General features: G+C 35.2%; 8 protein-coding genes and 1 non-coding gene across 14 annotated transcripts; 3 read left to right on the top strand and 6 right to left on the bottom strand.

The window, feature by feature from the left end:
* Nucleotides 1-7,780: 7,780 nt before the first annotated feature.
* On the bottom strand, nt 7,781-8,839 carry LOC107610532 (uncharacterized). The gene is made up of 2 exons (XM_088495367.1): nt 8,032-8,839; nt 7,781-7,941 (listed from the first exon to the last, which is right to left on the bottom strand). The coding sequence occupies exons 1-2, from the start codon at nt 8,837-8,839 to the stop codon at nt 7,781-7,783; spliced, it is 969 nt and encodes a 322-aa protein (XP_088351493.1).
* Nucleotides 8,840-16,430: 7,591 nt separating this feature from the next.
* On the bottom strand, nt 16,431-20,426 carry LOC148547273 (uncharacterized). The gene is made up of 7 exons (XM_088495366.1): nt 20,385-20,426; nt 17,738-17,875; nt 17,476-17,639; nt 17,227-17,341; nt 17,009-17,131; nt 16,710-16,790; nt 16,431-16,616 (listed from the first exon to the last, which is right to left on the bottom strand). Exons 1-7 carry the CDS (start codon nt 20,424-20,426, stop codon nt 16,431-16,433), a joined length of 849 nt encoding a protein of 282 aa, XP_088351492.1.
* A 2,327-nt stretch (nt 20,427-22,753) lies between these two features.
* On the bottom strand, nt 22,754-26,105 carry LOC107613841 (peroxidase P7). The gene is made up of 3 exons (XM_016316010.3): nt 25,556-26,105; nt 25,263-25,454; nt 22,754-23,417 (listed from the first exon to the last, which is right to left on the bottom strand). Exons 1-3 carry the CDS (start codon nt 25,778-25,780, stop codon nt 22,866-22,868), a joined length of 969 nt encoding a protein of 322 aa, XP_016171496.1. The 5' UTR covers nt 25,781-26,105; the 3' UTR covers nt 22,754-22,865.
* Nucleotides 26,106-38,716: 12,611 nt separating this feature from the next.
* On the bottom strand, nt 38,717-42,047 carry LOC107613275 (putative serine/threonine-protein kinase PBL7). Its single transcript, XM_016315202.3, is given in 7 exon segments — nt 38,717-38,922; nt 38,924-39,171; nt 39,452-39,584; nt 39,696-39,954; nt 40,317-40,452; nt 40,649-40,893; nt 41,621-42,047. Coding segments are annotated over 7 exon segments (1,203 nt in total). The 5' UTR covers nt 41,775-42,047; the 3' UTR covers nt 38,717-38,894.
* Nucleotides 42,048-43,517: 1,470 nt separating this feature from the next.
* On the bottom strand, nt 43,518-45,742 carry LOC107613276 (multiprotein-bridging factor 1a). The gene is made up of 4 exons (XM_088497444.1): nt 45,359-45,742; nt 44,890-44,973; nt 43,983-44,065; nt 43,518-43,878 (listed from the first exon to the last, which is right to left on the bottom strand). Exons 1-4 carry the CDS (start codon nt 45,498-45,500, stop codon nt 43,759-43,761), a joined length of 429 nt encoding a protein of 142 aa, XP_088353570.1. The 5' UTR covers nt 45,501-45,742; the 3' UTR covers nt 43,518-43,758.
* A 31,893-nt stretch (nt 45,743-77,635) lies between these two features.
* LOC107613587 (uncharacterized) lies at nt 77,636-83,238 on the bottom strand. 2 transcript variants are annotated; one of them, XM_088497478.1, is made up of 9 exons: nt 83,037-83,204; nt 82,418-82,655; nt 82,133-82,306; nt 81,957-82,040; nt 81,193-81,266; nt 80,516-81,074; nt 80,282-80,356; nt 78,569-78,651; nt 77,636-78,425 (listed from the first exon to the last, which is right to left on the bottom strand). In XM_088497478.1, the coding sequence occupies exons 2-9, from the start codon at nt 82,653-82,655 to the stop codon at nt 77,838-77,840; spliced, it is 1,875 nt and encodes a 624-aa protein (XP_088353604.1). In that variant the 5' UTR covers nt 83,037-83,204; the 3' UTR covers nt 77,636-77,837. The 2 variants fall into 2 exon arrangements, with proteins under 2 accessions (XP_088353604.1, XP_020964561.1); XM_021108902.2 differs by having other exon boundaries at nt 82,133-82,655; nt 83,037-83,238.
* A 721-nt stretch (nt 83,239-83,959) lies between these two features.
* Nucleotides 83,960-89,331, top strand: LOC107613711 (2-aminoethanethiol dioxygenase, putative (DUF1637)). 4 transcript variants are annotated; one of them, XM_016315823.3, is made up of 6 exons: nt 83,960-84,207; nt 85,013-85,226; nt 85,973-86,118; nt 86,220-86,367; nt 88,535-88,732; nt 88,816-89,331. In XM_016315823.3, the coding sequence occupies exons 2-6, from the start codon at nt 85,124-85,126 to the stop codon at nt 88,929-88,931; spliced, it is 711 nt and encodes a 236-aa protein (XP_016171309.1). In that variant the 5' UTR covers nt 83,960-84,207; nt 85,013-85,123; the 3' UTR covers nt 88,932-89,331. The 4 variants fall into 4 exon arrangements, with proteins under 4 accessions (XP_016171309.1, XP_016171311.1, XP_016171310.1 ...); XM_016315825.3 differs by having other exon boundaries at nt 83,993-84,207; nt 85,036-85,226; XM_016315824.3 differs by having other exon boundaries at nt 84,004-84,207; nt 85,039-85,226.
* Nucleotides 89,332-98,199: 8,868 nt separating this feature from the next.
* On the top strand, nt 98,200-102,769 carry LOC107612165 (uncharacterized). 2 transcript variants are annotated; one of them, XM_021108899.2, is made up of 7 exons: nt 98,200-98,470; nt 99,246-99,664; nt 100,057-100,133; nt 100,453-100,489; nt 100,579-100,768; nt 101,289-101,718; nt 102,389-102,769. In XM_021108899.2, the coding sequence occupies exons 2-7, from the start codon at nt 99,280-99,282 to the stop codon at nt 102,641-102,643; spliced, it is 1,374 nt and encodes a 457-aa protein (XP_020964558.1). In that variant the 5' UTR covers nt 98,200-98,470; nt 99,246-99,279; the 3' UTR covers nt 102,644-102,769. The 2 variants fall into 2 exon arrangements, with proteins under 2 accessions (XP_020964558.1, XP_088353369.1); XM_088497243.1 differs by having other exon boundaries at nt 102,379-102,529.
* Nucleotides 102,770-137,088: 34,319 nt separating this feature from the next.
* LOC148547272 (small nucleolar RNA R71) lies at nt 137,089-137,197 on the top strand. The gene has a single exon (XR_015898004.1). It is a non-coding gene; the product is annotated as a small nucleolar RNA R71 (small nucleolar RNA).
* Nucleotides 137,198-144,179: the final 6,982 nt, after the last annotated feature.

Genomic DNA, 144,179 nt, shown 5'->3' with positions numbered 1-144,179 from the left:
ATTTTTATTGTTAATAAAAATAAAAAATATTTTTGTCAACATATTAAAAATTGGAATCAATTTTAGTAATTTATCCTAAATTAAATTTTTTTTTTTAAAAAGAAAATTTTGTGTGTTTGAGATTGTATACATGAATAAATACGTGAATTAAATCTATTTCATGTAATGAGAAGTTTAATGACAAATATTCCGTTATTTTCTTAAGTATTTGTTAGTGATGCGATTTTACTATTGTCTTAGACAATTTTATTAAAATGTTGCTTTTTGAGTTTCGAACTATATATTATAGTAAACTAGTGAAATACCCGCGCATCTTTTAATCAATTTTATAAACTCCATACGTACTAATTATACCTGCGAAGGATCATATAGAAAATGAAAAATGTAATAATATTAATATAATTGAATCTCAGTGAAAAAATTAACTACAAAACTATTAATTGGGACGCACTGTGTAGAAGTCTCAGATATTTTTTTTAGATTTTCTGACACAAAATTGATTTTTTATATTTGTTTTTTAATATGTATTTAATTTTTATTTAAATTTTTGTTCCATGGATATGAATTAAATAATTTACAACAACAATCAATTTATTTATTTCAATCAAATTGAATTAATAGTACATACTTTTAATACCAGTTGAACAGTAACTATCTAGAAATATTCCAAAAAAATAAAATCAAATCACGGGTCATATAAGGACTTAATAGGTACGTAGAGTTGGTCAGTGATAATGTAATATATTCAGAAATTGTTTTTGTTAAACCCTGATTCGAAACTCGTAGTTTTTCAATTTTTTTGTGTTGAATAAGTAATTGGGCCTTTTTGGTATAATGTATTGATCCATGATGATGAAAAATAATTCCGGATCAGTTGGTTTAACGGGTTAATCGAAACCGTATTATTTGACCGATTTGATTGACCTTAAAATCACTTGAAAAAACTAGTAGAAATCCGATCGAATTGATGGTTAATCAGTGAACTATTTGAATCGATTCGGTTTTTTTATGTGACTGGTTCTGGAAATCACGTTTAAAATGGGCATCGCTGTAATGGAAAAGATAATCTCTCACTCTCCTTGTCTAATACTAAACCTAAATACCTAATAACCCATACATGATTCACAGATTCAATTCACACTCCTAATAGTCATAGCAGCCACCTTCTCCGTCATCGAACGCCTCTCCTCTGCCAAAGGTGCCATTGTTGTCGGTAATGTGACTGATAGTAGGGGTGTTATCGGTTCGATTTGGTTTGATTTTGGACCAAAAACCAACCGAACCGATATGTTCGGTTCCTACAGGCACACAACCGTTCGGTTTGCTGCTTTTACAATAACCGAACCGAACCGAACCAACAGCAGTTTGGTTCGGTCGGTTTTTTCGGTTTTTAATTTCTAATGAGTAAAATATGAATCACAATAATTAGAGGTTTAAAATAGTCAATAAACTGAAATAATAAGAGTAAAACATTGAAATGGTTAGGGATTGGAGATTTTTGTTGTTAGGTTAAAGGTTAAAATGGTTAAAACATTGAAATGGATGCATATCTTCGGTTCGGTTTGGTTTGGTTCGGTTTCTATCGAGCCAACCGAAAACCAAACCGAACCGATCGGTTTTGTCAGGAAAAAACCAAAAAAACCGATTTTTTTGGTTTTTAAATCGGTTGTTGTAATTTTCGGTTCGGTTTGCGGTAATTTTCGGTCCGGTTTGGTAACTTACACCCCTAACTAACAGAGCGTCTAGCCGCTGTCCTCTTCTGCTCCAGGCTCTGTTGTCTCTCTATTTTACATGCGCATCTTCCTCTTCTGCTCTGTCTGGCGTCATCTGTCTCTTTGCTAGCCAAGGCCGTCCCGCGCAGCTCCTCCATCGCCCTGTTGAAGCATCCATTTACACTCTTAATACCCATTTTGGTCCTCAAAGAATTTTGGACTAGACACTTTAGTCCCCAACTAAAATTAATTACTCAATTGGTCCCTAACAGTTAACTCCGTCAGTCACTTAGGTCCTTTGTGCTGTCAACTCTAACAAAAGACAAAATAGTCTCTGACAACTCTAATAGGGGACAAAATGGTCCCTGACCTCCTCTGTTCAGAAATGACACTGTTCTCTTCCAATTTACATAATATCTTGCATAACACTAACAGTCTAACACTGTAACTTCAAGCTACACAATGCACATTCTGCAACTTCAACTTTCACAAGAAGAAAAATTCTCAACTTGTTCTCAACCAATTCATACTCAGAAAACTAATGACTATGTCTCTCAAGTACTTGTTGTCTTCGATGGATCCCATAAATCTATACAGTAAGTCTGATTTGTTAAGACCCCTCGTTGTCGTTTCCATCTCCCTCCTCTTCTGCCCTATCATCTCCATGACCACATTGTCCACTACTCCAATCGCTTCCTTCAACTTCTTCTCCGAATCAATATTCAGTAATCACTTCAGTTTCCATATGAGTGGCAACGTCGACATTTCTCGTTGTACTGATAGCTTAGATGCGAGGTGGAAGCTGTCTGCCAACTTGGACTTCAGAAAAGAAGGAATAAAGCACTCGAGGTCCATTTCAAATGAGAATTAGCATATGATGTCAAAGGATAATCTTCTCATGATGTCCTAATGTCCAACAATCTATATTGCTTGCCGGAGAGTGGAGAAAGGCGTGCCCTTGGGGTAGTTGTAGAACTTGGTCTTGAGGGTGTGGTGGATGTTGTCGGGGTTGGATATGATGCTGTTATCGAGGATGTGGAAGTGGATGCATCTGGTGGGTGAAGTGTGGAGGAGGTGGGTGTACCAGTCACAGAGATTTAGAAAGTATGTGGTCCATGACATGTTGAGGTAGGTGCAACACGCGTGACAGTTACACCATGATTTGATCTTGGAGCTGAAGAAGAGGAAAAAAAGATGGAAAAGAAGACTGTGAAGGTGAAAAAGAAGAGTATGAATGTTAGCGTTATGCGAGATATGATGAAAATTAGGGAAGAACAGTGTCATTTCGAACAAAGGGGTCAAGGATCATGTTGTCCCCTGTTAGAGTTGTCAGGGATCACTTTGTCCGCTGTTAGAGTTGTCAGGGACCATTTTGTCTTCCATTAGAGTTGACGGAGCTAAAGACCTAAGTGACTGATGGAATTAATTGCTAAGGACCAATCGAGTAATTAATTTTAGTTGGGGACTAAAGTGTCTAGTCCGAAATTCTTTGAGAACCAAAATGGGTAAATACTCTACCTAATAACCCATACATGATTCACAGATTCAATTCACACTCCTAATAGCCATAGCAGCCACCTTCTCCATCATCGAATGCCTCTCTTCTGCCAAAGGTGCGTCATTGTCGGTAATGTAACGGACAGAGCGTCTCGCCGCCGTCCTCTTCTGCTCCAGGCTCTGTTGTGTGTTGTCTCTCTATTTTACATGTGCATCTTCCTCCTCTAATCCGTCTGGCGTCATCTGTCTCTTCACTAGCCAAGGCCGTCCCGCGCAGCTCCTCCATCGCCCTCTTGAAGCATCTATTTCTTCGTCTTGTCTCCACCTGTGCTACTTCCAGCTACGATTTGTCCCTCGACCAAGCTCAGCCTTGGTCGCCTGGAGACCTTATTTCACCCCTCCCAATGTTGCTCGCCTCAATTAGGTTCATGAGTCTCAGTTTTGTTTTTTTTTTATTTTGAACACATTTCGTTGATAGTTGCTGAGTTGCTATGTTGTAGAACTATAGGTTATTCTTGCTTCTTTAGTTTTATTTAATTGTTCAATTTCATTGTTTCTTGCCTTCTTGCTATGCTATTTTTTCAGTTTAATTATTGTTTTGCATTCTAGGTTGTTGTTTTTGTTGCCTAATAATTGCTACATAGTGGTTGCTCTTATTGATTTATTAGTAATTAATGCTTTATTGCTGTCTTGATTTTCGTTATTCATAAACTTTGAATTTGTTTTTGACTATTTTATAATAAATTATATTCAAAACATTCTGTGAATTTGTGAATTTTTGAATTTTACAAACCTAGTTCTTATTAAATTTAAGTGAAAAAATTCTATATTGAATTTATAATGATTTTACATTATATTTAATTAAATTGGTCTAATTACGATTCAACTCCGGTTGAATCATTGAACCAGTCACTTCAGGGTGATTGGTTCGGTTCTTGCAACTTTGTATTGATCTATTGCTGTTATTCATAAAAAACGAATAAAGGGAACTTTCCCTAGAAGATATTCTTAAAACCAACTACTTTTCTTCATACACTATTGTGTCTAATTAATGGTCATAAATGTCTATCTATCAAAATCGCCAAACAGAGTTGTTGTATCTATCCATATAAAGAAAGTCAACCATAGGAAATGGACTATTTTAGATTTTTGTATGGTTGATCCCTTGATAATCATAATAGCTCTTTACAATATACCCTAATTCTATAGATATGCCTCTTGTTAGTTTGGTAACCTCCAGATACTTGGTGTTAAGATGGAGTGGATTTTATTATTCATTTGTTAAAGATTAAATAGGCGAAGCTTAAAGGTATGTATATTCTATGTCCCATGAACATCTTCCTTTCTTTTGTGTTGTGTTATTTACTTATTTTCTTTATTTAGATAATATTGGTTATTTAATTTGGTGTATACTCGATTTATTACTTATTTAGATAATTGTGCTTTCTCTACTAAAGCATTTGAATCATTTCGTGGGTACAGATTGTCACTTATTTTGAAAAATTTGTGGAGTATTCTAGGGTAGGATGCTTGATTGCAGAAAGAGAAAAGAAGTTGAGGATCTTATTGCATCAAGAAATGAGATTCCTAAAGCTCCTTTAAATGAAGGAGTCTATAAAGTATGTGGGATTGATGGGGAAGATGATGGTTCTTACTATGTGATACTTGTGATGCCGAGTATCATACATATTGTCTGAATCCTCCACTTGCAAGGATCCCTGAAGGAAACTGGTACTTCCCTTCTTGTGTCGATTGTAAGCATACCACTGAAGATGTTGCAAATCATGCACAGATTATTGGCAATCGTTGAAGTAAGTAATTCCAGGAGAAGTTCATTCTCTTTGATTGGATGCGCTGACTCATTTATCTGCTACAATGGAAGAAAAGGAATACTGGGAGTACAGTGTGGGCGAGGTTTGTTAATCTTTATATTTTCTGTTCCTTTTATTTCATGCTGCTACTTTTCTTTTATTTTCATTTTTTTTCCGTGAATTGTATTACTTGATATTTGATATGTCATATTTTGCGTTGAACAGGAATCTTTTCATAGTTATTGAATACTAGTGGTATATCGTATATGCTGATTTGATTCTTTTTGCATTGATGATATACTGTCTTAATTCTTGTAGTTGGAAATTTACATTTCTTGCTTGATTTCCTTGATAGAGCTCTTTCTCTTGTATCAGAAAATGATTTTCACCTTTTAAAGTTAAATTCTAATTTTGACATATTATGTTTTATGCTTGTTAAAGTTGACTACTGTTATTTATTGGTTTAAATTGCTATTCTTTGCAAGCTGTTTTGTGATGGCATATTTCTTTGATTGTCCAATTGATATACATCTTGTATTTGTCCATTCATTTAAAGCAATGAGACATGAATCAATACGAGAATTATTCTCTGCTTCTCATGCATAAATTTAAATTTTTCTAGCAGTGCTATATATTGAAGTCCTAATTTAAAAAAAATAATTTACATAGAAAGTTAAACAATGAATATGGTGTTATTGAATACACCCTTACAGTTGTTAAAGGTTTTAAAATAAATGTAAGTGTATTCATTATCTATTCATTTGAAAATGTTGAATTGAATAGTTCATCACTTACAATATATTCAATAGCATTCAAGTTATCGCTATTTTGTAGGTTGTAGAACCTTTAGTTTGTAAAGGAGAGTTTTGTGATAAGATTTCTTTTTTACTAATAATTTTGTTCATTAATTGGACTTGGGATAGAAAAATTTTAAACATGTAATAATGGAAATACTGAGCATGTGTTGTGGATTAATATTTTAGTGATGGCTCCTTTATTTTAGTCGTAAAATTATATATCTAATACATATCTTGTTATATTTAACACTTTAAACTTCCCGAACTTGTTTTATAGATTCAATTGCAAAAGAAAGCAGATCATGTAATTGAGTCCTAGATTCTACGATGCCACATTAGGCTTTGATTGTGGGCAGGGGTTTATTTGCCGATATTATCAATGACGTGTAAGCATTCATTAAGGCGGCTACTTACAACCTAAATAATTGCATTAAATTGTTAAATCGTCTCTTGGAAGCTAAGATACAAATAATATAAACCTTGCATCCAAAATATTTTTTCAAAATGAGTAAGTCTTATATGTGTACTACATTGCATCAAGTTGGCCTTCCATGGGACAACTTAAATTATGAAATTGAACTCAAAACAACATCATTCTATAATTGTACACCAAGTGTGATACTAATGGTAACAGATTAACAAAGCAACGATTTTTCTAAAGAACTGAGTTTGTGATAAGATATGTTGATTGTAAAATCTCTCAAGATTTGTTTACATATGTCGGCAAAATCTACAGAAAGCATAAATGTGCATATAAAATGGTTAATTGTGTATAAAAATTTACTTGTGAGTTGTCCATTTGCCAGATTTATATACAACTTAGGGATCAATAGTTTATCTGCAATGAAGTGTAACTTAATAAAAAAGTAGACACTTGTACATTACACAACTAGGTGCTAATGTGATACATAAATCATAATAGTCTTCTTATAATATAAGACAATCACTATAATATCAAAAATTGAATTGTGCATAACTTTCTTTTGGGTGAATTTCATTCAATAATTCGACAATCACCTTTTAATGGTTTCATCATGTAATATTATATCTCATTATTTTTTCTATATAAAATGGTTAACCACTCACAAATTGGTGCAGTTTAACTTGAATACTACATTGAAAATATCAACGATGAATATAATAATATTAACTCTATTTTTGAAGCTTATACACACTGCCATATTATTCCCTATATTATTGAGATATAATATAATCTAAATTTATTCAGAAAAATTATATTGGAAAGGAATGCATATACAACTAATCTTTGATATTGTTTGCCCATCTAGATATTTATCATTATTACAGGTAAAATTTCAATCTCCATTTATAATTGTAAGAAGGAGCGTAGATTAAAATACAGCATAATACAAGTTAATAAAGCATTGCTTGGTAAAAATGACTTGATAGTTAAAGTCTTTAGTTATGCAAAGTTACATTTGTGAATCTAACACATAATCATAAATAAAGATCATAAACCACCTTATATCATAAACTACCTTATAAAAAAATAACATTAACTGAAGTTTTAAAACATGCATCTGATTAGGAAAATTACTCATAAAATAACTAGCAGGTGATACTAAGATTTGTGTTTTGGAATTAACTGAATAACTAACAAATGATCATACAACACATAATTAACAAATAATGTAACATCTGTGTTGAAAATATACCCTTGTATGACTAAAGTTAACATCTTTAATTGGTTGGGTACCTGAGAATTACCTATTAGAGGATCATAAACTAAACAATTAGCTTATCCTAGTATAATTATAAAAGCATATGAATCTGGTATAAGATCATTCAAGTAAGAAGACTAATAGACTTTTTGGTATAAAAGGTAATTCTAATTATGTTACATGTGAACCAATTCATAAGTTCTGACATCCTACAATATTGAATATCATTTGATGTTTCGGAAGACTTCTTGGTAAACCACATTGCTTGTCTCTAAGGTAATCTAATCACCATGACATAACAAGATCTTGAGACCCTTTCTATTAGTAACTCTAGAAACGACAACATACAACTGTCCATGTGTAAAAACAGGCTTTTTCAATATCAATCCAACCTTTGACAGAGATTGGCCTTGGCTTTTGTTAATTGTCATCGCATAGGACACTATTATAGGAAATTGCCTTCATTGAAACTTGAATGGAATCCTGTGGTCAAATGAGCTTAGTGTCATCCTTGGAATAAAAATCTTCTTACCGCACCTTTTGCCTATGATGCTTTTCGCTTCTATTATGTGCTTGCCAAGGTTTGTCATTACCAAACGTGTATCGTTACATAACCCCATTGAGTGATAAATGTTCCTTAGAAGCATGATTGGTGTTCTAACTTTAAGAGTAAGCTCATGATTTAGCACTCCTGAACATCTAATTGTATTTAAGAACTCTGGAGTGTGAATGCTTGCTAGTATGTCATTGCTTTGCTCAGTTGGACACGTTTTGTCAGAGCTATAGTATGTTTGTGCCTCGAAGGGATTCAAACTCACCATGTATGAGTTAATATCATCAAAAATTTGCAATGTAGGAGCAAGAATAGCACGATCTTCCACTGCAAATTGGGTTACCGTACAACAACATAACTCAGGATAGATTGCATTACATATAGCCTCAATAGGATCGACCCAATCCTTGATCAAAATGTCCGCTGGTATCTTTACTTTCTTGAGGCCATCAATAGATTTGCCACATTTACCATTACCAATATTGAGTATCCATTGAGCACACTCTTCTAGCTCGGTTGATCGTGCATGTTCATCCTGTGCCTGAAGCCGCTTGTTTCTTGTCAATGTGAGTAACTTACAACTATTCCAAAGATATGAGGAATTGATAGTTGCACTAACAATTTCTTGTCTACTACTTTTGGGTATAACGGAAAATATTTGATTAAAGTCACCATCAAATACAATAGTCTTTCCTCCAAACGATTTTTCTTCGGTTTTGGTGTCCTTCAATCTAAAAATGTCTCTCATTGTTCTGTCAAGCGCCTCGATGCAATGTTTATTGACCATGGGAGCTTCATCCAAAATTATAAGCTTAACTTTGATCAATAAATTAGCCAAAGTACTTCCCTGCTTTATGTTGCAAGTAGAGAATTCATCAAGGTCGAGAGGAATCGCAAATCAGGAGTGAGCGGTCCTACCGCCAGGTAGTAGTAAAGAAGCTATGTCACTTGATGCAACAGTCAACACGATCTTGCCATCCGACCTTAACCCAGAAGCTAATGTCTTCCAAACAAAAGAGCGACTACATCTAACATAACATCAAAGAGCGACTACATCTAACATAACATCAAATTCAAAAGAACAAAAGATAATGAGAAAATGCTTCAATGTAAACCATAGTGAATGACTTTGTAGCGTTTCTATTTTAAACTGGATATAATCCTTGCAAGTGCATAGTGACTAATTTGACATAAACATTTTCATGCCATGTATGGTGAATGAGATGCTCCCTTTTAGTTGTCTTATATCTAAACCAAGAGATAAAGATATTAGTTATCTCAGCATCATTTGCCTCTCCATAATTGCTCTTATCATCAATAACTGAAATTATATCCCTATCATCAAATAAAGAAGGGTTGTAAGGTATACCAATGCCAGATATCTGAAGCATTTTGTTCTATTCGAGCTCATCATGACCATGTTTGATCAGTTGGCATATTATGATGTGCCTGGTGAAACCAACATTTTTTTTTGTGATATGAAACTAACACTATCATTGAAATAAGAGCATGATAGATTGACCTAACACCATCAGGTATTAATGCTTCAGAAAAAACTTTCCTTTGTAGATTGAATGTGACAATGGATATTGGTTTCACATTATCCACTCCTCCACATCCTATCCAATAAACCACCCCTTCGTCAATAATTGACTTAGGACCCAATTTTTTCACATTGCTGGTGTAAACACCAGAATAATTCCAGTCATCCTCAAATGAGTTGTATAAACTCCATGAAAGATTCTTATCAGTATAGTGCCTCTTGTATACATGCATCATGCGATACTCGATATGGTTAGCCAAGTATCCAAATGCATAGAGTGAGACAGCATGGCAACAATGCCTCCTTGCCTCATCAAAAACAAAAACCCTCTGACGTGTCAAGAGGATTCCAGATAAGAAAGCTAGAGTTCATGCCACCTTGGAAAAATTTGATGCACACATTACCGTGATCAGACCCGACCAAAGAATAAAAGCCAAAGTTATTGATAGCTATTGGTATATTGAAATCAAGCTATAGACCGCTAATCAACGCACTCTTGTTTTTATTTTTGTTGTGCATGAAGTTCTTCCTGAAAAAAATGGAGCTGATAGCTTGCCGTTCCATTTCTTATTGCAACATCAGACTCTCCCTACCGTTTTGGAATTGGTCCTGACAAAGATCATTCATACTAAGTCATCGTCGAGGTATGGAAGGGGTACTCTCTTGGGTGAAATATCACTCATCTTAGTTTAAAAATAAGAAAGGGTAACTGAGGTGATAAAAGAAATAATTGAGTGATTTTTAAGCATGAGAAACTTGCGTTGTCCTGATCTATACTACTTAAGTGTATTTATATAGAAATTTTAGTTTTTTAAGTTTGTAAATAAATAATAGATTAAAAAAAACACCAACTTGTTTTTTTCTGGTCAATTATATAATTAATATTTCTTTTGATCTATTACTAACAACTAAATTACATGTTTAATTATTTATAAGGTTAATTCATTACAGTTAAGAACATGTATTTTTAAGATTCTCAACAAAATCCTTGTGTATATAAACACCGTATTATTTTTTACTTTTCAATATTATAATTAATAATTTCTTAATTTATTACTAACTCCTAAAGTACATGTTTAATTTATTTATAAGCTTAATCTATAATATTTATATGATGAATTTTGTTTCTATATAAACATGTATTTATATAGAAATGTTATCTTTATAAGCTTATAAATAAACTCTTTAGAAAAAAGCATGAAATTGCTTTTTACCAGTTAATTATATAATTAATATTTACTTACTCTATTACTAACCCCTAAAGCACATCTTTAATTTATTTAAAAGTATAATCTATTTGTGTTTATATCTTAAATAATCCAAAAGACATATAATTCTTCTTAACTATTGATTTATGTAATATATATTTTCATATTCTATCACTTGAACGATATGTATTACAAATGTTAGCTAAATTTGACTTTTGACAGATAAATCAAACTTATTACTTAATGTTATTTATATAATTATTTATTTATATACTCCGAAATATTTATATTAATTATTTTTGTAATAATATCCATTGTACCCTTTATCTACTTCCCCTAAAGATGAATAAAACTGAGTTAATAACATGTTTACACTCGTTATTACTAATAATGTTATTGAAATTGGCATTAGGATTTAAAAAGTGGGTCTTATTCTATCTAAAGCTGAATCAATATAGAGAGTACGCTGCAATTACCTGTTCCATGTTATTGTCAATATAGTTCTTAAAAAGGTACTTATGCTACAAAATAGACTTACAGTTTAAAATCTGTCAAAACAAATAATCAAATTTCCCAAAACTCGTACAACTTCTTTTGGTTAGCATCTAAATATTACTTGTGTGTGGACTGTAAAGAACTTTAGCATAATGAAACATAAAAGCCCAATTGGTGAATTTGCATAGCGTTGCATTGCTCAGTTGTTGTTCTTTCACAAATAAAGTATGCTCCTAACCTTGTTTAGACTTCAATGATTGACCCATTTTTCTCCAATTGTCACAAATATTATATTTATTTGCAAGTCCAATGAGGTTGATATTTTACTTTTTCGTTTTTTCTTTTGGTTCTGATTCACTGCAGCTTCATCGGTAGACAGCATAAAGATAGAAAGTAAATATATGCACATCAACACTTTACATACGACTTTTGTGGTTAGTCAACTACTGTATAGTGTCCCTCTTGCATCTTAATACTACTCTAATAATGTATAATGTGATACGTATTTTCTTAATATTGATATGAAATTGATATTTTATAATATTAAGGTTAATTGTATCTACCCAATAAGTTTATTTTTTCGATATTTTAAAACTCCTTTTTCTATTTGTTATTGTATGATCAGTTTCATTTCTGCCGTTGTCAATCTTAAGACATTTTGATGACAACCTAAGCTTTCTTTATTATATCGATGACAACCTTAATATACATCTAGGATTTTGTCAACTGAATTCGACCATATCTCTCTTTTACATTGTAAAATTTTAAAATGATTTTTGTCTTAGTTTACACTTCATTCATTTTACGGTTTCTATATGGTTTCTTGTGATGAAGACATAAGCCTGCTATTGTCGTGTCGATGAACCATGAATGTTAATCACATTTATCTATATTTTGACCTAAACTCAGAACGTGTATCACTGACTTTATAAGGACTTAAATTTTCAGATACTTTTAATATACCGATCTTCATTGGTTCACTTATTTCTACATTATATATACAGGAAGAGTGTGATAGTGGATAAATATGCCAACCGACTCAGTCTTTATCTGTCTTTTGAATGTTCAAAGGTCTATACAGCTTTTATTCAATTGGTCACTTCATTGGTTCATTGGTTCATTGGTTTATTAGTTCACTTATTTCTACATTATATATATAGGAAGAGTATGATAGTAGATAAATATGTCAACCGACTCAGTGTTTATTTGTCTTTTGAATGTTCAAAAGTCAATATAGTTTTTATTCAACAGATCACTTCATTCCATCTCCAGCTTAGATCATTTCTTGTAAGGATAGTAGTTTGCAGATAATATTCCTAAAATAGAGATTAGATAAATCCTACTATTACAGTTATACCAACAAACTTTTTCCTGCTACTTCTCTTGCGCACATAAAGTTAAAGCGCTTATTTATGATTTTCTCTGTGCAAAGAACAGATCTCTAAAAGGTACTTAAACCACATGGAAACAATACAAAAGAACTAGAAAATAAGCGAATAATTTAGAATTACCTGAATCTATATAAATAATAAACATAATAACTTGTAATTTGATTAGGCAAAAAAAATATTTAGCTATATATGAATAAATCCTTTAGCTATAAATAAACTTTATCATGAAAGATGACATCTATTAGAAATATAGCAATGTGTGATAACTATAGCAGTATAGATGTCCTAATAATTCTCAATATTTTAGTGATAGAAGATAGATACCACAATTAAGCTTTGTAAACTTATAAATAAATCTTTTTAGCTATATATGAATAAACTCATTAGCTATAAATAAATCATTTATCATGAAAGATGGCATCCATTTAGAAATATAGCAATGGATGGTAACTATTGCAGCATACATGTCCTAATTTTTAACCCTCACTAATACATTAATGTATTTCATAGCCTATTCAATTATATAGTTAATATTTGCTAAATCTATTATTTTTATGATGTGAAATACAAATTATAACTGAATTTGACTTGTTTGTATCTTTTGGATATAATACACGATGAGTTATCATATTTGTATAATATCTATAAAATAATCAATCTATTTTTCAATAATAAAAATATATGTATGATATAATTCGATATTGTACATATACTACGGTCAAAGAAACAGTAGTTTATTGGAGGCTTTAATTTGGGGTGATATTTTTTAGCTAAGGTAGAAAATATAATTTGGGCTACAATATTTGATTTGATAAATTATTGATATAGTTTAAACTAAGGTATAAGCTACAATTCAAACTACTTTAGGTGTCCATGAGCCAGGAAATATTAACCTATTTTCGTGGGCATATTCAAGTTACTTTCCATTAAAATTACTTAAAGCTTATGCAATACTTTTGGTGCATTTCCAGACATAAAATTTCCAAATCCTTACATCATACTAATCCTGAAAACCATTTGAGTTTATAGAGGTTGATTGAGGACATTAGTTAATGTATCATAATCAGGTTCGCAATCTATTCTTAATATATAAAAGTAGATACATAGGTTTATCCATATTACTTCTAAGTTATTTCTCTTCTTCTACTTACGTCATGTCAGCACTATCGCTTACTTGGCAAAATTTTAGAATCCACCACTCAAATCTTGTCAAATCAACTTTTATTTTCAAATAAAAAAAAAACACAAAAAACAAAACCCAACAACTTAACTTTTTTTAAAAAGCTCTGAAAACCAAAGACTTTATTACTTTTCTCATACTTCTACCCTCTTCCTCTTGGCACATCTTCCGTATCAAGATTCTATTTCCTCCATCCACTTTCGGTCCCATGAGCCATTGATTTTTTCTCAAAACAAATTGTCCATCGTGATATCCATCCCCGACGGAACCGCATTGCATAAATTACAGAATAATAACATTTTAATTGTGAACTAATTGCAAGTAGCACAGGTTTATGTATTCCTCCTTTTTAAACGGTTTTGTCTAACAGTCACAACCAAAATTAATGTACTTCTACAATTTACATTTATGTGTTCCTATTTTTCAAATTGTTATTCCACATGTACAGTATTGCTTCCACAATTTACTTGGTATGGATTATCATTCTTTGACCATGTCTTATTCTCTTTGTTGTAGAAGGATTTGCAGTGGTAATGACAGACGGAAAAAGTTAATACCCAAAATTACTAGATTAAAGAAGCGGAGAGCAATCCTTTCAAAGAAAGGAAGACAAGAAGATATGTGCCTTCAACATATGAATATGCAGCTTAGTTTGTTTAACATAAATTTTATTGCACATTTCTTATTTTATTGTAAATTGATTCATAAGGTGATTTTGATACCTATTTTGAAAATGTAGAAATACAATTATTTGAAACACTTAGATCTATCCTATTTAGACAAGTAAGGATGAGGAGAAAGCAATATCTTCGGTCAAAGAGGAGTGCTAATTTAGCTTCCACTTCAGGTTAGTACAAAAAGAGTCTTATAAAAAGATGAAAATCAACCAATCACTATTTAGTAAAATATTTTAAAAAAACTTAAAACAAAAAACTCTTATCTATTATTATTCAATTGAAACATCAAGTACTAATTAAATGCAATAAACATACATTAAAAGTGTCATAAGAATAATAATTATAAAAATTTCAGTTACAAATATTCAAATTCTACAATTTATACATATTAAGACTCTTACTACTCTTTATTTCTTAATCTCTCATACTAATTGTCAAAATTTTCTTAAATTTAATGTAACATTTTTATATGTTTTTCATTCTCATTCATTTATTCTTTTAATTATTTACAAACAAAAAAACCACAAAAAGACAAAGAGTAGTCATTAATGCAAATCGAAAAATGAAAAAAAAAAAAAGAAAAATACAGTTTTGTATAACTCTAATATAAATAACTTATATCTTTTTTAAAAATAAATAAATTTAAAATCTATTTATAATATTTTCTCTAAAATATTTTTAATATAACATTTATTAAAATATACTATATAGTATAAATAATCTACTTCTCCGCGCATTGCGCAGGTCTCATTCTAGTATGATTATAAAGTTAGTAAATTTTTGGCATTGCATATCACTTTGGAACATCAGCATGTCAAAAGTTCAGCCCGTTAACGTTCTAACCTTAATCATCTGGTTGATACTCACAGTTGTTTCATCAACCCCGTCGCTGTGGTTAAAGGTTACTTGCATGCCTCCAAGGCTCCAACTCACAGCTCACCACAGTGTCAACTTCACATGTTTATTCCCGCGGTCAACTCCACAGACTTTTCCAATTAATTAATTTATAGAATTTAAATTTTAACCGCAAAAAAAAATCCTCTTCTACTATTGACTATTTTTTCAAAACTCACCAGGAGTGAAGAAGAGAGAATCGCGATCCGATCAACAAAACCTTAGGTCGGTGTAGCTCTCATTTCAGTCACCCGTCCGCTACCGTCACCGAGTAGGAGCTAAGAGGAGAGAATGGCGATCCGATCAACAAAACCTTAGGTCGGTGTAGCTCTCATTTCAGTGGTCCACTACCGTCACCGAGTAGGAGCTAAGAGGAGAGAAAGGCGATCCGATCAACAAAACCTTAGGCCGGTATAGCTCTCATTTTCAGATCTGCATTTTATATTTTTATTCTCTGTTCCACAGTTTCTTTGTTAGGTTGCAAGTTACTCCACTTCAAATATACTATAGTTATGTTGTGTAGTTTGCTGAGTTAATTCGTCACTCCCCTCTGTTGAGTTTATTGTGGAGTTTGCTGAGTCTGCTGATTTAGTTATGCTGAGTTTGCTAATTTTGTTTGCTGATTTAGTTTGCTGAGTTTGCTGATTTGGTTATGCTGAGTTTGTTAATTTTGTTTGCTGATTTAGTTATGCTGAGTTTGCTAATTTTGTTTGCTGATTTTGTTAGCTTGCCCTTTCAGGATGCTTTTCTGATAGGATTTGAAAATGCATTACTATGTGTTATTACTTGTTAATTAATATTACTCATACAACATAATAGCCACCAACATAATAACTATTTAAATTAATTATGCAACATTAAGGTACTTAATGACATGATAATAATCTTTTCTCATTTCTAACATCAGTCTCTTGTTGAATTTCCAAATAATTCATGTCTATGAACATAACTTGTATTAAAATTTCCATATTCAATATGCTGATATTACTATCAATTATCCTCTTCAATGATTTGGATCTTAGACCTTTTGTCCGACTTCCTGCTGAAACTGTTAGTTGATAGATGCCCTTCCTCCTCAATTTCATTCACAAATGATGAGCCACCCTTTCCTCTATTGTTGGATCTTTTTGCTGGAGTCTTGCACTTTAGTGATGATATACACTCGTGAGGACTGTCCTAAACATATAAAATCATAATTGTCATCCTTTAAACGGTAGTTAGCAAATGAAACATTACCAAAATTTCTCCAAATAAAGTATTAAAATGTACCAAAGAAGGTTGCATATCATAATAAGTATTAAGGTTGACAACTCTGCCCAATATATCAATAGAGTTGTTGCAACCATTTTTCTATAAAACAAAATAGAAATACCATTCCTCTACTCAGATTTTATAGTAAAGAAAATAGGTAAAATACTCTTCCTGTATATATATATATAGCATAATTGATGGATGGATGGATAAATTTGATTGGAGATATTATAGAAAAAGAGTTTCTTATTAATGGTAGGAGTAGTGGACACTTCTTTAGGAGTGTTCTTTTCAATTATATCTTCATCATCGCATACCCTCGTGACCGTATACACTGGATCATACTGACTAATATTACCAAACTTAACATTTAGCTTGAAAAGCACTCTCTTGTCCATAATATTGTTAAAAGTTGGTGGATAGTCATCTTGTGTAGAGACCTAAATTTTGGTAGATAATGGGAACAAGGTCCACGTTAAGGTTTTACCAACTTTATACAACAACTACTTCTAATATCCCCTAATATTGAACTCACCTTCTCCTCCATAACTTGTTCAATGTGCTTGCCACACAACATTATTGTTTCCTTGTCCCACAAAAGCAACATGATGCTTCTAGTGCCATCAAAAACTATCACCTCCACCTTGAATCTTCAAATGAATGCACACAAAACACACATATTCAGAATACATACATAAACCCTTCATTAATTTAATATAAGAATGATAACAATAAAACTATATAGGAATGCATGAGTTTTGTCAAATGGACTTATACAATATACCTTAGTGCATCATATCTGTGTGTGTGACCACACTTTCCACATTTATATCTATTGCCAACAGGAGTATTAACTTTTTTCGAACACTTCCTGCACGACTTGTAAAACCAATCATTCTTGCTTATATTGATTGAAACAATAGTTACAATCATCCAAGTGGGACCTTCCTATATGATCATATATTCTCAAATAAATTTGAACTCTAAAAGAGTCTTTCAATAATTATTGAATTCATTTTTAAGTCGATAACTGTATTTCTAATCACCTTTGTTTGATTGAGGATGTCCTCTATTGTTTTCACTGAAGCATTACCTTGTGTCAGCTCTTCAGCACCTGACCATGGACCACGTGATGAAACCTGACTTATATCCTCATGGAGGATGATGTTGTACCTCTGAGCAATCTTCCAGGTTAAAATAATGTGATCAGTTAAAAGTTAAAAAGACATTATCAACTACAATACATTCCGTTGTTGTTGAAATTTCCAATTATTAAATGAAAAGATAATCTTACTATTTTTCCCAAATTTCCAATTATTATTCATGCTTCGAGTGTATTACATCAGAATAACTAACCTGTTTCTAAACCCAACTATCTCTTTCAATCCAGGGGTCGACGTGCAACTGGAAAACATTGAAATGACTCTGCACTGATGACTTTCCGTTCCACCTTGTTGCTTTTATTAATTGTAACATGACTATAAGTAGTTTGACTCCTATCCTCCTCAAGATGTGGTAAGATTTGACCAACCATGTGGCCAAACATTACACACCCGATTCGATTGTTGCTGTGTTAGCAAACCATAATAGAAACTTATTAGATGAAAGGAACATTGGAGATTTTGTAAAACTACACACAATATGTTAGAACACGCACTCTAAATCTTCCAGAACAACAGCCAGTCATTTTGTCTCTTTTCCTTTGCTTGTAACCAAATCCCTAGGATCTTCTTTCCCAATAACTTCAGCTTGTCAATGAAAAACTTCCAGTGGAAATGTAGGATTTTGAAAGGGATTTACAGTTGTCCTTTGAGAAAATATCAAAATTCATCTTCCGGGTATTACCCACGATGCATTTTTTTTATCATAAACAATGAAATTGCACATGTTGTACAACTAAAACTGAACAATTTTTTCACTCCACTTTTGAGCTAAGGGTTTGGGTATTGATGCATGCATTCTGGTACCCTTTGTATAATCCAACATGATAGTGTTAAAAGATAAATCTCATTGACAAAAACACATTATCAGTAACCCATATGGAGATTCAAAATAAGTGAATATATTCACCTGACTATCTTGAATAATCAAGTCAATGCTAGCAAGCTCTTTCTCGTTAAATCTACTAGGCTCTTCCCAAACTCTTATGGTTTATACCTTGAAGTTCCAAGCAAGCTTCCTTGTATTCACATCATGCAGGTTATCAAAGCTCTCAGACATGTCTAGTGTGTGTGTGTGTGTGTGTGTGTGTACTTAGCTTTGCAACCCAACTCTTTTTTTCAGGATCTCCAATGAAAATAATTAGGTTGGGTACATTTTGCCTTTATATAGTAAGATAATCAGATCATATGCACTTTCATTTCTTTTCAAATTTAAAACGATTTGGTTGTTTTGTAAAGAAACACTTGTCCATCAAAGAACACCACCACTTGTCTACCATTGAATCATATACTGTCTTTCTATTATATAGAGGAAGATATTTGTTTTATAATGATGTAATCTTGTCACTTTTTATAAAGTCATTTTTGTGTGTTAAATTCGTTAGCTTTCTAACTAAAGATTATTTTGCCATAGCTTCTCTCTCTTATTCTATCTTGCCAAAGAAATCATCTTTGACCACAAAGTTTTTGTCATCCACATAAGCCCTACTTCACCACCGAGTTAAAATGGTTCTAAATACTGGGACTAACAATGCTTGCGCCCTGTTGGAAAAAAGAATGAAAGTCAAACACAAACATAAAAAGAATGACATTCAAAAATAAAATACGTAAGAAATTAACTGTATACTAAATTTGGTGAGTTGAACCCAATTTTACTCTTTGAGATTAGTAATTTGTACTAAATTAGTCATTGATTTTTTAATTGAATCATAATCATCTCTAAGATTGAAAAAATATACTATGTTAATTCCTAACTCCCTTTCTAACAAGGACTAACATGCATTTTTTCAATGGTCAATACTACGGTGCTAAAAGTAAATTTTTTCAGCACGTACTAAAATTAGATGGCAGTAGGGGAGTGTGATGCATGTTGGTGAGTGTGGTCCACACGCAGACAACTTCTGCTGCAACAGTGGGTGGAGCCGTGGAGTGTAGGTTGATTTTCTGCGATGGGTTGATTATATTAGTGTGTAAGTTGTTGCTAATAATAATTAAGCTAATGGGCTGGGAAATTTTTGTTGGATAAGGTGTTTGTTGGTTCCAAATGTGGGCTTCAGGTTATGAATGGTCTCCTACCTTGCTAGATAAAAACTAGTTTGGTCATATGAGAAAAACTTAATAAAGCCATAGTTGGATAGATTTGGCATTGGGTTTGAACACAGTTTGATTTTGGATTTAGGAAGCAAAAGGTAGTGTTAAAAAATTTATTAATCCATATTGTGATGAACGAGAGGAATAAACACCGTTGACAAAAAAAGAATGCTTGAACACAACTTACACACAACATAATACTCTTTTCAATTAGAGTTCATATAATCCTTTTGAGAAGGATAGTTATTTTTTGGAAGAGTTCTGTTAGGTAGATAATGGGGTGCGAACAACGTGAATAATGGCTGCATTCCAGGCTCACTAAAACAAAAAAATATTCTATTCCATTTATCCATCACAATCCTATTCTCTCACCTTCCACCTTTCTCTATTTTTACCGCAGCTGCTTCACTCTCCCTCCCCTGTCACACAATCACCAACGCACCTCACTGCCACCGCCACCATCTGAAGAAGCAACGCACTGCATCGCCGATGCACCTTTTTCTTCCATGCGTCGCGTCGTCTCTGTGCTCCCTGCAACTGATGCTGCCGCTACACCTTCTTTTTCCCTTCATCGATACTTGCTTAAGCAGATTAATGAGCTAACCACTAGACCAACCCGATTTAGTTATTGGTATATAAGTTAGCCAATACTACCATGTTGAACTAGTATTGTTTCGGCAGATGATAAAATAAGGTGGATGCAAGGGAATTTGGAAGCATGTTATCGATTGTATTGCATGCACAGACAAAGTCTGAAGTGTAGTAGTCTTGCAAAAAAAAGTTGTTATGGTGACAAAAGATAATTAGTTCGACGTATGTTATTGCTAATGATGATTAAGCGTTTAGGTTGGGTTTTTTGGTTGGAGAAGGGCGCTATTGTTTGGAACGGTGGGTTTAGCATCATAATTTGTCTATCGTCACTCCACTGTCAGTCTTCCACGCTCCAACAACAAAGTAACACCAGAGATGTATCTCCTTCTTCCTTAGCACCCTAACCCTTCAATGTTGACAACATTTTTACAACTCTTACATTTATTATTATTATTGTTATTGTTGTTATTGTTGTTGTTGTTGTTGTTGTATGGTTTATGGTTTCTGATTTATATTTAAAAGGTTAAGGATTTAAAGTTTAGAATTAGGGATTAGAATTTATGAGCAAGTTAAAAGGCTTAGGGTTGGATTTTAGGGGGTTTAGTGTTTAAGAGTTATTTATTTAGTATTTTTTATTTAGTATTAAGTGTTTAAGATTTGTAGTTTAGGATTTATAGTTTAGGTTATGATTAAGACATTTTAGATTTGTGGTTTGGACTTGGGAGATGTTCTTGAGGGTTTAGGGTTGAAACGTTATGTGTTAGAATTTAGGATTTAAAATATAAGGTTTATAATTTAGGGTTTAGAGTTTATGTTTAAGGATTTAGGGATGTGTATTTGGTTTTTTAAAAAAATTAGTTTATAAATTTTAAATTAATAAATATTAATTTAAAATGAACAAAAATTTAGTATAAATTAACTGATTTAAAATTTTTTCTTTTTTTATTATTTTAAATTAATGAGTATTGTTTTAAGGAAATGGACGAGGAAGCCTATGAAAAGTTTATTGAACATTTGGACATGCATGAGTTTATTTACCAATGAATGTTCAGCCATATTCATATTATTTGAACTATTGATGACCCAAAATTCTATTTATTGAATAATACAAAAATTTGCAATCAGTTCCACTATCATATAAAAAAGCGTTAGCGGATGGCAAAAAGCCCCACAAGATAATTATCATCATTAACAGGAAATTAATCTAATGTCGTTAAGCCATTTTTTAATGACAAATTCTCCAGGATTCACTTTATCGCAAAATCTGCCTATACATATTCAATCAACATTAATACACAGAATTTAATTTTTACTACGTCTATTCAGCACCTACTGAAAAAAAAAAAAAAAAGGGAAGAAAAAGAAAGAAGCTTTTTCGCACTAGCACACTACCTTTTTCAATTGGTGTAATTGAAAAGTCAAAAATCTTTTTAGCACAGTTAAAATGTCGAAAACCATTTTAGTACACATTCTCAATCTCATTTGGCTCTAAATTTGGTATGTGTTGGAACAAATTAAAACCTTATACTAATTACTAAGCATTGTCTTTTTAAGAATTATTTCATTCTTTTTGTCATGTATTATTATTATTTTTTTTTTTTTTGGTCAGGATGAATTATTTCATTTTATTAAGCATAACTAGAATCTTGATCAATAAATTTCGTGGGCCAGGCTAGTTGGGCCTTCTCTGGGGTCCGATGACAAACAATATCAAAGGGGAAGGACTTGTGGAAGAAGGATTCTTATTTCAGAATATATATATATATTCAAAAAAACATTGAAAAATAATAAAGATTAATAAAAAATAATTTAAAATTATTTTATTTTATTTTTTTAGTTATAATAAAATAATTAAATATAATAAATATATAATAATAAATATTATAATATAAAATTATGAATATTAATAAATTAAATATTTAAATAATTTTTTAATATTATAAAAAAACAACTAACAAACAACCAAAATTTAAATAAATAATAATAATAATAATAATAATAATAATAAAAATCAAAATTTATCTTATTTAATATTTATTAATTATTGTAATAATTGATAAATATTAAATAAGATAAATTCTAATTTTTTTATTAATATTTTTTTATTATTAAATATTTTCGTAATAATACTGCAGCTGCCAATAATATAATAATATATTGAGGATCTAATCCAATTAACTTTATGACCAAGACCCTGTAATTAATCATTCACTCAAAATCTCTCTCAAACATGATCATTTATTCACATCAATTGCTCGTACATGTGCCCTAATTTTATTACTAGAACACAATTCTTAAAAGAGAGAATTGAATTTTATGGTATCATGAATAATTAATTCACCACCCTACAATTCTTTCTAATCTCCCCACTAGTCCCAGTGAGGGGACTAATATTTCCCATCTTAACCATGGCAGCAGCAAAATCACTGAAAAAAGAAACACTATTGGCACTATAAGACCGAACCAAAGCATCTTGACTCCCACCATTGAAAAGCACTTGATCCGAATGAAGAAGGCCGCGTTTGGCAACAAGATCTCTGTAGTAATTGTTGTCGAACCGAGCTGGAGTTAGGGTTTCGAGAGGGGAGAGGTTTGCATTCCCTCCGGTGGAAGGGCAGTTGGCTTTCCGTGATGTGGCGAAGTTGGCGTCGATGTTGGTTTCGTTGTAGACGCGGTTTCTGAAGAACTGGCATTGAGCTTGGCCAATGGTGTGGGCGCCGGAGAGGGCGGTAAGATCGCGAGCATTTAAGCCTTTGGCGGCGAACCTGGAAGTGAGGGTGGAAAGGTCGGAGAATGGTGAAGGGATTTGGTTGTTGGCTGCAGTTTGGCTTGCTGTTCTTGCATCCCTTCTTCCTAGCCCAACTGTCCATGAAGGTCCTCCTAGCTATAATAGGCAGATTCAAAAAAATAAAAAGAAATTATTTTATATATTTCATTAAGAATTTAATTTTGATAAAAATACGTAATGCTATATTAATAAAAATAATTATCTTTTTCACATTGATCGCGTGAATGATCCTTCAAAAAAAAGATATGATTGCATAACTGTATAAAACGTTTCATACTGTTAGTGTATTAAAATTAATTTTTTTTTAAAAGTGAAAACTCAGGTAAAATTGTTTTTACGTGAAATTAATAATTAGAAAAATAATAGTACTTGACCAATAAATATTCTCATTTTTTATGAGCACTTGATTAGCAATAATTTACATCCATATTTACAGAATTTTATATAAAAAAATTTTGCACACAAAAAACATATATTTTGTATCTATATTTACTACAATTTGCATACATAAATTAATAAAATTTACGGGAATGGATTCTCTCAATTGTTAAGTATGATCTTTAATTCTTTATTGTTCTCTCTCATATTTATTCTTCGTCCCACTTATAAAACTAATGGTGATAAATCACACTTTACTCTCTCAATTGTTAAAAAAAATTAAGAGAATTTATTCCCAAAATTTACTTGTTAAAGATAATTTAATATTTGTGTTGACTAAATAATGACTAAAATTACTAAAAATTACTTATCTCTAAATTTTTTTAATTTAAAATTATTAAATAATAATTTAATCAAATATATTAAATTATTTAATCATTTTTAATTATTAATTTTAGATAAACACGACACTGCACATCTGTATCTCTATCTGATTTTTTTATGTATAAGATTTTTCTTTTTTCTCAACGATATCAGCATGCATGGGTCATTTATTTGAAGAAAATATCTAAGATTTGAAAATCCCTAACTTTTGATTAAGAAATCAAGCGATAAATTATCAGATCACAACCTGTTTAATTGTGATGTGATATTTCATGCATGCAAGGTGTGTGTATATTTGGAAGACCCCACAAAATTACAAGAGTTGACATGATGATCAAGTTACATGTGTGTGAGAAAAAGTGAGAACAGGAAGTGGGGAACAATGTTTGAAAACAAGCCCATGCTAAAACAAAATGTTGGGGAAAGAAACAAACATATACTACTACAATGATTTGAGAGAATCTCATTGTGAGATTTACATGCATTATCTCTACTACAGGAAAAAGCAGTAAAAAGCCCCACTCGAATAATCCCTTAGGAAATTAATGGATTCATTTCTTTTTTTTTTTTTAGTCTCATTATAACTTTACTGTCTGTAATTAGTTCATAAAGTAGCCAGATTGACATATATACATTATTGTGCACATGGATACTCTATATATTAATAAAAGTAATAATTAAAAGCTACATGTATGTTATATATTAAATTAAAGAGTTTGTATTAAATAATTTGCATAAAAATTATTATAGATGCAAATCTATTGGAACATTTAATTAAAGAAAAAGAATGACCAAAATGCTTTTAGACACTGAAAAGTGAAAATTACGTAGAATAATCTTGACCCCAATTTTAACTTTAAAGTCTCTTTGTATAGTCCACTTACAATTAAATTTAAAAAAATATTTTATTAATATAAACCAATATTTTTGCTATATACTTTCTTTCTATATGATTAGAATAAGAATTTAGAGTACTGATCAAATATTGATAAAAAAAAAAATAAATTTTGATGGTTGGTTATTTATTTTATTTTGTAATAAAAAATAAAAAAATTAACTAATATTGATTCAATTAAAATAATACAAGATAAATATAAAAAATGATTATTATCTAATATTTTTGGGTGAGAAAATCAATTATTATTGGTAAAGAAAGAAGGAAAGCAAGAATGTTGTTACCTGAACTACTCCATCTCTAGCAGCAAGTGCAAGAATGTCAGCACAAGAGACAGTAGCATTGCAAGCAGCTTCAACATTGCTTTTAATGGAGTCTATCACTTCAAAACCACGAGCTGAATTTTGATTTGGTCCTGCACTTTTCTCCCCTGTGAACGTGGATGTGTCATCCAATAAGATTGATCCATCACACCCCTACCATACCATATATATGCAAATCAATTAATTACTTTAATAATAATAATAGCCAGCAGAGAAATCATAACTAAATAAAAATGCTAAGTTATGATCCTTACATTAACGAAGCAATCATGGAAGAACAAGCGAAGTATGGAAGCCCCCATTCGAGGTTCCTTGGTAACAGCTTGCTTCATTGCACTCAGCACAATGGCCTGAAGATTTGGACAAGTTTTGGCATAGAAATTTGGTGAGAGTTGTGCATTGCTCACAATAGAACAAGCAAGAACAGAAAGAATAATAGACAGTGTAACAAACAAGTGATGAGGAAATGGTGCCGCCATTAATTAATTAATTATTACTATCAATCCCTTAAGCTTAAGTTATTTGTGGAATGAACGAGTGTGTTTGGAAGAACCATGCAATTATATAGAACATTTGTGTGACGGTGCATGAAAAATATAAAGAAAAATTAAAGTTATATGATATAGACTAAAGAGTGAGTAGTGGAGATAAATAATAAGCATGCATGATTTTGTATTTTTGGTTCATATTTTCAAACTTGTCTGCTCCAAACGCGCTTTACTACTTTTATTATTTTCTATCCGGGGAAGGAACCAACGTGAGGAAGGAATTTTTCATAACAAGGTGGATTGGTCAAAGTGATGCATATTTTGGTTTCTTTTCCATAGATTTTAAGTTCGAATCTTTAAGATAAAAACAAAAATGTTGAAAATGTTGTTATGTAATCATTTTATTCAAAAACTTAAACCGATAAAATCAGATACAGCTTAGATATTATATTCTAAATTTTTTTTTTTAAAATTCAGTTAATAAGAAGATGTACGTTAATAGTTATATTTTTAATAATATGTTGATTTCTACATATGTATAATGTAACATGTTTGATATAGTTTCTAGCCTATATAACAACAGTTATGTATATGAATCATAATTTAAAATTTTGAATTATATATTTTACTTTTTTTAATAAAATTTCATTCGAGTTAAATTAAATTAGTCGAGTTCTTATAACAGGATTCAAATACTTAGAATTAAGAGAAAATTTCACTCCCTTTTCCCTGCGAAATGTTAAAATGACACTCCTCTCCCTTCTATTTTAGTAAATTTATTTTTCAATATCAATATATATTAATTGTTATACATATTAACAGTGGTAAGATTTTTTTAATTTAATATTAAAATAATATATATTGATATTGAAAAATTAATAATAAAATATAAAATAACTGTTAACAAAAATTTTGATAAAATTATAATTTAATAATTAAAAAATTATTGAAGGGTAAGTATTTTAGAAAAAAATAATTTAATTATTAATTTTTTTAAAATTATTTTGGTAAAAATATAATTTAATTAATAAAAAAATAATTTATTAAAGAATATTTTGGTAAGCAAAATTTAATGATAAAAAATAAAATTTTTGTTAATGGATATTTTTTCAAAAAATAATTTATTTTTCTTAAAAAATGAATAAAGTTAATATTAGTTAACATAAAAAAAATTTAAAATGGATTAAGGAGGAGGTTTTTCAAAAGTTAAAAGAGAGAAAAATGTACATTTATAAAATAGAGGAAGAGAGTGTTATTTTAGCATATCGTAGGGGAGAAAACTGAAAAGTAAAATTTTCTCTAGAATTAATTCAACAAGTGGAAGATGAAATTGAAGATTGCTTACTTACCATTGGAGCAGTTGACTTGCTCCCCATATAAAAAACAAAGGATTAGTTGCATGTATAGGCTAATAAGTCTCTAAGATCATCAAATAAAAACACAAATTTTAGCGAAAAAAGATTAATTGGAAGTAATAAATGAACTTGCTGGATGCTGGCTCAACAGTTTTAAGTGGGAAAAACCAGGTTTATGATATATAACACCAAGATTCCTTCACGAGATTTGCTTAATTATTGGAGAAGTATATATGCCTACTGTTCTCCATAACAAGAAATTTTACTTTTTGCTTTGTCTTCTACCTTTTTTTTATACCAAAAATAAAGAAATTCAAACCCACGATTTCTTAAATGAGTATAGAGAGATGATGTCATTTGAGTTATAACTCATTAGCTTACTTTGTCTTATGTTAGTTTAATCATTTTATTAAATATGTATTTAAACAGCTATATTCTGTATATATTAAAATTACTCACTAAAATTAATTATTATTATAAAATATAGATTAAAATATAATTATATATTAAAAATAAATTAAATTATATATATATTTATACATAAATACATTTGACAATTGATTTTAGTAATTAATTTTAGTGTATAAATAATATTTTATTTGTTATCTAAATTTGCGGAAATGATTGCTGCTACATACTTTACACGTCAGTCTATGCATGATTTTCATGCATTGTACCGAACGTAAAAGACCTTTAAAGAGAACTCCATCCTTATACGTTCAATTAATTTTTTTTTCCCAAAGAAATTAAAAGAATTCCTCTATATATAATTCGAATGAATTAACAAAATGTTCTTCCCATCATAACAGTATCACCCACTAAGGTTGATCAATTTGACCAGTTTTTACTAGCTCAATAATAATTAATTTAAAGCAACCAAATCCAACTAACTTTATCTGATTAATTATATTAGTCATCTTAGCCAAAAGGTTGACAAAGTATTGATGGAACATTTCATAAAGAAATTCGTAAAATATAAACCACTTTGATATAATAATATATCTCCAAAGATAAGTTGGCCTATATATATGCTGCACTTTCAGTAATATATACTTGTGTTATTTATGAGAAATATTTAGTAACAAAAAAGAATTAGTCAAAAATAGATAGAATTTGTCTTATTTAATGTTTATTAAATGTTGTAATAATTAATAAATACTAAATAAGATAAATTCTAACTGTTTTTTTGTCTCTTTAGTATTAACGTTAATTTATCGTATATCGTAAAGTTTCACATTAATTAAAGAAGGGAATAAAATATGTTTTATAAAAATATAGAAGTACTTCTTGTTTTTAGACAGATTTTGATGGATTAAATAGTATCTATCTCTTTATTTTAGAAAAAAAAATAAATCATAAGGTTGAAATGTCTAGGAGCAGTCGAGCAGACAATACCCTCGGACGAGTAAGATGGACTATTTTAGAAGATGCAAAAACAAGGTTGTAGCAAGCCAACTAGTTTAAATAGAAATAAGGGTATTCTCGATTATGTATAAAAATAGTGTGATCTTTGTCATTAATTTACAATCTATTGGGTCTTATGTTAATGATTTTGATATAATTGATCCTCTTGTTAATTAATGATTCTTAGTGGTCCTTAATGATTATTCTTCCAAACATGAATTCGTATTGATCAAGTCTAGAATTAAAAATGAGGTTTTGATATATGTGAGAATCCATCTATATTATATTGGCCATATATATGTTAATTAAAGGTGTAATATAATTTGGTTATATTGAGATATAAACCATTATGTTGACAGTTGACTTACAAAGATAAGAACCATGCAGCAAACGAAGGGGAAGTTATGGGCCAGCCAGAAATTAGAAAAAAAAATGTAAAAGTAATGTGAAAGAGTGGAAGAAGCCATGCGATGACCCTACAATGATGGCGAATCAGAATCAATCGGCTTGGCGTGTTGAAATTTCAATCTTTTTGTTTTTCTTCTATATAGTACCTTTAGGTAACGATAATAATTGAAAAATATTCGAACCCCAACGATTATATTACTATTGCTACTAATTAACATATCTGAACCTTTAATTAGTGGCCTTTGGATGCAAACATGGGCTATTTTAAGCATCAAGCCTGCTACACATACAAGCAAAAAAAGCCTACAAGCGTTACAAGTTGCCCAGCCCAGAAACACTACACGCGCACTCACTTCCTTTGAATGGAGCGTCAATCTCACGTGTGTCACTCAACAGTTACGCTTCGCAAAAAGCACTCGTTATGGTGCACTCTTCCTCTTCTCCTTCGAAGAAAACACAAACCGTCAAGTTTCGAGGAACATTCCAAACTGAAGAGACGTTCGAACTCGTCACGAAGATTAGCAGAAATCATCAACAAAAGATAGAACTCTCCATCAACAATCTTCAGAAAAAACAAAGAAATATTATTCAAGGTAAGTTACTGTTTTACTGATCTTGTAGATTTTCTACATTTCGAAATCAAAGAACTATGTTTTACTGTTCTTCTACGTTCTTCTAAGTTTTATTGTTCTTCTTGTTCTAGCTCTCATTTTACTGTTTTTAATGTTCTTCTTGTTCTAGGTTTTACTATTCTTCTAAGTTCTTCTAGGTTTTACTGTTCTTCTTAGTTGTTCTAGGTTTTACTGTTCTTCTGGTTCTAGTTCTTCTCCTAACGGATTTTTGGGAGTATATTGCGTAATTTGGTGGGTGTATATGGAGTAATTTGTTCGGTGTATATGGCATAATTTGTTGGGTGTATATTTCTGAACTGATATAATGTAATATAATCAACTGTTGCAACTGTTCTAATATTGCTTGTCCTTGAGTGTATATTGCTTGACCTTGTATATTTATGCATGTTTGAGTAAATTGAACATCATTTTGAACTGATCTAATTAAATACTTATGAGAATCCGTATAGGTGTATGTAGCTAATCTATAGGTGTATCTGACTGATATCTATGGGTGTATTTTTCATTTCAGAAAAAATGGCAAGCAAAAATCAAGCTGAAAAAAATGTAAAAACAAATATATGTCTTAGATCAAATCAATTTTTCATAATCGAAATATATTGGATGGGTTGTTTCCTTGTTGAATCCTCTGAGTCTTCTTCAGTCTCAAACTCAGAGGTAGAATGGACTTCACTTTCAGTTGTTTCAGTCTCAGATGATAATGATGAACTTGCCTTCCTTTTTTTGTTTTTTTGGTTTTTTCTTTTTTTTTCTTTTTTCTTTATTTCTTTCATTTTCTCCTTTGTTTCGGCCATCTTTACAATTCCCTGAAACATTAGAAATGTTAGTTAACAGCATTCAGGTAAATAAAATACACCCAAGATATTTTGTTCACTTACCATATATTCTTCTATTTCTGCCCTCATTCTTTCAACCAACTGCTCTCTAGTCCAGTTGGCAATCCAGGGTTTTGGATGTCTTTCTTCCCCATTCTTGTCTTTATTTTTTGATAGACGGAAATAAACTATCATCAGGGCAAACAGGCGGAGAGAGTTTCGAGAAGTTTGAAACTCCTGCGAGGACGAATGAAAATACGGTTGACATGAAAGAGAAATGCTACATCTGAGCCACACGAGTGAAGACATACGAAAATAGACTAACTAATGAGTATGACACCGTGTACACACTCAAATCCCAAGATAGTTACATTTTATCAAAAATTCACCTCGCATCACTCGCAGCTGAAACGCATATAGAAGCTGAGGTAATATTACAATAACCTTAATGTTTTTATCACCAAAATTAACTGCAATGTTGATTGATGTAAATTGATTTCGGCATCTTTTTCTATATTGTCTCTGCCATGAGCCTCATCTTAAACCAGCAAAAGATTAAAAGGTTTTAAGAAGAAGTATACTGTCTCCCCCCTGATATTGTGGTAGGGTTGCTTCAACGAATTTTGGGTGTATTTTCTGCATTCCTTCGGGTGTATTTGCTGTGTTAAATTGGGTGTATTTTATGTGATCATTTGGGTGTATTTTCTGTGTTCAATTGGGTGTAAGTTGTGTATTCATTTGGGTGTATTTTCTGCATTCGTTTGGGTGTATTTTCTGTATTCATTTGGTGGTTCACAATTTTTGCAGAACATGGCCATTGCAAATCATTCAGAAGGGGTATTCTTACAGCCTAAAACCAATAAGCCATCCAGGGTGGAGGACTATCCAATGTTTATACCCTTCTTGGACCTTAAAAAATTAGCATCGCATCGTTATGTAAGTTTTCATTTCTAAAACTTCTTATTACCATTCTTTACTTATGTGCCAAATAAACTAAAACAGTGTTCAATCTGGACATACTTCAGATTTTTGCACCTGTTTGCCATTCACAACATTGATGGTTATGGTTGGCTGATACAAGAAAGCGGAAATTTTATATACTCGACCCATATCACACGACATCTCCGTCCGATGAGAGAACGGCCCTAAATACATTCATTGTAAGTTGGTTCTGTGTTCTGTATTCTAATAGTTGGGTGTATTTCTGTTCAATATAAGGTGTAAGTTTGTGCTCCTTTAGGTGTATTTCTTTATTAAATTTATTCATGTATTACTGATTTGTTTTGTGTTTTAAGGGATATGTAATTTCACGAATTAGAGTATATGCTGGGGGCACCTCTGAAGAGAAGGGACAAGGACAAGGAAATTGAACCGCCATACATTAACATCTCAGGCCAAAAGACAAGGTATAAATCTTTCATTCTGAAAATTAAACTTTCCTATATGTAATTTGTAATTTATTTTCTTGGTTTTCAGCTATGACTGTGCTATTTACATAATGAAGTGACTTGAGATAATTTAGCTCGAAAACATTAAAAGGTTGAAGTATGAGTGGGACAATTGGACCTAGGTAAATGTGTTTAAAACTAAATAACTCTGTATTACTTTACTCAATTAGCATGGTTGATTTAACAGAATATTCTTTTTAACTGTAGGACGAGATGGACCACTTTAGAGTAGATATGCTTCTCAGATTCTATTCCATGAAATGAATCAAGACAAAGTTGAAGCCATTAAGGGAAGTAATGCAATAAGAGTGTCCAAGCCATCCTCATTGTTATTGAGTCCATATTGTCAGATAGATTCTAATGATATTGACACTGATTAATGTAACTGTTATATAGTCTTGTAAGAAATTGAACAGATGATGTAAAAATTTGCCAATTATGAGTAAAACTCTCTCTGCTGTATTCAAAATGTATGAATTACAGGTACTATAATATGAAGAAAAATATCAAACTAAATATACACCCATAACTTGACATTTTACACCCAAAAAAAGTTGAATATACATCTAAACATCTATCCCCTGATGATTTATCCCTAAACCCTAAACCCTGAAACCCTAAACCCTAAAACCCTAAAATTCTAAATCCTAAAACCCTAAACCCTAAATCCTAAACCATAAACCCTAAACTAACCAACCTACTATACACCCAGATCATTGATTTTTACACCCATAAAATCTCATTTTACACCCAAGGAAAGTTAAAAATACACCAGACTTCTATCCACTAATGCTTTATCCCTAAACCCTAAACCCTTAAACCGTAGCAAAAAAAACAAACAATATTTTATAACATAAATAGCAGATTATGATATATATATATATATATATATATATATATATATATATATATATATATATATATATATAATGTGTGAAACACAAGAAAATTTAGAAATACACACAAATGAACAGTGCTTTTATACCCATATTCTGTAACTATACACCCAAAAAGTTATCCGCTGCTGCTGGTTCCCTGAATTGATAATTCATAACACGTCCTTGATATTGGCTGGAATTTGAATGCACCACTGATGCAGCATCAAAGAGGTTTAACTGGATATAATAAACTCACATATTAGCTAAACTATTAACGAGAAAATTAAACTCAATCACCGCATATTTAAAGAGCATCACTTTTACCTCGTTTAAAGCTTTCGTTTTCTTCTTCTTTGAGGCATTTGCAATCTGTTTGTCCAACTTTGAACCTAACCTATTTTTGGGACGTCCTCTTGTTCGAATCCTTGGAGGGCTTTGAAGCTCGTTAACGGATTCCAAGTTGGCGTCTTCGTGAGATAAAGAAGATGTCCCCTTCCTTTTGGCTTTCAATTCTTCTATCTCAACCATGACGTTATCATACGCACGGTGCATAATCGCAGTAAGCTCCTCCGATTCTGATGCAAATTCGCAAATATTTTGCGAACGAAAACCCAATTCGTCAAACCTCTTGCTTCTTGGCTCTAACAATGGCTCGTCGTGGTTGCTCTTGATGTGTGTGTGTCGCCTCTTTACCTTCTTGCTCCATCGTTCCAATATATATCTCGATGACACTTGGCTTACTCATTCAAAGCTTAACACACTTAGTGCGTGACGGCACAATATCCCTCTTGACTCGAATAATAAGCATTGACATTTTACCTCGACTGCTACTGAGTCGTAAGTAACCACAAACTTGTTGAATATTGAGCTGGAAACTTGTTCTCCAACTTCGTATACTGAATAGCCTAGAGCAGAATTCGTTAATCTAGTGATACAATTCGCCTTTTCTCTAAATTGTGCTTGGACTTTCCTAAACTTTTGATGAGTGTACACATCTTGAAACTGAGCTTCAATGGAGGATTTGGTTGCACACGGTATGATCGTATGAAAATCTGCAGCATCTGATTCTCTCTCTGCTTGCTCCCTGCTTCCGAGGCAATTATCGTATTGTTTGACAAATTGAATAAGCGAGTTGTTCTGGGTAATAAACTTGTTAAAAAATGAATGCATGCTCTCGCTCCTTTGTGTGCTTTATATCCCTGCCCAGAAGTGGTGATCCAAATAGATTGGAACCCATATATGACGGTCTTCATAGAGATCTGCAAAATACACCCAAAAACAGACTATAAATACACCCGAAAAAACATGCAATTTATATCTCTGCTGCAGATTTTAAACAACATTACATGAAAGCCACTTGTTGTCCACAAGACCAAAATTCAGCAGAAAATCATTCCAATTCCTATCAAATGAATCTTTACTATGAGAGTTCCAAACAACTTGGCTCAATTCTTGTTCAATTTCAGCATGTCCCTTGTACCCATTTAATTTGCTTGGGATCTTCTTCGTGATGTGCCAAATACACCAACGGTGTATTGTTGTTGGCATACAAGCCTCTATAGCCCTTTTCATTGACGCGCATTGATCGGTGAGAAACGCTTTCGGAGCATTTTCCCCCATGCAACGAAGCCAACATTGAAATAACCATTTGAATGACTCAATTTCTTCGTTCTTCATCAAAGCGCATCCAAGAAGTATTGACTGACCGTGGTGATTCACCCCGACGAAAGAACCACAAACCAAATTATACCTGAAACAAATTACGATATTGCAGAATGAAAATCATTACGTACACCCATATAATGAATTTATACACCCAAGGAAGATCCAATATACACCTCTGCAGCAGATTCATAGAACTAAACTAATTTAGCAGCATAAACAAGAACAGCATATTACCTGTTTGTATTGTACGTGGTGTCAAATGAAATAACATCTCCGAAATACTCAAAGGCAGCTCTGCTCCTTGCATCGGCCTAAAAAACAAGCTTAATCGATTGATCGTCCTCGAGTTCGAGCTCGAAAAAGAAATTCTGATTTTTCTCTTTCATTCTCAATAAATATTTCCCGAATTCCTTTGCATTTTCTTATTCTGAAACATTCCGCACTTCTCTCGTGATGTAGTTCCTCACATCTTTTTCAATAAAATTTAACTCGCGGTGATCCCCAGATGCCGCAACGAATGATTGGAATATTTTGCTTGGTCTGATACCGACTTCCTCGTTATTCTCTATTGTACGACGAACGGACATGCTTAGTTCCCTGTGCTGTTTGAGCATCTCTGTTTGAGTTGGACAACAAGGGTATGAATGATGCAGCACGACCTTTGAAATGATCCAAACACCAACATCCTTCAATGTGTGTATATAAATTCTTGCAGGACAATTTAAACCAGCTGTGGGATTTGTCTTCTCGGTCGAAGATATTTTAGAATTCTATTTTCCCTCTCTGCTACATGTGATCAATTGATTCTTAATTTCGTTTCCCTTTTTATTTGTGCTCCGAACTCTTGTAGAAAAACCTGCAGGCTTGGCGTAGTCCTTGTAAAATTTTGCAGCATCTTCAAGGGTTTTAAAGGTCATTCCAACCTTGGGAACAAGCTGCTCATCAACAACAGAGAGGAGCTGCAAAAATACATGTTTAAAACAAGAAAATACTATAAAATTTATGCACCTCATAAAAAAATAACAATCAATTAAAGTAAAATACACCCAAGGACTCCCTGATCTACACCCGTTACGACAACAAGTCAACTAAAATAACAAGGAAAACTGTAAACTATAAATACACTCAAACTTCCTCCTAAAATACACCCAAACTTCCCTAAAAATACACAAAAAAAATTCTGATCTACACCCGAGCGTCTACTATAAATTGCAGATAATTAATCAAAACTAATACATTAGATTCAATCCACAGATTATGTTCACGCATTAATTTCACAGTCTATATTCGCGAATTATTCAGCTAAACAATCATAGACGAATAACTGCATCAAATTCAGATTAATCTTAATTAGCTGAATCTAAATCAAACCTCAGGAACTTCGTTCGATTTAAATTTAAAATCCACTTTGCCCTGATTGAGCTGACAATTTGAGGTTAAATCATCCATTATCTTCAAGGTTCGTTCAGATTTTGATTTCAGAAACCAGAAAATCGAAATAAAATGAACCTAGAGTTACAGTGAGAAAAACTGAGGTGAATGACGAAGAACAAAGCAGTGATAAACGCCGAAGAAAGAACGATCGGGAATACAAGGGAAGAACGCAAAGAAGAATAACGAAGAAAATTGGCAAGAGATTCGAAGAAGGTAACGAAATCTTTTGAAAATTGAAAATAATATTATTCGCGCGTTAATTGATTTGTTGTTCTGTTATATAGCGCGTGACTTGTACGTAACAGTTGGAGCACGTTTAGGGTTTTAGTAAGTTTCAGTACTTGTAACACTTGTAAGTGTTAATCACTTGTATGCTAAGATTAATTTTTTGAGCATAATGGTCTCAACTGAATTGGTGATTAAATCGATTTAAATTACTGATATATTGATTTATTGATTTAATTGATTGAATAGTTTAAATTATAATTAATAAATATAAATTTTAAAAATATAATTTAATTTGTATATGTTATATATTATAAAGAAAAACAAATGCAATGAAAAACAATTTGATGCAGTGGCAGCCAAGTTACTACATATGCAAAAAGACCTAAGGAGGATTTTTTTTTATTAATTGTTGACTTGTGGTTCTGACCGATTTGCATCGATTTTGATTGATTTTTTTAAATGGTTAGAATACTGAATTAAATCGGTTTAGAATTTATTTGGTTTTATGTCAGGCAGATTTATCACTGAAGCGACATATTTGTTAAGAAGGATAATAGAAAAGTATTGTAATAATAAAAGGGATCTACATATGGTATTTATTGATTTAGAAAAAGCGTACGATATGGTGCCAATGGAGGTCTTATAGAAGGTTTTGGAAAGGAAGAATGTAAGGATTGCATATATTCGTGCAATTAAAGACGTGTATAATGTGACTACAACTAGTGTGAAGACTCAAGATGATGTGACAGAAAAATTTTCTATTAGCATAGGATTACACGAGAGAATATCCTTAAGTCCATACTTTTTCACATTAATTTTGGAAGTATTCGCAGAACATATCCAAGAGCCTGTGTCATGGTGCATGAGTTTTGACGATAATATCGTCCTTATGGGAGAGTCAAGGAAAAACCTAAATAAGAAGCTAGATTTATGGAGAGAAACTCTAGAAGTGTATGATTTGTCGTAGCAAGACGGAATATATAGAATGTAAGTTCGGCCACCAAAGGGGAAACCCTAATATAGAGGTGAAGATTGGAGAAAACATCCTACGAAAAGTTAAAAGTTTTAAGTATCTTGAATGCATCATATAGGATAATGGAGAGATTAAACAAGATGTAAATCATAGGATCCAAGTAGGTTGGTCAAAATGGTAGAGTGTCTCTAGTTTTATCTGTGACAACAAAGTGTCTTTAAAACTTAAAAGGTAAATTCTATCGCACTACTATTATACCGGCTATACTTTATGATACAGAGTGTTAGACGGCCAAAGGAGAGCACGAACATAAGTTAAGTGTAGTAGAGATGAAGATGTTGAGATGGATGAGTGGTCATACGCAATTGGATAGAATAAGAAACGAAGATATAAGAGAGAATTAGAGTAGCACTTATTGTAGAAAAGATGGTAGAATTGCATTTCAGGTGGTTTGGACATGTGTGAAGAAGATCAACAGAGTACCCAATCAAGAAGGTGGATGAGATGGAAGATGGACAAATGATGAAAGGCAGAGGAAGACCTAAGAATATCATCTATGAAGTGGTCAAACGAGATATAAACGATCTCTCTTTAAACATGATACATGATAGAGCCCAATAGTGTCATTTGATCCATCTAGTCGACCCCACCTAGTGAGACTGTGGGATAAGACTTTGTTGTTGTTGATCAAATTATTGAATTGAACCGATTTAAAATCTGACTGGTTTTTCGGTCGACAGTCCATTTTAACAACTATGATTGAGAGTGGAAACTGGAAAGGTCATAGAATGGTGTATTGGCTGCAATATGGCTTGTTGTTCTTGAATCTTTGCTTCGAAGAGGAACTAGCCATGAAGGTACTTCTAGCATGAGATATGTTGAATCATATTGAATTGAGTCAGCATCGTGATGATAAACTAAAATTAAAATAGAAGACGCACAGATTGATTGGAACTTCTTTTTTTTTTTTTTTTCAGAACTTTCAAGAACATCTTAGAATGATTAATGAGTGATTTAATTTTCTAGAAAAATAGAAAACATATTGAGATGATTAGGTACTAAATTCCAATGCATTTGGAGATTTGAAGTTGAAGGCTCTGATACATGTGGTAAAAAATAATCTCACTAGAATAATACAAAATTACTGTTATTTTATATTCACAATTTCCTATCTTATCTTTCTCCTTTCTCTCAACACCGTTCTTAATACAAGTTCACCTTTTGCCACCGGCCATCGCTGCCGACCGTCACCCTCCAGCAACCGCTGCCGTCGATCACTCTAAATCCTAAACCCTAAATTCTAAACATCCAAAGACTCTAAATCCTAAACCCTAAATTCTAAACATCCAAAGACCAAGGGTTAAAAAGGTACCTTTTCGGTAAAAAAAATTGACAAATCTAAATTGATTCCCTGAACATTTTCTTCTAATAAATAGTACCCATTGTTTATGGTTAAATCTAAAAGTCTAAAACTAGATAATTCCTCCCTTTCTTCATTTAGAGGATATTAATTTTTCAATATTATTCAAATCGCGTGTCAAGGTTTCTCAGTTAATAATTTAATATTGCCCATCATTGAAAACTGAAAATCATACTTTGATAGATTACAATACATAGAACTGGAAGTTTAAAGCAGTGAGATACTGAGGTTAAATACACAAAAGAATACGTTGTAAAAGTTTAACCATGTGTCAACTCTTTCAGCTTTAACCATTAAATTAAACATTAGAGCCACATTCTTTCTTTCTTCAAAAGTTATCCTTAGGTTAATACAAAGTTACACAATACCATGCATACACAAATCTATCTAGGCTTGTTAAGCATGTAGTTATAATAACTTCATCTAAAATTTTGGTTACATTACATTACATATTTGCATTAACTGGATATTGAGCCAGGGGACAACTTAGGAGAATGGAAACTAGAGCACGTACCTACCCTTGAGGTGGACCTCTGGGTCTTAACCAGCGGAACCAATGACTGCATCACATCCGCCATCAGCGGCCGGTAATCTGCTTCCGGTTGCACACACATTGCAGCAATTGCTGCTACCTGGATGACTTCTTTCATTGAGTACTGTCCTTCCAATGCAGGATCCATAATCTTCACAACCTTTTCTCTATCAGTTAAAAGGGGTAAAGCCTAAAGGCAAATTGAACATGCATGTTTGTTAGTACTGAAATATAAAAGCTCACTAGAGTATTACTCCCTCCGCTCCGTAATATCGGCCACTTCAAAAATTTAGTTAATTCATTAACTAAATGTTCTGAGTGTATCCAGATACGTTGAGTTACGAAGGTACAAAATTTTCAAAGTGACATACTATGATATACTGGAGAACCAATCCATGGAACAAATTTCAGTTAATGCTACAAAATCAAGACAACTTGATGGATAAGCAAAAAGGAACTAATAATCATACCCAAGAAACAAGAACGCCTTCTCCTGGAGGTCTCTTCATATCGACAGGCACGCGGCCAGTAAGCAGCTCCAAAAGTACAACACCGTAACTGTACACATCTGATTTTGTTGTTAAATGCCCTGTTAGTGCATATCTGCAAAACCAAATATTCCATAAACATGTAATAATAGATTAAATATGTAGATTAAACTAACAGGATAAAAAAGAACAATTCAGTAGCAAATTAGAAGTTTTTGATCCCTACTCAGGAGCAACATATCCTTGGGTGCCTAAAACACGAGTTGAAACATGTCCACCGGCTCTATCAGGTCCAAGCTTGGCCAATCCAAAATCAGAAACTTTTGCATGGAATTTTTTGTCCAAGAGGATATTGCTGCTCTTGAAATCTCTGTGAATCACTGGGGGACTGACATGTTCATGAAGATATTCCAAGCCCTTAGCAGCTTCAAGTGCTATGCTTAATCGAGTTTCCCAATCCAATTGCACAGGCATAACATTAGAATCTACAAGAAATCAAAATCAATGATTGTTCTATTTCAAGGAAGAATCCATTAACAAATTGAATAATTACGGCAGCTTAAGGTGGAAAGAATTGTGCTAACACTTGTCGCTTGATCATTTTCACTGGCCAGATTGTGTAATATGCATAAAACAGGATCTAGGGGGAATCAATTAATCTTGATAAACTTTTTTTAAGGGAAGAAAGTACATTCTAAGAAGGGGAAAGATAAAAGTTTCAGAAAATAAATTACATAAACTTAACTCGGATCCTAAATGTTGCAATCCGACAAGCTTAAATTTGAAGTAGAGATAAGTAAACTACTTAGTGCTGGCAAAGAAAATCAACATTTATTTCATTACTTACTGCTGACAGGATAAAGATGTTCCTGCAGACCACCATTCGCCATGAACTCATATACCAGAAGTTTATGATTATTATCAGAGCAGTACCCGAGCAATGCCAGCAAATACGGAGAATGCAACCGGCTAAGCAACTCCACCTAAAGAGAGAATGTAATCAACAGAATTAATTCATGTCCAAAAGGAATCCAAGACATTGATTGCTATCTAATTAATTTCCAAAAAGATGATGATCCATAATTTACAAATATGGCAGTTTTGATTACAAGTGAAACCAAGTATGGACTTATGAAAAGTGACAGGACCATAATGATAATTTTCAAAGACGGAACGAACCTCTACTTTAAATTCTTCTTCCCCCTGCTTTCCAGCCTGATCCATGAATTTAATGGCGGCTTTCCTGCCATCACTAAGCACTCCGCGGTAAACAAGGCCAAAACCACCATGGCCAATCACATTGGACTTGCTAAAGCCACCTGTTGCAGAATGTAGCTGCTTGAATGTGAACACCTTAAGTCCCTTCTCAGCAACAACTTGCAAATTTGCAAAGTCACTTTTCTCATTAAGGTTAGCATCTTCAGCTGATTAAGAACCAAACACAATCTATCATTAAGCGGGCCATCATTTTGCTCGTGTAAGGTAAGAGAAGAAAAATTGAAAGAAAGTTAAATAGTGAACACCCAAAAGATGCAAGTGAAAAAAAAAAACCTATTTATGTTATTGAGACATGGAGTGATATGTAATCATCATTCATCATTCATTAAAACAAAGTTAATAGGAAACACAGTTCTGTTCATCAATTTTTTTTCATTTCCACTTTTTTCCTAACTGATATAGTTCTACTGTCTTTGTATTTCCTCAGCAAGTTCAAATTTCACATTTTTTCTTTTCATAGCTTTATGATGAATGACCCGAATTATGTTGGAATCTAAAAAGAAAAACCCCAACTGAAAGAAGTAAAAAATTTACAATTTTTGGTGGTAAAAAATATATTTTTACTATTTTTTCTGGACCAAGTACTATATCTTTTCGTTAATATTTTCACAACTACCAAATCCAAGAGGGAAAAAATGCAGAACACATAAAAGGCTTCATGGAAAACAATAAGAAAAAGGAACAACAAAAAAAAAGACTCTAGTCCCACATAAATGGCGCCAGTGTCTGTAGCTTTTCAGCCACACTCTCTTCCCGAGGGTAAAAGTGGAACTTCCGCTCTCCACTTTCTTACATTTTCTCAGCAATCAAAAACAAGCAATCATTCGGGCATGAACATCAAAATGACATTTTTAGTTTTGAAAAAAAAGGAACCTTTTTGGGCCTGGCGGCGCATGGAGACCTTGCGGCGAATGTAGCAGTAGTAAGCAAATGCAACAAAGAGAGCAAAGACTGCCATAGAAGCCAGAACCACCATAGCCACCACTGCGATCTTCGCCTTCCGTCTGTACCCATCATCATCATCCATTTTCCTTTTACTTTCAAATGAAAAAGGAAGGCTAAAGCATGATGCTAGAATCCAGAAGAAGAAGAAGAAGAAGAAGAGGAAAAAAAAAATAAAAAATTTACAGCTTCGAAGTTCGAAGACAGTGATCAGTTCCCTCACTCACTCATTCTTTCTCTCTCTACCTTTTTTGTTTTGTGGCGCGTAGACTGGAAGTAGTGTAGTACTGACAATTAATTTTCCTTTGCACTTTAGTACCAATATCTATTGAAATTTAAAATCTTACGTACTATTTCTGTTTTCAAGTTAGAATAGACCCCTATTTTAGAAAGATTTTTTTTGGCTATTTATTTTAAGTTTGGTTTAGTAAAATTTTTTAAAGAGGTATTTGTATTTTTTTAAAATATAAATATTTTATTTTGAGTTTAATAAATAAAAAATTTATGTGTAATATGTTTAAGTTTGTAATTTTTAAAAGTCAGAGATATTTTTAAAAGTACCTACAATTTTTTTTAAATTAATTTGTGCTTATCAAAATTAAAAAATTTAATATAATATCATACATTAATTAATATTCAAATTTAATTCTTACATTAATATCTATTATAGTATTTTTATATTTTAAAAATTATTTTATCAAATATAATTATTGTTATTTATATTTATTAAAAATTATTTTTAATTTAATTTACCAAACAAAAATATTATAATTTTTAAAAAACTAATTTTTAAAAATTAATTTTATAAATCACTTTTAAAAATTAAAAATTTTACCAAACTAAGTTTTAGAAAAATTGTATCCAAAGTTTTTTAAGAGTCCGCCTTTTTCATTCAAGAATTATATGTTGAAATTAAAAATAATTCAAATGTAAAACTTTTTTATGAATTTTAGGAGACTGCCTTGTTTTTAACCTTTCCTTGGTCGTCTTTTATAAAATAAAACAAAATTTTGTCAAGAGGTTTGATTGGTATAGTATGTTTTTTAGCTAAGAAAATTTTAGCTCGTGTCTTTTTCTATTTTAAGTTTTTACGAAGAATCATCTGTAATAGTAACACATATTATGATTTTTGAACCATGAAAATAGAAAAAGGTGAGGGGCCTGGGATGCAAAGAAACATTGAGGCCCGCACGTTTGTCAGGCTTGATTGGACGCAGATTACAGAGAGCAGTGCAATAAATATTAATATATTATTGGCTCCAAATAGGACAAAAATCTGTCCATTGTTTTGTGTTCAGTCTCCCTCTCATCATTATTCCCAACATGATCGGTGACCCCTCATTAAAACCTTATTTTATGGGATAAACTTTTCTTAAAAGAACATGTATTATTCTTTGCACCTTTTTCCTTTAATTTATCCTTCTTAATGATTTGCATGCAGAAATAGGACCACTAATTAGGTGGCTATAATTGGTTGAGAGATTAAATGGCAGTTGAGGGAAGAAATGAAGTAATGCGGCCGGCAAAGGAAAACCCTACTACTTCCTTCACATTCACCATTGATACATATGCAACATAAAAATACTTTTAGGTTAGCCAGTTTAATTTCTTTGGAAATTGATAGGGGTGGAGTTAATTAATGAGTTCAAGATTATCATAACTTGTAATAAAAAATAAAATCCACATTTGTAAAGAAAAGGCATCAATATCACCCCTCACTGACTTTAACTAACTAACAATGTAAACTAGAAAGAAGGAATTTTGCCAACATATGAAGCTAAATAAATAGCAGGGGCATGTCGAAACAGAGAACATAATGGTTCTTGTGAACAAAAGCTGTATCCTATCTTATTTCCAACTATAACGAGAGCATGACTTTATTTAATATGATATTTTCAATCTGGAAAATGGTAAAGCCTCTCGGGGTCGCCACACATGTCATCTCTTTGCATATATACACACACAAATCAGCATGCAAAACACACCTTAACAGCCACCCTTCGCAAAGTGAAAACACAGTAGCTAATTAATTACATACACAAACGTTAGTATACTTGGATTTGTTTTGCTTATTTCTTGCCTCGCAGTTTGGCACCAAGGGCCCTCTCCAACTTGCCAATTATCTGCTGGTTTGGAATCGCTTTTCCTGACTCGTACTCCTGGATCACTTGAGGCTTCTCATTGATAATCTGCAAGTGAAACAGAATCTTCATCAATGGTGTCAAAGTATACATTATCAAAATGAATGGGTGAACAACATATTTGGTGAAAGAGCACAAGGAGAGTGTGGTACCTGAGCAAGCTGTGCTTGAGTGAGTTTCTTGTCCATCCTTGCTTGCATGAGAGCCTTCTTGAGTTCAGTCGGCACGCGTTCATCTACACACGAAAGTCGAATTTCACGGCATAAGCAAATTGGCAGGAAGAGATGCCAATAATGTGTGTGTATGTGTATCCAAGAAGGTTTCATCTTGAAGGGATCAAAACAGAGAAATGCATCCATCAAGTACAATGAACTGATGTTACAGGGGGTACTAACACTGATCATAATTAACTATCTTCACGAACATTAAACTAGATGAGCCTTAAGAACAACGGACACCACCAGAATAGAAGAAACAGAATGTAGACAAAGTGCATCTTTATACCATCAGAATCTGTTTTGGATGAATTATCGGTATGATAAAGTATGGCCTTATGACTAGTTATGAGTATTGACCTCTCATCATGTCCACCAATCATTTGAGTGTACAATGAACTACACTAAGTACAATTGCATGATGAATTCACACATCCATCTAAATATGCGTTGTTAGACTTTAGATTTGAGATATGAATCAAACAAAATAAATACAAATTACAAATATAAAAACTCAAGCTAATAAATATCAGGAGAAACGTTTGCTGATGTATTATGTATATGCATTCCACAAAATGTGCATATATGCAGATAAGACTTGCATAAACAAACTATTCGGAGAAACAGCAAAACCATAAGCTGATCACATGAGTCTCATATATTAATGCATAAATTACCAAGAAGAACATGTACCAGGGGAAAAAAAAACCCTGCAGCTGGAAACTACTAAAAGCAATCATTGCAGGGGAAAATAAACCGAAAATCAGGTGCAACAACATTGCGTCAATGCTAGAAAAATATAATACAAGTGAACTGGTAGAGTATAAAGTTTCAAAAAACTGACGAGCTAGATTCTCTGTATCATCATCAAGCCTCTTGGTGTTCAATGACGTGCTACTAGATGCCGCTTTGTTTGTCCCAGCATTATCTGCATAATACAACAACAACAATAACTCAACAATCATCACTCCCAAACCAGCTAAAATATCTTCAAACAAACTCGAGCTTAAAAAACGAAAAACTAATTACTCGACCCCATCATCAGAAAATTAACACAACAAAAAAGGAATATATCCAAAATCTTAAAAAAAAAGGGCTTCGTTTCTTCAAAACAAACAAGGTGTTTAAGCACATAAGAACATCAGTTAAAGATAGAATCAACAGAGATAAAATAGACAATGATTATCAGGAACGAGTTTGCAATTACTAATAATAATAATAATAATAATAATAATAATAATAATAATAGGAGCAATCCTAGGGTTTAGGGATTCGAGACGAGAACTAATCAAAGAAAGGAGAAGGGGCCTAACATTTCTTGACGGTTTCGATATCGGCGCCGGCGCGGCGGGCGGCGTTGACGGCCTTCTCGTCCTTCTTGGCAGCGGCGGTAGGAGCCTTCTTGCGAATTACCACCGGCTCCCAGTCCTGCGAGATAGGTCCCACTCCCGACATGTTGGTTCTCGGAGATTAACGACTCTCACAGTCTCTCTCTCAGATGAAAGGTTTCTTTCTCCTCTTTCTTGTTTGTTAGGGCTAATAGGTTTTGCGACGCTATTCGTTCCGAAACGTATCAAATGGCGGTGTTCGTTCGCTGTCACTGTCACAGGTGGATAAACCAGCTTGAGGAACACGCCTCTTTCGGGACCAACCTCCTCTAAATTAAGAATTTAAGATAAACATCATCGTAAAATTATAAAATGAGGCATTAATCACGGTAAAGTTTATATTAGTGGGACTTACAAATTCAATAATAATTTATAGTTTAATAGTAATTCTTCGTACCCTTACCCAATGTAATGGACATGCCTAATTAAGTTAAAGGGTTCAATTTAAAGGATTGACATTCATCGTTCATTCGACTTTTTCGAAGAAGTCGGACTCGACATGAGTTGGCAGATAACACTTATTCAAATAAGTAATTGCCTTCTAAAATCTCTTACCCACTTCTAGAAGAGATATCTCAACAACCCTAAGATAAATGTACGGTTATCCACTATCAGAAGTAGAACTACTTCAGCAGTGATTATTGGTCCAACACCTATAAATACACTGATACACTTAGGTAAACCTAAGTTCCAATATCTTCTAAACCTGCTTAACTCCTTGCTGACTTAGGCATCGGAGTGTCTTTGCAGGTACCACCCCTCATTCCTTCAAACACACACAACTCGGACAACAATCCCCAGACTTGAATCAAGTCGGAGACCACTTCCCTCTAGCATTTAGACCTCTCATTCGAACCCAACCCTTCGGTTCTAGGTAAGCCCCGGAATATTGGCGCCATTGTCGGGGACCTGGAAGATCAACGCACGATGGCGGATGACCAGCATGAAGATGGGCACACTGCATCGGAATCTGAGTAAGAACATCAAGACGCGGTCAACAATGATAGAGTAATAATATCCCTACAGGAACGGAGGGACATCATGGTGAAGGTCCCTCCAATACCCAGGGATCAAAAAGGATCTCCTCTGAAGTTCATCAGCCCGGAAAAGATGGATAGCCCCACTCTGCTGACCTAATGGGACTATTGCATGGTCACCAAGGTCGACTCGAGCAGCTAGAACAGGAGTTGGAACCACAGCGTGAGGCGGAACGAAGCCTAAGGAGAGAGATCGAGCGACGAAGGGAGCTTGAAGAAAAGCTCTCAAAGCTAGAATCCAACCTCCGAAATAAGGATTCCCACAGAGATAAAGAAGACACCCCATTAGGGGAAGAAGATCCATTTATTGAGGACATCACGAAGGCTAAAGTTCCCAGAAACTTTAAAAGCCCTGATATGGACCTGTACGACGGAACGACTGACCCGAAACATCACCTCAATAACTTTAAAAGTCATATGTACTTAGCCGACGCGTCGGACGCTACTCGTTGTAAGGCATTTCCGACAACTCTAACAAAGGCGGCCATGAAGTGGTTCGATGGCCTCCCCCGAGGTCGGTGACCAACTTTGACGACCTCTCGCGCAAGTTTCTCGCGTGCTTTTCGATCTAGAAGGACAAAGTCAAGCATGCACCCAGCCTATGAGGAGTGAAACAAGAGGTCGGAGAACCCCTGAGAGACTACATGGAAAGGTTCAATAAAGCGTGCTTGGAAATCCAGGACCTACCCACTAAAGCAGTGATAATGGGTCTGGTCAACGGACTCTGAGAAGGACCCTTCTCCCAGTCCATCTCAAAGAGACACCCGACTTCTTTAAGTGATGTACAAGAACGAGCTGAGAAGTACATTAACACAGAGGAAAACGCCAGGTTACGAGAACCGAGTTGGCGGATAGGGCATCCCCACCAATCAAAGGAAAAAGAGAAGGAGCTCAAGAAAAAGGAAGAAGTCGGATCTGAAAGGCCTAGAAGATATCACTCTTACACTCCTCTATGAGTTTTCCTTGTAGATGTGTACAGGAAAATTTGTCACACTGAAAAGCTTCCTCCCCGATCCATCAAGAACAAAAAGGGGGGAAGTCGTAATGAATATTGTGAGTATCACAAGTTTTATGGGCATTCTACTAATGATGGTTATGACCTAAGAAATGTGATAGAAAAGCTGGCCAGGAAAAGTCGACTGGATAGATATCTCATAGAAAGGTCGGACAATCATAGGAAAAGAAAAAGAGACGACGAAGGTCACGGACGAAGAAGTCCTCCCCCACAGACCCCCGAGCGGCACATTCATATGATATCGGGAGGGTTTGTTGGAGGAGAACTGACCAAATCATCTCGAAAGAGGCATCTGAAAGAAGTCTACCAAGTCGGGAGTGAAGGGCCCGACCTCCCAACTATCTCATTCACCAAAGAAGATGGACAAGGCATTGTGCCTGGACACGATGACCCAGTAGTAATCACTATGATTCTCGCCGACGCACACCTACATAGAACTCTGGTGGATCAAGGGAGCTCAGCTGACATTTTGTTCAAACCAGCGTTTGATAAGCTGGGATTTGACGGAAAAAGAGCTAAGAGATTACCCAGACACTCTCTTCAGACTAGGGGACACTCCCATTAGACCGCTGTGTTTCATTCCTCTACACACAACTTTTGGAAAGGGAATAAAATCCAAGACATTAAGCGTCAACTTTATTGTCGTTGATGTAGCTTCTGCCTACAATGCTTTAATAGGCAGAACAACCCTAAATCGGCTCGGAGCAGTGGTTTCTATCCCCCATCTCTGTATAAAGTCCCAACGCCAGAAGGGATTGCCACCATCAGAGAAGATCAGAAGTTGGCAAGAAAATGTTACAATGAAATCCTGAACCTAAGAGGTAAAGGCAAGGAAGTCAATTCCATTGAGTTTGGAAGAGTCCGAGCTAAGGAAGAGCTATGACCACAGTCCGGAGGAAAGACTGAAGAGGTACAGATCGGGCAAGAGGTCGAAAAGAATACCAACATAGGAGCCAATCTAACAGGAGATCTGAGGCAGAAGCTGACACAGCTCCTACAAGAAAATTCCGATATCTTCACCTGGAAAGCTTCCGATATGCCTGGGATAGATCCCGAGCTCATGTCACATAGATTGGCGGTTCATCCGGGATCCCGACCTGTCCAACAAAGAAGACGGAAGCTAGGACCTGAACGGGCTCAAGTGGTCAAAGAGCAAGTGCAAGCCCTGTTTGAATCAGGCTTCATTAGAGAAGTCAAGTATCCGGCCTAGCTGGCAAACGTGGTGTTGGTCAAGAAACAGAATGGCAAATGGAGGATTGTGTCGACTACACCGACCTTAACAAGGCATGTTCTAAGGACCCATATCCTCTACCAAATATTGATACCCTAGTAGATTCCAGCTCGGGGTATCAATACTTATCATTCATTGACGCTTACTCGGGATATAACCAAATCCCGATGTACAAGCCAGACCAAGAGAAGACATCATTCATCACACCCAGAGCCAATTATTGCTACGTGGTCATGCCATTTGGATTAAAAAATGCAGCGGCCACATACTAAAAGTAGATGAATAAGCTGTTTGCACCTCATCTAGGAGAACTAATGGAGGTATATGTGGATGACATGCTGGTGAAGACCAAGGATGACGCTTGCCTCCTGAATGATCTCTCGCAAGTCTTTTACACCATAAGAATGCATGAGATGAGATTAAATCCCGATAAATACACCTTTGCAATGGAGGCTGAAAAATTCTTGGGATTCATGCTAACACAAATGGGGATTGAAGCTAACCCCGATAAGTGTAAAGCGATCCTAGAAATGAAGAGGCCGACCTATTTAAAGGAAGTTCAGCAGCTGAACGGCCGACTTACAGCTCTATCCAGATTCTTGGCAAGATCAGCATTAAGATCTCTACCGCTTTTTTCCCTACTAAGAAAAGAATGCCAGTTCGAATGGATTCCTGAATGCGAAGCAGCATTCCAAGAGTTCAAAAGGTACCTGAGCTAACCTCTCATTCTTTCCCGGCCAAAAGTAGGGAATGAGCTTGTATTATACTTAGCTGTCGCCGAGAAGGTTGTGGTGTCAGCCTTAATACGGGAAGATGAGGTCGGACAACATCCTGTCTACTTTACAAGCAAGGTGTTACAAGGCTCTGAACTAAAGTATCAAAAACTTGAGAAGTTTTCATATGCCTTGATAATAGCATCCAGAAGGCTTCGACCTTATTTTCAATCTCATACTATAAGAGTTCGGACGAACCAACCCATAAAAGAAATCCTTCAGAAAACAGATGTTGCAGGCAGAATGGTTCAATGAGCTATAGAGCTATCCGAGTTCAACTTGAAGTACGAAACTCAGACAACCATCAAAGCCCAATACCTCACCGACTTTGTGGCCGAGTACGTGGGAGATCAAGAGAAGACCTCCACGACTTGGGAGTTGTATGTGGATGGCTCCTCCAACAAAGTCGGAAGCGGTGCTGGTATAATATTGGTTAACTGTTTCGAGGGTTACCTAAAACTGTAGGTCGATCTCGGACGAGATCTGTGGTGGTGGCCGGAGCTGTCATGTCCGACTTGTTTGACTTGGTGGAGCTGCTGATCCTTGATCACCGGAGGGGGATGGTACCTACAAGAGACTCCGATGCTTAAGTTAGCATGGGCTTTAAGCAGGTTTTTAGTAGAATTAGAGTATGAGTTATACCTGGGTGCTCCAGTGTATTTATAGTAGAGTAGGCTGACCTTTCCTAGATAAGATACATTAGTTATCTTATCTTTATCTTTAAGTGAGGTCATCTTATCTCAGGGGAACCGTTCTTATCTCTCTAGGCTTTAACTGCCTTTAGAATGGGATGTGTCCATTTATTTGGGCCTTTTTGGGCCTCTCATGACGATTTGGCCGACCTCTTCTTTCAAAAGAGGTCGGAGTTCCTGATCTGAAGAGGTCGGTCGCTTCATCTTCGATCTCCCTAGGTCGAATAGCTCGACCCAGGGTATGAACAGTGCCCCTGCTTGAGCTCGATTTTTACCTTTTTAGGGTCACGTCTTCAGACTTTGACTCTTTTGGAGAAGTAAAGCTCGAGCATTTTGCCTTTTGTCGATCTTTATATAACTCCTGCTGGTTCCTTTGAATGCGAAGCATTTTCCTCTTTTTTAATTGTAGCGCGCATTGCACTTTTCTTGGAAACGTGCGAGGATTTAAAAGCTCATTAATACCCCTTTTCCGTTTCCTTTTTCCGTCTTTGGCACCTCACTTTGAATTTTTTCAAATCATTCACTTTACAGTTTCCTCCCCTAGCTTTTCTCCGTCTTCTTTGCTTGTTGTTCGCAAGACATTTTCGTTCCTCTACACCTTCTATTTTCGCATCTCTGTGTTTCCCTTTCCTTGCTTCGAGAGCGGCTGTTTGGAGTGGGCTTGTCGCTGTTTTCTTCCTGATCCTCCCCTTGCGTTCGTTTCTTCTTCCTCCTTAGGTTGGCATTTTCTTTTCTTTTATGCTTTTTGTCGCCTTTTTTGTGTGTCCTAACTGTTGCATGCGATTTTTATTTTGCTTCTGAGAGTCTCGATCCTTTTGAGAAAAGATTGTGTATTTCTTTTCGTTATTTGTGTTTTTACGATTTTCTTTAAACAAGCTTGCATCTTTGTGGTGATCTCTGCACTTTGTTGTGATGTCTGTTCCTGGTAGTTTCTGCTTTCTTTAGGGTTTTATTGTCTTTTGGTTGCATCTCTTTGACCAAAGTCTTGGCTTTTGCAGATTTGTTGGTACATTGTAAATAGCAGGGAAAATTAAAAGAGATTAATATATTCAAATTAAAAAGCCTTGACTGGGGGAATGATTAATTGGAAGTTCTATCCTTGTTGGAATTCTCTCAAGTGTAGTATAAAGAGGTTGTTATTTTCACTTAGTTAACCCTTACTAAATAAAGGAAAGTCAAGTGATTGAGCTAACTCTTATTCGCAAATCCTAGTCCTCTCCCTTGGGAAGGTCTAGCGTTAGTAAATACAGAATTAGCCAACAACTTCCAATTTAACTAATCACTTGAGCATTCCAACTCAAGTGTCTCCTTTTAATCAACCCCATGTCAAGTAGGGAATCTACTCTATTGACATGGATACCATCTTCGTTATTAGGAGTTTGGAATAGAAAAGAGACATAATAATGTAAATAAGATAGGAATTCAAAATTAATTAAAAGTAAAAGTAATCATTTACATTAACAATCCATGAAAATAATCCAATTGTAACTCTAAACAAGAATTAAGAATATGGAATAAATAAAAGAGTAAGAAAATAAACTAGAATAGTATCTTCAACGGAAGTGATGACTGTTCAATATCCAAAAGCAAAAGCAATAAACTATGAAACTATGAATGTAAAGAAAACCTAGAGGAAGAGTAATTTTTTCTCTAGATTCAGATCTAAAAACTAAAACTATGCTAATGAGAATCTGTGTTGAGTCTCTGCATGTTCCCTGGCTCTAGTCTGTGTTTCTGGGCCGGAAACTGGGTCAAAACTCGGCCCGAAATTGTCCCCAGCATTTTCTGTTATTTCTGCAGATCGCGCATGTCACGCGTACGCGTCAGTCATGCGCACGCGTCCTTGTGCAGACTCCAATCCACGCGTACGCGTCAAGCACGCGCACGTGTCGCTGCAAATTTCTCCATATCGCGCGCTCGCGTGAGCCACGTGTGCGCGTCGATGCTCGCTGGTTATCTCCTTAGTTTCTTGTGTTCCTTCCATTTTTGCAAGCTTCCTCTCAATTCTCTAAGTCATTCCTGCCCTATGAAGCCTAAAACACTTAACACACGGATCACGGCATCGAATGGTATAAAGGAGAATTAAAATATACAAATTAAAGATCTCTAGGAAGCAAGTTTTCAACCATAGAACAAAAATAGGAAGGGATTGTAAAATCATACAAATCATATGAATAAGTGGGTAAAGACTTTATGAAACCACTCAATTAAACACAAGATAAACCATAAAATAGTGGTTTATCAACCTCCCCACACTTAAACATTAGCATGTCCTCATGCTTAGCTCAAGGAGATAGAATGAATGAGTAGGGAAAAGTAAGACTCATGCAATGCCATGCAACCTATGAATACAACTATATGTTAAAATGATTTAGCCTACTTGGTTAAAAGTAAATAAGTTCTTCAAGACAAATATAAATCAAATATCACTAATTAAAATCATATAGTAAAAACAAGTAAACTTGTAAGAAGACAGCTCATGAAAGCAAGGAACATAGAATCAAGCATTGAACCCTCACTGATAGTATATATGCACTCTAATCACTCAAGTGTATAGGGTAATCACTCTACTCTTCTCTAGTCATGCTTTCTAAACTTTGTTCTTCACCTAACCAATCAACAAGTATTTAATGTACCAATGCAAACATCATGAGGTCTTTTCAAGGTTGTAATGAGGCTAAGGTAAAGGTGAGGGTATATATATATGGCTAAGTGAGCTATAAATTGAATCCTTGATTAACCTAAGCTCTTACCTATACATACACTATATACTTTTAAATTCATGTCTAGCTACCCAAAATTCCACTTTTGCATTACATACTCATGCATCAACTCTTCTTTTAATTTGTATCACATATGCATTGATCTTTTCATTAACTTAACATTGCATTGGGGTAATTTTGTCCCCTTATTTATTTACTTATTTATTGAATATTTTTTTGAATTTTTTTAATAGAGAAATAAACATAACTTGTCAATGCACATGGATTTTTAATTTTTTTGGTCTTACATGAGTAGTTACCCAAATTCTCAATATTTTATCAATTTTAAAAACATAACACATTCCCTTGTTAACCCATGTTCCCACAGTTTTCCCACACTTGATTGACACACAATCTCCATCTTAAGCTAACCAAAGATTCAATTAGGATGATTATTTGTTTTTCCACTTAAGGCTAGTGATGTGGTAAAATATAGAACAAATGAGATTAAGAGGCTCAAAGTGGCTAACAAAGGTGAATGGAAGGGTAGGCTATTTGGGATAAGTGAGTTAATAATCAAATAATGGCCTCAATCATATGCATACATATAACACATTAAACATTGGACATATAGGATGGAACAAAATATAGATTACAATCATAGAGAAGAAAACACACAAGAATAAAATTTTATGGTTAAATAATGTAACCATGTAATTAAGCTCAAGTCTCACAGGTTGTGTGTTCTAGCTTTAAACAATGTTCCAATTTACAGTCTTCAAACAAGTTTAACACAAATTTTTAATTTGAATTAGTGAAATCTTCAAAAAAATAGAGTCTTAAAAAGAAACTTATTATTTTTCAACCAAATAGAACATGCATGCAAATACCTATTACTATGCAATTTATCCTATTCTAAACAAAATAAAATAAATAATTTATTGGTATTAAGAAAGAGAAATTACCTCCGAAAGTCAGGTACTGACCGACCTCCCCACACTTAAAGCTTGGCACCGTCCTCGGCGCCATCAGTCAGGAACAAAGGGGGGCTGGTAGCAGTATCTCCATAATTGGGACTGTCATGGCTCCCTGTGCTGGTAAATAAAGTGGAGTCCGAGGTATCTGGGTCTTCTTCAGGTGGGTGGTTACCAACAAGTAGCTCATTGAGGTATGTAAATCGGCGCTTGTTACGGCGCTCTCTTTGTTTTCCTTGCCGGTCAAGCCGGTCGAACCTCTCAAGTATCTGAAGGAGTAACTGATTTGTTGAAGGTGCTTGTGATGTGGAAGGAGAGGGAATATCTCCGGTTGGTTCTGTATTTTGGTTGATAGTTGCTGTTGGTCTGATGTACTTCCTGTTAGGGACGATTTGATCATCCCGTGGAATCATGGTCTTGGTATCCCCAGCTCTGTAGGAGACTCCGGCTGCTAAGACTAGATCTGAAACCAAGACGGGAAAAGGTAGGTTGCTCGCAATCTGTACGTGTCCCATAGCATGCCGAAGGTGTCTTGGTAAATTGAGAGGCTGGTCTGTAAGGATACACCAGAGTAAAACAGCCATGTCTGCAGTGAAGGAGGACTCGTGAGTGCTCGAAAAAACGTAATGGGACATAATTTGTGCCCATACTCGAGCCTCCAAGGTGAGTGCTAAAGCCAATATGCCCTTAGGTTGGGATAGATGGTATCCATAGATCCACCTGCTGCCAGGTTGTGCTATAACTCTGAGAACGGTGTCCCAGTCAAATTGGTATGTCTGGCGCTTGAAAGAGGCTTCTTGGAATGCGTCCAATCCTTCTGGAGTAGGCGGAAGATCTAAAGCTCGCTGAATGGCTTCTTCAGTTATGGGGACTTGCTTCTGACGGACATAGACAGACTGCAGGGTTGGCATGTGAAAATTTGAGTAGAATTCGACTACCCATGAGAGATTGACCTGCCGTGGCTGTTTCTGTAAGAATCCCCATTATCTTCGTTCAATTTGGGGCTCAACAAAATCAACAATGTGGTTCAGGAGGATGAGTAGGTACTCATCTATAACAATATATAATGGGAAAACTCATTTTTGGTGTCCAATTTTTCTTTCCATTTTTATCCTTTTTAGTAACCTACCTCTAGTTACAGCATTCTACTACTTCATTTCCATCCACGTTCACCTCAATATAACTTCTCCACGTCAATTTCTCTCACATCACGTTATTGCATCAGTTACAGAATTCTACTACTTAATTCCCCACTACTGCATCAGTTAATTCCTCTCACATCAATTAGCGTCAATTGTATTATTCCCAATTTTTTCTCTTAATCTCTCTTCACTGGTTACTCCATATCTCTCCATAATAGAAAAAATTTCCTTCATTTCTCCTCTGTCTTCTCATGCATTCTTCTCACTTCGCCTAAATATAATGTAAAATCTACTGTAATTTATTTTTCGTCATTAAATAAAAGTGTATAACTGTTTTTATATGTTTCTTTGATTAATTATAGTTGACAACATACCAATGGAAGATTCACGTGGAAGTGATCGACGAACTTGGCAAGACTATGCCAGACGAAGACAAAATATGAGTGAAGAACAGAGGCAGCAACACCTTGCCAGAAGGCATGCCAGTTACGAGAGAGTATTAGACGAGGAAAACAAATCGATACATCAAGTGGACCAACTAACATGGCAACACCATTACAAGATATCACAAATATACCTCCTCAACAATACTCTATATCAGGTACTCTAAATTATACTTCTCATTAATAAATTTATACTGTTAGTTTATTATTTAATATGAATTATTTTTTACGATATATCTATGTTACTGGACTCTTAGTACGTACCAATTATGTATAACTTATTTCTTGAGTGTACCCTTAAATTATCAAATTACATTATTTTCATCTTAATAATGAATTTTTTATATATACAGATACTCACAATAACACCGGAGCTGGTTCAAGTAATATACCAAACGATCCAAATATGGGTAGGAATCCTATATTTATATTTATTTAATTAATAATAATTTATTTTTTCTTAAATTTTGATTTAATAAATATTTTATTATTAGCCTAAATAATATTATTATATTATCTTAAATGTACTTTACATCATTATAATCTCAATTATTAAATAGTTTAATAATTTTTTAATATAATATCATACAAATATAAAATTTTTATAACTGTATTATTATAAGAAAAATATATATATTCACTGTTTAATAATATATTTGTTATTAAATTTTCTTATCCTGTAACAAAAAAAAACTTAATAGATAATTCTGGTATATTTTTTTAATTTTTTTCTATAATTTAGTTCGTCATTTAATTTGAATTATTTCTACAATATTTCTATGTTACTGTACTCTACCGAATATACTCTTAAATTCTCAGTCTACATTATTTTCATCTTAAGAATAAATTTTTTAAATATTTAGATACTCATAATAAAAGCGAAACTGATTCAAGTAATAGACCGAATGGTAATAAATATAGATAGGACTTCTGTATATTTATTTAATTAATAGTAATTGTAGCTTAAATTTTTTCACTGTTTAACAACAAAAATTAGTTGATAATTTTGATATTTTTTTTATACTTTTTCTTCTAAAAAATAAATATATCAGAAGTGATTATTTTTTCATTACATAAATTTAAATTGATAAATTTACTATTTCAATATAATTATTATTATGCTACCAGTTTAATATAATTTTTATATTTACGAATTATTTATCTCTAAAGAAAAATTATACACTGTAAAATATAATCATTTAAAATATATTATTGTCGTTTCCAAACAGTCCAAATATGGGAAGGAATCCTGTATATTTATATTTATATTTATTTAATTAATAATAATTTATTTTTTCTTAAATTTTGATTCCATAAATCTTTTATTATTGGCCTAAATAATATTATTATAGATATTATTATATTACCTTAACGTACTTTATATAATTATAATCTCAATTATTAAATAGTTTAATAATTTTTTAATATAATATTATACTGCCAAACAATTTTTATAACTGTATTATTATAAGAAAAATATATATGTTCAATGTTTAATAATATATTTATTATTAAATTTTAGTAGATAATTCTGGTATATTTTTTTTAATTTTTTTTACAATTTAATTTGCCATTTAATTTGAATTATTTCTATAATATCTCTATATTAATGTATTCTTAGTACTATTTATCTGTAATTTATCTATCGAATGTACTCTTAAATTGTCAATATACATTATTTTCATGTTAATAATAAATTTTTTAAATATTTAGATACTCATAATAAAAGCAAAACTGATTCAAGTAATAGACCAAATAGTAATAAATATGGATAGAACTCCTATATATTTATTTAATTAATATTTTATATGTTATCAATTTAAATAATGTAATTAGAAATAATTTTTAAATAATATTAAAAATAATATTAAAAATAATATTTATTCTTATAATAATATTTATATGTTATCCCTTTCGAGAACTATTTATTTTTTTAGTTTTTATTCTTATTTTTATGCTTTATTTTAATTTTGTTAAACAAAAAAGTTCTAATATTATTTAACTTTAATTTTTAACTTTTACCACAAATAAAAATATATGACTTTGTGTGTATTAACTAATAAAGAAAATACTTGGAACAGAAAAAGTTAAGTTTACTCTTTCATTATATTTATAGGAGTGTAAATTATTCGCACAAGTGTTACAAGACCTTTTAGCCATTAAAATTATACGAAAAAAAAAGAATGATTTAAATATAAATTTTTATATCTAGAGCTTCATTGTTACACATAATAACAACTTAATTATTTAAGTATTATACCTAAATTAATTTAAATTTAATTATTCTATATATTAAAAAAATTAAATAACTTATAGATTTTTTTATTTTTTATTTAATTATTCTATACAAAATTTTTGAATGCTTGATATCTTAAATTTTTTTTAAAATGATAAAATATGATTTAACAAGCAAGTATGAAAAATAAATATCTAAATAATAGTTATACATCTAGATATCTAAATCAAACAAAAAAAATAATTTTTTTAACAAATCTTTAACAACTCTAAAGTTAATATAATGGATAGTTATGGATCAAGGCGATGAACAAAAATGAGAGCTACTATAATGATATGGTGGTAATTGATTGCGGTTGGGGTTAATAGAAAAAGAAAATAAGGAAAGGGAATAAAACAAGGTTAATAGTGACGAGACAATAATAGTTACTAATATAATTTTAATTTTAACAAAATATGATATAAATAAGATCACGTTAATATTAAAATAAAAGAATACTTATCAAATAAATTTAAAAAATGAATAATATATTAACAAAAAAATTAAAATTAAATTCTTAAAAACAATAGAAAAGCGGCTGAACAGTGCCTGTTGAGCCGCTAGTTATTATAGTTCCTCTCAGCCAGGATGGGAAACATCTGCTCACAGTAGCGGTTAGTGAACCACGCAGTGTCCTTTGCTGGAAAGACTTTCTCTTTTTCATCGACCTTGATGATCCTCTTGACTCTCTTTGTTGAGGGCTTTATTGTTGTTGAAGATGGTTCCGCAGCTAGTGCTCTTTTTGTTCCTTTCCTTGCCGGTGGTCTGGGAGTGGCTTTCTCTTTACCTTTCTTGGTGGCCATCCTAAAAAGGGAAGAGGAAAGTAACTTTTAAAGCTAAGGGTTAGAGCAAGGAAGAGGATGGTACAAGTGATAATCAATGCACGGTAAAGAAGGATGTCGTTAACACATGGTCGCGACTACATGTGATAAGTTTATCAATGGAAATAGAGCAAGTGCATGTTATGGCATGCTGGCAAAGGCATGAGTAGCATAGATCAATCATTAATTGCCCAATTTGATTATCAAGTGTTTCAAACTAACAATCTGTTTGTATTAATAATTATATTCAATCAATAAAATATAAAAAGGGATTTTGTGAAAAATAGGCCTTAGAGTAGAAGAATAGAATAATTTAAAAAAATGCATAATGCCATACGCGCTTTTTCACAAACACTTAGCATGCATGGTAAATATGTTATTGAAAGTGTTAAATTTGAACATGCAAACAACCCTTAAGAAGTAATATTAATTGTCAAACAATTCCTTAATAATCCACAAGCAATTATAGAAGAAAATAATCACCCAAATAAATTTCTAACACCAATTAAAATAAGGCAAAAGGAAAGAAAAAAAGAGAACGTAGATAATGAAGTTAAAAAGAAGAAGAAAACATAAATAAAAATAATAATGGAAAAGTAAAAAGAGAAGAAGAAAAGAAAAGAACCTTGATGAAGAGGGTGAAGAGGGAAAGAAGAGAGGAAAGAGTAAGAAAGAATAGAGAAGAAAGAAGGAAGAAGAAAGAAATAAGAAGGGAGAAGAAAAAATTAGGATTATTGAAGAAAAGATAGGAATTCTGGCGCTGAGTTGGTTAAACTGTGCGTCGCAGATGACGCGGACGCGTGGAACACGCGGACGCGTGGGTCGCGCTATATTTAAGTGACGCGGACGCGTCAGGGACGTGAACGCGTGAAATGAATTGTGCCATTGGCGCGAGAGCAACCTCGCGTACGCACAACTCTCTGTTTCATATGCACATTGCCAAAATTTAGGGTGACGCGTGCGCGTGAGGGACGTGCACGCGTGAGTGGCCTGTTTTGGAAAAATGATGCGTACGCGTGGGTGACGCCATCGCGTGATAGGGTTTGTGCTTCCAGCACACTTCCAGCCCCACTCCATCATAGCTTTCTGCCATACACCCTTTTACGTCGATTTTGCAGGGTCACGCGTGCGCGTGGATGACGCGCACGCGTGGAAGGCTGATTTTGCAAGTGACACGGACGCGTCAGGAACGCGTTCACGTGGGCGTGTTTGTGCCTAAGGCACGCCTCCAGCCATGCTCCTACGCAACTCTCTGCTTCTTTCTTCTTTTTCATGAATGCACATATGACGCGTGCGCATCAGCGACGCTCACGCGTCGCGTGCATTTTTTTTTATGCAGAATGCACATGCAAATGCAGACTATATGCAGAGATTACGAGAAGAGTCACTAAGAAAAATAAAGTAGAATAAAATAAAATAAAATTAAGACTGAAACAGAACGATCATACCATGGTGGGTTGTCTCCCACCTAGCACTTTGCTTTTACGTCCTTAAGTTGGACGATCTTCAAGCTCATTCTGCTTCTGTTGGTGGGTCCTCCAAGAGGAAGACCTCTAGTTCTTTGTGTTCCTTCATCTTCTCACCATGGTAGAGCTTTAGGCGATGTCCATTGACCTTGATGCAATTGGAACTTGAAGGATGACTGGTGCATGAAATTGTGATTACACTTTTCACAACTCCGCACAACTAACCAGCAAGTGCACTGGGTCGTCCAAGTAATACCTCATGTGAGTAAGGGTCGATCCCACAGAGATTGTCAGCTTGAAGCAAGCTATGGTTATTTTGTAAATCTTAGTCAGGAGATTAATGATAAGGGTGATTGTATTTATGAAAAATAAATAACATGAAATAAATAATACTTGTGATTCAGTGATGAGAACAAGCTGAGGTTCCGGAGATGCTCTGTCCTCTGAATCTCTACTTTCCTACTGCCTTCTTCTCCAAGCATGCATGGCTTCCTTCAATGGCAAGCTCTATGATCCTCTCGGATGAAAAATACCAGGTACGATCTCTGCACGGCTAATCAACTGTCAGATTTCTCGTCTTGGATGAAAAATACCATGTACAGCTACCGTACGGCTAATCATCTGTCGGTTCCCACTAGCGTCGGAATAGGACCCTTGTCCTTTTACACACTGTCACTGCTCCCAACATTCGCAGGTTTGAAACTCGTCACAGTCATCCCTTCCCAGACCCTACTCGAAATACCACAAACAAGGTTTAGACTTTTCGGATCTCAGGAATGCTGCCAATTGGTTCTAGCCTATACCACGAAGGTTCTAACCCCCGGACTCGGTTCATGGATCGAAAACCCAAGAGATACGCACTCAAGCTGTCGCCCAATGACTACGTTAAGCTCAGATAGAATTGAGTGGTTGTCAGGCACGCGTTCATAGGGTTGAGGATAATGATGAGTGTCACGGATCATCATATTCTCCATATTGAAGTACGAGTGAATATCTTAGAATAGAATCAAGCGTGATTGAATAGAAAACAGTAGTAATTGCATTAATCCATTGAAACACAGCAGAGCTCCTCACCCCCACCAATGGGGTTTAGAGACTCATGCCGTAGAAGATACAATATGAAGTGTAAAATGTCATAAGTTGTAAATTGAATCTCTAAAAGTAGTTTTTATACTAAACTAGTAACTTAGGTTTACAAAAAATGAGTAACTAAGTGCAGATAGTGCAGAAATCCACTTCTGGGACCCACTTGGTGCGTGCCTGGGTTGAGCTTTCAAGCTTTCACGTGCATATGCCCAAAGTTGGCGTTAAACGCCACCCTGGGTGCCAGAATGGGCGTTTAACGCCGAAAAAGGTGCCAGTTCTGGCATTTTACGCCAGAAAATTTTAGGCTGATATTGAACGCCAGTTTGGGCCATCAAATCTCGGGAAAAGTATGAACTATTATATATTGCTGGAAATCCCAAGATGTATACTTTCCAACGCAATTGAGAGCGCGCCAATTGGGCTTCTGTAGCTCCAGAAAATCCACTTCGAGTGCAGGAGGGTCAGAATCCAACAGCATCTGCAGTCCTTTTTCAGCCTCTGAATCAGATTTTTGCTCAGGTCCCTCAATTTTAGCAAAAAAATATCTAAAATTACAGAAAAATACACAAACTAATAGTAAAGTCCAGAAATATGATTTTTGAATAAAAACTAATAAAAATGTAATAAAAAGTGACTAAATCATACTAAAAACTATGTAGAAACAATGCCAAAAAGGGTATGAATAATCCGCTCATCACAACACCAAACTTAAATTGTTGCTTATCCCCAAGCAACCAAAAATAAAATAGGATAAAAAGAAGAGAATATACAATGAATTCCAAATATCAATGAAGCTCATTTCCAATTAGATGAGCGGGACTTGTAGCCTTTTTGCTTCTGAACAGTTTTAGCATCTCACTTTATCCTTTGAATTTTAGAATGATTGGAATCTATAGGAACTCAGAATTCAGATAGTGTTATTGATTCTCCTAGTTCAGTATGTTGATTCTTGAACACAGCTACTTTATGAGTCTTGGCCGTGACCCTAAGCATTTTGTTTTCCAATATTACCACCGGATACATAAATGCCACAGACACATAACTGGGTGAACCTTTTCAAATTGTGACTCAGCTTTGATAGAGTCCCCAGTTAGAGGTGCCCAGAGCTCTTAAGCACACTCTTTTTGCTTTGGACCACGACTTTAACCGCTCAGTCTCAAGCTTTTTACTTGACACCTTCACGCCACAAGCACATGGTTAGGGACAGCTTGGTTTAGCCGCTTAGGCCAGGATTTTATTCCTTTGGGCCCTCCTATCCATTAATGCTCAAAGTCTTGGATCCTTTTTCTACCCTTGCCTTTTGGTTTAAAGGGTTACTGGCTTTTTCAGCTTGTCCCTTTGATGCTTAGTAAAATTAGGAGGGAAAGTATGGCTAACTAGATAATTAGCTACAAGTGCATACCAAGGAACTACTTCAAATACTGCATGCAAGCTATCAAATGGAAAAGTATCATTTATAGGAGTGGAGTCATCCTTAATGTGCTCAAGGCGACTTAAGTGGTCTGCCACTAAATTCTGGTTACCACTCCTATCCTTAATTTCTAAATCAAATTCTTGCAGCAGTAGTATCCAACGTATAAGCCTTGGTTTAGACTCTTTTTTAGCTAATAAATACTTTAGAACTGCATGGTCCGAGTACACTACCACCTTAGTACCAAGTAAATAGGCTCAGAATTTATCCAGAGCGAAAACAATAGCAAGAAGCTCTTTTTCAGTAGTAGTGTAATTAGACTGAGTAGCGTCTAAGGTCTTAGACGCATAAGCAATTACGAAAGGATCCTTACCTTTACGCTGAGCCAGCGCCGCTCCTACTGCATGGTTGGAGGCATCGCACATAATCTCAAAAGGCTGGCTCCAGTCTGGTTCTCTCACAATTGGAGCTTGAGTCAGGGCGATTTTTAGCTTATCAAATGCTTGCATGCAATCCTCACTGAACTCAAACTCAACATCTTTCTGCAGTAGTCTGGATAAAGGCAATGCTACCTTACTAAAGTCTTTAATAAATCTCCTGTAAAAACCTGCATGGCCAAGGAACGAACGGACTTCCCTCACAGAGGAGGGGTAAGGTAAACTAGAAATGACATCTACCTTTGCTGGATCTATAGAAATACCAGTATTAGAGACAACATGTCCTAGTACAATACATTGTTTTACCATAAAGTGACATTTTTCAAAATTCAATACAAGGTTTGAACTAACACACCTGTCTAATACTCTAGCTAAACTATCCAAGCAAAGGTTAAAGGAATCACCATATACGCTGAAATCATCCATGAAAACTTCCATACAATTTTCAATAAGATCTGAAAAGATACTCATCATGCATCTTTGGAAAGTAGCCGGTACATTACATAAGCCAAAAGGCATCCTCTTATATGCATACGTTCCAAAGGGACATGTAAAAGTAGTCTTCTCCTGATTTTCAGGAGCAATATGAATTTGAAAATAGCCTATATAACCATCTAAAAAGTAGTAATGGGATTTACCTGATAGGCGATCAAGCATCTGATCGATAAATGGCAAGGGATAATGATCCTTGCGAGAGGCTTGGTTGAGACGCCTATAATCAATGCAAACTCTCCATGAATTCTGTACTCTAGTTGTCAGGAGTTCTCCATGCTCATTCTTTACTATTGTGACTCCAGACTTCTTGGGCACCACTTGTACTGGACTGACCCATTCATTATCTGAGATGGGGTAAATGATATCTGTTTCAAAAAGCCTGGTAACTTCTTTCTTGACAACTTCTAAGATGGTGGGATTCAATCTTCTTTGGGGTTGACGGACAGGCTTTGATCCCTCTTCTAAGAATATTCTGTACTCACAAATCTGAGGGCTGATGCCTACTATATCCGCCAAACTCCACCCAATTGTTTTCTTGTGTCTTCTCAGAACACTAAGCAGCTGTTCCTCTTGTTGGAAATTGAGTTCCCTTGCAATGATAACTGGAAACTTCTAATTATCCTCAAGATAAGCATACTTGAGGTGGGGGTGGAAGAGGTTTTAATTCCAATTTCTGCTCATGGCTAGGCTCTAGATTATCTTGAGCTAATGATAATGGCAAAGTGTCCTTGTTGTGTTCAGAGGGTATCCCCACACTTGGACCTTTCTCCATGTGCTTCTCTTCTACTTCTTCTTGGTAAACTTTAGCTACAGTTTCATCAATGATGTCACACTGGAAGATAGAATGATCTTCCGGAGGATGCTTCATAGCTTCATTTAAACTGAAACTCACTGCTCTGCCATCTATCTCAAAGGAGTAAGTTCTTGAGAATGCATCCAGCTTGAACTTTGAAGTCTTCAGGAATGGTCTTTCAAGCAGGATTGATGATGGTCTTCCTGAGTCATTAGGGGGCATTTCCAAAATATAGAAGTTAATGGGAAATGTGAGCCTCTTAATGCTCACTAATACATCTTCAGCAATTCCAACCACTGTAATAATGCTTTTATCTGCTAACACAAAACGAGCTGCCGACCTTTTTAAAGGAGGGAGCCTCAAAGCATCATATATAGACATTGACATTATACTAACACACGCTCCTAAATCACATATGCAGTCAGAAAATATTACACCTCCAATGGTACAGTTAACCATGCATGGACCTGGGTCACTACATTTTTCAGGTATACCTCCCATTAAAGTAGATATAGAACTACCTAAAAGAATAGTTTCTAATTCATTAATTTTATCTTTATGTATGCATAAATCTTTCAGAAACTTCGCATATTTAGGTACTTGTTGAATAACATCAAAAAGGGGAACAGTTACCTCAACTTTTTTGAAAATTTCTACCATTTTGGGATCAAGTTCCATCTGCTTTCTGAACTTTCGTGCAAGGTGTGGAAATGGGATAGGAATGACACCACTTGCTGCTTCTGCATCCTCTAGTGCTCCATTCCTTGGCTGAGCTACTTCTTCTTCAACCTTGTCTTGTACTTCCTCTTCCTCTTCAGCATCTTCCACTTCCACTGAGTCTTCAATTGGGGCGTGTTCTAGTGGTCTTGGCTCCTCCTGGTTCCTCTCTTGTAGTGTGGTTCCGGACCTCAAAGTGATAGCATTGATGCCACCTTTAGGGTTAGGTAAGGGTTGAGAAGAAATTCTACTGGAGCTTGAAGGTTGGTTAGTGGAAGCAGGTAATGAATCTATCTGGGAGACGAGAGCTTGTAAAGTGGCATTTAGACCATTTAGAGTAGAGTTCAGTGTAGTTTGCATGTCTTGTTGTCCTTGTGCAAGAGAACGAAGCATCTCGTCATTTGATGAGGAAGGGGGATAAGTGATCTGAGGGGCCTGTTGTTGGTTGTGATGGGGTTCTTGGGACTGTCTTAGGTGAGGTGCTCTGTAAGGCTGGTTCTGATTCTGTTGTCTGTTGTGGTTATTCCACCTCTGGTTTTCCTGGTTGTCTCTGCTTCCTCTGTTATAGTTGTCCCTCCAGCCATGGTTGGAATTGTCTCTCCAGCCCTGGTTGGAGTTGTCCTGCCACCCTTGGTTATAGTTCCCACCTTGGTTGTAGTTGCCGCCTTGTTGATTGTATCCTTGATTCGGGCGGTCATAGAAGTTATGAGTGGCTGCCACAGTGTTGTCTTCTTGTTGGAGTTGCGGGCACTCATCAGTATAATGACTATAATCAACACATATTCCGCATACTCTTTGGAGGACCAGCCGTTGGCTTTGTTGTAGTGGGGGAGACTGTTGTTGTTGTTGATTCAACTGCATCTGCTTCAGTAGGTTGGTCATTTCACATATAGCTTGTGTAACGGCAGTAGTCTCACTGCTAGAGGAAACCTTTGTAACAGCCTTTGAGTGGCTGTTCCTGTGCCTGTGATTCCTAGTGGACTCAGCTAAGTTGCTGATCAGTTGCCATGCTTCGTCTGCGGTCTTGTACTTTTTCAGAGAACTATTACTAGCACCATCTAGTGTAGTCTTATCCCGAGGCTTCATGCCTTGAGTGAAGTAGCTGATCAACACTAACCTGTCAATCATGTGATGGGGGCATGCATCCAGAAGGTTCTTAAAGCGCTCCCAGTACTCATAAAGAGTCTCTGATTCTCCTTGAACAATGCAGAAGATCTCTTTTCTCAATCTATCTGTAACTTCAATTAGAAAGTATTTTTCTAGGAATTCTCTCCTGAGCGTATCCCAGTTGGTGACAGTTGCTTCAGGTTGGGAGTAGTACCACTCCCTTACTTTTTCCTCAAGAGAAAATGGGAAGGCGGTTAACAGAATAGAAGTTTCATTTGCACCATGATGCCTAACAGTAGAACAGGCTGTCTGAAAATCACTGAGGTGCTTGATAGGCTCCTGAGCAGGTAAGCCATGAAACTTGGGCATCAAGTTGATTAGTGCAGTCTTCAGCTCAAAATCTGCAGCCAGAGTTGGATGATGCACTTAATACGGCTGCAGTGTAAAATCTGGGGCTCCAGCTTCCTGGAGAGTAATCCTCCTAGGTGCTACCATATTATCTGCACGTGAATCAACTGAATCAGTAGTAAAGGAGCTTGTTTCCTCCTTAGATGGCGGTTCAGATTCGCCCTCAGATGAGACTGGTGAATCGATAACAATCACTTCACCACCCTCAGAGGCTAACCGACGCTGAGCTCGCCTAATATGTGAAAGAGTTCTTTCAATTTCAGGATCAAATGTGGCTAAGCTCGGATCAGGCAGTGAATGCGTCATTCAATGAAAGAAACATACAGCTCATGGTAATAAAATAAAATAAAATACGCAAATAAAATAAAAATATGTACACAAATTAATAATTCAGCACACAATTGTAACTCCCCAGCAACGGCGCCAAAAATTTGATGCGTGGCAGAAATTAGACAAATTAAGAGATTATAATATAAGAACAGCGTTGCGAGTATAGCTCTTAACTAGCAAAAATCTGCCTCATCAATTTAGAAAGGTTGTCACAAATGTTTAGAATAAAAAATACTGGGAGTATGAGTACCAGGTCATCTCCCAACGAGTTGCTAGAAAGGGTGCTAAGTTATTAATCAGGAGTTTCTGGGTAATTTTGAGTTTGGGCAATGGGCAAATAAATAGTTGTAAATAGCAATGAAAATTAAAAAGCCTTGACTGGGGGAATGATTAATTGGAAGTTCTATCCTTGTTGGAATTCTCTCAAGTGTAGTATAAAGAGGTTGTTATTTTCACTTAGTTAACCTTTACTAAATAAAGGAAAGTCAAGTGATTGAGCTAACTCTTATTCGCAAATCCTAATCCTCTCCCTTGGGAAGGTCTAGCTTTAGTAAATACAGAATTAGCCAACAACTTCCAATTTAACTAATCACTTGAGCATTTCAACTCAAGTGTCTCCTTTTAATCAAGCCCCATGTCAAGTAGGGAATCTACTCTATTGACATGGATACCATCTTCGTTATTGGGAGTTTGGAATAGAAAAGAGACATACTAATGTAAATAAGATAGGAATTCAAAATTAATTAAAAGTAAAAGTAATCCTTTGCATTAACAATCCATGAAAATAATCCAATTGTAACTCTAAACAAGAATTAAGAATATGGAATAAATAAAAGAGTAAGAAAACAAACTAGAATAGTATCTTCAAAGGAGGTGATGACTCTTCAATATCCAAAAGCAAAAACAATAAACTATGAAACTATGAATGTAAAAAAACCTAGAGGAAGAGTAATTTTTTCTCTAGATTCAGATCTAAAAACTAAAACTATGCTAATGAGAATATATGTTGAGTCTCTGCATGTTCCCTGGCTCTAGTATGTGTTTATGGGCCGGAAATTGGGTCAAAACTCCCCCAGCATTTTCTGTTATTTCTGCAGATCGTGCATGTCATGCGTACGCGTCAGTCACGCGTGCGCGTTGCTGGTCATTTTGGCGTGTCACGCGTACGCGTCAGTCACGTGCATGCGCACGTGTCGCTGTAAATTTCTCTATATCGTGCGCTCGCGTGAGCCATGCGTGCGCGTCGATGCTAGTTGGTTATCTCCTTAGTTTCTTGTGTTCCTTCCATTTTTGCAAGCTTTCTCTCCATTCTCTAAGCCATTCCTGCCCTATGAAGCCTGAAATACTTAACATACGGAACACGGCATCGAATGGTATAAAGGAGAATTAAAATATACAAATTAAAGATCTCTAGGAAGCAAGTTTTCAACCATAGAACAAAACTAGGAAGGAATTGTAAAATCATGCAAATCATATGAATAAGTGGGTAAAGACTTGATGAAACCACTCAATTAAACACAAGATAAACCATAAAATAGTGGTTTATCAGTGTTACAGTTGCTGATTCTGAGTATTGCGTGCGATTTAGGAGGCACCATAGGATTTGTAGTGATAGAGATCAAGAGAAGAATTATGAATTAGTGTCACCTGATCCTGAGGAGAGGGTTAGTTTTCCCTCTTTGGTTCAAGGGGAACGTCCCTTCTTCTATGCTTATGACTATTTTTTTTAGTCAATTGAATATTACCATTCCTTTTACCCCTTTTGAGACCGAGCTGTTGTGGTCTTGTAATGTAGCACCTTCTCAACTCCACCCGAACTCTTGGGGCTTTATAAAAATCTTTCAATTGTTGTGCCAAGAACTGGATATCCGACCTACCCAAACTCTTTTTCTTTATCTTTTTGTGTTGACAAAGCCTAAGATAGCTAAAAAGAAAGCCTCCTGGGTTTCTTTCTGAGCCACTCAAGGAAAAAAGGTTTTCTCTATGTATGACGATTCTTTTAGAGACTTTAAAAACTATTATTTCAAGGTCTGAGCTGTTAAGGGAGCTCGGCCCTTCTTTTTGGATGAAAATGATGAGCCTACCTTCCCTTTGTACTGGCAAAAGAATGTAATAGTAGCTAGGTATTCTTGGGAGAGTCTTGATGAGGTCGAGCAGGCCTTTGTGAATGTGTTGGAAGAAATTTGGGGAGAGCCTTCCCATCTTGATACAAAGAAGTTTTTGGGAGATCCTTCCCTTCTTCGGACTGAATTGGGTAGTCACCGACTTTATTTGTAGCTTTTCTTTGTTTGTTTGTTTGCCAATCTATCCCTTTCTTAATTGTAACTTGATTTTGCCTGTCTTCCTATTCCAGAAATGGTGAAGTCTATAGATTCCATGAAGGCTTATTGCCGGGCTAAGAAGGCGACAGCTGCCTCCAACATCTCGGCCAAGACTGCAGAGGGAGAGTCTTCTCAGGTTCCTCCACAGAAACCAACATTACGTGATTCTGGGCCGAGGAAGGTTATTCCTACCCCTCAGGTCCGAATTATCCCTTCTGACCCAGTTCGACCATCTACTGGTGCTGCCTCTTCTCCTACTGTTGGCCCTCCTCCTAAAAAACAAAAAACTGTTGAACCTTTTGACTTGGATGCCCCAGATTTTGATGCTGTGGGGTTTGTGGATAATCCGATTGCCCCCTTTGGTTGACTTCCAATGGATGATGTGTCCATCCTACATCACTTGAATTTTATTACCAGCAATAGTATCCGGATGGCCCATATGGGAGCGACTTTGTTTCGTACTGTCCAAGGTTCCCCAGTTCATGCAACGAAAGCTTTCCTAGAGGATGCCAAGTTGGAATTTGATAGGGTCAAAGGCTTGAAGGATGAGCTGGACACCAGGGTGATCAAGTTGGAGTTGGACTTGGAGAATGAGAAGTCGTGGGCTATCAAGGCTGAGGCAGTTGCCAATTTGGCGGAGGAGATGGCGAAAAAGCACAAGGAGAGTTATACCCGCACTTATGCCGAGGTGTTGGAGTTGAGGGGGAGGCTTGAAAATGCCCAAATGGATTATGCCAACCTCCAGAGTCATCTGGTAGATAATGTGATGGGTGCTTATGACAATTTGAGGGCCCAGGTTCGAGTTCTTGCTCCTGAGCTCGACCTGACTCTCTTTAGCCTAGATAATGTAGTGGAGGATGGCAGAATTGTGCCTGCTCCAGATGATGAAGATAATGGGCCTCCTCCTGCACCGCCAGCCAAAGCTTCTACAGCCACAACTTCTTTAAATCCTTGTGCTGAGGTCGACCATTCTCAACCTAATCCGGATTGTGAAATTCTCAATCGTGAGGATGGGACTGTGGATGCCGTCCCTGTGAATATCATTCCTCCGCCTTCTGCTACTGACGCTGCTACTGGGAAGACTTTGCACCCCTTATGATTTATGTGTTTTATCTCCACAGCCCGACTTGTGGGCTTTTGAACGCTATTTTTTGTATCTTAGTTTATGGTTTTGGTTCCCTTGACTGTTAGTTGCTTCTATGCAACTTTATTAAGTAGAAAAACAAAAATGTTTTGAACTCTTGAGGACCTTTTTCAGGTCGCTTTCTGAGTCTTTTAAGGATGGCTATGTTTATTTTGGTATGTTGATCATTCTTTTGCGACCTTTGCAAATTTTGTAGATCTTTGTAGGGTGTTGGTGCTCTACTGTCCGACCTCTTTTTGATTAGGTCTTTGCTTTATCTATCTTCTGGTTGGGCGATATGACCCTTGGAGCTAACTTGCTCGACAACTTTTAAGTGTTCTGGCAGAACCTTTTTAGTTAGCCTTTGAACAATTTTAATAGCCATGTTGTGGAGTCGTGGCTTCTTGGGCAGAGCTGTGTCCCTTTTAGCGCACGCTTTTAATTGGTTGACTTCTCTTGTCGGTCCTTCTTAAGTTATTTTTAGTAATCCATTAGGCCTCTTTTTATAGATTTACTTTTTATAACTTTGTCGCTTTGATTGGTTTGGTCCGACTTCTTCTTGTCGAATCCTCTTAAGTTATTTTTAGTAATTCATTTTTAGTAAGACCTCGTCAGGCCACTTTTTATGGATTACTTTTTATAACTTTTGTGTTAATTGGTTTGGTCTGACTTCTTCTTGTCGAATTCTCTTAAGTTATTTTTAGTAATCCATTTTTAGTAAGACCTCGTCAGGCCACTTTTTATGGATTACTTTTTATAACTTTTTGTTGATCGCCTTGCCCGACTTCTGTGTCGGTACTTCTTAAGTTATTTTTAGCAGTCTATTTTTAGCCAGGCCTCGTCAGGCGGCTTTTTATGGATTACTTTTTATAACTTCTTGCATTAATCTGTTTTTGTTGTTTTCACCTTGCCGACTTCTTTGTAGTCGGGTGACGAGTTTGGTTCTCATCTTGCCGACCTTGTCGTATTCGGGCAGTGAATTCTTGCACTCAGATTAATACGTCTTGGTAGATAACCTTTTTATGGAATCTGAAAAACTTTATTCAAGTAGGAAATACAAAATATACAAGAGTATATACATATAAGTGCTTACCCTTCTAAATCGGGCAATTTTGTAGATCTTGGCTTGGCGCCTCATTAAAAAACCTTTTCAGGAAAAAGAGTGCACATTGACCTAAGATCTTTATCACTTTCTAACTATAGTACCTTCTCAGGTTACATGTATGCCATGGCCTTGGTAGCTCTCGCCCTTCCAGATCGGTCACCTTGTAGTAACCTTTTCCCAGTACCTCTACAATTCGGTAAGGTCCTTTCTAGTTAGATGCTAGCTTTCCTTCTCCTGATCGGCCTGCTCCGATGTAAGATGAGATCATTATTGGCGAAGCTTTGCTGGACTACTCTCTGATTATACCTTGAAGCCATTCGACGCTTTAGCGCTTCCTCTCTAATCCGAACTCTTTCTTGGATTTCTGGAAGTAGGTCGAGCTCTTCCTTTTGAGTTTGGGAATTGGTATCTTCATTGTAGAGGATTATCCTGGGGGATCCTTCCTCTATCTTTATTGGGATCATTGCCTCCATTCCGTAAGCAAGTCGGAAGGGTGATTCTCCTGTAGTGGAGTGTGAAGTTGTCCGATATGCCCATAGGACTTGTGGAAGCTCTTCGGCCCAAGCTCCCTTTGCACCCTGTAGTTTTCGTTTTAACCCGGCTAGTATGACTTTGTTGGCAGCTTCTGCCTGTCCATTGGCTTGTGGGTGTTCTACAGATGTGAATTGGTGCTTTATTTTTAAGTCGGCTACCAATTTTCTAAAATCTGTATTAGTAAATTGGGTGCCATTATCTGTGGTGATGGAGTAACGAACTCCAAACCTTGTAATAATGTTCCTGTATAAAAATTTTCGACTTCTTTGGGCGGTGGCATTGGCTAGGGGCTCTGCCTCAATCCATTTCGTGAAATAGTCTACCCCTACAATGAGGAACTTGACTTGTCCTGATCCTTAGGGAAAGGGTCCGAGGAGGTCTAGTCCCTATTTTGCGAATGGCCAGGGTGACGTTATGCTGATGAGCTCTTCTGGTGGAGCGATGTGGAAGTTAGCATGCTTCTGACATGGTGGGCATGTCTTGACGAATTCTGCTGCTTCTTTGTGTAAGGTTGGCCAGAAAAATCCAGCTCGGAGTATCTTCTCGGAGTATCACTTCATTCTACAGGTAACCGGCTATTGTGTAGGGAAGACTGAGTATATTTACTTAAGGTTCTATTATAGATTCAGTTATTGCAATAACTTATCGTAACTGACTCCGATGCGGTTGGTTGCAATTGCGTGCCACGAAATTGATGAACATAATTGTTCACCTCGATTTAGTTTCACTTATTGGCTAGGTCTGGGAGATGATTATTGATAATGCCTTTTCATTTGTGTGTATTGTGGTTTTCAGGTCTACCTGTATGGTGGTCATGTGACCTCTTGGAAGAATGACCATGGCGAAGAATTGCTTTTTCTCAGTAGTAAGGTGCCGCATGCAATTTTCGTTGTCAAATGTCAATAAAGATAAAACTAAATAAATAAATAAGTATACTTTAGATCTCTTTTTTTTCTGCAGAATGTTAGTTTGCTTTGAGTACATTAAGTGTCTAAACAGAAATAACATGAATTTTAAAAGCTGTAGTAGTACTTATGGTGGTTTGAGATATAAAGCAGCAATAAATCCCATTCACTCTGAATTAATATCTTTTCTATATCTTGATAATTGTGGGCCAAATTATGTGAGTATGGCCTATTCATCTTTAGCTTGGTAATTCCCTTCTATTTGTGAGGTAACTATTTGGGAATCACTGAAGATGGTGAGCTTTTGAACTCCTACCTCCTTAGCCAGCCTCAAACCAGCCAGTAATGCTTCGTATTCAGCTTGATTATTTGAAGCACGGAATTCAAACTTTAGTGAGAGTTCGATTTGGGTTCCCTGATCGCTTTCTATTATCACACCTGCCCCACTCCCAGTTTTGTTTGAGGATCCGTCCACGTAGAGATTCCACCTTGTGGGAGTTCCCGGGGTATCAGTGTACTCAGCGAAGAGATCAACGTTATCCTTTAGGAACTGTATCAGAGACTCCTTCAGGTCTCCTTTCAAGGTTCCCCCTACATTTGTCATTTTATCACGGGCATCACCGATTTGGACTTCTTTAGTCTCGCTTTCAGGTTGTGGGCGGAATTCTTCGTGAGCTCGAACTCCCCGCAATGGTGTTGACTTCCTCTCCTTTGAGATCGCCTTTGAGGTTCAGACTTCATTGTAACAGCGTCACACAGTTTTTTAGTCCCCTTTTATCGTGGCGATCCCTTCTGGAGTTGGAAACTTCATGCACAGATGTGGAGTTGAAACTACTGCGGCGAGCTGGTTCAACGTTGTCCGATTAGGGCATTTTAGGCTGAGCTCACGTTGACTACTATGTAGTCTATATTGAGTGTCCTTGACCGGGTTCCCTTTTCGAAAGTTGTGTGCAGTGAGATATATCCAAGTGGTTGGATTGGAGTGTCTCCCAGCCCAAATAAGCTGTTCGGATATGCTCTGAGCTCTTTTTCTTGTAAGCCGAGTTTGTCGAAGGCGAATTTGAACAAGATATCCGCAGAGCTTCCTTGGTCTACTAGTGTCCTGTGAAGATGGGCATTGGCCAATATGATGGTAATGACCATAGGATCATCATGTCCCGGGATAACACCTATTGCATCTTCGTTAGTAAAGGTAATTGTGGGGAGGTCGGTTGACCTCTCTCCTTCCCCGACATGATATACTTCTTTAAGGTATCTTTTGCGAGATGATTTAGAGATCCCTCCTCCTACGAATCCTCCATTTATCATATGTACATGTCTCTTAGGGGTATGGGGTGGTCGTTCAGCCCGTCCGACCTCTTGGTCTCGTCTTCTCTTCCTCGGCTCATTGGTCTTGTTGGCCAAGAACCTGTCTAGTCTTCCTTCCCGAGCTAGCTTTTCTATGACGTCCTTTAGGTCGTAGCATTCGTTGGTGGAGTGTCCGTAGATTCGATGATATTCGCAGTACTCTGTCCAACTTCCCCCTCCTTTTTTTCTTTTGATTGGGTGAGGTGGTGGGATCTTCTCAGTGTTGCATATTTCTCGGTAAACATCCACAAGAGATACCCGAAGAGGGGTGTAGTTGTGGTATTTTTTAGGCTTCTCACTGGATTGATCTTCTTTTTTCTTGGACTCTTTATCCTTGTCCCGAGAGGGGTAGGAGAATCCAGATTTCGAGGTTTCTCCTAATCGAGAGTTCTTCTCCATGTTGATGTACTTTTAAGCCCTTTCTTGTACTTCATTCAGAGATGTTGGGTGCTTTTTTGATATGGAGTGACTAAAAGGTCCTTCTCGCAGGCCATTGATGAGACCCATGATGGCTGCTTCCGTCGGTAGACTTTGTATGTCCAGACATGCTTTATTGAATCTTTCCATATAATTGCAAAGACTTTCCCAATCTCCTTGCTTGATCCCTAATAGGCTTGGGGCGTGTTTGGCTTTGTCCTTCTGGATGGAAAATCTGGCGAGAAATTTTTTGGCTAAGTCGTCAAAACTTGTGATGGATCTTGGAGGAAAACTATCGAACCACTTAATTTCTGTCTTTGTCAGGGTGGTCGGGAAGGCTTTGCATTGAACGGCGTCTGAGGCGTCAGTGAGATACATCCTACTTCTGAAATTGCTGAGATGATGGCTGGGATCTGAGGTACCATCATATGACGTCATGTCGGGAGCTTTAAAATCTTTTTGGACTTTAGCTTTCATGATCTCTTTGGTGAAGGGATCTTAATCCTTGTGGGAATTATCTTCGTCGTTGGGGTAAGCAGTTCTGGTCTTGAGGTCGGCTTCCAGTTTCGCGAGCTTGTTCTCTAGTTCTCGGCGACGCCTAGTTTCTCGTCGGAGGTCTCTTTCAGCCTCTCGCTGATGTTCAGCCTCCTGTTCGAGCTGTTTGAGGCGATCTTGTTGTTCTCTGATGGCTTCCAAGATTTCTGTCTTTGTGTTGGAGGGTTGTTTATCCCCCTTGTTTTGGGGTGCCTCCTTTGATATGACCTCCGTATTTTTAAGCAGAGTTTTTTCTTCCAAACCGGAGTTGTGGTCATTGTCAAGGTTGTCCGCCATGATGATAGGATGACTTTCAGGTCCCCGGCAACGGCTCCAATGTTCCGAGGGTTACTTGAAACTGTAGGTCGATCTCGGACGAGATCTGTGGTGGTGGCCGGAGCTGTCGTGTCCGACTTGTTTGACTTAGTGGAGCTGCTGATCCTTGATCACCGGAGGGGGGTGGTACCTGCAAGAGACTCCGATGCTTAAGTTAGCATGGGCTTTAAGCAGGTTTTTAGTAGAATCAGAGTATGAGTTATACTTGGGTGCTCCAGTGTATTTATAGTAGAGTAGGCTGACCTTTCCTATATAAGATAAGTTAGTTATCTTATCTTTATCTTTAAGTGAGGTCGCCTTATCTCAGGAGAACCGTCCTTATCTCTCTAGGCTTTAACTGCCTTTAGAATGGGTTGTGTCCCTTCATTTGGGCCTTTTTGGGCCTCTCATGTCGATTTGGCCGACCTCTTTTGAAGAAGAGGTCGGAGGTCCTGACCTGAAGAGGTCGGTCGCTTCATCTTCGATATCCCTAAGTCGGATAGCTCGACCCAGGGTATGAACAATTAATGTTCCGAGGGTTACCTGAAACTGTAGGTCGATCTCGGACGAGATCTGTGGTCTTGGCCGGAGCTATCGTGTCCGACTTGTTTGACTTGGTGGAGCTGCTGATCCTTGATCACCGGAGGGGGTGGTACCTGCAAGAGACTCCGATGCTTAAGTTAGCATGGGCTTTAAGCAGGTTTTTAGTAGAATCAGAGTATGAATTATACCTGGGTGCTCCAGTGTATTTATAGTTGAGTAGACTGACCTTTCCTAGATAAGATAAGTTAGTTATCTTATCTTTATCTTTAAGTGAGGTCATCTTATCTCAGGGGAACCGCCCTTATCTCTCTAGGCTTTAACTGCCTTTAGAATGGGCTGTTTTCCTTCATTTGGGCCTTTTTGGGCCTCTCATGTCGATTTGGCCGACCTCTTTTGAAGAAGAGGTCGGAGGTCCTGACCTGAAGAGGTCGGTCGCTTCATCTTCGATCTCCCTAGGTCGGATAGCTCGACCCAGGGTATGAACAGTGCCCCTGCTTGAGCTTGATTTTTATTTTTTTAGGGTCGCGTCTTCAGACTTCGACTCTTTTGGAGAAGTCGAGCTCGAGCATTTTGTCTTTTGTCGATCTTTATATAACTCCTGCTGGGTTCCTTTGAATGCGAAGCGTTTTCCTCTTTTTTAATTGTAGCGCGCGTTGCACTTTTCTAGGAAACGTGCGAGGGTTTAAAAGCTCATTAATACCCCTTTTCCGTTTCCTTTTTCCCTCTTTGGCACCTCACTTTGAATTTTTTCAAATCATTCACTTTACAGTTTCCTCCCCTAGCTTTTCTCCGTCTTCTTTGCTTGTTGTTCGCAAGACGTTTTCGTTCCTCTACACCCTCTGTTTTCGCATCTGTGTGTTTCCCTTTCCTTGCTTCGAGAGCGGCTGTTTGGAGTGGGCTTGTCGCTGTTTTCTTCCTGATCCTCCCCTCGCGTTCGTTTCTTCTTCCTCCTTAGGTTGGCATTTTCTTTTCTTTTATGCTTTTTGTTGCCTTTTTTGTGTATCCTAACTGTTGCATGTGATTTTTATTTTGCTTCTGAGAGTCTCGATCCTTTTGAAAAAAGATTGTGTCTTTCTTTTTGTCATTTGTGTTTTTACGATTTTCTTTAAACAAGCTTGCATCTTTGTGGTGATTTCTCCACTTTGTTGTGATGTCTGTTCTTGATAGTTTCTGCTTTCTTTAGAATTTTATTCTTTTTTGGTTGCATCTCTGACTTTTTTCTATTTAAAAAAACAAAAAATACTCCTCAGTACAGAGTGGGATTTTAAAATAAAAAAAACCCAATTTTTGCTTACAGCTAAATACCATTTCACATTTAAAAAAAAAAAAAATCAAAATCACCCAATGCGACACCTGCGAGAAAGTGAACCCCACCATTCTTTGGTTCAACACCTCTCATCCCTGTATTTGGGAATAACACACAAAAAACTTCCATAAAAGTCATCATGAATATAAATAATTTTATATGTGCATTCAATTATATAATGACACATCAATAAAAAAACTAAAAATATTTATCCAAAAGTATGAATGTGATTATATAAAATGCTTTACACGGTTAATACATCAAAATTAAACTTATAAAAATGATGATTGAAAATCACCAATAATTTAATAATTTAACATGTTATGTGACATGTTTAAATAATTAATTTTCACATACAAACATCTTCAAAGAAAGGAAGCAATGAACATTTAGTAACTTCTCAAAATAAACAACTTTTATTTTAAAGAATAAAAGGGGGAAAACCCCTTTTCCAAGTTACCGAGGCATGCACAGACACACAACATACGCAGGATGCAAACACTCCCAACTGTGAAAATATGGAAGGTAATTTACATATTTACATATAATTTACAATTTACTTGTGGAACCATCAACCATGTGATAGTGATATGTATAATTCATCTCTTGCCGCGCAATCTGGCGCGAACGGCTCTCTCCAACTTGCTAACTGTCTTCTGGTTTGAAGGTCTAAGAGAGGGGACTCCCATGAAATCATCCATCAGTAAGTCACCCATTGACGGTGGAGCTAGCAGCCAGACCTTGAGCACAACATCGTCTTTAGCCCCGTCCTTTGCTAACCAATCAGCACAAGAGTTCCCTTCTCTCAAAGTATGCTCAACCTGGACCTGCCAGTCTCGCTGCAACAGTTCTTGGATATTGGCCAACAATCCAGCAAATTGATGGCGATCATGGTTGCCGCCATTCGAGACCAAGCTCACTACAGTCATAGAGTCTGAATGACATATAAGCTTTCGGATGCCCCAATCCCAGGCTAGAAGGAGGCCTCTTTCGACAGCAGCCAACTCGGCATGCAGAATGGAACTGTTTTCAAGGAAGCCGGAGATGCCAACTACCCAAGTACCACAATCATCCCTCAGCAAACAGCCAAAGCCTGCTTTTTGCTGTTTTTCATAAAAGCTACCATCCACGTTCAGCTTTGCGAACCCCTGTGGCGGACACACCCAACAGACTATCCTTGGTTCATCCTGAGAAGATTGAAAAATATGAATACCGATCATAAGAGGCGCGTGTGCATGTGCGTGCAAAACAAAATGGGAATTTCTTTGGTGAAGAATGAAGAATGTAACTAAATGTGGCAGGCGAAAAAAGAGAGAGTAGAATGCAATACTTGAGCAAGCTGTGCCTGAATGAGTTCCTCCTCCATCCTTGCTTGCATTATAGCATTCTTGGCTTCAATCAGTTCAAGATCATCTAGGCATAAAACAAAGGGAATGCACCAAGCACTTAATATTTAGTGTAAGAAACTTAAACTGAGATTAGACAGCAGTGCAATTTATATGGCTGGCCATAACTCCTTCAAGAATATATAACGACATGGTTAATGCTGCAAGGACTCCTTTCCTTAGGCAGAAGCTATTTTGCTGTTTCTATGTTCCCCAAAAAAAATGACTGAAAACTCTTATCAAATTACGAAAGGATGATCACCGCAACAGAAGTAGACAACAAAAAATGACAAAAATTACTGTTATATTGGTTGATCACCAGTTCGACTAATTATCGGAATATGCTGAATTAAACTAAGTTCACTTAAATTTACATGTCATTTTGGTTCGGAGAAAAGCTAGCATAAGCTTCTATACGGTTGCTTTTGGAAGGGAGACTAAGACTGAGAGCCAGAGACTAAATTAAATATTTTTATTGTGTTTGGCGTAAAATATACTAAACTGAATTATGTCTAAGTATCATGTTTAGTTTAAGATAAATATGAAGATTGAGGGATAGATTTGGAATTTAAAAAGTTAAATAAGAATATTTTTGGAAAGAAATGTTAAAGTTTCAGTCTCCCGTCACAGAAATTTCAGTCCTCTCTGTTCTCACTTTTTGGAGGTACTGAAGAGACTGAAATTTTGTGTCCCGGAACTAAAATTTTAGTTTGTCTCTGACCACCAAATACAATACTGAGTCTCAGTCCCTAGTCTTAGTTCCAATAACCGGAAACAAACACTACCTAACTGTTTTGAGAGAGCAAATCAAACAAAGAAAATTAAATTGCACAAGTTAAACCCATACATGAGCTAATATAGAGATATTAGTTCCAACTTCAGTTATGTAACAGACATATCTAAAACAACAACAAAACTATATCCCACTAGGTGAGTCAGCTACATGAATTAAACATGTCATTGCACACACTTTTATAATACTCCAAAACTTTGACAGTTAGACTTCGACTTTTTTATACAAATAAATATATAAAAATGATTATTTCCCTGAATACGCGTAAAGAAAAATGGTCACCAAAATGCGCAAATTTCACTGTTGGCACCTGCGAAACGGAAATGCATACCAATTCTCCCATGGCGCCCGCGAAATGGGTAATGGACAGCTGACAATCCGACCCATGGGAGTGCATGTGAAATGGAGCCGTTGGCCATTTCTCACCCGGCGCACACGAAATGGACAGTGGTGAATAATAATAATAATAATAATAATAATAATAATAATAATAATAATAATAATAAGGTGAATAATAATAATAATATTGTGCGCATTTTGGTGACCATTTTTCTTTGTGAGTATTTAGGGAAATAATCATTTTTATATATTTAAAGCCGTTAGAACTCTGCTGTGGCAAGTAAATATACGAGTTGTTTGATGGTATAATGCAGAAACTCCATTTTCACCCCACATTCTTCTACTCTTTCTTTTTCTATATTTATTTACAAAAAAACATGCCACATTCTTCAAACTCAAAATAGAACTATTTAACTGCAGAAACAGCAGAAACCTGATCATCAACAACAGGTGCTGCAACAAGGTTGTTTCAACTGTAGAAAAAAATCAAACCATGAAATAGACCAGTATGAATGTGCAGACTCACAATCTGGATTCTCTGTATCTTCATCGGGCGAACTGATGATCAATGAAGTGCCAGCTTCATATGTCCCAGTAAAATCTGCATACAACAATTTGATAATAATAATAATAATAATAATAATAATAATAATAATAATAATAATAATCACCCTCAGACCAGCTAATATTAAAAGAAAAATAAATAACAAATAAATAAATAAGTTCAAGCTAAAAATGTGAGAAAAAATTATAACTCTACCATAAACACAAGGAACATCCATGGAATCTTCGCCCATCAGCGAGAAGTTCATTGGTAGTGGAGGTAAAAGCCAGATCTTTAGAGCATCAACATCGTTAGCCCCTTGCTTAGCTAACCAATCAGCAGAAGATACCCCTTTACTAGGTGTGCGCTCAACATGCACCTCCCAATCTCGCTCAAGTAGATTTTGGATATCAGCCACCAATCCAGCATATTCATGTTGATAGTCAAGATCACCAGATACCAAAGACACTACCATTAAAGAATCCGAATGACAAAGAAGCATACGGATGCCCCAATCCCAAGCTAGAATGAGGCCCCTTTTCAAAGCAATCAACTCAGCATATAGAATGGAAACATTCCCAAGAAAACCAGAAATACCCACAATCCAAGCACCACAATCATCCTTAAGCAGACAGCCAAAGCCCGCCCGGTCATGACTTTCACATAAGCTACCTTCCACATTCAGCTTTGTGAACCCCTCTGGTGTAAACTCCCAACTAACAGTACCTGGCTCAAGCCGAGAAGGCGATGATGAACCCAAATGACTACTTGCCACCTGCACATTTGTCATCAATAATGGTAAAACATGAAAAATGAACCATACATGCACTTTTGGAAAAATAAATAAATGTACGAGGTGCGTTTGGGTGATAGAGAGAGTGGAGAAGCAATACTTGAGAAGTCAGAGCTTGAGCGAGTTCTTCCTCTGTCCTTGCCTGCATTTTAGAATTCTTGGCATCACTGTCATCTACACACAAAACTTCATCATCACATTCATGAGCAATACTTGCTTGGAAGAGATGCGAATGATCAAAAGACTAAAAACAGGGAAAACAAAGCAAGCAATTTATTTTGGTGTAAGAAACTTTAAACTGAGACTACACAGCCGTGGTTCCATAACACATTAATCTTTAAGAATATACTACTACATGAGTCTTGCAACACTTTAACTGAGCAGAAGTAAAAGCCTTGAGTTGTAGACTATCAAATTTATAGTTGCAGTGGCAAGATGATATCAATTTGTAGGAAGACCTAACAAGTTAAAGATCTATCATCATGACCTCAGTTTTAAGCATTGTATATATATATGTGTGTTAAATACTTAAATCTATGTCAAACTTGAGCAAATACAGAAATATGACTTTTCCAAGTAATTATGTAAAAGCAATAAAACAATTCCAAGACACATTTTATGATATTCCTAATTTCCAACAGTTAGAACTCTGCCATGGTAAGTAAATTTACAGCTATAGTAACAAAGCATATCTTTAATTGCAACTGTGTTCAACTTAAAATTCAACTATCCAGAGAAACAGTGGAAACATGATCCCATCAATGCTAGCATATTTAGAATCTCCAAACTCAATCAAAACTCCATGCAAAAATTCCACAGCAGGAAACCACAACGAATTAGTCCGGTATGAAACTGCAAACTCACAATCTAGATTTTTTGTATCTTCATCAAGAGGCTCGGTGCTTGATGAAGTGCTACTAGAAACAGCATTGCTTGTCCCGGTATAATCTGTAGACAACAATTTAAAATTTATCACTCTCAGACCAGCTAAGTACTTTTAATAAATAATCTAAAAACGTAAAGAATGCTCAGAACTCAACCATAAACACAAGGAACATCCATGGAATCATTTATCATCAAGCACTTCATTGGTAGTGGAGGTAGAAGCCAGACCTTGAGTGCATCGTCATCCCTAGCCCCTTTCTTCGCCAACAAATCAGCACAAGAGTTCATTCCTCTTAGAGTGTGCTGAACTTGCACCTCCCAATCTCGGCCTAACAAATTTTGGATATCAGCCATCAATCCAGCATATTGATGGTGATAGTCAAGATTATCAGACACCAAAGTCACAGCCATTAAAGAATCCGAATGACAAAGAAGCTTACGGATCCCCCAATCCCAGGCGAGAAGGAGGCCTCTTTCGACAGCAAACAACTCAGCATATAGAATTGAAGTGTTCCCCAAAAATCCAGAAATTCCAACCAACCAACCGCCACAATCATCTGTAAGATGACAACCAAATCCAGCTCTGTGATCAGTGTCAAATGACCAGCCATTCACATTCAGCTTAGTGAAGCCCTGCCGTGGAGAAGGAAGAGATGAACAAGAAAGAAGACTTGCCATCTGCAAGTCAACACTAACCACTGATCATGAACTGTAAACACCCAATTTTGATTGGCCAGATAAAAAATCAGTGATACTTTTTCCCAGAATAACTTTTTTGTCTAAAAACGTGTTTTTTGATGTTTCAATTCAGTTTTGATTTATTTTACAAAAGTAAATAAAGAGAAGATAAAAAAAAGATTGAATAACCCCCCCCCCCCCCTCCCCCCACAAAAAAAAAAAAAAACTTTTCTTCAAAGAAAGGTACAATGAATCAAGTTGCGTAGCCAATTGACATAACTTACCTCAGAATCATGTGTATTACATCATAGTACCATATGAAACATTTATGATCATAACTAAATTTCATAATAAAAAAATGCAATAGATTAGGATGGAAACCTCAATGGACGGTATTGAGCAATTTGATCATCCGCGATGACGGTGTTGCATTCACTCTTTTCTTGAGTGTGTTAAGGGCGTGTTTGGAAGAGTGGGAAAGACGAGGAATTGACTTGGGTAAAGTTTAGTCAACTATTTGAACTTTTTAGAATGAGAATGCAGAATGATATGGAATGGGAGGAGGCAATGAAATGAATAAAACATTAAAACTACAAAAGAAAAATAAAATAGTGGATTTTAATTTTTTTTACACAGTAAAAACTAAAAAAAATTAAACAAATAAAGAACATTAGTTCATTACTGATTGAATCAATTCTAAGCAACGCTTTGATCCTTGAAGTTGTAATAAAAAAAGCGAAGTAATTTTACCAGAGGAAAAAAAATTAATGTTCATAATTAATAGAAATATTAAACTAAACTAAATATTAAATTAACACACACAAAAATATTGAAAAATTATTTGTATTGAAGAAGAATTTAATATTTCTATAAATAGATTAACAAAAAAAAAAATAGTGAAGTGTTAAAATTGGAAAAAACCTTATTTTAAAACTCATAAATATTTAGATTGTACTAACAAAAATGCAATTCTTCATTGATTTGTTAAACTAACTAATTTTTAACATACCGGGTGATTAACATATTTCAAATAAGCAATTTTTCCATTTCGATTATTAATCCTGGTATCATTTTTTTCTATCTCTTGTGACGTAATGATTTTAATGTTGATAATTAATTTTCTCATAAATAATATTGTCTTGTTGCATTAACACTAGCAAGAGACAAATACTATGGTTACAAAAACAAAATTATAGACCAATTTGGCTTAATTGACATGGAAAAAAATTGCACCAATTTGAACCTGGAATCGTAATCTTTCTAGAAATTTTTTATTTTAATATTTATTTAGATTTAATAAAAATAAAATAAAATCAAATATAAATAAAAATTGGGATGTGGTGGTGTTGAAGTTGAAGATCTTCATTTGGGTCACTATCATTGATCCTATTTTCGCCTCTCTTTCTCTTCTTTGTTCTTCTTCTCTTATAACTATCGATCCCTTTCTCTCTCTTTTCCTCTTTTACTCCAACCTGCTCAAATCTTCTTCCATCATTGCTGTATCACACTCTCGAGAACCTTTCCTTCTCTCCTTCCCTTATGGGTTTCCCAGGTACCTCCTTCTTCTTCTTCTCCCTTTCTCTCTGCACCGCTAATATTTTTTCAGCTGGAATCTCATGCCTCATTTGTGGTTCTGAACCAAGTAATCTTCTTCATGTGTTTCCAACCTTTTTCAGCTTCCATATTTTAATGGGTCACTGTTGTTTCTCCCAATTTCTCTGTGGTTTAACTGTTCCTCAACTTTTTCCGTGTTTTTTAACAGTGTATACTATATTCATTACTCTTTCTGAATTAAGAAAGAAAATTTTAAAAAGAAAAAATGAAAAGGAGTGTTCTTTTGTTCATTAAATATAACTTGCAGTGAAGGGATTTGGATTTTATATTTGTGTATAGCTTCTGGGGCTATTTGTATATAATGCTAGGGAGAGAAAAAAACGCCACAAGTTATCTTATTTAGCATTCATTAAACATTCATTAATTGTTGTTAATGAATGATAATTAAGGTAAGTTCTGGTTTATTTTGGTTAATTCTTTTTGGTTACCAAACATTTCCCTTATATATAGCTATATTTGGAGATACTATAGACAAAATGGTATTAAATCTTGAGTACTGGAATAGATAGTGGTTTCCCCAAATGTCTGCATATTTATATAACTCTATATATATCATTGTTTAGTGATTTGTTGTTAGATTTGTTATGATAAATATGTCTGAACTCTGGAGTATGACTCATAATAAATTATGCTACCGTTCTTGTCTTGTCCAATAGGCCCATAAATTAGATTAGCTGTGAAGGAACATCCACAGATATTCAGATTCATAACCTGTTGGTTTTGATTCTGAAACTAAATTACAGTTATTATCCAATTGTATACCCAGTAGATTGATAAGCTGCTCAGGAGGTGTTGTCGGCTTGCTGCTTTCGGAGCTTTGTTCTGAGTAGATAAGTTGATCACACCTCGACAACATGCCGTATTATGTTCAGAGACTTTATAGGTTATGTAATACATCCCTTTCATCTGATGGACCTGTGTCTGACGAAGCTATTGAAAAAGTTCGCGAGAAGTTAGGTATATTGCCCTTTCTCTTTTTTTTCTTAGTATTTTCTTCTCTGTAATTTAGTTTCTGATCTTTTTGAGGACACTTTATTTTGTTGTTCATGCAAATAATTTGCATATAATCATATTCACAATGAATTCAATGAGTTAACATCACTTGTGAGTTGTGAAAAACTTGTGAAAATGTGAAATACGTTTACTTGATGAGTTGTGATACATATTGATGAATAATTAGGATATGAGTTAAGTCGAATATAATTCATTGTTCTCAGTTAAATTTCTAGGGCTAGTAAAGACAGTTTGTCAGTAATTTTCTACTTGAGAGTTGAATATGAGTCTCCCTTGAAACTTTGGATGATCTAGTCTTCTTTTCGAGTGTGAAAGAAGGATCCCGATTTTCTGTTTAAATTTAAGAAAGTTAAGACGGAAATAAATATAAGTTTATAGTGAAGCTATTTTTGTAAACTTCTTTTCCATTTGTCATTCTTGAATTAATTTACTGGACAATTTGTACTTTAGCATAAAAAAGGTTGAAATTTGGAGTGAGTTTGAAATTGGTCAGCTGGTTACATCCTAAGTTTGCATCATACGTTTTCATTTCCTTCAAGCTCCTCGTCACTTTGGAATATAGGTCCAAGTTCTTAAACCATGCAACTTATGGTATCATATGATTTATGTTAGATTATCTTTATCTTACCACATAATATTTTTCCTTTCCAACTGACATTTTCTTAATGCCTTTTAACAAAACGTTTCAGAAAAAATCAAGCCATCAGATGTTGGTCTTGAACAGGAGGCACAAGCGGTTAGGAACTGGTCTGGAGCAATGCTTGAGCGTAATGGGGGCATTCAACCATTACCTCCAATCAAATACTTGCATTTACATGAGTCCAACAGCTTCTCTGTAAGTATTAAGTCCCATAGCTCCACATCAACTTTATGTCATTATCAGCAATTTTATAATATAACTACATGAAGTTTGATCAATAATTTTATCCCTTGTAGATAGGAATTTTCTGCATGCCCCCTTCATCTGTTATTCCTCTGCATAATCATCCCGGAATGACAGTGTTCAGCAAGCTCTTATATGGATCAATGCATGTTAAATCGTATGACTGGATCGATCCCTCTACCCCAAATGATCCAGCTGAAGGTTTGTTCTCTATGGTTTTCCCCGCTTTCATGTTAACTCATCCAATTTTTAGTTGGCCATACCTTGAAAAAAAAAGTGTCAAGTGTTGAATGTGGTGACTACACAACACTTGTTATTGAGGTAAGACAAGATGAAAATATGTTATCATTCTTCAATATTGTTCGTGGCTGCCAACTACTAGGAAAACACTGAAACTATGTGCAAAATAGTCCGAGGTCTCACTTATTAGTGAAAAATATTAAAATCGTGCACAGCAATATATAATTGTCTAGGAACTGTGAACTGCCATATAGTGTTATGATCATTTGTATGAATCTTGCTGTTCCTTTTTGGTATAAACACTGGTTCATTGGCTCGAGCTACTAGATATTTGCAATACGGCTTGTTCTGTGAATTTATAGGCTTAGTAATATCAATATGCTTTGTCACATTGAATAATTTTGACTGAATTCTAATGTATGTTCTAACTATTGATTTAATTGCCTTAGAATTTGCCCTAGAATTCCTTTGTTCTTGTCAGTTTAGCCTCAACTTGCCTTGACTTGAATCTAGCTTTTTAAATTCTTATTAGATATCAGTTTTCTGAACTAGAAAAAACTCACTCTTGTGATTGTTTTCTTAATCTGTGGTTGGGTAGCACAACAACAACATTAATTCTTTTCTGCTTAGGAGATACGAAACTAAAATTGTGACTGATACTGTGATAGAGATGATTTGTTGTTAGCATGCCAAGTAATGAACTAAGTTTATAATATCTTCAACTTTAACTACTAAAATAGCCTAAAGTTGTATTTGCATTTCTTGGGAATGGTTTTTCCTCTTTCTAAAGCTTTGTCAATTCAAAGAAATACTGTCTCAGTTATGTGTGTTATTTTCTTTTAATATTTGTATAAATCCCTGCAGTAAGAGGTATATGAAGGTCTGCACTTATCACAAGGATTGGAAATGCTTGGTTTTTCATGTGAATCATCACATGCCCGTCAAAGTAAAAATATACCAACTTAATATGAATCAACTTTTGTAATTTATCTCTCACAATTGTTTTGCTTAAATTAGAATCTTATTTAGGATTAGAATTCTGATTTTCGAAGATACTATTCATTGGGTAGAATTCTCCCACAAAAATCTTTTGTTTCCACAGACTCACCCATACCCAACACAACATCTAGTTTAATATAAATTTCTTGGGTGTATCACATGTTTATTCTTCAGTGTTAAATTGCAGCAAAACATCCACTCCGTTCTTTTTTTCCATTAGCATGAGACAAATACTATGATTACAAAAAAAATTATAAACCAATTTGACTTAATTGACATGAAAAAATTTGTACCAATTTAAACCTTTTTTTGTAATTTTGTAATTACCATAATCTTTCTAGTAATTTTTATTTTAATATTTACTCAGATTTAACAAAAATTAAATAAAATAAGATATAAATAAAAATTGGGATGTGGTGTCGGAGGTTTAAGATCGTCGTTTGGGTCTCTATCATCGTTACTTTTTTCACCTTTCTTTCTCTTCTTAGTTCTTCTCTTCCTCTTCTCTTCTAACTATCGATCCTTTTTTTTCTCTCTTTTACTCTCTTTTACTCCAACTTCGTAAATCTTTCATTAATGCTATACCAAACTCTCAGAACTTTTCCTTCTTTCCTTCACTCATAGGTTCCCCTGATACCTTCTTTTACTCATGGGTTCCCCTGATACCTTCTTTCACTCATGGGTTTCCCTGATACCTTCTTTTCCTCTTGGGTTCCCCTGATACCTTCATTCTCCTTCTCCCTTTTTGGTTCTGATCCAAGTCATCTTCTTGTTTTCGAGCTTTTTTAGCTTCCATATTTTAATAGGTCATTTTTATTTCTCCTAATTTCTTTGTGAGTTTCTCAAATTTTTCATGTTTTTTTAATAGTGCATACTAGATTTGTTACTGTTTTTTTAAAGGTGCATAGTGCATACTGTATTTGTGGTTTAACAGTGCATACTATAATAGGATAAGGTTTTGTTGTTGTGTGTTCTTGTTTCTCGACAGAGAATGTCTGTCCTCCTCCTTGTACTAGCATTTCTTTTATCTTAGTAAAATCTTCTTGTATTTTTTTATTTTATTTTTTTTTAAGAATGGAGGAGATTAATCAGTTTGGTTTATGGGGTCCAACAAACTTGTTATTGACAGCTAGACCTGCAAAACTTGTCAAAGATACGGAGATGATGGCGCCAACTCCAACCACGGTTCTTTATCCAACTCACGGAGGAAACATACATTGTTTTAGAGCCATAACTCCTTGTGCAATCCTGGATGTGTTATCTCCGCCTTACTCTGCAGACAGTGGAAGACACTGCTCTTACTTCCGCGAAAGGAACGATCTCCCAGGTATTTACATCCAGCATGGTCGAAATTTCGCCAGTTGCCTTCTCTTCTCTTAACCAAACCACATGTTTTTGTTTCAATTGCAGGCAACTTTGAGTTCAACGGGGTCACATTTTCCGACATAACATGGTTGGAAGAATTTGAACCACCTGACTTTGTTATCCGGAGAGGGCTGTACAAGGGTCCGGTTATTAGAACTTAAAGGCATACCTTTCTATGTTTTGTGTAATTTTAACACTAGAGAGAGAAATTCGCTTACTATCTATTTAGGTTTACAAATTACAAGTTACAACAAAGGGAAATTGTGTCCAGAAAAGCCAATGCTATATAATAATTATATTCCTAGGGCCATTTCAGCTAGGCATTTTGGCTTGTACATAACACAATGCACTATGGTTGTTGTTGCAGTTTCTCTATATATAAGTCATAAGTCCCTGGCCTCGGTTTAATCCATTAGAAGAGTTTCAGAATTTGAGTGGAGAAAGGAAAAAAAAAAGACAGAATCTCAGTCATATGATGAGTGAGTGGGCTCCTATTAAATTTTGTTTGCTTAATATAGTGCGAAAGAATATAATTCTGATTGAAGTTTATTTGCATTAGCAGTTAGCACCATTAGCATGCTGCATGCATGAGTTGAACTACACTTTCTTTATATGTATAGAATAGAAGCCTTGGGGAAAATGGAAATTTTTTTATAAAGTTTAAATACCAATGGTGTATCTATTGTCAATGGGACATGATTTGATTTTGGATTAGGATGAGTATTCTGCTTAATATAACTCGTGTATAAAATAAAAATAGTAACTAAATAATGAATCTTTAAAGGATCCTTGATTTAAAATTTTATTTTTTGAATATGAAATATATTGTATATCAACTTCATATTTACAGAAGTTTAAATTCATATATTTTCTTCTCTAGTGATTTTTCAGAAGTATTTGAATTCGTAAAATATTAAGATAAAAGAGAGTTTCGAAGACTAAAAAGTTAACATTTTATCTTTTAAAGAGTAAAATGTCAACTAATATCAAACACATAATTAACTTTTTGGCAAGTTATTTTTATGACAATATTGGTTAACATTAATTAACATACCAACAATTAACATGAGGTTAGTTGAAGTGGTAGTTGCTTTTTCTTGTTAAGACTTCAAGTTTCGGTAATGAAAAAGCTCTAATAGACCGTTTTCTAAAGTTATTGATAGCTCTTTTTTTTTTGGTCAGATGGATTAGATAATCCCTAATCCTAGGCTTAACTCATGTATTATACACTCACAATACACTCACACACACTACATGAGTTCATTTATTCTCTCATAGAACTTAAACCCAGATGCAGCTACTTGCGAGGCAGCAAATCCTGCCACTAGCACCAACTTTAAAACTTCTCAGTCAAATTTAATTAGTCAATTTTTTAATTAAGTATAGTTTTGATTCTGAAAACTAGACCAAATAAGCATATTCGACCGGACTAATAAAAAATTTGTCATTAGATCTCTTCCTACTCTGACCCAATGCACTAACTAGACCCAATCAAGTTAAAAAAGGCCCAATTCCAAGGGTTGGCCTTCACTGCTCACCCGACTTTCACAAAAAAAAAGTCTGATGCGACATGAGCTGGCAGATGACACTTATTCAAATAAGTAACTGTCTCCTAAAATCTCTCACCCACTTCTAGAAGAGAGATCTCAACAATTCCTAGAAAAAGAGAATGGTTATCTACCACAAATAGTGGAACTACTCCAACGATAGTTATTGGCTCATCACCTATAAATACCCTGACTCAGGTATTCTTAAGTTCCAATACTTTAAATCTTCTTAACCCCTTGCTGACTTAGCCATCGGAGTATAGGTACCACCACCCATTCTTTCACATACACAATTCGGAGCTCGGATGGCGGCTCCGAGACGTAAAGCAAGTCAGAGACCACCTTCCCCTAGCGTTTGGGCCTCTCATTCGAGCCCAATCATCCGGTTCTAGATAAGCCCCAAAACAAGACCAATTCGATTCGGGATTAAAAACCGTTATCAGTAAACCTATAAAAAAAACTAGTAAAAAAATCCAGTAAATCAATTGAGTCGAATTGATTTTTTGAAAATTAACCCATTTAAAATAATAAAGTATAAAAAAATGTATTTCTTAACAAAGATATATATATATATATATATATATATATATATATATATATATATATATATATATATATATATATATTATTTTATAATATCCGTTGAACCTTTGAAAAAAATCACATCCTTGAATTTAAGCTAGCTTGTTAACAAGGTTTCGACCAATCACCGTGGACCAATTAAGGTAATTTCTGAATTAAGAAAATAATTTTTAATTTGAAATGTCCAAAAGGGTAGATGGAGTCTGTTTATGCTCAGTTTCTTCCTGGCTAGCTAGCTCCCTGATTTACATAACTAAAATAAAATAAACTTATCCTACTTGATCATTTCTATAGAGAAGGAATTTCTTGAGATTCTGACTTGAAATAAACAAATTAAAGCATAGGAACAAGACCATATATTATAGAGCCAGCATCCATCTGAGTAACACCACAAAGTCTACAGCTATATATATTTTTTCTTCAGAATACAAATCTTGCTAATAGCCAAAAAATGGTTGCAAATTAAGTATAAATTAGAAGGCACCGCAAAACATGGACATGTGATCAATTTGATGTGATCCAGCATGGCATTATATAATTTGTGAGATTATATGATTTTGTAATAATAATAATTTGTAATGGTTTTGATTTCTAATTGGTGTTGGCATAAGAGTCGCCGCAAAGATAGGCATTATATATGCTAACTCATCCACGAGCTAAGAGAGAAAGCACTTGGACCATCATCTACAATAGAATCTTTGCATGCATGCTATTTTTATTTATAATTGTTATTATACTTATATAAGTCTCATATAATCACAGATTACTATGAGATGAGAAACAATAAGCCAAAATTCTTAGACCGTGTAATCGGATACTTGATCTTGAACTTGGGAAACAGTGCACAAAACTAGATACTATGTATATATGGCTACATTTACATGATCTAGATGTAGAATATATATATATATATATATATATATATATATATATATATATATATATATATATATATATATATAGTTAGAGATCATTTATGTATCTTCTCCCCTTAAATTTTACTCATTCATTATTTTGTTAGTTAATTGTTGATTGAAAAAAATATTCTCTAGCAAAATCAATTTTTAAGATAGATATCATCATAAATTACTTCTTTTAAAATTTTAAATTAATAAAAAGAAGTATATCTATATACATCAATAGTTATATCTTTAAGCATAAAAATAGAAAAGCATATATTTTCCAAAGATTAGTCATAACATAACTTGACCATTTCTTATTCATTTCTTGATTGGTTACATCTTTTGATTATGTCTCTTTCTCCAGATTATGATATAATGGGAGAGGAATAATTGACCATATATTAATTAAGTGTGGTTGCATTTAGATATTTATTGAAGTATGCATCGTCATTGTTTGAATACAACTATATATTTTACGTATACATTAAAATTAATTATTAAGATAAAATATAAATTAAAATATAAAATACATATTAATATAAATTAAACTACATATATTTATATATAAATATGTGACAAATACATAATAATTAATTTAAATAACAAACTTTAATATAAAAATAACATTTTTAGTTTGCATATGCTCTCAATTCCAAAGGTATATTAATTATTAAGTTGAAGAAATTTGAATTCTGTTGGTTGGTCGTCAATTTCTTATGGTTGTTGGGATTCAAGATTTAATCAATTCACGCATCCCTTCTGTTATTATATATATTAAAGTACGTTCAATGTAACTCAATTATTAATATTATATATGTAATGATATGTTTATGCGAGAAGATTAAAGGAACCTTAGTTCCATAATGTTTAAGGAATATTTATATATTAAACGACATTCTTGACACTCATATAAAAATATGATTATTATCAATTAATTATGTATTTAAATTGCTTTATAATTATATATATATATATATATATATTTGTTAAAAAATATTAATATTAAAATAATATTTATTATAAAAGATGTATGTATATGTAATAAAATTGTTAAAAAATTATGGTAAAAAATCTTATATTGAAAAAAAGAAAAAAAAAAGGCCTTTGAAATTGCATCTCCTACCCAAGCTAAGACAAGGATATTGAACCCTATAGGTAGGTCACCCCTATAGTAGTGCACTGTGCATATATATAGTATGTATATAACTATATATTATTTTACCCATTCAACTTTCATGCAAGAAATAATAGAAGATTTTTAATATTTATGAAAGATGAAAATGATATGCGATTATGATGTGTTTCATTAAGGTTAAGGGGATGTGAAATAATAACGGCTCTACCACATATTCAAATTAAAAAAACGAAAACATTAAAAAAAATAATAATAAATTATCTTATTTAACTTAACACACACACACACACACACACACACACACACACACACACACACACACACACATATATATATATATATATATATATATAAATAACGAATACAAAATAAAATAATTTAAAAATATTTTAGACTAATTATTTTCAATTATCTTCAAAACATTTAAAAAAAAATTACTGCGTGCAGCCATAAAAGAATCAAAGATGGAAAGTGTGAAAGTGGGAATAAAGTAAAATAAACGTATACGTCATAGTAGAAAAACAGGATGAAAATGACTTCACTACTAATTAGAAAAATGATATTAAAACCTGGAAAATTGAATGTGATAAAATACAACATCAATAAATAAATAATTAAATAATTAATTAAAAGGGTTACAGAAATAGACCTTTTGCATTGCCAACCGGCAAGAGATTTTACCATAATAATATAATAAAAATTGTTATTCTGAGAAAGATTCTTTTGCTTCTGTTCAAAGTGTTCATAAATTATAAAACATGTTATGATGTCAACTCCCATGCACACAAAATGACAAACATGAAAGTTTTTGTAAAGTCGGTACGTAGAGCTAAGAGAATTCCCTTTTTTTTTTTTTTATTTCTTCTCCTAAGTCCACACGAGAACCAAATTGAATTTAATAATTTTAATTTATAATACGTAGCATCTCCCTCATCCAAACCCCTTTGTTTAATCCTTCGAATATTTGTCTTCATTTAAGTTTCTCTCTCTGTCCCCATCTTGAATACTCCTCCAAGAGGCACCTATAAAAATTGTGTTCACACAACTCAATAGTCAAATTTGGGTGTCTTGTAGCCAATTCCTAATCCTTGAAAAATGATTCCTCATTGGGACCTACACTTTAGTGAGAAATTATTCAATAGATATATTATAAAATATATAAATTATAGAAAGAATTTAATTTTAATTTACTACTAATATAAAATAATTTTATATGTACATCTAATAATAACGTAATATCATATCAGTAAAATTAACTATTTTTACATTAAAATAAGGTGAAAACTCAGGTGCATTCGACTTCACGTAAAGTTAATAGTTGAGAGTTGTTAGATGAAAATTTAGTTAAATCAGTCAAATTATCTAACGGCTCTCAGTTATCAACTTCACGTAAAGTCGACTGTACCTGAGTTTTCACTTTTAAATAATTATTTAAAAAAATAAATTTAATTACACGTTTATATAAAATACTTTATCCTATCAAATATATTTAAATTAAACTTTTATAGTAAATAGAAAAATTATATGTATATAGAAATGTATGATCTTAATGGCTAATGACAAATGGCTCAAATTCTTTGTAAGATGCCCGAGAAAGTAAAATGTTGGACAATTGGGATGGCGATCCACAAATAAGACAATTTTAGAGAATTATCAAATATGACACTAAGTGTCTTATTATATATCTTTTACCATGGCATGAATTATCCTTCGTTTTATTATATATGTTTATAGTACTTCTCTTGGTTTGTAATTTTTCAACATATTTACCTTGTTCTCCTCAAATTTATTGTCGGTATATATTACGTGTATGGAAACAAACTTAGCTTCGAGCGTTTCAAATCCAGTCCTATATATTATTTGAACATGGCAAGTTCTCCAATGGAAAGAATAACATAATGCATCTTGATGGACTTTGGGCCATTATATAATTTAGAGAGAATTAATTATATATTTTAAAAATTTTAGAAATTAAAAATTATTTTTAAAAAATAAAAAGTGAATGAAGGAAGTAGACATTGTTAGTGAAAAACAAAATTGTTTTTTTTTTTACTCAAAATTATTTTCCGTATTAGTGAAATTATTTAAAAGAATGCATTAACTGCATTTAAAATTTCATAAAACTTTATACTACTTGTATTTTTATTAGCAAATACCATACTAGCAAAATTCTCTCCCTATTTGTCTCATTTTGTCTATTTTATTTGTGCCAAATAAATTAACTAGCATATAGTATATATATGTGCACAAAAAATAAAACCTATATATGTATATGTATACATTATTATTATTATTATTTCATTTTTTAAAAACTTGTTTTGCTATCCTGCAGTTCTGTTGTGAAGCTCTAGGAATTAAGGATCAATGGCGAGTTGCTGATTGGATTTTGCTAGCTAGGGGAGTGAAATTTGCCACGGTTTTAGCGCCTCACAAATATATTTATACCATTATGCATGTCAGAAGAAATATAAAATTTCTATAGCTAAATCTCAACCACCGTATCAATATTAGTGTCTAATTAGCTAGGTAGCTGAAGGTATAAACGTTATATGTCTAATTAAAAACTTCAGAAATAATCACTTTAAAATTGAATAGATCTAAATTATTCTAATAGGCTCTAACTCAAAAGGTGAGACATGATGCTTACCTACACTTATTATAAATATTATAGAGATCTTACTATTATTGAAAAAAATATAAGATTTACAATAATAATAAATTTGAATTAAAAAGTTAATTCATGATAATGAGAAATTCACAAATTTTCATAGACTATGAGAAATATATGTTTTTATTTGTGTCTTCATCACTTGATGAAATGGCACTGATTATATTAAACATGTAAAAAAAAGAGTTAGAAACAACACAATTCATTACATTATATTGGTGTCTAGTGGTGATAATTGTTATAAAAACACATTTTCCGCCCTCCAAAAGCATGTATTCAAGTTTGTATAACTATATGTTTAAGAATTAGCTTATTAATAGCTTCATTATTATCCATATCATTCTGTTGGAGATATAAATAGATATATATTTTCTTTTATTAATTTAAGTTTTTAAAAGACTGTAATTTATATTTGGTGATTGTTACAATAATGTCTAAAACCTTATGCTTAACTAGTTAAAAACAGGTTTAAAAATTAATATTTAATTAATATATAAATAAATAATTTTTAAATATTTAAAATTTATTACAAAAAATAAATTAAAACAAAATTAGACATAAAATAATAAACATCATAAAATTCATCTTTATATTTTACCTCCTACTTTTGTTTACCTGTATCCTTGCTTAGCTGAGATGTTTTTTATTTTTTTATTTTCTTTTTTTTAGGAAAAATCATAGCTAGCATTCATGAAATGATCAACGAGACATGAGAAGCATATAGTAGAAATACTTCTGCCCTTACATATCATTACCAATGTCCTCGTATATATATATATATAAATTAAGACATACTGATGACATGAACATTTCGAGGTAGTAGATAATAATATATATTGGATTCTTTTGTAACACTTAGGGATTTGGAGCACAGGTAGTATATTTTTAAGTGTAGTAGGAACTACCTAATAAGACCTTTGTTTTTCCCAACTATAATGAAAATTGAAAAACATAAGCAAAAGTCCTTGTAGTGTTACTAGGACAAAATTTTGAATTGATGAATATACCAAAAGTTCTTTGTTTACAAGCTAAGCTAAGTCCAAGCACTTAATTGAATGAGAGTTATATATCTTCTGTCATAGACCAACATATATATTATCAGATCATCAATAGTATAATTTTCTATTGGAGCTTTTATTAGGGATATACCATTAATGAGTTTAGGGTTTATGATTATATATATATATATATAGATAGATATCTATTCACTCTTGTTTAATTTAGTGCACTAACTAGACATATATATTTTACTATCATATGATGATATATAGATTTCACACCCATAAAATCATTTTTTTTAATTTAAATTAATAAAAAAATATAAATAATTATATTTCTAATACATTTTTTACACAAAATTTCTATTTTGAATTTGTGCGAATTTTTGCATAATTTTTTTTTTAATTTATCTTATACATACTAAATTATTTTTCATTTAATCAAGATCAAACTTTAGACATTTCAGTCATAGAAAATATGATACTATATCATAAAATCACTTTATCCAAATTAAAAGTTTAAGCTGATAAAAAAATCACATAAATTATTATATCTCAAATACAAAGAATAAAAAAATGTATTAATTCAGTTTACAAAATAATGGAAATTGGTATATTTTTTTTTTCAGTTATAGGGCAACACTAGTTATAATTAACAAATTAAAACTAAAGTATACTCTATTAAGAAAAAATAATAGCAGATTAAAAGGAATTGGATAGCACTGATCAAAATGCAGTGATTCTAATAATGGAATGAACATGCTAAGAAAGTAACAAGGAAAGTGATGTGTTTGTTGTGTGCTATATACATAGAGGGGAGCCAAGAGTCCTAGTTACACGGTCATAAAATTAGATTAATTCATTAGTTCACTTAAATAAGTATTGATTGTTCGAAAAATTTTTTTTGTATGCAGTAATTCATCGACAAACAATAACTTTTAAATAAAATTTTAATGCATGACGGATTAGTTATTGTCTTAACATGTAGAAAATACCGAGAAAAACTAAAAAAACAGTTACACAATAGTCATGGTCAAAATATATATATAAGCCTGCCAATAATAATATTACTACATACTACGATTGCAACTTATTAAGATTAATTAGTTTCAATTATTAATGTTAACGACTAATAAAAGAAAAGATCAGAAGTAGGAGCTGTCAGTAACAGAGGTCAACTGATTGTTATCACGGAGAGATTATATGGGCATCAAGAAGGATGGAATGAAATTCTTAGAGAGAGAAGCTAAGAGAGGTGTGATAGAAAAATTGGAAAAAGTAAAAAGAGATAAAAAGAAATCACATGATTGTGAATAATCCAAGATAGGGGTCATGTGTGTACATGTTTAATTATTTGATCTCATCTCATGGTGAAATTTAGTTGCCATAATTCAAATGTTTTTAAAATAATGATTTGTCCGACCATGGTCTTCTCTTCACACATGTATGTAAAATATTTATATTAATTAATTAATTAATAGTGTGTGAGAATATTTGATTGAGAATGCCATTTCAACATTCAATTTTTCCATTCATTATTATTCCAATAAGTCCCACTTGATGCTAATAATGCATCTCCCACCTTCGTTCTTCACTTCATTCATTCATTCTCTTTGTCTCTCTCTCTTCTCTCTCTTTCGAAACAAGTACTAGGGTTTCCACTTTAATATTCCATCATCATCATCATCATCATCATTAACACTACTTGATGGTATATGCTTCTTCATGAATATATAGCATAGTCAACATCTATCTTCATCTGCTCTTAAATGAGGGAGATTGACTTTTTTTCTTAGATCTTTTTCAAAGAACAAGATAGATCGATCAAGAGTTGGAAGAAGCTATAATAAGGAGTTGAACTAAATAAGGTAGTTATCATCATCAAGCTACTTCTTCCATTCTCTATTCAATTATTTAACTTCTTTCTTTTTCTTTTTTTCTTTCTTCAGGAATAACCATTTCTATTTGGTTCTATTTCCAAGTCTTGATTTCAATTTCCTGGCCTTTTGTTTTTTTAGATTTCATAAAGCTTTGAGTTTCTCTCCAAATTTAATTTCAGAAACATCATCTACTTAATTTATACATGTTACCCTATATATCCCCTTTAAAAGATAATGAAAGAAAGACAAGAAGCATGTTTCATTGAGAGAAAGATTTGAAACTATACACATAATAATAATAATTATAGAGAGGTATCTTATAGGTAGTGATGCACTCTGTTGTATATAGTTTATACACTTTACAACTTTCAAACTATAGGTTATAATATGTGGAATTCCAAGACCTAGGAACATGCATATACACTTGTACAAACAGTTATAATTACTAGTAACAATAAATTTATGGTACAAATGTTAAATAGGGACATATAGTCCTTCTATGTGTGTATCTATGTCTGCAAAATCACCACAACTAATTAAATTGCATTGATCTTTTCCCACACACACACACACGTAATAATATAATGCCATATATATATCTTGGCCCTTTATTTTCTTTCTCTCTCTCTCTCTCTCTCTCTCTCTCTCTATATATATATATATATATATATATATATATATATATATATGGAAGCGACAAGGTTCATTGGATTCTGAAATTTTGAGTGTACTATATGACTATATGTATGAAATAATTTCACAGGAAGAATTGAAGTTGAAAGGAATCATTTAATATAATGGGTGAGAGAATTATTGAAGGCAAAGAAGGGTCTTGCTCTCTAATTACTAGTCCTAATAATGGGAGTAGAAAACGTTCATTCATAGACTTGAATGAAGAAGCTGGTGATCATGAGAACAGAAGCAATAACAATGATAATGAGATATGTTCATCTTCATGGCAAGAAGGGAATTTGAGTAGCAGCAACAACAACAACAACACCACATCATCAAGCGAAGAAGAAGAAGAAGAAGATGAAGGAGGGAATAATAATAAGAATAATAAAGGAAGAACAACAAGTATGGTTAGACAATATGTGAGGTCAAAGATGCCAAGGCTTCGTTGGACTCCTGATCTCCATCTTGCTTTTGTTCAAGCTGTTAATCGCCTTGGTGGACAAGAAAGTAAGTATCTAATCACACTACCATTTCAAATTCATATCCTTATATATATTGGGATTTCATAGACATACTTTTTTTTTTTTTTTCAGAATAAATGAACAAAATTACACATAAAAGAGTTTGCCGTGGACAAAAGTACGCACCAAAGTTTGTAAATATAAAATTACACCTAAAATATATTGATTTCAAAGGATAAAAGTACACCCCAAATCTTACAAATTTACTAACGACATGATAATGTTGTCCATCGAAAACAATTTTTTGGATGTACTTTGATGTTTACAATCTTATATTTATACTATTTTTGTCTATTCCAAATTTTTTCATATGTACTTTTATCTATTTACTTTTTTTTAAACTTATCCAAATATTTGAATTGGCAATAATGGATTCAGGAGCAACACCAAAGTTGGTTCTTCAGTTGATGAATGTGAGAGGTCTTAGCATTGCACATGTAAAGAGTCATTTGCAGGCAAGTTCGTATATATATATATACTTAATTTTATTCGGTTGTTTAGATATATAATTATTCATATATTTTTTTATTAAATTAAACTTTTGAAACAAGTGATTTATTCGATTTTTGAAGAAATTAAAAAAATGAGACTTTTACATCAAGAACATGGTAAATATATAATTATTTATATATTTTCTCTTGTCAATTTAAGATTTTAGAGCAAGTGATTTTATGATAAAAAGTCTCGTTATATCTACTAAAGTTTTTTGAATCTTTTCTTCAATAATAACGTATTGATCTATCCTTGTATTTAACTAATTATTTTGAAATTCAGATGTATCGAAGTAAGAAGCTTGATGAGTCTGGTCAAGGTAAAAATTTTAGAATTTTCATTACTATTGAAGTTTTAGTAATTTACATCACATATAAATTCACAATATCATGCATTATATTATTTCAGTTTTATCCCAAAGTAGGGCAATGCAACAAGGAAGGCATCAAATTTTGGAGATGTATCAAAGATTAAATGTACAAGCACACTTTGGGGTTGATAACATTATTAACAGGAGTAGTAGTTATGTACCATCATCATCTCTCCTCATTAAACAACAACCATATAACATTAAACTTCATCATCATGCCTCTTCAAGGTATCACTTATATTACTAGTAAAAGTTTTATTATCATAAGCGTGTATAAAAGGATTTTATATTATATTATTATCTAATGATCTAATTACTCTATCATCGTTCCTTATAGTTTCACCAAATTTTTAATTAGGTCTTTATAATTTTTTTAATTGAATCCCTCTGTCATATCAAATTTTGTAAATAAATTTTATCATAAAAAAATATTAAATAAAATTAACGGAATATAATATTTTATTAAAATATAAGTAATATTCAGTTAAATGTTAGATATATTTATTTTGTTTAATAAAATATTTTATTAATTCCAACTTTTTGTTATAATAAAGACTTAATTAAAAAATTTGATATGGTATAAGAATTTAATAAAAAATATAAAAATTTAATTAAAAATTTAATAAAATTATAGAGATGGACAGAGAAATTAAATCTTATCTAATTAATTAAATACTAACATATATGATGCATGTAATAGTAATACATGTTTATTAAAATTCTTTTAACTATTCTCTTTAATTTGCAGATTTCACCCAACTGGGATTTTCAATAGTCACATGATGACAAGATCAAGTTCATTGGAGGACAAAGATTCAAGGTTATATGAAGCAAGCTCACATCTATTTGATGTAAGGGATGCAATAATAAGAAGAAATAATAGTAGTAATAGTAATGGAGCTTTTAGGTCTTGCCAAATACTTGAACAAGTGAAGTGGCCTCCTCCTCCTCCTCCTAGAGGAACCTTAAAGGATAAGAATGATAATGGATCACAAGAAAGTGAGAAACATGAAACTTTAGTAGGCATTTCAATGGATGACAATACTAGATTTGGTGCACAACCTTCATCACAACAATGGAGCACTACTACCTTGGCTGATTATCAATGTCATCATCATCAAAGAAGTTCTTGCAGTGTTGCCTTCCCTGCTGGCCATCATGCCAAGTTAGATACTCAGGTAATAATAATAACACTAGCTACTACATTTTATACCTCTAATTTCTTACTTGCAAATTGGAATTTATTTGATTTATTTATTTTTACTAGATTTTGTTAAGGTAGTTGTTAAGATTTTTGTTGCAAGTTTTTTCATTGAATAACAAAGAAATCTATCTTAATTATATATAACAATCAGTATATTTTAGTACATAGTATTTTTTAGGTTTTGTTAACATGTAAAAAACATTAACCACTGTATATTATTTTATAAAAAAAAATTAAAAATAATAAAAAAATCAGTTTAAAATATTTTAAAATTATTTTTTTACATTCTTTAATTATTATTCATTTTATTTTGTATTTATTAATTATTACTAAAATAATTGAATAATATTAAAAATAATAAATATGTAATTATAACTATTTAAGTTAAATAAAATAATTTTAAATTACTTTCTTATTACCTCTCTAATATTATCAAATTTCATAATAATGTCCTCCATGGTTCATTATAGTAAAGTCAATTGTTTTTACTTAATTACTATTTAAATTCTTGATTTTCTTTTTACTGTTGATGATGTTGTAAATTCTTACTTATGTTATTCATTAATTAATTAGTGGTGTAGGATATTTAGCATTTGGAAAATATTTTATTTAATTTTTTTATTTCCTTTTCGAGGTTATTGCAGGTACATGATCTAAAAAACCAAATGTATGATGATGAGAAGAAAGGGTCGTCATCATCAAGTTTCCTAGAGCTTAAGCTAAGCCAAGACTCATTAGAAAACCCACAAAGTGAACAAGAAATCGATACTAAACTTTCTCTTTCGTTGTTCTCTTCATCATCAAATAATTCAAGTGATTACAAACACAAAGAGAAGAAAACCCAGGTTGAGCGTTTATGTTTACAACAAAATTTCACACAAAGGAGTCTATTGGGCTGAGTACTTATTAGGATCTGACCATGTCAAATACAAGAACCATACACATGAATGAGTAGATCTTTTAAGTACTTGTCTCATCATAAGTCATAACAAACCACATAGAACAGAAAATATTATTTTTTGTAATCCGAATTTTTGGTATCAATTAAGTTGACTTCTTTTATGTTCTATCCATCATAAAAAACCATATTAAATTTATGTAAAAAATGAGTTACTAAATTAATTATATTCGTATAAAATATATATATAAAAATATAAAATATACATTAATATGTATATATAATAATTAATTTGATGGATATTTTTTATGAACATATAATTTTTTGAATGTGAAATTCAATAAATTTAGAATTTGTAACACCTCCAATAATAACAATACAATATACTAAAAATATTGACATCTATGATGCTGCCTAAATGAAAAAGGCTTCTTATTGCATTATTAATGAGAGAAAGTATAAATGTAATAATGGTGGTGCTGCATTTTAGATGCATGTTAACAATAAGATTTGATGAGTCCCAGAACAACTGAATAAGTAAATGTCATGAAAAATAATTAAAAAATAGGACTAATAAAAAACGTATTAAAATATAGACATTTTATTATGCTACTTAAATGAAAAGGCTCTTGCATTATTAATTAGAGAAAGTATATATGTAATGGTGGTGTTGCATTTTAGATATATGTTCACAATAAGATTTAATGAGTCTCAGAACAACTAAATAAGAAAATGCCGCGAAAAATAATTAAAAAATAGGACTAATAATAATAAACTTCAAAATATCAAAATGTACATTATGTTAAAAAAAATTTTAAAAAATAATAATTCAAAAGATTTTTATTTTTTTAATATTTTTATTTTAAAAAATCTTATAAACATACAAAAAATCAGTTATTAAATTAATTATTATATATTTATGTATAAATATTTAAATTATTTAATTAATTTTTAATATATATTTATATTTTAATATGTATTATATATAAATAGTTATTTTTTTTATGTACGTTTAATATAATTCTTTATTTTTACTTGAAAAAAATTGTCAAACATACTAAAATGTAAAAACATGCACGGTATATATAATAATAATAGATGTTAGATTAGCAGCTTCCAAAGTTTTAATTTGACCTTATTAATAACTTTGAAACCTAAAAGGTTGGATTGTCGGATTAAGGAAGTAATTAAGTATAGTTCATCATTAAGTAAGCTTGCTGATGTGGAAGTTTTTTTTCCCGATAATTCTGCTGATGTGGAAGTTAGTTAGAAGAGTTAGTTGTTAGCAGTGAAAGCAGTTAGTTAGAAGTGGTTACAAGTTTGTTATTCAGTTAGGCTAGTTCAGTGTTAGCTCATGCGTATAAGTAGGAGGAATGATTCATGCATTGTACAAGTTGAGATTCATCATTATTCAGATTCTTGAGAAATCAGTATTCTTCTTTTTCTCTCTCTCTCTCTCTCTCTCTATCTCTGTTTTCTGGTCTCTGTTCTTGACTTCACTATTAAGTTACTCCCTAATTCTCCTGTGATCACAATTTCTTCATGAATATATAGGCTTTATAAAAACGAAATAACAATTACATAATAGGAAACTAAACAAGATAACATGTATTTGTGGCCAAGCTAAGGGATAGTTATAGTATCTTAACCCTATTTTATAATAAACTATAGAGGTATATATAGAATACAAATATTAGAATCATTTTTTTTTTGAAACAAAGGAAGCTCAACACTGTAACGTGGAGCAAACAAGTTAAACAACAAACTACATGGAAAAACATAACATTTTAGTCTAAGTCAACAATGCCATCAACAACCCGCAGAATCACTAGCAGTCCATTCATTGTAACTCTGGATTGTGCTCTTTATTACGAAGTCAACACCTGTTTCTTTATCATTAAAGATCCTAGCATTTCGTTCCACCCAAATATTCCAAATCACTGCGAAGAACCCAGTCAGCCACCTCTTCTGGTCTTGTTTTCGCTGATGCCAACCAGTCCAACTCTCAAACAGTTCTCTAATGGTACCAGGAATAACCCAATCTTCACCAAAGGACCGCAACCAACTGCACCACACCTGCCATGTAAGGTCACAGAGAAGAAATAGATGCTTGACCGATTCTACCTCCTTCTTACAGAGTACACAGATATTATCAGTTGGCAAAATAACGCCTAGCCGACTCAATCTCTCCTTGGTATTAACTCTACCAACAAGCACAAACCATCCAAAAAGCTCAATTCTCGGAGGTACCACTCCTCTCCAGACTGCACTTGTAAAACTGTAACTCGTTACCTCCGCTGACAAAGTCTCCGATTGTAGGACCTTCACGACAGAGTTGGTAGAGAATATCCCTTTACAATCAAACTTCCAAACTAGATGATCCTCTTGCCCATCTGCCAATGTCACCGTCCTTAACCTCTCATGAAGCTGGTTGACAAGCTCCAACTCCCATTGGAACAACTCCCTTCTCCACTGAAAATTCCATATCCACTCGAGTCCATCCCAAAAACCACAATCCCCTATTACATACCCTTGTTGGTTTGAAATAGAAAAGAGTCTTGGAAAAGTCCGTTTTAGGGGCTCACCTTGCAGCCAGTTATCTTCCCAAAACAGGGTGCTCCTCCCATTCCCTACCTCCCTTGCCAGGCCAGTGAGCAGTTTGTCTTTTAGCCGCTGCTCCTTTATGTTCAAATGACAAATGTCTTTCCATGGCCCTCCTCTACTTGGCAACTGCTGATTTGTTAGCATTTCATCAGAGTTCAGGTTGTTACACGAGCATACAATCTTTTTCCACAATGGACATTCCTCCTTTGAAAACTGCCACCACCATTTGAATAAGAGGGCTGTGTTTCGAAGCATTGCATCCCCAACCCCCAAGCCCCCATCCTTTTTCGGTGCCTGGACCAACTCCCACTTAACTAACGGGATACCATCATTCCCATCCCCCTTAGACCACAAAAATCTCCTTTGTAACACAATAAGTTTATCCGCAACCGCCTTGGGCATCCTGTACAAACTAAGGTAATATATTGGTAGGCTATTCAACACTGATTTGATGAGCACCAGCTTACCCGCTTTGTTCAGGACCTTCGCTTTCCACAGGCTAAGTTTCTCTTCCACCTTATCTATTATCGGTTTCCAAGTTTTCACCATGCGCGGATTCGCACCCAATGGGACGCCGAGGTACCTCACTGGTAAAACCGCTTCATTGCACCCCAGCATACCACACGCCTGATCTACCCATTCCTGATCACAATTCACTGATATCAGATTTGACTTATCAAAATTAATGCTGAGCCCCGACATCAACTCGAAACACCGCAGCAGTCTCTTATAATTCACGATTGTGTCTGTGACTGGTGGACAAAACAGTATCGTATCATCTGCAAATTGTAAGTGTGACAATTCGATATGCTCTCCTCCGACCAGTAGCGGAGCAATGCGTCCATTCCTAACTGCTTCTCCCAACATTCGATGCAACACCTCGACCACTAGCACAAATAAGAAAGGAGAAAGAGGATCCCCTTGTCTAAGGCCGCGCTCCATGTGAAACGGCTTGGAAGGTGACCCATTTATCAGAACTGACATAGTGGCAGTACTAACACACTCCTTCACCCAAGTCCTCCAGCGCTGTCCAAACCCCATTTTCTGTAATACTATATCCACAAAACTCCATCGAACTCTATCATAAGCTTTATGAAAATCCAGTTTGATGATTGCTGCTTTTTTTCTCCGCGCCTTCAGCCAATGTACTGTCTCACAGGCGATGAGAGCACCATCATGAATTTTTCTGCCTTTGACAAACGCAGTCTGAGTCTCCCCCACCAATCCTGGCATAACTAATCTCATTCTTCTGACCAGGATCTTCGAAATCACTTTATACACACAACCCACCAAACTGATCGGTCGAAGATCCTTGATCTCCTTCGCACCTACAAATTTTGGGGCCAGGGCCACCCATGTGGTATTCACCTCCGTTGGTATCTTTGAACTGTGGAAGAATTCCATCACCTCTGCAGTGAACTCAGGACCAATTTCTTCCCAGCATTTCTTAATGAAGTTCATATTGTACCCGTCACTCCCTGGTGCTTTAGACGAATCACAATCCCAAACCGCCTCCCTGATCTCCTCTACCGTCGGTAAAACCTCCAAAGCTTCTGCCTCAGCTCTGCCAACTTGCTTTAGCAGCCCATCTCGAACCCCAATCTGTGGAGCATCCTCCTGGCGATACAACTCCTTGTAGAATCCCCTTATTGCATGCTTTATTCTTGTCTGATTCCTCACAAGTCGTCCATGAATCATCAGGGCATCAATCCTGTTATTCCGCCTTCTAGCCGAGGCAATGTTGTGGAAATACCGGGTATTCCTATCCATATCCCTAGCATGCTTAGACCGAGACATCTGCTTCCAATGGATTTCCTTCCTTATGTACCACTTTTCACAAAACCTCACCAACGCCTTCCGTCTGGCCTCTGTTGTACCATCATAAATCCCATTACTAACCTGGTCGTCCAACTTTCTGATCTCATCCTCAAACTTTTGCAGTCTGTTATCCATATCGCTAAAGTTTTCCTTGTGCCATTTTCTCAAAGGTATCGTCAATTCCTTCAGCTTACCAATAAACGGACCACCTCTCAAATTTTGCCATTCATTCTTTACTGTCCTTAGAAAACCCTCATGGGTAAACCAGGAATCCAGACTCCTGAACAGTCTAGGGCCCCCGCTTGCTCTTGTAGTCTCCATAATCAACGGGCAATGATCTGACAATCCCCGTGGACCACCTTTCAGTCTAATGTCAGGAAACTCCTCCACCCATTCAATAGTAACCAACACCCTATCAATTTTGCTACAAGATTGACCCCTGAACCATGTGAATTTCCTATCATTAAGGGGTAGATCCACCAGTTCCATGTCTTGAACCCAACTCTTAAACTCTTCCGCAGTTACCGACAAACTCGTCGCCCCTTTGCGATCCTCAACTTGCAAGATCTCATTAAAGTCCCCCAACAAACAGAATGGAACCTGGCACAAGCCTGCAACATAACTCAACTCCTCCCACACCACCCTCTTTTCCTCCCTTCCATGTGCCCCATACACCAAGCAAACAGCACATTGAAAATTATTCTTTGTTAATAAACCTTCAATGCACACCCACCTCTCACCTTTATGACAGCTACTTCTCTTAAACATCATGTCATCCCACATCAACAAAAGCCCCCCGGCTGTCCCATCAGACTCCACAAACTCCCAACCCACAGAACTAGTACCCCAAATCCTAGCAACATCATACTTCGAAATAACCTCCCTTTTTGTTTCAAGCAAGCCTAACATGTTCACATTATATTTTTTCTTCAACGTTTTTACCATACTCAACTTTCCGTCTCCCCTCAACCCCCTAACATTCCAACAGCTCACAATCATTTAATCAAAGTATTACTCACCTTACATTTATTCTTAGGCCGACTCCTCCTTGCCTTTTCTTTCCTTTTTGCCAGCTTTCGCTTCTCCGCTATTTTTTCATTCTGAGCCTGCAAAATGCTCATAATATCCACATCCTCATCGTACAACACCGCACCAGATTCCACCGCCAATGCCCATGTTTCTTGATTTTCCTTGACCTGTGCTTCCTTGGAAATTCTATCTTCAGCTCCTCTTATGGTCCGCCCTCCACCTGTTTCAGAATCAGCTTCAACCTCTAATGTGTCTTCAACCTCAGCCAGCGCTTGCATGCCCTCCCCTCCTCTTCGGTTTGCCCCCAAGAGCGTCTCCTTCTCGCCCAGCCGGTCCAGGTGCAGCCGTTCGGCCCCGTCAGCAGCATCGTCCATGTCCACGAGATCCCCTTCTACCTCCCTTATCCCCTGTACCCTGCCTCCCGTACCCCATCGCAACCCCTCCCTCGTTTCCAGCTCGCAGCCACCATCCACACCCCCTCTCATAACCTGCACCGAACCCAGATCCAGAGTCGCAGCGTCCAGAGAGCCGGCGAGAACCAACCCCGCGCCGTCAGAAGAGCCGGCCTGTAACTGGCATAGCGGGAGCGGCCTGGCCTCGCCATCTTCCACCCTCTCGCCTACCCGGTCAGACGCCACTAACGCCACAGGAGGTTCAAGGTTCGTCGCCGCCAACACAGCAGGGGAGACAATCTGAACTTGGTTCCCCTCTGCCCGACCCGCCTCTTCCCGGGTTAGGTTTTCAGCAACCCGGTCCAACCCTTGCCCACCAAAGTCAGGCCCACCCTCATTCTCCCACCCGAACCGCACACTCTCCAAGCCCCTTAGCCCTATCCCAATCTGATTTGTTTTTGGGCTTAATTGTGCTAGGCCCAGCTCACTCTCATTTCTACATGAATCAACCCGGTAATATGGTGCTTGGCCCAGATTTAAAGGCCCACTTTGTATATTAGAATAGCCAAAATCCCTTTCTATCCCTGCACCAAAATCCTCTGTAACCGTTCTGTCAGAGTCCACCTCTTCACAACCATATCCCTTCATAACCGCCTGATCAAGATTCTGGGTGTGGCTCACCGAATCTGTTGCATATGCTTGATGTTTGAAATTCGAAAACTCAACGTTCACATCATTGAATATCACCTCTGGAATTACTATTCTGTCCTCTCCACACTCACCTCCCTGAGCATTCCCGATTATCAGGTCCGCCGCCGGATCCCACTGCACCTTTGCCATCTTCATACTGTGAACACAAGAACCGGCCACGTCGTGCCCCTCCTGGACCCGCCCTTCCTCCTCCACGATCGCCATTACATCATTCCCCAATCCCACCTCTTTCACAATTATCGTAAATTCATTTTTCCCAACGGCAAGTTGTACCCAGTCGCTAATCGTATCAAACTCCTCTGTTTCAACTTCAATCCTACCCACCCGGAAGGAAGCCCCTTCTCCTGTTTGAATAGGACAATGGAGAACATTGCCCCACAAACCTCCTATTGCTGTAAATGTTTCTGGTGACCAGACATGCAGCGGCACTCCATGACACTCCAACCACACCTTGCGAGACACACAGCGTTCTGTCTCTTCCCAACGCCTGACCCGATGGAGGACTTGCAACAGAGTATCCATCTTAAACTTATAAGCCTCATCAGCATATTCCACAGTTTCAAAAGTTACTAAGACTTTAGTCTCTCCGATCTCCCGAACAGCCTCCACATGATGCAGATTTGCTTGGATAACTCTCTTCAACGAACAAAGGTCTATAGGTTTCAGTGTGCTTCCTACTAAGCTCCGGACCAACCAGTTCATATTGTCCACTACAATGGGAACTTCCACCCTTTTCGAACACCCTTTGCCCTGCTTGAGTAGCGTTCGGCCAGCTCCACTTGGGTCTCCTAACCCAGGATTGATCACCGGCTCCTTAGCAGTAAGCATGTGCTCCGGCTCCGTCACCAGCACTCGCGGAGCCCCGTTATCATCACCAGCAGTCTCTGACTTTCTTTCCAGGTCTCGTCCAGGATCCACATTCACCCGTCGGTTCCCCACCTGAAAATTCCTTCGAAACTTGGCTTCTCCCACATACACAGTTTTCCGGCGTAGCCTGAATTGGTTCATTTCTGCAATCGCCTTCAGAGCACCACCTTTTGTCGTGTATCGAACAAATGCAAAGATGTATACCCTTCCATTTTTCTGTTTTCTGCTGATATATATATCATTGATCCTTCCCGTCCAACAAAACAACTGATATAGTTCCCTCCGAGAGATATCTTCAGGCAGATTATCCAAAAAAACAGTAAAAGAATCCTTTTCCAAGCGATGATATTCCTCACGATTCCAAATCCGGGGATCCTTCGGTCGTGAATCTAATCCCCGGAACCCAGTCCCCCTTGTAATTCCCCCCCGCCCCTCCATTCCTCAGTACAAATATTAGAATCATATAATCTAGCTAGAATTAAACCACACAATTACATACTCAAATTAAACAACAAATTGGCCAATTTCCCTAGCTAACCACCACCACCACCACCACACCCACCTCCACCACCACCACCATTTCCGCCTCCGCCACACCCGCCTCCACCACCACCACCATTTCCGCCTCCGCCACACCCGCCTCCACCATCAATTCCGCCTCCACCATCAATTCCGCCGCCGCCGCCATGGCGACGGCCATCATCACCACCTCCATTTTCACCGCAAGAAAATATGACCATAGATATAATTGAGAGAGAAATGAGGAACATGCCAAACAAATACAAGAGCCTTAAGCCTGAAGCTACTTTGACCTCTTCAGCATGATCATGACCGCCTTGTAAGCTAAGGAAGTGATTTCCCATATTTTGTTATACCCAAAACCACTCCTCCAAATTCTCTATTTATAGTCTTCATGAGTTATCATAAATATAAAAAATAAAAAAATATTATTTATACACTAAAATTAGTCACCAAAATAAATATATATATATATATATATATATATATATATTATTTAATTTATTTTTAATAAATATTTTATATTTTAATATATATTTTATACTAATAATTAATTTTGATTACTAATTTTAATATACATCTCTCTCTGTATATATGACTATGTTATATGTATACTAAAATTAGTCACCAAAATTAATTATTAGTATAAAATATATGTTAAAATATAAATATATATTAAAAATAAATTAAATTACATATATATTTATAAATAAATATGTTAGTGACTAATTTTAATAACTGATTTTAACATACAAATAATATTTTTGATATATATATATATATATATTTGAATTCCCCGAATAGTTATCTTCTGTCATAGTCAGATTAACCAAAATCTTCTAAGAAATAATATCGTAGCCTTAAACGTTTCATTCATGAAAAGATTAATAGATAAGTAAACAAATAAACAAATGGACGGAGAGCAACTTATAGCCTATTAGCGATTTAGCGTATAGGACTTTCTTTTCAAAAGAAAAATTTTAATAGAAAAGTAAACATTTTCTATTTATTTAATAAAATAAAGATAGAAATTACTCTTGAAAACATTTGGGAAAAAAAAAGAAGTAGAAATGAGAGTCAAACTTAGAACTCTACACTCAAATAAAACTGCGAAAGATTAATCACTAAATTATAGGAATCAATTGCTCCTAGAAAAGTTAACAATTGCTCGTAATATAATGTTTACTATATTTAAAAGTAGGCATAATTACACAAAGATTATGTTACGAGAGCGGTCATACATCCAAATTTTTTTATAATTAAATTTAATTAAGTTAGTCTAAATAATAAAAATCAGTTTTATTAGTGAAGCGTAAATACATATTTTAACTACCTAATATTTTTCTTCTCTTCTTTCTTCATTTTTTACTTCTTTGTGTTTCTCCTCTTTTTTTTTTCGTATTCCTCTTCTTTTTTCTTTGTGTTTTTCTTTTTTCTTCTTCGTCTTCGTTTTATTCCTCTTAAAAGAGTAAATCAAAAAGAATTTTGAGAAAATAAAATAAAAAAAATAAAGAAAAAAAAGATAAAAAAAGAAGACAAAACGAAAAATAAGGAGAAAAAATTCAAGTGAAACAAAACCAAATGAATCGAAATTTTTTAAGGAATAAAAAATTTGGTCAATACTTAACAGCATCAAGTGAACCTCAGTTAATTCACAAATGAACCAAACTTAGTTTAGATTTGAACAAAAACTAACTAAGCAACCACACATGAACAAGTTTAGCAAATTCAAGTGAAATGAAACCAAATGAACCTAAATTAAACTAAGAAATGAACTGAATTTTCTTAAAGAATAAAAAATTTGGTCAATACTTAACTACAACATCAAGTGAACCTTAGTTAATTCACAAATGAACCGAAATTAGTTCAGATTTGAACAAAAATTAACTAAACAATCACACATGAGCAAGTTCAGCAAATTCAAGCAAAACGAAACCAAATGAACCTAAATTAAACTAAGAAATGAACCGAAATTTCTTAAGGAATAAAAAACTTGGTCAATACTTAATAGCAGCATCAAGTGAACTTCAGTTAATTCACAAATCAACTGAAATTAGTTCAGATTTGAATAAGTATTAAAAAATTCAATCATCAACAAAAATATATCGAATTTATTTCTAAATCCAAATAAACCTCAAATAAATTAAGAAATGAATCGAAATTATTTAATAATGATACCAGAAAAAATCAGAACCAATAAAAATGTTAGCAAAATATTGGTGTTGTTAGTAATGACAATAACGAAAGAAAAAGATAACGAAAAAGAGAAAGAAGAAGATGCAGCATTAAGAAAGAAGAAGATGGCAATGACAGCAGTGAAACATGCGCTTTTGAATTTAAAATACTTGGTTGAACTTGGTTAAGATTATGAATTAGATGTAAAATTTTATTATTATATTTATTATTTAATCGGATATAGTTTGCTAATTTGGTTAAACGGAAACTTGATGCAATTAACAAATGCTAAGTAAACTTTGTCCAGTTCTCCTAATCAATATAATATAAACTTATCAATATTATGTGGATTATTTTTATGTATATATTTATACTCCTTATCTTACAATAACAAAAATTTAAAAAAATATGGATAGATATTATTTTATAACTTTGGTCAAAAGTCGAAATATATATATATATATATGAATTTGGATTGTTTAAATTTTAAATTTTTATTTTAAAAAATAAAATATAATTTTTTATTTTTAAATTTTTTTAATTTCATCTACAAAATAAATAATAAAAAATTACACTTTATTTTATTAAATAAAATCTCAAATTTAAAAAATTCAAATTATATATATATATATCTCGTCGTCTGGTGACTATTCTATTTTCATGGCTATAGTGGCTAAGATCTATGAACCAATCTGCATCCGCAATTGACATGTGTCATGTTTGAACTAAGTGGAGACAGATTTTGACCCTTTAAATTTGATCATTAAAAACTAGAGTAATTATGCATGCCAAGACACGAGATTTTGCCAAAAAATTAAGGTGGGACGGACTGAGGAGGCGCGGCCTTGGGAGGAGGTTTCGCCAAGGAATTGTCGACGGAGAAGCTCCAGAAGATGACACAATAATGGAGAGACGCTAAAGGCGAAGCGACGCTGGGAGGCTGCAGAGGAGGAGGTGTCGTAGTCGTTTCAGAGATTAGGATGACGTGATTGTGGTCGACAATGACACACCAACAACGAAGGGGAACCCTATATACTAATAATTAATTTTAATTACTAATTTTGATTAGTGATTCTGATGTAAACCTAGTATGTATATATATAAATGTTCTGCCCCAGTTCAATAGCTGAAGATCAAGCGGACTTATTTTTCATTCGTATGGCCTGACGCCTTGTTCGAATTCTGATATTTTTAACGAATTTTAATATCTGGTAAAAATTTCTAAACGATTGGGTCTAAGAAGGGAGAGGCCCATGGTGAGAGCTAAATGTCGGTTCGAAATTTTACAAAAGAATAGAATTTTTTTTATTGGAAGTATAGTTTTGAACCAACAATTAGTTTTTAATCAAAGTTTAAAATATAGATTGTCACAATTCAAGAATAAATATAAACCGAAAGTTTTAAATCCCGAATCGTCTCCTTCGAATTATGCAAACTAGATGTCACACTTTTGGTTGTGAGGAAAAATGAGTTTTCAATTGTGTAACGAAAAATTAAAAGAACTAAGGAATAAAAGAACTAACAAATGATAAAAAAAAAAATTAATGCAGAGTAGAAGAAAGTAAGATTAAAACTAGTGAAAATGCAATAAATGCATAAAAGAGCCTTGACTTGGAAATGAGAATTAAGGAATTCTATCATCGTCATAACAACAACTTTGACAACTATGATGAGTTAATCTCACTTTGTCAACCCCTAACATCGAGGAGTAAGTCAAATAAGCATATTTGGTCTTAATCCATAAGTCTTAGCTAACTTACTAATTAACTTAGTAAAAAGCTAGTGTAAATGGAAACAGGAGCCAACTAACAATCCAAGAATTACCACTAAATGTCGGATATTATGACTCTAGTATCCTAAAAACTCATTTCCCAAGACAAGGTGTGAAAATCTACTCAAAATCTATAATTGGCATTTCCACAAACACCTTGTGGGCATAAAAGCAAAACATAGCAAATTGCAAAAGATAATGAAAACTATAACCAAACTATTCACAATATCAACAATAGAAACTCAAAGCATATAGAAATCATAAAACATCATATTCCTAAACAAAAGATTCAAGAAATCAAAATTGCATATATTAATAAAATAACTTGAACCATAAGACAAAGTAGCAAGAGTAGTGCAATTAAAGAGAAAATTAAAGATTACTTATAATGAAGATGAGCAAAATCCAAAATCAAAACTGAAAGTATAAAATTCTACAATAAAACCTAAATAAAACTCTAAGAGAGAATTTCATAAACTACACTACTCCTATCCTACTCCTAATAATGTATCTAAAAGTGAGCTCCCTTAATATGAAAATGATCCCCTTTGATATAGCACTCCCAATGGCTTTAGAAACTCCAAAAATTAGGCCAAGAGGCCCCTATAATCATGAAGCACATACTTCATTAATGAAGTCACGTGCTGGTACGTGTGTGTACGCACACTTGCTGGTTTTCACTTGTGCGTACGCACAGGGAGTTGTGCGCACGCACACTTCAGTGTGTGCTTCTTGTAAGACCCAAAACTTTTAAAAAGTTATTGTGAACCAATTTCAAATTATATATTTATTTACAGATTTAATTTCATAAATTATTTTATTGAAGATAATTAAAGGTAGTTTTGATTAACTGGATTTGAAATAAATTAAGATTTTTATCAAAACTATATAATTTTGGATTGTTTTCCTATTTACTATTTAAAGTCTTAGAAATTTAAAAAAATAATGATGTTTGGATATAAAAATTAGAATTTTATCTAATTTTCTAATTATTGAATTAATTCCTATATGTAAATTATAAAATTAGTATATATAAAATAATAAGATTTTTTATATGATAATATTTTTTTATAATTAAATACTTTATGTTTTGTTAATAAAAAAATTAATTATATTGTATTATATTTTTAATTAGAGTATTTAAGTGGAAACCAAATAGCAATTTAAGACAACCAATAATATTTTAAAATAATTTTAAGGGTTCAATTAATTTTCAAATTAAACTCCAAAATTTCCAATTCTCACGTACAAACCCTAATCCTAATTAACACACATATTTTTCCCCTTTTTTCCTAAATGAAACCCTAGCTACCCCTACATCCACACCCCACACGTACACACACACAAAACAAACCCAACACACACACACGGTTCCTGTAAGGAAAGAAAAAAAGAAAAGAAAGAAAGGGTTTAGAAGGAAGGGGGTACCGCGGAAGGAGGGTGAGGGAGAAGAAGGGAAGGTGGTGCGGTGGGCGTCACTGCCACCGTCGCCACCGCTGCTGACAAAGAGATAGGAGATCCGGGAAAAAGAGAGAGAAAGAGAGAGAGAGCGCACAGGAGAGAGGGTGACCGCCAGCTCGCCGCCGCTGCGCTGCTCAGGGCCGTCACCGTCGTCGCAGGGATGAGGGGAGGCCGCCGCTGCTGTCCGTGGAGCCACCTCTGTTGCGGATCAGATCCGAGGCGAGAGAGAGGGCCTCGAAGGAGGAGGAAATCGCGCCCAGCCTTGCCGCCAAGTCGCCACGCAGTCGCACCGAGGGAGAACGCTTGAGGGAAGAGAGAAGACACCGCCGAGGATCCCGTCGCCGTCAGATCTGTCGCGTCGCCGTTGAGGGAGCTCGTCACCGCCGTGCGTCCATCAGCGCCGTGGATCTGCTTCGCCGCCGAACTGAGCTATGTATGAAGGGTCAAAATGCGACGGAAAAGGGAGACACCTTCCGCCGTTGCCTCGTCGCCAAAGTCGTGTCACCGTTGCGAACCGCCGCCGTTCTGACCGTCGGAAGCCGCCATCGAGCCTTTGCCTTCTTGGTAAGCATTTTTATTTCCGAAACCTTTGAAAATCAGTATTTCAATATAGGTTGTTAGAGATTCTGAGCTGTTGGTACCTTAGAGATTCGGTTCCGGTGATTGCATGTCAAAATTGGGATTGCTGCCACTCTTTCTGGTTTTGTTTGAATCGCGTCGCCGCATCTCTGGATGCCGGGAACGGCGTTTTGGCCGCTGGGACCACCGCTTGAGCTGCTGCTTTTTGGTTCAGTGTTTCTTCTTAGTTGCGGTAAGAGTTTTCATTCCTAAAACCCCTTTAGTCACTGTTTTGTTATCTTAGCAGAGGTTTTGCAGCGTTATTTGTTAGATGATTGAGTTTCGGTTATTATATATTACGATTAAAGTTGCTGTAGTTACTATGAGAGTGGTTTGGAGTTGAGGTTGTGGTTGCCGCCGTTGCGGGCCGAGAGAAAACAAGTTTGTGATGCGTTTTTGAGTTTTCGAGTTTCGACTATTCGAGGTAGGGGTGCTTTCCTTAAACTCATTTTATTTCCGAGAATTGTTATAAATCGATAATAATGCGAAATGTATATTTTGTGGTTTCGTAAGTCTTATGGATTGAATTGAGTTGCTTTTAATGGATGTAAATGCTTGTTTGAACGGTTTATTAATTGATAGAAGATGTTTAGTCGGGTTTGTATTTGGTTTAAGGTTATTATGAAGATGATTGGATTCTGGCTACTTCTGAATATTGTGTTGGAAAGTTGGTTTGATAAAATAATATGAAAAGTGATTTATGGGTTTAGAGTTAATTTGATATTGAAAATGAACCGATATTGGAAATGGGTTCTATTGAATTATTGGATAAGATTATGAGCTTTGGAAATGATTTTTGGTATTGAATTTAGTTAAATTTATTGAAAACGGTTGAAAAGAGTTTGAGAAATGGTTTGGATAGGACCCGAGAAGGGTGGCAAAGTCCGAATTTTAGAGGAGATGCTGCTGAAATTGTTATAAAACTCTGAGTATTTGTTTGAAGCATTCTTTAAAAAGGAAATTGGATTTAAGAATCATATTATTTGATTTCGAAAAGAATTACGTTTGAGTTTGATTGTTAAAAAGTAATTACGTTTGTGATTTTGATTTATTAAGAAAAGTTTTATGTTCTGTATATGATTTATTAAGAAAAGATTATTCTTGAGTTTCAATGTAGTAAGAAAAGGATTATATTTTGAGCGTGATTTGTTAAGAAATGAATTATGTCTGGTTGGGAATTATTGATGAACGGAATGAGAGGCGTGATAATGAAGGATAATGATTGAGTAGGATTGAGGTATGCTGATGAATGAGACATGATTGAGAATGATGTGGATATTGATGAATTATAATTGAAATATTCATTTGGCTTATTTATTTGAATTATCTGAGATACAAGTTTCCCTGGGTAAAGTACCGTGGCTTACCACCATGTGTTCTAGGTTGAGACTTGATACTCTGTTGACCCTACAACGTAAGGGTGATCGGGCACTTATAAATTCCCGGAAATGGTACCCCTATTGAGCGATTTGATATATATATGAGAAAAAGCTATGCATAAACTCATGGGGATGCGCGTCGGGAGACTGTCCAATGGTTAGCTACCAGAACATGTCGGGTTGGCTGTATAACCGACAGATGAGCTCATTAGCCGTAGGACAGGCATGCATCATACGCATTTGTATGTTATGCTTGAGTTTAAATTTGTTTTGGTTTGCCTAATTGCTAAACTGTTATTAACTGCTATTTGAGCTATTTGCTGTAACTGCTATCTATACCTGTGCTTTCCTTATCTGTTTTGCCTGTGTTTGTTCTGATGTGGTACTTTCGAGATTATTGATGATGAGATGATGATTGTGTTGATTGATTATGTGATAGGTTGAAAGCTGTGATTGGTTTCTGATTGAGTTATTAGTAAAGTATGAAAAATCAAGCTGGTTCAGCATAGACTTAATGAACCTATGCTTGGAACAGGTTGGTCATTCATACAATCTAGGTAACCGATTAAGATTCTCTTACAAGAAAAGAAAGGTTTTGGATTTTCTGAAAAATAAATATTGTTTCTTTGAAAAGTTTTGGATGATTAGCCGTTGATTTTTAAAAGATTCATAGGATGAACGATAATCACTGCCTTGAAACTAATTATTCTCTTTATACGTATCTTCTTATAACAATTCTTAAACCCTCTACTGAGAACCCTTTCGAGGATGATGTTCCCACCCCTACAGTTTTATCTTTTCAGGACGAACGAAGAAGCTTGCGGAGTTTTAGTTAAGTTCCTAAATATGTTGTTTTTATTTATTATACATATGTTATAAACTTTCCTTCGCCTTTATTATTATATCCTTGTAAGAGGGATAAGAGTCGTAACTGTAATAATATGTATGTATATAATATTTGTAAGTTGTTTGAATAAAAAGTTTTGTATATATGTATATGCTTGCTTATTTCTCAGTGAAAAAGTATTTCCATTTTTTTAAAAGGAAAACAGCGATACGATATCGAGTCAAAGGCTCCTATTTTATTATTAAGTATATGAAGTCGTCGTAATTCTTCTTACTATCAGAGTAGCGCAGCCGGAAGCGTGATATTCTAATAGTGAAGGTGTTACACTTCTCCTTTATTTTCTTCATGTGATCTCCCCTTTTGCATGCTTCCTTCCACTTTTGCCTGTCCATTCTTGCCTAATTGACCTAGGATCACTCACAAAATACATCACAGCATCGAATGGAATAAAAGTAGAATTAAAATGATCAATTTAAGCATAAAAATACATGTTTTCACATTTATGTCCAATCTAGAGAGAAATCACAAAAGTATCCTATTTTGGTGATTAAGTGTGAGTTTATATGATGAAATCCGTCCAATTCAACCCAAAAATTATCATCAAATATGAACTCATCACCCCACCCGAGAAGATAGGAATAAAGGAAAGGGGCCTACCTCTCTCGCAAGGTATGTCACTACAACCCTAATTAGCCGTCTCATCGTAAGGACTTTTACTTTGGCACCGGAGTGTCCTTGCAGGTGGTCCCACCCGCCGATCAACCAACTACTCACTGGCTCGATCCCTTACAACTCGTTCAGGTCTCGATCCTCATCTCCAGCAATCTCTCCTCAACCGGCCTAATGAGCAACCGAACAATAGCGCCGTCTATGAAAAAATGACACGAGTTGATGATGGAGGCTTTCCTCCACACGGAGGATGATCCAGGAGAAGCTGGAGACAACGACCGCCAAGGGAGTCGCTAGTGTGGAATTTATAACCCACAAACTAACCGGCAAGTGCACCGGGTCGTACCAAGTAGTACCTCAAGTGAATGACGGTCGATCCCACGAGGATTGATGGACTAAAGAACAATGATTTAGTGATTTACTTAGTTAGACAAACAGAAATTGGTGTTTTGAGAATTCAAAAGCATTAACAGTAAATTTAGAATATCAGAAAGCAAGCAGTAAACAAGTTGTGAAGTATATATAGAGAAACAGTTAAGGCTTCAGAGTTATCTATATTCCGGATTGACTTTTCTTACTAACTTTTTTAATCATGCAAGATTCAATTAATGGCAAACTATATGTGACTAAAACCTAATTCCTTAGACCTTTTTAGTCTCCTCTAACCTTCATCAACTGCCAATTCCTTGGTCACTTGATTCCAGTTAGTGGGTTAAGTTCAATTCTAGTTTATATGCCACAGAAACCCTAATTACCCAAATATAAGAGGATTATATGTCACGTATCCCGTTAAGTAATTAGCAGTTTAGGAGAAATTTTTTTCAAGCTATTGTTCAAGTAAAGAGCTTTTCTAAGTTATACAAGAACTCAAGTAGAACAAGGGTCATACTTCCATTCCACCCAAATTCATAAGATAAAGAATGAAAACAATTCTTGAAATTGAAATAAGTACATGAATTAAAATAGACAAATAATAGTATCAATCCATACAATAGACAGAGCTCCTAACCTTAACAGTGGATGTTTAGTTGCTCATGGTTCAGAGAGAAAACTAGGATTCTGTAAAAATTGTAAAGTGCCGAATGAGGTCTGAGAGAAGAGAAGTCGAGCCCGAAGGGCTGATTCTTTTCTCTTTTATATCTAATCTTAATTAATGTAAATTATATTTCCTAAAACTAAATAATATCTTTTCCTATTTATAAATAAAATAAAAGTTTAATCAGAATTAATTAAATATATCTCGTGCTGCTCCTTGGTCAATTGGGGACCACCATTTTCACTGAAGGTGGCGCCAAACTTGGGCTGAACCAAGTTTGGCGCCGTTGAGGCTGTGTTCATTCTTCAAACCACCCGCATGCATTCCTTGGATTCTTGAGTGTGGCGCCAAACCCAAGTTTGGCGCCGTGAAGGCCGAAAGCAAAGGGTGATTGTGAAGTACTCCTGGCGCCAAACTTGGGATTTCCAAGTTTGGCGCCACTTCCTTATTCTGCTGTGGCTTCATTTCTTCATGCAAACTCTGTCAAATTCGTTTGAAATGCTACCTGAAATAAACTGAACTGCACATAACTCAAAGTAGCATTCATAGTGGCTAAAAGATAATTAAATCTTGATTAAACTTAACAATTCAAATGCAAATTCACTAGGAAAAGATAGGAAAGATACTCACGCATCACAACACCAAACTTGAATTGTTGCTTGTCCTCAAGCAACCAAAACTAATATAGGCTTAGGATGTGAATTTACAGGAGAAGTGAGTGTTCAATTAAGCTCATGTCTCTTCTTAAAGTGGGGTTTATACACTAAAATTCTGAATAGTTTTGGCATCTCACTATCCTTTGAATCTTAGGATGTCACTGTCATTCGGAATTAGAATCTGATAATATTATGAATTCTCTGACCTTTTGACTTCGGATTAATCCTTGAACATAGCAAATTTTCTTTTATTCTTTTTCTTTGCAGCTTTGCACCTTGAGCCTAGCCGTGACTTTAAATGTTTTGTCTCAAGCTTTACTTGACACAAAAACACCACAAGCACTTGACTGGGGAACTCTCTTTTAGTTCAGATTCTTCTTTCAGTTACTCCCAGACAGTGGTGCTCAAAGCCTTTGGCATACTCTGTTAAATGCACTTGATCTCGACTCTTAGTGCTCTATCTCAATGATTACTTGACACATACACACCACAAGCATATGGCTAGGAAAACAACTCTTTGAGCTTTTAATCATATTTGACCTTCCTAGCCATTGATGCTCAGAGCCTTGGACCTTACTTTTATTTTTTTTGCTGTTTCTTTTGCTTCAAAGATTAAGCTTTTGTTTAATTCAGAGAATTCATAATAGTTCTCTAAATTCCTATTCCTTATGCACTAACATCCTTTGATTCAAATTCAAATATGCATTGTTCATTTCATGCATTCAGAATCACAAATAATACCACCACATTTAAGTAAATAAGACTACTCTTAAATATAAACTCAATTTCTCATGCAATACATCACTTCTTTTCTTTTCTTTTGAATTCAAGCTCAGTGAGCGATACATGAGACAAATTTTTTGAACTAAAAGCAAATAACAGAATTAAAATAGCAAATCAAACTAGAACTTAGGAATTAAAATAATAAAGGATCATGCAGAAACCAAGTAAAATAGCAAAAAACAGGAATATAATATAATAAGAACGAGAGGAAATATAGAATGAAAGGAACTCAACCACCTCAGTTATCCTAGTGGCCGTCTCATTCTTCAGGCTGTGCTCCTCCGTGAAGATGATTCGCCTCCCTTTGGTGCCATTAAAATAAATAGAAAAGCCACAAGTGAAGCGACACCAAACTTAAAAGTTTACTTGTCCTCAAGCAAAGAAAAACTCAAGGGTGTCAAAAATTCCTTTTAATTGCTCCTGTTCCTGTTCTAATCACTCTGCATGACCAAAATATACATAAAATAAAGGAAAAATAGTAGAAACTCAAGCGAAAATAATAAAATTAAAAATAAGAAAAATCAAAATAAAAAATCAAACTTAAGGATACGAAAACATCGGGTTGCCTCCCGACAAGCGCTTCTTTACCGTCACTAGCTTGACGGTCAGCTCCTCTAAGGAGGAGGATCATAGGGGCTCAGCTCTTCACCCCTCACTGTGAACTTCTTTCCTGTGCTTTCATGGATCAACTCTATATGCTTAAGAGACAGGATCCTGTTCACTGTATGAGGCAAGATTGGGCATGCAGTGAATACCACCTTCATTCCCGGGGAGAAGTCTTCAGTGGGAATCTTTTTGTTTCTCTATCTCCTGGGTACTTTATTATTTTTGGGAGCCTCCTCCTTGGTGGATGATGCATTCCCGACACCAAACTTAGATTTGATGTTAGGAGGAATTTTATTGATTGTCACCAAAGGAAGTTTGAGCTGCAGATTCTATTGTGCATCATCAGATGGTTCTTGAAAGTTTGGATTAATAAGCTCAGTCTGCATGTACCTTTCCTCTTCACCTGCTTAATGCATATCTTTGAAGACATGAAAGACTAGTTTCTCATTATGCACTCTAAGCACTAATTCACCCACTTCTACATCAATTAGAGCTCTCCTAGTGTCTAGAAAAGGTCTTCCTAGGATTATAGAGGCATTCTCATCCTCCCCCGTGTCAAGAATAACAAAATCTGCTGGGAGGAAGAACTTACCCACTTTGACCAAGATATTCTCCACTAATCCATATGCAGGCTTTATAGATTTGTCTGTCATCTGTAATGCTATCCTTGTGGGTTGTGCCTCTTGGATTTGCAACTTCTTCATCATAGACAAGGGCATTAAATTGATGCTTGCTCCCAGATCACATAACGCTTTTTGGTGCACGAAATTACAATCACACTTTTACAATTCCGCACAACTAACCAGCAAGTGCACTGGGTCGTCCAAGTAATACCTTACGTGAGTAAGGGTCGATCCCACGGAGATTGTCAGTTTGAAGCAAGCTATGGTTATCTTGTAACTCTTAGTCAGGATATCAGTAATTCTCAGATTTAATTGTAAAAAGTAAAAGAACATGAAATAAATACTTGTTATGCAGTAATGGAGAATAAGTTGAGGTTTTGGAGATGCTCTATCTTCTGAATCTCTACTTTCCTACTGTCTTCTTCTTCACGCACGCAAGGCTCCTTCCATGGTAAGCTGTATGTTGGTGGATCACCGTTGTCAATGGCTACCATCCGTCCTCTCAGTGAAAATGGTCCAAATGCGCTGTCACCGCACGGCTAATCATCTGTCGGTTCTCACTCATGCTGGAATAAGATCTATTGATCCTTTTGCATCTGTCACTACACCCAGCACTCGCAACATTGAAGCTCGTCATAGTCATCCTTTTCCAGATCCTACTCGAAATACCACAGACAAGGTTTAGACTTTCTGGATCTCAAGAATGGCTGCCAATAATTCTAGCCTATACCACGAAGACTCTGATCTGAATCAGGAGGCTAAGAGATATGCACTCAGTCTAAGGTAGAACGGAGGTGGTTGTCAGGCACGCATTCATAGGTTGAGAATGGTGATGAGTGTCACGGATCATCACATTCATCAAGTTGAAATACGAGTGAATATCTTAGAATAGAGACAAGCGTTATTGAATGGAAAACAGTAGTAATTGCATTAATTCATCAAAACACAGCAGAGCTCCTCACCCCAACCATGGGGTTTAGAGACTCATGCCGTCAGAAATACAATATGAAACGTGTAAAGTGTCATGAGGTGTCCAAATACAATAGCAAAAGGTCCTATTTATAGAAAACTAGTAGCCTAGGATTTACAAAAATGAGTAAATGATGCAAAATCCACTTCCGGGCCCACTTGGTGTGTGCCTGGAATGAGCATTGAAGCTTTCACATGTAGAGACTTTTCTTGGAGTTAAACGCCAGATTTTGTGCCAGTTTGGGCGTTTAACTCCAGCTTTTATGCCAGTTCTGGCATTTTGACGCCAGAATTTTTATGCTGACTTGGAACGCCGGTTTGGGCAATCAAATCTCAGGCAAAGTATGGACTATTATATATTGCTGGAAAGCCCAGGATGTCTTCTTTCCAAAGCAAATTAGAGCGCGCCAAGTGGGCTTCTGTAGCTCCAGAAAATCCACTTTGAGTACAGGTAGGTCAGAATCTAACAGCATCTGCAGTCCTTTTTCAGCCTCTGAATCAGATTTTTGCTCAGGTCCCTCAATTTCAGCCAGAAAATACCTGAAATCACAGAAAAACACACAAACTCATAGTAAAGTCCAGAAATGTGATTTTTGAATAAAAACTAATAAAAACATAATAAATACTAACTAAAATATACTAAAAACATACTAAAAATAATGCCAAAAAGCGTATAAATTATCCACTCATCACAACACCAAACTTAAATTGTTGCTTGTCCCCAAGCAACTGAAAATCAAATAGGATAAAAAGAAGAGAATATACTATAAATTCCAAATTATCAATGAAACTTAGCTCCAATTAGATGAGCGGGACTAGTTGCTTTCTGCCTTTGAACAGTTTTGGCATCTCACTTTATCCCTTGAAGTTTAGAATGATTGGCATCTTTAGGAACTCAGAATTTAGATAGTGTTATTGATTCTCCTAGTTCAGTATTGTTGATTCTTGAACACAGTTACTTTATGAGTCTTGGCCGTGACCCTAAGCATTTTGTTTTCCAGTATTACCACCGGATACATAAATGCCACCGACACATAACTGGGTGAACCTTTTCAGATTGTGACTCAGCTTTGCTAGAGTCCCCAATTAGAAGTGTCCAGAGCTCTTAAGCACACTCTTTTTACTTTGGACCACGACTTTAACCGCTCAGTCTCAAGTTTTTTACTTGACACCTTCACGCCACAAGCACATGGTTAGGGACAGCTTGGTTTAGCCGCTTAGGTCAGGATTTTATTCCTGTGGACCCTCCTATCCACTGATGCTCAAACCTTGGATCCTTTTTATTACCCTTGCCTTTTGCTTTAAAGGGCTATTGGCTTTTTCTGCTTGCTTTTTCTTTTTCTTTCTTTTTTTCTTTTATTATTATTATATTTTTTTTCGCCATTTTTTTCCGCAAGCTTTTCACTGCTTTTTCTTGCTTCAAGAATCAATTTTATGATTTTTCAGATTATCAATAACATTTCTCCTTTTCCATCATTCTTTCAAGAGCCAACAATTTTAACATTCATAAACAACAAATTCAAAAGACATATGCACTGTTCAAGTATTCATTCAGAAAACAAAAAGTATTGTCCCCACATCAAAATAATTAAACTAATTTCAAGGATGAATTCAAAATCATGTACTTCTTGTTCTTTTGTGATTTAAAACATTTTTTCTTTAAGAAAGGTGATGGATTCATAGGACATTCGTAGCTTTAAGACATAAACTTTAAATTTTATTAATCATGGAATAAAGACTCAAAAATAAATATAAGAGCAGACCAATAATAATAGAAGACAGAAAATTAAAAACAGAAAAATAAATGACTCTTAAAATAGATTCTTAATAATAAAGGTTATCACAGAGTTAGGACTCAACAACCTTGATTTTGAGAAGTGGATGCTCCTTCAATCTATGGGGTGTTTGGTCCTTCAAGGGAGAGCTTCTGGTGCTTCAGCTCCTGTAGCTCACGCCCCTGCTTCTCCTGTTCCTTAAGCAGCTTGCAGAGCATGCAGTTTTGGTTCTGCTGTTCTTCCTTAAGTTGATCCACAGCTTCTTGCAGCTTTGTGATAGATGCTTCTAGGCGGGTCCAGTAGTCAATTTCAGGAATTTCTGGGAGGAACTCCTGTGCCCTCCTTTTGATGGAGTTATCTTGCACTTGTTGTCCTTCCATTGACTTCTTGGTGATTGGGTGTTCGATTGGGATGAATTCATCTACTCCCATCCTCACCCCAGCATCTTTACATAGCAAAAAAATTAAGCTTGGGTATGCCAGTTTGGCATCAGTGGAGTTCTTGTTTGCAATTATGTAAATCTCACAAGAAATCAGATGATGAATCTCCACTTCGTTTTCTAGCATAATACAATGAATCATCACTGCTCTTTTGACAGTGACCTCAGAGCAGTTGCTAGTGGGCAGTATAGAACGCCCAATGAAGTCCAACCAGCCTCTTGCGACTGGTTTGAGATCTCTCTTGAGTTGGTTTGGGACACCTTTTGAATTGGTTATCCACTTAGTTCCAGGGAGGCATATGTCCTCTAGAACTTAGTCTAACCCCTTATCTACTCTCACCATTCTCCTATTAAAGGATTATGGATCATCTTGTAGTTGAGGCAGTTTGAAGACCTCTCTTATTTTGTCCAGGTGGAAGTAAATAATCCTTCCTCTGACCATAGTTCGGTAGGTATAAAAGGCGGTTCCAGTTATTCTCTGCTTATCTGTCAGCCACAGATTTGAGTAGAATTCCTGAACCATGTTTCTTCCAACCTTTGTCTCAAGATTAGCTAGAATTTTCCATCCTCTGTTTCGAATTTGCTCTTGGATCTTCGGATATTCGTCTTCTTTCAGATCGAATTTAACTTCCGGGATCACTGACCTCAGACCCATTATTTTGTGGTAATGGTCTACATGTTCTTTGGTTAAGAACCTCTCTTGATTCCAAAGACTCTTTGGATTATTCTTTTTCTTGCCTCTTGAATTGGTTTATTTTCCCTTAGGAGCCATGATCTTAATGAGTCTTAGCTCGGTGATCATGGAAAAACACACCAAACTTAGAGGTTTGCTTGCCCTCAAGTAAAAGAAAGGAAAGGAGAGAGATAGGAGGAGAGGCAAATTCGAATGGTGGAGAGGTGGGGATGGCCGAATGTATATTTATAAGTGGAGGGGAGGGATTTTGAAAATTTGAAAAAGATATGACATAAAGATATGATTGGTGAAGAAAAATAAAACCATGATATGAAAAAGATGAGATTTTTAAATGGAAAAGATATAAAGAGGTTAAATTCGAAAATTTATTTTTGCATCTAAGAATTGAGAGATGATATGATGAGTTGGAAAAGATTTGGAAAGAAATTGAGAAGATACTTGAGTTTTTGAAGAAGATTTGGGAAGGATTTGAAAGAAATTTGAAAAGGGATTTAGAAAATTGTTGAATTTTTGAAAATTGAAGGTGAATGATGAAAATTTGTAACATGTTTATGCAGAAAAGTATGAGTCAAAATATGAAAATTTGAAAAATTTTGAAGAGGAAAACAAAATTCCTCTCCCCCTGCCTTTCTGGCGTTAAACGCCCAGAATGGTATCCATTCTGGCGTTTAACGCCCATATGTTGGCCATTGTGGGCATTTAACGCCCAGCCAGGTACCCTGGCTGGCATTAAACGCCAGGAATCCTTTGTTATTGGGCGTTTTTTTGAACGCATAGGAAGCTGCAATTCTGGCATTAAACGCCTAGAATGGTACCCATTCTGGCGTGTACCATTCTAGGCGTTTAACGCCCAAAATGGTATCTTTATTGGCGTTAAATGCCCAGAATGGTATCCATTCTGGCGTTTAACGCTTAAAATGCCCCTTACTGGTGTTTTTTTGCCAGTGAGCTCCTTTTCTCTGCTTTTTGCGCTAAATCCTTTTTGTAACTCTGTGAACTCCTGCAATTTGATGATTAATCTTGAAGAAAATTTATATCAAACTTCTATAAGTATTAATTAAAACACATAACTTGCTAATGGCTGGGTTACCTCCCAGCAAGCGCTTCTTTATTGTCTTTAGCTGGACCTTGACTGAGCTTTATTCTAGTCTCAATTTTGAGCATTCTTGCTCAAAATTGCTTTCAAGATAATGTTTGATTCTCTGTCCATTAACAATGAACTTTTTGTCAGAGTTAGTATCCTGAAGCTCAACATATCCATATGGTGACACACTTGTAATCACATATGGTCCCCTCCACTGGGATTTCAATTTCCCGGGAAATAGTCTGAGCCTAGAGTTAAAGAGCAGAACCTTCTGTCCTGGTTCAAAGACTCTAGATGACAGTTTCTTGTCATGCCACCTTTTTTCTTTTTCCTTATAAATTTTTGCATTTTCAAAAGCATTGAGTCTGAATTCCTCTAGCTCATTCAGCTGGAGCAATCTTTTCTCTCCAGCTAACTTAGCATCCAGGTTTAGAAATCTGGTTGCCCAGTAGGCCTTATATTCCAGTTCTATGGGCAGATGACAGGCCTTGCCATACACAAGCTGGTATGGAGAGGTTCCTATAGGAGTCTTGAATGCTGTTCTGTATGCCCACAGAGCATCATCCAAGCTTTTTGCCCAATCCTTTCTACAGGCAATTACAGTCCGTTCCAGGATTCTTTTTAGTTCTCTATTAGAGACTTCAGCCTGTCCATTTGTCTGTGGATGATATGGAGTTGCTACTTTATGGCTAATTCCATATCGGACCATAGCAGAGTACAGCTATTTATTGCAAAAATGAGTGCCCCCATCACTGATTAGTACTCTGGGAACACCAAATATGCTGAAGATATGTTTCTGGAGGAACTTTAGCACGGTCTTAGTATCATTAGTGGGTGTGGCAATTGCTTCTACCCATTTAGATATGTAGTCTACTGCCACCAGAATGTAAGTGTTTGAGTATGATGGTGGGAAAGGACCCATGAAGTCAATACCCCATACATCAAATAACTCAATCTCTAAGATCCCTTGTTGAGGCATGGCATAACCATGGGGCAAGTTGCCAGCTCTTTGGCAACTGTCACAGTTACGCACAAACTCTCGGGCATCTCTATAGAGAGTAGGCCAGTAGAAGCCACATTGGAGGACCTTAGTGGCTATTCGCTCACCTCCGAAATTTCCTCCATACTATGATCCATGGCAATGCCATAGAATCTTCTGTGCCTCCTCTGTAGGTACGCATCTGCGGATCATTTTGTCTGCACATCTCTTAAAGAGATATGGTTTATCCCATAAGTAGTACTTTGCATCAGAAATTAGTTTTTTTCGTTTGCACCTTGCTGTATTCTTTGGGTATGAACCTCACAGCTTTATAATTTGCAATGTCTGCAAACCATGGTGCTTCCTGAATGGCAAAGAGTTGCTCATCCGGGAAGGCCTCAGAGATCTCAGTAGGAGGGAGGGACGCCCCTGCTACTGGTTCTATCCGGGACAGGTGATCAGCTACCTGGTTCTCTGTCCCTTTTCTGTCTCTTATTTCTATATCAAACTCTTGCAGAAGCAACACCCATCTTATGAGCCTGGGTTTTGAATCTTGCTTTGTGAGTAGGTATTTAAGAGCAGCATGGTCAGTATACACAATCACCTTTGAACCTACTAAATAGGATCTAAACTTGTCAATGGCATAAACCACTGCAAGCAACTCTTTTTCTGTGGTTGTGTAGTTTTTTTGTGTGTCATTTAGAACACAGCTGGCATAGTAAATGACGTGCAGAAGCTTGTTATGCATCTGTCTCAGCACTGCACCAATGGCATGGTCACTGGCATCACACATTAGTTCGAATGGTAATGTCCAGTCTGGTGCAGAAATAACTGGTGCTGTGACTAGCTTAGCTTTCAGCATTTCAAATGCCTGTAGACACTCTGTGTCAAACACAAATGGTGTGTCAGCAGCTAGCAGATTGCTCAGAGGTTTTGCAATTTTCGAAAAATCCTTTATAAACCTCCTATAGAATCCTGCATGCCCTAGAAAGCTTCTGATTGCTTTAACATTGGCAGGTGGTGGTAATTTTTCAATTACCTCCACTTTAGCTTGATCCACCTCTATTCCCTTGTTTGAAATTTTATGCCCAAGGATAATTCCTTCAGTCACCATAAAGTGACATTTTTTCCAGTTTAAAACTAGGTTAGTCTCTTGGCATCTTTTCAGAACAAGTGCTAAATGGTCAAGACAAAAGCTGAATGAGTCTCCAAATACTGAAAAGTCATCCATGAAGACTTCCAGAAATTTCTCTACCATATCAGAGAAGATAGAGAGCATGCACCTCTGAAAGGTTGCAGGTGCATTGCACAGACCAAAAGGCATCCTTCTGTAGGCAAATACTCCAGAAGGACATCTGAATGCTGTTTTCTTTTGGTCCTGAGGATCTACTGTAATTTGGTTGTAACCTGAATAGCCATCCAAAAAGCAGTAATAGTCATGACCTGCTAGTCTCTCTAGCATCTGGTCTATGAATGGTAAAGGAAAATGATCCTTTCTGGTGGCTATATTGAGCCTTCTGTAATCAATACACATACGCCACCCTGTAACTGTTCTTGTAGGAACCAGTTCATTCTTTTCATTGTGAACCACTATCATGCCTCCCTTTTTGGGTACAACTTGGACAGGGCTTACCCAAGGGCTATCAGAAATAGGATAAATAATCCCAGCCTCTAGTAACTTAGTGACCTCTTTCTGCACCACCTCCTTCATGGCTGGATTTAGCCGCCTCTGTGGTTGAACCACTGGCTTAGCATCATCCTCCAATAGAATCTTGTGCATGCATCTTGCTGGGCTAATGCCCTTAAGATCACTTATGGACCACCCAAGAGCTGTCTTGTGTGTCCTTAGCACTTGAATTAGTGCTTTTTCTTCCTGTAGATTTAAAGCAGAGCTTATGATCACTGGAAAAATATCACCCTCTCCCAGAAATGCATATTTCAGGGATGGTGGTAGTGGTTTGAGCTCGGGTTTAGGAGGTTTCTCCTCTTCCTGAGGAGTTTTTAGAGGTTCTTTTATTTCCTCTGATTCCTCCAGATCAGGCTGAACATCTTTAAAGATGTCCTCTAGCTCTGATTCGAGACTTTCAATCATATTGGTCTCTTCCACCAAAGAGTCAATAATATCAGCACTCATGCAGTCATTTGATGTGTCTGGATGCTGCATAGCTTTGACAGTATTTAACTTGAACTCATCCTCATTGACTCTCAGGGTCACTTCCCCTTTTTGTACATCAATAAGAGTTCGTCCAGTTGCTAGGAAAGGTCTTCCTAGAATGAGAGTTGCACTCTTGTGCTCATCCATTTCCAGCACTACAAAGTCAGTGGGAAAGGCAAATGACTCAACCTTGATAATCATGTCCTCAATTATACCTGATGGATATTTAATGGAGCTATCAGCAAGTTGAAGACTCCAGGTTGGTTTGACTTCTTCAGTCAAGCCAAGCTTTCTGATAGTGGATGCAGGTATTAGGTTGATACTTGCTCCAAGGTCACATAGAGCTGTCTTGGTACAAGCACCCTCTAATGTGCATGGTATCATAAAGCTTCCCGGATCTTTAAGCTTCTCTGGTAAGCTTTTCAGAATGACTGCACTGTATTCTTCAGTGAGAAACACCTTTTCAGTTTCTCTCCAATCCTTCTTATGACTTAAGATCTCTTTCATGAACTTAGCATAAGAGGGTATTTGCTCAAGTGCCTCTGCAAACAGGATCTTTATCTCAAGGGTCCTGAGATAGTCTGCAAAGCGGGCAAATTGTTTATCCTGTTCCGCTTGGCGGAGTTTCTGAGGATAAGACATCTTGGCTTTATATTCTTCAACCTTAGTTGCTGCGGGTTTATTCCCTACAGAGGTGGTTGGAGAAGCCTTCTTAGAGGGGTTACTATCAACACTTGCAGGTGTCTAATCCCTCATTGGCATTTGAACGCCAGGATTGGGTGCTGGATGGGCGTTTAACGCCAGCTTCCCACCCTTTTCTGGTGTTTGAACGCCAGAACTGGGCAAGGAATGGGCGTTCAATGCCAACTTTTCTCCCTTTTCTGGTGTTTGAATGCCAGAAGTGGGCATCCACTGGGCATTTGATGCCAATCTTTCACCCTTTTCTGGCGTTTGAACGCCAGAATTATTCCTCTCTGGGCTCTTGCTGTCCTCAGAGGGATTTTGGGCAGTAGTTTGGTCATCCTCTGTTAGTTGTTCCCTTCTTGGCTTTCTGCTACTTTGAGCTGAATTATTCAATGTCTTCCCGCTCCTTAGTTGGACAGCTTGGCATTCTTCTGTAATCTGTTTAGATAGCTGCTGTCTTGTTTAATTCAATTGTGCTTCCATATTCTTGTTAGCATTTTTAGTGTCTTGGAGCATCTCTTTAAATTCTGCTAATTGTTTTGTCATAAGGAGTAATTTCTGATTAAGTTCGATAATCTATTCTTGAGGATTAGGATCAGTAGTTACTGTCCTAGCCTCTTCTTTTATAGAGGACTCACTTCTTGAGTACAGATGTTGATTTCTAGCAACCGTATCTATGAGTTCTTGAGCTTCTTCAATCATCTTTCTTATGTGTATAGATCCACCAGCTGAGTAGTCTAGAGATGTTTGAGCTCTTTCTGTAAGCCCATAGTAAAAGATGTCTATCTGTACCCACTCTGAAAACATTTCAGAGGGGCATTTTCTTAGCCTCCCTCTATATCTTTCCCAGGAATTATAAAGGAATTCATGATCCTCTTGTTTAAAGCCTTGGATGTCCAGCCTCAGCTGTGTCATCCTTTTTGGAGGGTAAAATTGATTCAGGAATTTGTCTGATAACTGTCTCCATGTTTTTATGCTTGCTGTGGGTTAGTTGTTTAACCACCTCTTAGCTTGATCTTTTACAGCAAATGGAAACAGTAATAATCTGTAGACATCCTGATCTACTTCTTTATCACGTACTGTGTCAGCAATTTGTAAGAACTTTGCCAGAAACTCAGTAGGTTCTTCCTGTGGAAGACTGAAATACTGGCAATTTTGCTGCACCATGATGATGAGCTGAGGATTTAGCTCAAAACTGCTTGCTTTGATGGGAGGTAGACAGATGCTACTCCATATGCAGCTGTAATGGGGTTAGCATATGACTCCAGAGTCCTTCTGGACTATTCATTTCCACTTATGTCCATGATGGAGAAAAGGGAATTGATATGAATTGCAAATAAATTATATTTTTAAATTTTTTTATTTTATTTAATTAAAAATAACCGAATAAAATAAAACAAAATAAATGGAAGATAAAATAAAAGTTTTGAAAATTAGAAGAAAATGAAATAAAAGCAAATTGAAAACTAAATTAATTAATTAATTAAAAAGATTTTGGAATTAGCAATCAGAAAGATATGATTGAAAATTATTTTGAAAAAGATATGATTGAGAAGATATGATTGTAATTTATTAAAAAAGATATGATTGAAAAGATATGATTGAAGAAATTAAAAAGATTTGATTTTTGAAAAAGATTTGAAAAGATCAATATTTGAAATTAGAATTTTGACTTGACTAAAAAAAAGATATGATTTTGAAAATCTTTGACTAATTTAATGTAAAATTTCGAAATTTATGAGTAAAATAAGGAAAAGATATTTTTTAATTTTTGAATTTTAATGAGGAAAGAGAAAAACAACAAAATGACACTAAACTTAGAAATTTTAGATCAAAACAAAGAGAACAAACAAGAAAACTTTGAATGTCAAGATGAACACCAAGAACACTTTGAAGATCAAGATGAACACCAAGAACAAATTTTTGAAAAATTTTTAAGTAAATAAAAGCACAAGGGACACCAAACTTAAAATTTTTAGAAAATCAAACCCAAATTTTCGAAAATTTAAAGAAAAACACAAAGAAGACACTAAACTTAGAATTTTTAAAGATCAAGAAAGAACTAAGAACATGCAAATTCGAAAAATTGAAAGAAGATAAAAGCATGCAATTGACATCAAACTTAAAATATGAAACTAAACTCAAATAAAAGACTCAAATTTAGTGACTCTAAACCAACAAAAATAAATTATTCCTAATCTAAGCAACAAGATAAACCGTCAGTTGTCCAAACTCGAACAATCCCCGGCAACAGCGCCAAAAACTTGGTGCACGAAATTACAATCACACTTTTACAATTCCGCACAACTAACCAGCAAGTGCACTGGGTCGTCCAAGTAATACCTTACATGAGTAAGGGTCGATTCCACGGAGATTGTCAGTTTGAAGTAAGCTATGGTTATCTTGTAACTCTTAGTCAGGATATCAGTAATTCTCAGATTTAATTGTAAAAAGTAAAAGAACATGAAATAAATACTTGTTATGCAGTAATGGAGAACAGGTTGAGGTTTTGGAGATGCTCTGTCTTTTGAATCTCTACTTTCCTACTGTCTTCTTCTTCACGCACGCAAGGCTCCTTCCATGGTAAGCTGTATGTTGGTGGATCACCGTTGTCAATGGCTACCATCCGTCCTCTCAGTGAAAATGGTCTAAATGCGCTGTCACCGCACGGCTAATAATCTGTCGGTTCTCACTCATGCTGGAATAAGATTTATTGATCCTTTTGCGTCTGTCACTACGCCCAACACTCGCGAGTTTGAAGTTCGTCACAGTCATCCCTTCCCAGATCCTAGTCAGAATACTACAGACAAGGTTTAGACTTTCCAGATCTCAAGAATGGCTGCCAATAATTCTAGCCTATACCACAAAGACTCTGATCTGAATCAGGAGGCTAAGAGATATGCACTCAGTCTAAGGTAGAATGGAGGTGGTTGTCAGGAACATGTTCAAAGGTTGAGAATGGTGATGAGTGTCACGGATCATCACATTCATCAAGTTGAAATACGAGTGAATTCTTAGAATAGAGACAAGCGTGATTGAATGGAAAATAGTAGTAATTGCATTAATTCATCAAAACACAGCAGAGCTCCTCACCCCCAACCATGGGGTTTAGAGACTCATGCCATCAGAAATACAATATGAAACGTGTAAAGTGTCATGAGGTGTCCAAATACAATAGCAAAATGTCCTATTTATAGAAAACTAGTAGCCTAGGGTTTACAGAAATGAGTAAATGATGCAAAATCCACTTTCGGGCCCACTTGGTGTGTGTCTGGGCTGAGCATTGAAGCTTTCACATGCAGAGACTTTTCTTGGAGTTAAACGCCAACTTTTGTGCCAGTTTGGGCGTTTAACTGCAGCTTTTATGCCAGTTCTGGCGTTTTGACGCCAGAATTTTTATGCTGACTTGGAACGCTGATTTGGGCCATCAAATCTCGGGCAAAGTATGGACTATTATATATTGCTGGAAAGCCCAGGATGTCTTCTTTCCAAAGCAATTAAGAACGCGCTAATTGGGCTTCTGTAGCTCTAGAAAATCCACTTCGAGTGCAGGTAGGTCAGAATCCAACAGCATCTGCAGTCCTTTTTCAGCCTCTGAATAAGATTTTTGCTCAGGTCCCTCAATTTCAGCCAGAAAATACCTGAAATCACAGAAAAACACACAAACTTATAGTAAAGTCCAGAAATGTTATTTTTGAATAAAAACTAATAAAAACATAATAAATACTAACTAAAATATACTAAAAACATACTAAAAATAATGCCAAAAAGCGTATAAATTATCCGCTCATCACTTTCTCAAAGGTTGTGGCCTCAATGATGCATGGAATTTGAAAGATCCCTGGATCTGGCATCTTCCTTGGCAAGTTATTCTGAATGATGGCACTACATTTCTTAGTTAGGACCACTGTCTCATCTCCCTTTAAAGGCTTCTTCTTTGACAACAGATCCTTCATGAACTTGACATAGAGAGGCATTTGCTCCAAAATCTTAGCAAAAGGAATATTGATTTACAACTTTCTGAAGACTTCTAAGAACATTAAAAACTGCTTGTCCTTGGTCTCCTTTTGAAGTCTCTGAGGATATGGCATTTTAGGCTTATACTCAGGCGCCTTAGGCAATGTTTGATGAGTGTCAAGAAAGACTGGGAATGGATTATCTGCATGCCTAGGAGGGGTGTGTTCCACTTTCTCTTTCTTCTCCTCTGGAGCTTCTTTTTCAACTGGCTCCCCATTAACTTGTACTTCCGTACTTGCCACTTGTCCACTTATCAAGGTGATAGCCTTGCATTCCTCTCTTAGATTTGGAATTGTGTTACCAGGAAGGCTATTAGTGGTCCTCTGATCAATTTCATTAACTTTTGTGGCTAATTGACTCATCTGAACTCCCAAGTTTTTGATTAATGCTTTGGTTTCCTGTATAAATCTTGCCATTAGTGCTTCCAAATCAGTGTTCTTTTGAGACTGAGGAGTTGCTTGCTAAGATGACTGAAACTGGTGGTTATTGTTGATGAGACTGAACTTGGAGGTTATTATAATTATTCTGCTGAAAACCGTCATGAGAATTATTGTTAAAGTTCTGTGGCCTCTGAGGTTGCTCTCTCCACCCCAAATTTGGGTGATTTCTCCCCCCTGATTATAGGTCTTGGCATATGGATCATTATTGGTATTTTTAGAAGCATTTCTCATGTAGTTGACCTATTCAGAAGGAAATTGAGTATAACCATAATTCTCACCTTGCATGAAGCTACCAGTCATGTCATAAGGAGCCTCTTGAGGTGCAGTCTGAGTATTAACAGCTGAAACCAGCATCCCATTCAATTGTTGAGTAATCAAATTCATCTGCTGAGACAAAATTTTGTTCTGAGCAAGAATAACATCCAAAGCCTCTACTTCCAAAATGCCTTTCTTCTGAGGGGTCCCAGAGTTCACAGGATTCCTGTTAGATGAGTAGAGATATTAGTTGTTAGAAACCAAATCAATAAGCTCAGTAGTCTTCTCTGGTGTCTTCTTCATGGCAATGAACCACCTGCATAATTATCTAAACACATCTTGGACATTTCACATAAGCCCTCATAAAAGATATCTAGCTGAGTCCATTTAGAAAATATGTCCGGAGGATATTGCCTGGTCAGTAGCTTGAATCTCTCCCAGGCTTCATAAAGGGTCTCACCATCTTTCTGTCTGAAGGTTTGAACCTCCACCCTTAGCTTAGTCAGCTTTTGTGGTGGAAAAAATTTAGTCAGAAATCCAGTGACCACCTTATCCCAAGTATCCAGGCTTTTCTTGGGTTGAGAATCTAACCATAGCTTTGCTCTATCCCTCACAGAAAATGGGAAGAGCTTGAGTTTGTATGCCCCAGGATTAACTCCATTAGTCTTCATAGTATCACAAATATGTAGGAAATTAGAAATAAACTGATTTGGGTCTTCATGAGGAAGTCCGTGATACTGACAATTTTGTTGCACAAGAGTGACCAGCTGTGGCTTCAGTTCAAAGTTGTTGGAAGCTATAGGAGGACAATAATACTTTTGCTATAAAGATCTGCATTGGGAGCATTGTATGAGCCCAACACTCTTCTAGGTTGTTCATTCTCCTTCAGATTTGCCATATTGGCATTCACAGCACGATTCTGATCCATGGTGGACTATGCAGCTTTCTTTTCAAGAGTCTCACTCAGATTTTCACTAGCCTTGTAAAGTCTAGCTTGTTGCAAGCACCGCCTCAAAGTCCTTTCAGGTTCAGGATCAAAATATATAAGAGGTTCCTTGTCTTTATTCCTACTCATAAACAGACAGAAGACAAGAAAAAAGTGGGAATGTCTACGTCAGAGTGCAGAGAATTTCCAGTGAGGTAACCTGTGTAAAAGAAATAAAATAAAGCAACTAAATAAATTAAGCAATAAAATTCGAAAATTATAGCAAAATTAGGACAAAAAATTTCGAAATTTTTAAGAAAAATAAACAGGAAAAATTAAAATAAAAATAACTAGGGGACACCAAACTTAATTTCAGAAATTAAGGAAAAATAATAGCTAAAAATTTTGAAAATTAAAGTGAAAAATTAAATAAAATTAAAGCTAAAACGCCTAATCTAAGCAATCAAACAACTAACAGTTGTCAATCACAATCAATCTCTGGCAATGGCACCAAAAACTTGGTGCGAAATTTATAACCTACAAACTAACCGGCAAGTGCACCTGGTCGTACCAAGTAGTACCTCAAGAGAATGAGGGTCGATCCCACGAGGATTGATGGACTAAGGAACAATGATTGAGTGATTTACTTAGTTAGACAAACAGAAATTGGTATTTTGAGAGTTCAAAAGTATTAACAGTAAATTCAAAATATCAGAAAATAAGCAGTAAACAAGTTGTGAAGTATATATGGAGAAACAGTTAAGGCTTTAGAGTGATCTATCTTCTGGATTGACTTTTCTTACTAACTATTTTAATCATGCAAGATTCAAATCATGGCATACTATATGTGACTAAACCCTAATTTCTTAGACCTTTTTAGTCTTCTCTAACCTTCATCAACTGCCAATTCCTTGGTCACTTGATTCCAATTAGAGGGTTAAGTTCAATTCTAGTTTATATGCCATAGAAACCCTAATGACCCAAATATAAGAGGATTATATGTCACGTATCCCGTTAAGTCCAGATAATTAGCAGTTTAGGAGAAATTATTTTCAACCTGTTGTTCAAGTAAAGAGCTTTTCCAAGTTATACAAGAACTCAAGTAGAATAAGGGTCATACTTTCGTTTCACCCAAATTCATAAGATAAAGAACGAACACAATTCTTGAAATTGAAATCAGTACATGAATTAAAATAGACAAATAATAGTATTAATCCATACAATAGACAAAGTTCCTAACCTTAACAGTGGAGGTTTAGTGGCTCATGGTTTAGAGAGAAAACTGGGATTCTGTACAAACTGTAAAGTGCCGAATGAGGTCTGAGAGAAGAGAAGTCGAGCCCGAAGGGATGATTCTTTTCTCTTTTATATCTAATCCTAATTAATGTAAATTATATTTCCTAAAACTAAATAATATCTTTCCCTAATTATAAATAAAATAAAAGTTTAATCAGAATTAATTAAATATATCTCGTGCTGCTCCTTGGTCAATTGAGGACCACCACTTTCACTGAAGGTGGCGCCAAACTTGGGCTGAACCAAGTTTGGTGCCGTTGAGGCCGTGTTCATTCTTTAAATCTTCTTAGTTGAAGCCAAACTATCTCAAGTTTAGCTTCAAACCACCCACATGCATTCTTCAAATCTTCTTAGTTGAAGCCAAACTTGAGATATCTCAATTTTGGCTTCAAACCACCCGTATGCATTCCTTGGATTCTTGAGTGTGGCACCAAACTTGGGGAATCCCAAGTTTGGTACTGTTCCGAGGGTTACCTAAAACTGAAGGTCGATCTCAGATGAGATCTGTTGTGGTGGCCGGAGCTGTCGTATCCGACTTGTTGGATCTGGTGGAGCTGGAGATGCTGCTGATCTTTCGTCACCAGAGGGTGGTGGTACCTGCAAGAGACTCCGATACTTAAGTTAGCATGGGCTTTAAGCAGATTTTTAGTAGAATCAGAATATGAGTTATACATGGGTGCTCCAGTGTATTTATAGTAGTGTGGGCTGACCTTTCTAGATAAGATAAGTTAGTTATCCTATCTTATCTTTTCAGTGAGGTCATCTTATCTCTAAGGGGAACTGCCTCTATCTTTCTAGGCTTTAGTTGCCTTTAGATTGGGCTATGTCCCTTAGTTTGGGCCTACTTGGGCCCATGTAGCGATTTGGCCGAACTCTTTTAGAGAAGAGGTTGGGGAAGCTGACCTGAAGAGGTCGGTTGCTTTGCCTTCGATCTCCTTAGGTCGGATAGCTTGACCCAGGGTATGAACAGTGCCCCTGTTTGAGCTCGATCTTTACTTTTCCAGGGTCGTGTCTTCAAACTTCGACTCTTTTTGGAGAAGTCGAGCTCGAGCATTTGGCCTTTTTGTCGATCTCTATATAACTCCTGCTGGGCTCCTTTGAATGCGAAGCGTTTTCCTCCTTATTATTTGTAGCGTGACGTTGGGATTTTTGCCAGTAAAGAATTTTATAAAAATAGTCGCGTTGTAGATATAGTCTCTAAACCAACAAAAATCCCTTCGTACAAACGTTTTGGTTGTCACAAGTAACAAACCCCTTTTAAAATTGATAACCGAGTATTTAAACCTCGGGTCGTCTTCTCAAGGAATTGCAGGGAGGTATGTTCTTATTATTGGTTATGAGTCTTGTAAGGTAGGGGTTTTAGAAAGTAGGGAAGAAGTATGTTGAATGATAAGAAAAATAAAATAATAATAATAAAATAAACTCTTGGCAAGGTATTAGAACTGGAGGTCCTATCCTTATCAATTGTGATGAAATTTGGATTTTAATCTCACTTTGTTAACCTCTAACTATGAAGGTAGATCAAGTGGATTAATTAGCTTAATCCTCAGGTCCTAGTCAATTCCTATGGAAAGACTAGAGTTATTGGAGCAACTCCCAATTTCAATCACTGCTTTATTGACAGCTCAAGCATTACCAATTACTTAACCAAAGCCAAAAGGAAGAAAATATCTAAATTAAAAAGCATCAATATAAATAAAGCAAAGCAAAATTAAATTTGAAAATACCTCAAATTGCATTAACAAAAGAAATTAAATCTGGCATAGATGTTCATAAATTGAATTGGGAAAATAAATAAAAATAAAGAACCTGGGATTGAGAGCCACTCCTAAAACTAAAAGAAATCCTAAATCCTAATCCTAAGAGAGAGAGGAGAGAACCTCTCTCGCTAAAAACTACATCTACTCCTAAAATTGTGAATTTGAAAGCTTTTTATGAATGGATGCATTCCCCCACTTTATAGCCTCTAATCTGTGTTTTTTGGGCCGCAAACTGAGTCAAAAACAGCCCAGAAATCGCCTCCAGCGTATTCTGGTACGTTCAGGTCGCGGGCAAGTGACGCGGAGGCGTCGCCCACGCGACCGCACGGATTGAAGTTCGCAGATGCGATGCGTCCGTGTGGATCACGCGTTCTCATTGCCTAGCGTCAGGGAAACTATGGCATATTATAAATCAAATCGAAGCTCTGGACATTAGCTTTTCAACGCAACTAGAACCGCGTCGTTTGGACCCATGTAGCTAAAGTTATAGCCGTTTGAGTGCGAAGAGGTCAGGCTGGACAGCTTAGCAATTTCTCCAACTTATTGTATTCCTTCCACTTTTGCATGCTTCTTTTCCATCCTCCAAGCCATTCCTGCCGTATAATCTCTGAAAGCACTTAACACACATATCAAGGCATCTAATGGTGATAAGAGAGGATTTAATATTAGCAATATAAAGGCCAAAGAAGCATGTTTTCAATCAAAGCATATAATTAGGAAGGCAAATGTAAAACCATACAAATAGTATGAATAAGTGGGTAAAGAGTTGATAAAAATCACTCAATTGAGCACAAGATAAACCATGAAATAGAGGTTTATCAACCTTCCCACACTTAAACATTAGCATGTCCTCATGCTAAGCTCAAGAGAAGCTATAAGAGAGTGAAGAGGAATGGTAGAATGTATGAAATGCAACCTATGAATACAACTACATGCAAAATGTTTCTACCTACTTAGTTAAAAGTAAACAAATCCTTCAAGAAGAAATATGAACTGGATTTCACTAATTCAAATCATAAGAATGAAGTACAAATAGACTTGCAAGAAGAAAATAGCTCATGAAAGCAGGGAACAAGGGATTGAGCATCAAACCCTCACTGGTAGTGTATACACTCTAATCACTCAAGTGTTTTAGGTTCGATTCTCTCAATTCTCTACTAGCATTACTTTCTAAGGCTTGCTCTTCATCTAACAATCAACATAAATTTAATACACAGATACACATATCAAGAGGTCTTTTAAGGGTTGTAATGGGGTTAGGGTCAAGGTAGGATTGTATTTGGCTAAGTGGACTAAAATATGAATCCTTAATTAACTTAAACTTTCCACCTAACTTTAGACAATCCATGTAATCATAATACCACATCTAACTATCCATTAACCATATTTTCCACATATTCATGCATTCTAATTTCAAGTACAGTACATATGCATTGCTTTCACCATTTACTTTGGGGCATTTTGTCCCCTTTTTATTATTTGCTCTTCTTTTTTTTCTTATATATATATATATATTTTTCTTTTATTTTTCTCAATGCATATGATTAAGATATTGAATGCATGAATCATGTTCTAAACATTTCTTTTACAGTTTCATAAAGATATATAATACCCAATTCTTAAACCAATTGTTTCCAAACCCACTTTTCCCCACACTTAATTCATGAGCACTTTCACTAGTCTAAGCTAACCAAGGATTCAAATTAAGGACATTATTGTTTTCTGCTTAGAGTTAATGATGTGCTAAAGTAAAGAACAAAGGGGTAAAATAGGCTCAAATTGGTTTGCAAAGGGTAATGAAAGGTAAGGCCATATGGGTATGTAAGCTCAGTGAAACAAAGGCCTCAATCATGTAAGTGCATGCATACATCAAACCATGAAAATATAGAATTAAGCAAGACAAAGATCACAATTTTAGAAAGAAAAACACACACCAAAAATAAATTATTGGTTGATAAAATGCAACCAATTCAAATAGGTTCAAAAAAATCTCACAGGTTTTGTGTGTTCGAGCTCTAAACCATGTTCCAGTATAATATCTCTTCAAACAAGTGTAACATTAAATTTTATTCAAATTAGTGAAATGCTCTTAAAAAGTTTCTTGAAAAAGAAAATATTACTTTAACCAAGTGGTAAAATATGCAAAAAATCAAACAAATATGCAATCAAACATGCAAATGCAACAACTAACAAGGAAAATAAAACATTGGTGTTTGAGAAGGAAATACTAACCCATGGAGATCGGTATCGACCTTCCCACACTTAAAGATTGCACCGTCCTCGGTGCATGCTGAGATGTGCAGGTGGACGGGTTGTTCCAACTGATGCTTTTCTTTAAAGATTGTGCAGATGGACTTGTTTGTCTCCCTTTTAGAAGTTTCTCCCTTTTTCCGTCTTCGGTGGCCAGCCTGAAAGAAGAAAAAAAAGAAGAAGAGTAACCCAAAAATAAAGATAAGAAAATAAATGAAGTATGGGTGGGTTAATGCCAAATGATAAGGGTCTCATTCACATGGAAGCTTCAACATGTACGTGAGAAAATAATAGAAGCCATGGCATGCCAGTGGTACACAATGTACAATAATGGGGAAGAGAGTGGGTAATAAAAGACAATGTAAGTGCATGTCAATGCAAAAAGGAATATAGGTATCAAAGATTGGCATTGATATAAATAATATTACCTATCCAGAATAAAACAAGTCACTAAGCACCCAAAATAATACAAGGGAAGATGCAACAGTTAAATAAGAAAATTTTTAACACCAAAGAAAAATTAATTAATTTGGAAAAGAAAATAAAAATATGCACAAAATTAAGATGCAATGAATGAAATATGCAAATAAATTAAATAAAATAGAATGGAGGTGAAAAAGATGAGTAGTCAAAGAAAATAAGAAAGGAAGGAGAAAGAAATAAGAGAAATAAGGATTTGGAGAAGAAAAGATAAGATAATTGGCAAATTAGGAAAAGCTGTGCGGCGCAAGCGACGCGGTCGCGTGGGGCACGCGGTCGCGCGACTTGCGCTTAAACTTGATTGACGCGGTCGCGTCGGTCACGCAGTCGCGTGACCCGTTTTATGCCACTGGCGCGAGGGCAGCCTTGCGCTCGCACAACTCTCTGTTCAATTTGCTTCTTGCCAAAATTGGGGTGACGCGATCGCGTGGGGCATGCGATCGCGTGGGTGGCCAGTTATTAGGATGTGACGTGGCTGCGTGAGGCACGCGATCGCATGAGATGGACTGTGTGTCCAGCGCCACTCCAGCATCACTCCAGCTTATTTTTCGGCCATGCACCCTTTGACGTCGAAATCCAGGTCACGCGGCCGCGTGGGGGCACGCAATCGCGTGGGAGGCCAGTATTTCCCTGCGATGCGGACGCGTCAGCGACGCGGTTGCGTGGGACGAATTGTGCCACCAGCACGCCTCCAGCCACGCTCCAGCGTGACTCTCTATTCGTTTTTATTTTCTTTCCTCTCCTTGCGACGCGGACGCGTCGCTGATGCAG

Source organism: Arachis ipaensis, chromosome B8, assembly GCF_059453495.1.
Source record: "Arachis ipaensis isolate K30076 ecotype BB chromosome B8, ASM5945349v1, whole genome shotgun sequence".
Classification (NCBI taxonomy): domain Eukaryota; kingdom Viridiplantae; phylum Streptophyta; class Magnoliopsida; order Fabales; family Fabaceae; genus Arachis; species Arachis ipaensis.
Note: the sequence above shows the minus strand (reverse complement) of the source record. Positions and strands in the feature narration are given on the sequence as shown.

Excerpts from the sequence above, each read along its gene's own strand:
- LOC107610532 (XM_088495367.1), bottom strand. The coding sequence starts at position 8,839 with ATGGTCAATAAACATTGCATCGAGGCGCTTGACAGAACAATGAGAGAC. Across the intron at positions 7,942-8,031 it reads CATCATAGGCAAAAGGTGCG|TGTCCTATGCGATGACAATT; the intron begins GTAAGAAGATTT and ends TTCCTATAATAG.
- LOC148547273 (XM_088495366.1), bottom strand. The coding sequence starts at position 20,426 with ATGCAGTGCGTTGCTTCTTCAGATGGTGGCGGTGGCAGTGAG. Across the intron at positions 17,876-20,384 it reads ATGGTGGCGGTGGCAGTGAG|ATTGCTCAGAGGTACAACAT; the intron begins GTGCGTTGGTGA and ends TTAACCTGGAAG. Across the intron at positions 16,791-17,008 it reads CAGTGTATACGGTCACGAGG|AAAAATGGTTGCAACAACTC; the intron begins GTATGCGATGAT and ends TTTGTTTTATAG.
- LOC107613841 (XM_016316010.3), bottom strand. The coding sequence starts at position 25,780 with ATGGCGGCACCATTTCCTCATCACTTGTTTGTTACACTGTCTATTATT. Across the intron at positions 25,455-25,555 it reads TCCATGATTGCTTCGTTAAT|GGGTGTGATGGATCAATCTT; the intron begins GTAAGGATCATA and ends ATGGTATGGTAG. Across the intron at positions 23,418-25,262 it reads CTAGAGATGGAGTAGTTCAG|CTAGGAGGACCTTCATGGAC; the intron begins GTAACAACATTC and ends TGCCTATTATAG.
- LOC107613276 (XM_088497444.1), bottom strand. The coding sequence starts at position 45,500 with ATGTCGGGAGTGGGACCTATCTCGCAGGACTGGGAGCCGGTGGTAATT. Across the intron at positions 44,974-45,358 it reads TATCGAAACCGTCAAGAAAT|ATAATGCTGGGACAAACAAA; the intron begins GTTAGGCCCCTT and ends TGTATTATGCAG. Across the intron at positions 44,066-44,889 it reads TGATACAGAGAATCTAGCTC|ATGAACGCGTGCCGACTGAA; the intron begins GTCAGTTTTTTG and ends TTTCGTGTGTAG.
- LOC107613587 (XM_021108902.2), bottom strand. The coding sequence starts at position 82,655 with ATGGCAAGTCTTCTTTCTTGTTCATCTCTTCCTTCTCCACGGCAGGGC. Across the intron at positions 78,652-80,281 it reads AGATACAGAGAATCCAGATT|ATGATCTTGAACTGATTGAA; the intron begins GTGAGTCTGCAC and ends TTTTATGCCTAG. Across the intron at positions 78,426-78,568 it reads TTCAGGCACAGCTTGCTCAA|GATGAACCAAGGATAGTCTG; the intron begins GTATTGCATTCT and ends CAATCTTCTCAG.
- LOC107613711 (XM_016315823.3), top strand. The coding sequence starts at position 85,124 with ATGCCGTATTATGTTCAGAGACTTTATAGGTTATGTAATACATCCCTT. Across the intron at positions 86,119-86,219 it reads ATGAGTCCAACAGCTTCTCT|ATAGGAATTTTCTGCATGCC; the intron begins GTAAGTATTAAG and ends TATCCCTTGTAG. Across the intron at positions 88,733-88,815 it reads CGAAAGGAACGATCTCCCAG|GCAACTTTGAGTTCAACGGG; the intron begins GTATTTACATCC and ends TTTCAATTGCAG.
- LOC107612165 (XM_021108899.2), top strand. The coding sequence starts at position 99,280 with ATGGGTGAGAGAATTATTGAAGGCAAAGAAGGGTCTTGCTCTCTAATT. Across the intron at positions 100,769-101,288 it reads CATCATCATGCCTCTTCAAG|ATTTCACCCAACTGGGATTT; the intron begins GTATCACTTATA and ends TTTAATTTGCAG. Across the intron at positions 101,719-102,388 it reads ATGCCAAGTTAGATACTCAG|GTACATGATCTAAAAAACCA; the intron begins GTAATAATAATA and ends AGGTTATTGCAG.